Here is a 103,940-nt window from a genome sequence, read left to right as displayed (position 1 = left end):
TCAATAGATGGTTATGAGAGAGTGAGGCTACTTGGAATACTGTGGCTGAGCTCTGGTCGCCTCGTTAGAGGAGGCATGTGAAAGCTTCAGAGATGGTGCGGAGGATATTTGCCAGGACGCTGCCTGGAGAGCTTGAAACATGAGGATAGATTGAGTGAACTTGGGCCTCTCTCCTTGGAGGATGAGAGGTGACGACAGAAATGTACAGGATGATCTGAGACACAGATCGAGTGGACAGCCAGAGACTATTCTCAGGGCAGAAATGCTAATACAAGAGATTGGAGGAAAGTATAGGGGGGTGTCAGAGGTAGGTTTGTTACACGGAGAGTGGTGGTGTGTGAAACGTCCTGCCAGGGGTGGTGTAGAGACCAGATACATTAGGGACATTTAAGGTGATCAGGGGTAAGTGGTGGGTGTGTGGAACGTCCTGCCAGGGGTGGTGTAGAGACAGATACATTAGGGACATTTAAGGTGATCGGAGGTAAGTGGTGGGTGTGTGAAACGTCCTGCCAGGGGTGGTGTAGAGACAGATACATTAGGAACATTTAGGTGATCGGAGGTAAGTGGTGGGTGTGTGGAACGTCTGCCAGGGGTGGTGTAGAGACAGATACATTAGGAACATTTAGGTGATGGGAGGTAAGTGGTGGGTGTGGGAACGTCCTGCCAGGGGTGGTGTAGAGACAGATACATGAGGGACATTTAAGGTGATCGGGGGTAAGTGGTGGGTGTGTGGAACGTCCTGCCAGGGGTGGGGTAGAGACAGATACATTAGGAACATTTAAGGTGATGGGAGGTAAGTGGTGGGTGTGTGGAACGTCCTGCCAGGGGTGGTGTAGAGACAGATACATTAGGAACACTTAAGGTGATGGGAGGTAAGTGGTGGGTGTGTGGAACGTCCTGCCAGGGGTGGTGTAGAGACAGATACATTAGGGACATTTAAGGTGATGGGAGGTAAGTGGTGGGTGTGTGGAACGTCCTGCCAGGGTGGTGTAGAGACAGATACATTAGGAACATTTAAGGTGATCGGAGGTAAGTGGTGGGTGTGTAGAGACAGATACATTAGGAACATTTAAGGTGATCGGAGGTAAGTGGTGGGTGTGTAGAGACAGATACATTAGGGACATTTAAGGTGATCAGAGGTAAGTGGTGGGTGTGTGGAACGTCCTGCCAGGGGCGGTGTAGAGACAGATACATTAGGGACATTTAAGTGACTTTTAGATGGGTGCATGGGTCATAGAAAAATGGAGGGTTTGTGAGAGGGAAAGGTTAGATTGATTTTAGAGTAGTTTAAAAGGTCTACCCTACATTGTGGGCTGAAGGGCCTGTACTGTTCTGTGCCCTGTTACAGAGAAAATCATCACCATGCCATCCAGACAGATCAGTCCATACACAAGTACATTGAGGTAGAAAAAAGAAAAACCCAAATGCACAGTATATCCTCAGTGGCCACTGAATGTGTTCAGAGATGCTCTTCTGCACATCACTGTTGTAACCTGTGGTTATTTGAGTTACTGTCAGTTTGAGCCAGTCTGGCCATTCTCCTCTGACCTCTCTCATTAACAAGGTGTTTTCACCCACAGAACTGCCACTCACTGGATGTTTTTATTTTTCACACCATTCTCTGTAAACTCTAGAGAGTTCTCTGTAAACTCTAGTGTGTGAAGATCCCAGGAGATCAGCAGCTTCTGAGATACTCAAACCACCCCGTCTGGCACCAACGATCATTCTACTGTCAAAGTCACTTCGATCACATTTCTTCCCCATTCTGATGTTTGGTCTGAACAACAGCTGAATCTCTTGACCGTGTCAGCATGCTTTTATGCACTGAGTTGCTGCCACGTGATTGGCTGATTAGATATTTCCATCAACGAGCCGGTGTACAGTTGTACCTGATAAAGTGGTCACTTAGGCGGTTTTAGTCTTTCCACAGCCATGACAGTTCTTGGCATATTTTTCTATAGAATGATTGGTTTGCCATTGCCGCCTTCTGGGCAGTGTCTTTACAAGACGGGTGACCCCAGCCATTATCAATACTCTTTAGAGATTGTCTGCCTGGTGTCAGTGGTCACATAACCAGGACTTGTGATCTGTACCGGCTGCTCATACGACCATCCACCACCTGATCCCACGGCTTCACGGGACCCTGATCGGGGGGCTAAGCAGGTGCTACACATTGCCCAAGGGTGGCCTGCAGGCCAGCGGAGGGAAGGAGCACCTTACACCTCCTTTGGCAGAGACGTATCCCCACCCTGCACCCATTGGAGCATAGAACAGTAAAAGACAAGAACAGGCCCTTTGGCCCCGCAGTGTAGTGCTGAACCAACACAGAAGGTAATTAACTGGCCAACTGCATTGTAGACGCGTCATATTTTGCATGGAGGCCGGTGACCCGTGTGTGCCTCAGGGATCTGTTCTCTCCATGATTTTTATAAATGACCTAGATGAGGAAGTGGAGGGATGGGTTAGTAAATTTGCTGATGACACAAAGGTTGGGGGTGTTGTGGATAGTGTGGAGGGCTGTCAGGGATTACAACGGGACATCGATAGGATGCAAAACTGGGCTGAGAAGTGGCAGATGGAGTTCAACCTAGATAAGTGTGAGGTGGTTCATTTTGGAGGTCAAACATGATGCTGAATATAGTATTAATGGTAAGACTCTTGGCAGTGTGGAGGATCAGAGGGATCTTGGGGGTCTGAGTCCATAGAACAGTCAAAGCTGCTGCGCAGGTTGACTCTGTGGTTAAGAAGGCATACGGTGTATTGGCCTTCATCAATCGTGGATTGAGTTTAGGAGCCGAGAGGTAATGTTGTAGCTATATAGGACCCTGGTCAGACCCCACTTGGAGTACTGTGCTCAGTTCTCGTCGCCTCACTACAGGAAGGACGTGGAAACCATAGAAAGGATGTTGCCTGGATTGGGGAGCATGCTTTATGAGAATAGGTTGAGTGAACTCGGCCTTTTTTCCTTGGAGTGACGGAGGATGAGAGGTGACCTGATAGAGGTGTGTAAGATGCTGAGAGGCATTGATTGTGTGGATAGTCAGAGGCTTTTCCCCAGGGCTGAAATGGCTAACACGAGAGGGCATGGTTTTAAGGTGCTGGGGAGTAGGTACAGAGGAGATGTCAGGGGTAAGTTTTTTTTTTACGCAGAGAGTAGTGAGTGCATGGAATGGGCTGCCGGCGGCCGTGGTGGAGGCGGATACGATAGGGTCTTTTAAGAGATTCCTGGATGGTTACATGGAGCTTAGAAAAATAGAGGGCTGTGGGCAAGCCCAGGTAGTTCTAAGGTAAGGACATGTTTAGCACAGCTTTGTGGGCTGAAGGGCCTGTATTGTGCTGTAGGTTTTCTATGTTTCTAATTCCATCTTGCTAATGTCTAGGTACATAATGTCCATATCCATGTGTCTGTCTCAGAGCCCCTTTAATACCCCTATTGTATCTGCCTCCACTACCACCCCTGGTAACATGTTCAAGGCACCTACCACTTCCTGTAAAAAAGAACAAAGCAACTTGCTCCCTCTCACCTTAATTGTAGCCAGGGCATCAAAGGTTATGCTGAGAAGGCGGGGCAGTGGGACTAAATGGGATAAAATGGATCAGCTCATGATAAAATGGAGCAGACTCGATGGGCCGAATGGCCTACTTCTGCTCCTTTGTCTTATGGTCTTAATTGCACAGAGTCTGGGGATCAGACACAATCTGATGCGAAGAAGAGGAGGAATTCTATATTCAATGCAGTACTGTGCAAAATTCTGAGGCACATATATTTGCTGGGGCGACTAAGACTTTTGCAAAGTCCTGTGTTTGTCAACGTGGAGCGGAGAGCGAGTTTGTGAATCTGGCGGGAGCAAAGGATGTGGGGAATGGTGAGGGTGGAGGGCTGCGGGAGGGGTGAGGGGACAGGGGGCAGAGAGGAAGTGTCGGGACGCGGGTGGCACAAATGCAGACGCACCCAGCATCTTTCATGTTCCTGACCCCAGAAAGCCACGAGTGTCCTCGAGGCTGAGATGAGTGGGTTGCGGACGCTGGCGAGTTGTGGGGAATGGGAAGGCCACGATCTCAGTGAAGGGCAGGGCAGGCGCAAGGGGCCAGCGTGACTACAGTCACAAGTGGAGTCTGAAACGACAGGAGGTAACTAGGCCACTCTGCCCATCCGGACTGCTCCGCCATTCAGTCATGGCAGCGTACGAGGGGAGGGAAGGTGGGAGTGATGGTATTTTTGCACTGGGGATGGGTATTGGGCTGAAGGGCCTGTTGTTACAAGAGGCAAGTGTGACCTCTCATCTCCCCGAGCCTGCCTTTCTCAGTGTGACCCTCCGCGATGTCTGTAACAGTCACCTTTGTCCTCTCTGCAGCTCCCTTATCACCTGCGTGGAGTCGGGGCTTCTGAAAGTTTGGCAAGAAGGGTCGACCGATCATGTAAGGATGGTTTGGGGGTGGTATTGATAGCCTAAAGAAGGGACCCGTGAGAGAGGGAACGCTGCCTCACGTCACCAGGGACCGCTAGTTTCCATTCCAACTCTGGCACTGCCTGTGTGGAGTTTGCACGTTCCCCCAAAGGCCTCATGGTCTCCGCCGCCCCGGGGTATTCCGGGTTCATCCCATACTGCGGGGATCAGTGGGTTAATTGCCCTGAGTGCGTGACTGAGGGTAAAAATCTGGGAGGGATTGTGGGGACAGAGGATTACAGAGGCGATTGATGAGGGGGATAGGATAGAACTGCGACTTGATAGGACTGAATGGCCTTCCCTGTTGTAGGAATCCGGGAGCTGGGAGGGGGCCGCAGGGCAGGGGAGCAGGTGATTTTGGAGGGGTGGAGGTCTGTTGGTGTCCCGATGAGTGAGGTGTTGGAGAGGCTGTGTCTGGGATATTGGAGACAGTGGGGTCCAGAGGGGGTAATCGTCACCAAATCAGGTGGGCAGGAGGCAGGGTCAGTTGGGGGGGTGGGGGGATAGTGTTCAGGAATCTGGAGCAGATCAGTGGAGAGGTGTCCGCGAGCTGAGGACGATGAACTGGGTGGTGGAGTAATGTGTGAAGGGCTTGGTGTGTGCGCGGGGGAGCTCACGTGCATCGTTTTCACCCTGCAGACCGAGGTGCAGGTGGGTGCCAGAGTCTGCCGGATGCGGCAGAACCCGGAGAGGAGGGAGCACGTGGCCACCGGAGGCAAGGAGAACGAGCTGAGAGTCTGGGACCTGCAGAGGCCGCAAGAGACTGTGTTCACGGCGAAGATGTAAGCCCCTGGGGTCATCACACCCTGTCCCCACTTGCCCCGGTCCCCTCTCCTGTCTGCCCCCACCCCCCGTCCCCTCTCCTGTCTGCCCCCCCAGTCCCTCTCCTGTCTGCCCCCCACCCGCCCCCAGTCCCCTCTCCCGTCTGCCCCCCCCCATCCCTCGCCCATCTGCCCCCTCCGGTCCCCTCGCCCGTCTGCCCCCTCCGGTCCCCTCTCCCGTCTGCCCCCCCCAGTCCCTCTCCCGTCTGCCCCTCCGTCCCCTCTCCCGTCTGCCCACTTGTCCCCTCTCCCGTCTGCCCACCTGCCCCCCCCCCCCACCCAGTCCCCTCTCCCGTCTGCCCCCCCCCCGTCTCCTCTCTCATCTGCCCACCCCCACCCGGCCCCTATCCCTTTCATATATTTTCTATCTGCCACCCCTCTCCGATCCTTTCTTCCCCCTTCCCCCAGTCGGTCCGTTTGACGCTGTCTCCTGCTCTATTGAAGGTACGTAATGACTGGTTGGATCTCCGCGTTCCGGTTTGGGTGAGGGACGTACACTTCATCCCAGCTTCCGACAAACTTGTCACCTGTACAGGACACAGCCAGGTGAGTGCTGACTCGTTCTTGACCCTGAACTCTCACCAAACGGCCGCATGGTTCACCACAGAAACTCGTATCTGGATGACCAGACTGTGGAATCGTGCACATTGTGTGGGAACGGTGTTCCCTCTGGGAAGTGCTCAGCCCTGAACTTGGTGATTGATTGTTACACACCGTAGCCCGGTGTTACACAGTGACGGACCCGTCCCCACCGGTACCGTACCCCGGTGTCGCACAGTGACTGACCCGTCCCCACCGGTACCGTAGCCCGGTGTCGCACAGTGACGGACCCGTCCCCACCGGTACCGTACCCCGGTGTCACACAGTGACAGACCCGTCCCCACTGGCACCCCATCCTGTTTGAACAGAATATCTGTTCCGTCAGCAGTGACGTTTTGTGCCCACAGGTCCGTGTCTACGACCCCAGTGCTCAGCGCCGACCTGTTCTGGAGATGACGTATGGCGAGGTTCCATTAACCGCTCTCTCACTGACGCCTGATGCCAAGTGAGTCAATGTCGTGTTCTTTGCATCTCTCCTTCCTCTGGAAGGTTTGGTGAGATGATGTACAACGTTCAATCCAATTATGTGTGTATCGCACCCCCCCCCCCCCCATTTCTTTATCCCTCCCACACCCTCTATCGCTCTCTCTGCCTCACTGGGACGTCTGTGTCACTGACGCCATTGTGTTTCTTGCCCCTGCAGTTCGGTCATTGTGGGTAACACCCACGGGCATCTGGCTGTCCTGGACCTCCGGAAAGGTAGGTGCTGTCTTCTGCGTCCCAGGGGCCTGCCTGAATGACCCCCCTCCCCGACCCCTCTGCCGCGCCCCCCCCCGACCCCTCTGCCGCGCCCCCCCCGACCCCTCTGCCGCGCCCCCCCGACCCCTCTGCCGCGCCCCCCGACCCTCTGCCGACCCCTCGGCTGCCCCCCCCCCCCCGCCAACCTGGCGCAGACTCTTCGGCCTGCCGTGGTGATCAGAGCCTGACACTCCATCTCTCCCCTCCCGGATTCGGCTGTTCACTCTGGGCTGCCGGCGGGTCCGCGGTCGTCACAGGGAAGTGTTCAGGTTTCTTGCACCTGAACGACAAGCTCCCGTCGGTAGAAAGAGACCAGCCCGCCCGCTGGTGCCTGCCCCACACTTTCCCAGAACAGAAGTGTTCTCCCTGCAGGTCTCGAGCCGAGATGCCGACAATTCCTCCCCCTCACAGATGCTGCTCGACCCACCGAGTTCCAGCAGACTGCCCCTGCCCCTCATTCCAGTTCCTGCAGTCCTTTCTGTCTCGGGAAGTATATCACCTGCAGTTCAGTGACCTTCCATCCCGGGATTCCAGAGGGGCAGAGGTGAAGCCCTTCGGGAGGGCGTGGAGAGCGGCAGAACAGGGGGATCTGGGAATACAGGTCCAGAGTTCCTCGAAAATGGTGTCACACGTAGACAGGGTCAGAAGGAAAGCTTTTGGCACATTGGCCTTCATAAATCAAAGTATGGAGTACAGGAGATGGGATGTTAACTTGAAGTTGTATAAGATGTTAGTGAGGTCTGATTTGGAGTATTGTGTGCAGTTTTGGTCACCGACCCACAGGAAAGCTGTAAATAAGGTTGAAAGAGTACAGAGAAAGTTTACAAGGACGTTGCCTGGTCTGGATGACTTCGGTTGCAGGGAAATATTTAATAGCTTAGCATTTATTCTTGGATTGCAGAAGATTTGATAGAGATATACAAAATTCTGAGGGGTATAGACAGGGTAAATGCAAGCAGGCTTTTTCCACTGAGGTTGGGTGGGACTGCCACAAGAAGTCATGGGTTAAGGGGGAAAGGTGGAAAGTTTAAGGGAACTTGGGTGGGAACTATCTTCAATTTAAGGTTAGGTGAGGGTGTGGAAAGAGGTACCAGTGGAAGTAGAAGATGCAGGTTGGATTTCAATATCTAAGTGGAATTTGGACAGGTATATCCATGGCAGGGGTGTGGAGGGCTATGGTCCGGGTGAGGTCAGTGGGACTAAGCAGAGTTCAGCACGGAGAGATGGGCCAAAAGGCCTATTTCTGTACAGAAATGTTCCAGGCCTCCGTACCCCTGACACCGCGCCTTCCCAATATCCAGACTGTCCAACCCTGTCAGAAATGAAGAAGCTTCAGTCAGACCTGCTGTCACTCTCCAAAATGATCAAGGAAGCAGGCCTCCTCCATTCAGACCTCGTTCCACATCAAAACCACGTCCAGCCAATCTGATAGATCTTCTCAATGGCTGGCCTATCATTCATAGTCATACTTTACTGATCCCGGGGGAAACTGGTTTTCGTTACAGTTGCACCATAAATAATTAAATAGTAATAAAACATAAATAGTTAAATAGTAATAAAACCATAAATAATTAAATAGTAATATGTAAATTATGCCAGGAAATAAGTCCAGACCAGCCTATTGGTTCAGGGTGTCTGACCCTACAAGGGAGGAGTTGTAAAGTTTGATGGCCACAGGCAGGAATGACTTCCTATGACGCTCTGTGTTGCATCTCGGTGGAATGAGTCTCTGGCTGAATGTACTCCTGTGCCCACCCAGTACATTATGTAGTGGCTGGGAGACATTGTCCAAGATGGCATGCAACTTGGACAGCATCTTCTTTTCAGACACCACCGTCAGAGAGTCCAGTTCCATCCCCACAACATCACTGGCCTTACGAATGAGTTTGTTGATTCTGTTGGTGTCTGTTACCCCCAACCTGCTGCCCCAGCATATTCTTTAGGAAACTGTCGACAGTATCCCAGGTGTAGAGAGACCAGAACTGTCCACAGTATCCCAGGTGTAGAGAGACCAGAACTGTCCACATTATCCCAGGTGTAGAGAGACCAGAACTGTCCACAGTATCCCAGGTGTAGAGAGACCAGAACTGTCCACAATACCCCAGGTGTAGAGAGACCAGAACTGTCCACAGTATCCCGGGTATAGAGAGACCAGAACTGTCCACAGTATCCCAGGTGTAGAGAGACCAGAACTGTCCACCGTATCCCAGGTGTAGAGAGACCAGAACTGTCCACCGTATCCCAGGTGTAGAGAGACCAGAACTGTCCACAGTATCCCAGGTGTAGAGAGACCAGAACTTTCCACAATACCTCAGGTGTAGAAAGACCAGAACTGTGCACAACATCTCAGGTGTAGAGAGACCAGAACTGTCCACAATACCTCAGGTGCAGAGAGACAAGAACTGTACACAGTGTCCCAGAGGTAGAGAGACCAGAACTGTGCACAATATCCCAGGTGTAGAGAGACCAGAACTGTCCACTGTATCCCAGGTGTAGAGAGACCAGAACTTTCCACAATACCTCAGGTGTAGAGAGACCAGAACTGTCCACAGTATCCCAGGTGTAGAGAGACCAGAACTGTCCACAGTATCCCAGGTGTAGAGAGACCAGAACTGTCCACAGTATCCCAGGTGTTGAGTGATCCAAACTGTCCACAGTATCCCAGGTGTAGAGAGACCAGAACTGTCCACAGTATCCCAGGTGCAGAGAGACCAGAACTGTCCACAGTATCCCAGGTGTAGAGAGACCAGAACTGTCCACAGTATCCCAGGTGTAGAGAGACCAGAACTGTCCACAGTATCCCGGGTGTAGAGAGACCAGAACTGTCCACAGTATCCCAGGTGTAGAGAGACCAGAACTGTGCACAGTATCCCAGGTGTAGAGAGACCAGAACTGTGCACAGTATCCCAGGTGTAGAGAGACCAGAACTGTGCACAGTATCCCAGGTGTAGAGAGACCAGAACTGTCCACACTATCCCAGGTGTAGAGAGACCAGAGCTGTCCACAGTATCCCAGGTGTAGAGAGATTAGAACTGTCCACAATATCCCAGGTGTAGAGAGACCAGAGCTGTCCACAGTATCCCAGGTGTAGAGAGACCAGAACTGTCCACAGTATCCCATGTGTAGAGAGACCAGAGCTGTCCACAGTATCCCAGGTGCAGAGAGATCAGAACTGTCCACAGTATCCCAGGTGTAGAGAGACCGGAACTGTCCACTGTATCCCAGCTGCAGATAGACCAGAACTGTCCACTGTATCCCAGGTGTAGATAGACCAGAACTGTCCACAACATCCCAGGTGTAGAGAGACCAGAACTGTCCACAACATCCCAGGTGTAGAGAGACCAGAACTGTCCACAGTATCCCAGGTGTAGAGAGACCAGAACTGTCCACAGTATCCCAGGTGTAAAGAGACCAGAACTGTCCAGAGTATCCCAGGTGTAGAGAGACCAGAACTGTCCATAGTATCCCAGGTCTAGAGAGACCAGAGCTGTCCACAGTATCCCATGTGTAGAGAGACCAGAGCTGTCCACAGTATCCCAGGTGTAGAGAGACCAGAACTGTCCACAGTATCCCAGGTGTAGAGAGACCAGAACTGTCCACAGTATCCCAGGTGTAAAGAGACCAGAACTGTCCAGAGTATCCCAGGTGTAGAGAGACCAGAACTGTCCATAGTATCCCAGGTGTAGAGAGACCAGAACTGTCCATAGTATCCCAGGTCTAGAGAGACCAGAGCTGTCCACAGTATCCCATGTGTAGAGAGACCAGAGCTGTCCACAGTATCCCATGTGTAGAGAGACCAGAGCTGTCCACAGTATCCCAGGTGTAGAGAGACCAGAACTGTCCACAGTATCCCAGGTGTAGAGAGACCAGAACTGTCCACAGTATCCCAGGTGTAGAGAGACCAGAGCTGTCCACAGTATCCCAGGTGTAGAGAGACTAGAACTGTCCACAATATCCCAGGTGTAGAGAGACCAGAACTGTGCACAATATCTCAGGTGTAGAGAGACCAGAACTGTCCACAGTATCCCAGGTGTTGGGAGACCAGAACTGTGCACAATACCCCAGGTGTAGAGAGACCAGAACTGTCCACAGTGTCCCAGGTGTAGACAGACCAGCGCTGTCTGCAGTATCCCAGGTGTAGAGAGACTAGAACTGTCCACAATATTCCAGGTGTAGAGAGACCAGAGCTGTCCACAGTATCCCAGGTGTAGAGAGACCAGAACTGTCCACAGTGTCCCAGGTGTAGACAGACCAGCGCTGTCCACAGTATCCCAGGTGTAGAGAGACTAGAACTGTCCACAATATTCCAGGTGTAGAGAGACCAGAGCTGTCCACAGTATCCCAGGTGTAGAGAGACCAGAACTGTCCACAGTGTCCCAGGTGTAGACAGACCAGCGCTGTCCACAGTATCCCAGGTGTAGAGAGACTAGAACTGTCCACAATATTCCAGGTGTAGAGAGACCAGAGCTGTCCACAGTATCCCAGGTGTAGAGAGACCAGAACTGTCCACAGTATCCCAGGCGTAGAGAGACCAGAACTGTCCACAGTATCCCAGGTGTAGAGAGACCAGAACTGTCCACAATATCCCAGGTGTAGAGAGACCAGAACTGTCCACAATACCTCAGGTGTAGAGAGACCAGAACTGTCCACAATACCTGAGGTGTGGAGAGACCAGAACTTTCCACAATACCTGAGGTGTGGAGAGACCAGAACTGTCCACTGTATCCCAGGTGTAGAGAGACCAGAACTGTCCACAATATCCCAGGTGTAGAGAGACCAGAACTGTCCACAATACCTCAGGTGTAGAGAGACCAGAACTGTCCACAATACCTGAGGTGTAGAGAGACCAGAACTGTGCGCAATACCTCAGGTGTGGAGAGACCAGAACTGTCCACAATATCCCAGGTGTAGAGAGACCACAACTGTCCACAATACCTCAGGTGTAGAGAGACCAGAATAAGAGGTTCAGGAGGCTGGTTGAGATCCAGTGGGCTGTGCGTGAGCCTGCTCTTGTCGGTGAAGGTGTTGGCGAGTGTTGGTGCTGTGATCATCCTCTCTCTGTCTCTTCAGGGCAGCTGCTGCGGTGTTTGAAAGGGCAGGCGGGCAGCGTGCGCAGCGTCCAGTGTCACCCGTCCTTGCCTTTCGTGGCGTCCTGCGGGCTCGACCGCTTCTTGCGGGTGCACAATGTGGTCGACGGGAAGCTGGTGCACAAGGTGAGAAACCACACTCTTCCCCAGAGAGACCCAGCCCCATCAACACCATCAGAAGCATACACGGTCGGGATGGGTCTGATCAGAGACACTCCTCACCATCAGAAACGTACAGTGCAGGAGACCGGTCTGATCAGAGACCCTCACTGTCATAAACGTACACTGTGGGAGACCAGCCCCATTACTTAAGTATACGCTGCAGTAGTCTAACTCCATCGGAGAGCCCCCCAAAAACAGAAATACCTTGGCGGATTTGCTCCCATCAGAAACTCTTCCACACCCAACATCAGAGACCCCGGACTAGACCAACTGGAATCCCGTTTGCCGTGCTGTGGGATACCCTTTTCCAAGCCCTCCCGAACTCCTGACGCCCCCTTATCTGCCCCGCCCCGATAACTGTCACCACTCACTCCTTCTCTAATTCCATTTTCAGGTTTATTTGAAGTCTCGGCTCAATTGCCTTCTGTTCTCAAGTCGAGACAACTGGGAGGTGAGTGACTAGTCCGGGGTAACTGGGATTTAGTGTCCAGTCTGGGGCAACTGGGCTTTTGTGACCAGTCTGGGGCAACTGGGATTTAGCGACCAGTCCAGGATGACTGGGATTTGGCGACCAGTCCGGGGCAACTGGGATTTAGCGACCAGTCCGGTGCAACTGGGATTTAGTGACCGGTCTGTGGCAACTGGAATTTAGTGACCGGTCCGTGGCAATTGGGATTTAGTGACTGGTCCGGGGTAACTGTGATTTAGTGACCAGTCCGGGGTGACTGGGATTTAGTGACCAGTCCGGGGTAACTGCGATTTAGTGACCAGTCTGGGGTGACTGGGATTTAGTGACCAGTCCGTGGCAACTGGGATTTAGTGACCGGTCCGGAGTAACTGGGATTAGCTGACCTGTCCGGGATAACTGGGATTTAGCGACCAGTCCGGGGTAACTGGGATTAGCTGACCTGTCCAGGGTGTGTGGGAGATCTGTGTCCAAGCTGGTGGGGGGTGGGGTGTGGTGTAGGGCGGAGAGTTCGTGGGGATCCCCGGCTCCGTCAAGCATAGATTAACATAGAAACATAGAAAATAGGTGCAGGAGTAGGCCATTCGGCCCTTCGAGCCTGCACCGCCATTTATTATGATCATGGCTGATCATCCAACTCAGAACCCCGTCCCAGCCTTCCCTCCATACCCCCTGACCCCCGTAGCCACAAGGGCCATATCTAACTCCCTCTTAAATATAGCCAATGAACTGGCCTCAACTGTTTCCTGTGGCAGAGAATTCCACAGATTCACCACTCTCTGTGTGAAGAAGTTTTTCCTAATCTCGGTCCTAAAAGGCTTCCCCTCTATCCTCAAACTGTGGCCCCTCGTTCTGGACTTCCCCAACATCGGGAACAATCTTCCTGCATCTAGCCTGTCCAATCCCTTTAGGATTTTATACGTTTCAATCAGATCCCCCCTCAATCTTCTAAATTCCAACGAGTACAAGCCCAGTTCATCCAGTCTTTCTTCATATGAAAGTCCTGCCATCCCAGGAATCAATCTGGTGAACCTTCTTTGTACTCCTTCTATGGCAAGGATGTCTTTCCTCAGATTAGGGGACCAGAACTGCACACAATACTCCAGGTGTGGTCTCACCAAGGCCTTGTACAACTGCAATAGTACCTCTCCGCTCCTGTACTCGAATCCTCTCGCTATAAATGCCAGCATACCATTTGCCTTTTTCACCGCCTGCTGTACCTGCATGCCCACTTTCAATGACTGGTGTATAATGACACCCAGGTCTTGTTGCACCTCCCCTTTTCCTAATTGACCACCATTCAAATAATAATCTGTTTTCCTATTTTTGCCACCAAAGTGGATAACTTCACATTTATCCACATTAAATTGCATCTGCCATGAATTTGCCCACTCACCCAACCTATCCAAGTCACCCTGCATCCTCTTAGCATCCTCCTCACAGCTAACACTGCCACCCAGCTTCGTGTCATCCGCAAACTTGGAGATGCTGCATTTAATTCCCTCATCCAAGTCATTAATATATATTGTAAACAACTGGGGTCCCAGCACTAAGCCTTGCGGTACCCCACTAGTCACCGCCTGCCATTCTGAAAAGGTCCCGTTTATTCCCACTCTTTGCTTCCTGTCTGCTAACCAATTCTCCACCCACACCAATACCTTACCCCCAATACCGTGGGCTTTAAGTTTGCACACTAATCTCCTGTGTGGGACCTTGTCAAAAGCCTTTTGAAAATCCAAATATACCACATCCACTGGTTCTCCCCTATCCACTCTACTAGTTACATCCTCAAAAAATTCTATGAGATTCGTCAGACATGATTTTCCTTTCACAAATCCATGCTGACTTTGTCCGATGATTTCACCGCTTTCCAAATGTGCTGTTATCACATCCTTGATAACTGACTCCAGCAGTTTCCCCACCACCGACGTTAGGCTAACTGGTCTATAATTCCCCGGTTTCTCTCTCTCTCCTTTTTTAAAAAGTGGAGTTACATTAGCCACCCTCCAATCCTCAGGAACTAGTCCAGAATCTAACGAGTTTTGAAAAATTATCACTAATGCATCCACTATTTCTTGGGCTACTTCCTTAAGCACTCTAGGATGCAGACCATCTGGCCCTGGGGATTTATCTGCCTTCAATCCCTTCAATTTACCTAACACCACTTCCCTACTAACATGTATTTCGCTCAGTTCCTCCATCTCACTGGACCCTCTGTCCCCTACTATTTCTGGAAGATTATTTATGTCCTCCTTAGTGAAGACAGAACCAAAGTAATTATTCAATTGGTCTGCCATGTCCTTGCTCCCCATAATCAATTCACCTGTTTCTGTCTGCAGGGGACCTACATTTGTCTTTACCAGTCTCTTCCTTTTTACATATCTATAAAAGCTTTTACAGTCCGTTTTTATGTTCCCTGCCAGTTTTCTCTCATAATCTTTTTTCCCCTTCCTAATTAAGCCCTTTGTCCTCCTCTGCTGAACTCTGAATTTCTCCCGGTCCTCAGGTGAGCCACTTTCTCTGGCTAATTTGTATGTTGCTTCTTTGGAATTGATACTATCCCTAATTTCTCTTGTCAGCCACGGGTGCACTACCTTCCTTGATTTATTCTTTTGCCAAACTGGGATGAACAATTGTTGTCGTTCATCCATGCAACCTTTAAATGCTTGCCATTGCATATCCACCGTCAACCCTTTAAGTGTCATTTGCCAGTCTATCTTAGCTAATTCACGTCTCATACCTTCAAAGTTACCCCTCTTTAAGTTTCTTTTTACCTTTGTTTCTGAATTAACTATGTCACTCTCCATCTTAATGAAGAATTCCACCATATTATGGTCACTCTTCCCCAAGGGGCCTCTCACGACAAGATTGCTAATTAACCCTTCCTCATTGCTCAAAACCCAGTCCAGAATAGCCTGCTCTCTAGTTGGTTCCTCGACATGTTGTGACATTAAGTGAGCTGAGACAGCTTCCCGGTCTGTGCTCCCTCCCCACTGACCCTCCCTCAGTACCACCTCTGCCCGGGTGGCAGAACAGTCGGATGTGAGCCTTGCCCACGTCCCACCAGAGCCGCATGGAGGGGAAGCTTACCATCCCTCCTGCCAGGACTCCCAGAACGGCCGGAACAGTTCCCGGAACCGGCCGCCCTCCTGCAACCGGCTGTTGAAATGCCAGTCTGTGGACCCCACCCGTGTGGGCTGGGCATTCATCTCCAGCTGGCGGTCCGAGCACGCAACCGGCCACATCAATGCGGCCAAACCTGGGAGATGTGGACCCCGGAGATAGAGAGCTGGTCGATCCACGAGCCCCCATCCCTTCTGCGCCTCCGTGAGAAAGCTCAGCGATCAGGGTGAGGACGCCACCAGACATTGACCATGTCCGATGACACGACCAGGTCCCGATGCTCGGCTGCCCTGAGGGCCGGTGCGACCCCTCTCCTCGAGGGTGCAGTTGAAATAGCCGCCCATGGTACGCACTGGCTGCGACCTGTCGACTCCAGCACTGCGGACACCTCTCGGAAGAGGGCCGCCTGCTTCGGGCCAGTCTCAGGGGCGTACATGGAGCAGGAAGAGGAATAGGGCCGAGTCAGGGAGATGGGGTGGACGTGAGAGAAAATTCCCAACCGCACAGGGCCCAGCACCGGCTCCAGCTACATAAAAACCCTCCCCACCTTTATTCCCCGACTCAGGGCCAAAACCACACCCCTCGGTGACTTCAAATACAACAGCGTTTTCCTGTTCAGAGCCGCTACTGCAGCAATGCCCTCGCGGCCTCCGGCAGTCTCTCCCACGGCCTTTAGGGTGCCATTCCTAAAGACTGAAGAAGGCACGGTACACCGCACAGCGGTCTTTAATTTGAACGGGTGGTCCTGTGCGTCGGCTGCCGCTCCTGAGCCGGACTTGGACTGGGCCACCCAGCCATGGCGCAGTTCGAATTCAAAAAGTTCAAACAGTACCACTGGGGGTGAGCAGGGTGGGGACGGAGTCTACAGCCAGCAGAACACCAGCAAACAGTCAAAAAGACAGTTCAGAAACGAGACAGGACGGGAGGGGAGAAGTGGACGGGCAGCAAAGTCCGTTCGGTGTTCCTCAGCAGTCGCAAGGAGATGAAACTTTTCCCCAGCCGGTCCATTGCACCAAACTCCGATTCACCCAGATGCCCTGAGTTGGTGATCCAAACGGAAGATGTTTCGCATTGTTAGAAACTAAATAAATCCGGCCCCAATCCCAGCAGAGCCAGGCTCAAACCGTGGCAATCCACCGGCCGCACTCTCTGCTCAGCACCGAGAGACACAGACCCACAGTGAACCTCCCTCAGTACCACCCCTCCCACGGTCTGACCCTTCCTCGATACCACCCCACACAGTGTGACTCTCCCTCGGTACCACCCCTCCCACAGTGTGACCCTCCCTCGGTACCACCCCTCCCACGGTGTGACCCTCCCTCGGTACCACCCCTCCCACACTGTGACCCTCCCTCAGTACCACCCCACACAGTGTGACCCTCCCTCGGTACCACCCCTCCCTCGGTACCACCCCTACCACAGTGTGACCCTCCCTCAGTACCACCCCTCCCACACTGTGACCCTCCCTCAGTACCGCCCCACACAGTGTGACCCTCCCTCAGTACCTCCCCTCCCACAGTGTGACTCTCCCTCAGTACCACCCCCCCACAGTGTGACCCTCCCTCAGTACCCGCCCCACCCAGTGTGACTCTCCCTCAGTACCAACCCCCCACAGTGTGACCCTCTCTCAGTACCACCCCTCCCACAGTGTGACCCTCCCTCAGTACCTCCCCTCCCACAGTGTGACCCTCCCTCAGTACCACCCCTCCCACGGTGTGACCCTTCCTCGATACCACCCCACACAGTGTGACTCTCCCTCGGTACCACCCCACACAGTGTGACCCTCCCTCGGTACCACCCCTCCCACAGTGTGACCCTCCCTCGGTACCACCCCTCCCACAGTGTGACCCTCCCTCAGTACCACCCCACACAGTGTGACCCTCCCTCAGTACCTCCCCTCCCACAGTGTGACTCCCCTCAGTACCGCTCCACACAGTGTGACTCTCCCTCAGTACCACCCTCCCACAGTGTGACCCTCTCTCAGTACCACCCCTCCCACAGTGTGACTCTCCCTCAGTACCACCCCCCCACAGTGTGACCCTCCCTCAGTACCGCCCCACACAGTGTGACTCTCCCTCAGTACCACCCCCCCACAGTGTGACCCTCTCTCAGTACCACCCCTCCCACAGTGTGACCCTCTCTCAGTACCACCCCTCCCACAGTGTGACCCTCCCTCAGTACCACCCCTCCCAAACTGTGACCCTCCCTCAGTACCGCCCCACACAGTGTGACCCTCCCTCAGTACCTCCCCTCCCACAGTGTGACTCCCCTCAGTACCGCCCCACACAGTGTGACTCTCCCTCAGTACCACCCTCCCACAGTGTGACCCTCTCTCAGTACCACCCCTCCCACAGTGTGACTCTCCCTCAGTACCACCCCCCCACAGTGTGACCCTCCCTCAGTACCACCCCCCCACAGTGTGACCCTCCCTCAGTACCGCCCCACACAGTGTGACTCTCCCTCAGTACCACCCCCCCACGGTGTGACCCTCCCTCAGTACCTCCCCTCCCACAGTGTGACCCTCCCTCGGTACCACCCCCTCCCACAGTGTGACCCTCCCTCGGTACCACCCCCTCCCACAGTGTGACCCTCCCTCAGTACCACCCCCCCCACAGTGTGACCCACCCTCAGTACCACCCCTCCCACAGTGTGACTCTCCCTCGGTACCACCCTTCCCACAGTGTGACCCCCCCTCAGCACCACCCCTCCCACAGTGTGACCCTCCCTCAGCACCACCGCCCCACAGTGTGACCCTCCCTCAGTACCACCCCTCCCACAGTGTGACCCTCCCACAGTGTGACTCTCCCTCAGTACCACCCCCCACAGTGTGACCCTCCCTCAGTACCACCCCTCCCACAGTGTGACCCTCCCTCAGCACCACCCCTCCCACAGTGTGACCCCCCCCTCAGCACCACCCCCCACAGTGTGACCCTCCCTCAGTACCACCCCTCCCACAGTGTGACTCCCCCTCAGCACCACCCCTCCCACAGTGTGACCCTCCCTCAGTACCGCCCCACACAGTGTGACTTTCCTCAGTACCACCCCTCCCACAGTGTGGCCCTCCCTCGGTACCTCCCCTCCCACGGTGTGACTCCCCCTCAGTACCACCCCTCCCACAGTGTGACCCTCCCTCAGTACCACCCCTCCCACAGTGTGACCCTCCCTCAGTACCGCCCCACACAGTGTGACTTTCCTCAGTACCACCCCTCCCACAGTGTGACCCTCCCTCAGTACCACTTCCCCACAGTGTGACCCTCCCACAGTACCACCCCTCCCACAGTGTGACCCTCCCTCAGTACCACCACCCCCCCACAGTGTGGCCCTCCCTCAGGACCACCCCTCCCACAATGTGATCCTCCCTCAGGACCACCCCTCCCACAGTATGACCCTCCTTCAGTACCACCCTTCCACAGTGTGACCCCCCCTCAGTACCACCCCTCCCACAGTGTGACCCTCCCTCAGTACCACCCCTCCCACAGTGTGACTCTACCTCAGTACCACCCCTCCCACAGTGTGACCCTCCCTCAGCACCACCCCCCACAGTGTGACCCTCCCTCAGTACCACCCCTCCCACAGTGTGACTCCCCCTCAGCACCACCCCTCCCACAGTGTGACCCTCCCTCAGTACCGCCCCACACAGTGTGACTTTCCTCAGTACCACCCCTCCCACAGTGTGGCCCTCCCTCGGTACCTCCCCTCCCACGGTGTGACTCCCCCTCAGTACCACCCCTCCCACAGTGTGACCCTCCCTCAGTACCACCCCTCCCACAGTGTGACCCTCCCTCAGTACCGCCCCACACAGTGTGACTTTCCTCAGTACCACCCCTCCCACAGTGTGACCCTCCCTCAGTACCACTTCCCCACAGTGTGACCCTCCCACAGTACCACCCCTCCCACAGTGTGACCCTCCCTCAGTACCACCACCCCCCCACAGTGTGGCCCTCCCTCAGGACCACCCCTCCCACAATGTGATCCTCCCTCAGGACCACCCCTCCCACAGTATGACCCTCCTTCAGTACCACCCTTCCACAGTGTGACCCCCCCTCAGTACCACCCCTCCCACAGTGTGACCCTCCCTCAGTACCACCCCTCCCACAGTGTGACTCTCCCTCAGTACCACCCCTCCCACAGTGTGACCCTCCCTCAGTACCACCCCCCCAGTGTTACCCTCCCTCAGTACCACCCCTCCCAGTGTGACTCCCCTCAGTACCACCCCTCCCACAGTGTGACTCTCCCTCAGTACCACCCCTTCCAGTGTGACTCCCCTCAGTACCACCCCTCCCACAGTGTGACTCTCCCTCAGTACCACCCCTCCCACAGTGTGACCCTCCCTCAGTACCACCCCCCCACAGTATCACCCTCCCTCAATACCACCCCTCCCACAGTGTGACTCCCCTCAGTACCACCCCTCCCACAGTGTTACCTTCCCTCAGCACCACCCCTCCCAGTGTGACCCCCCCTCAGCACCACCCCTCCCACAGTGTGACCCCCCCCTCAGCACCACCCCTCTCACAGTGTGACCCCCCCCTCAGCACCACCCCTCCCACAGTGTGACTCTCCCTCAGTACCACTCCTCCCACAGTGTGACCCTCCCTCAGTACCACCCCTCCCACAGTGTGACTCCACTCAGTACCACCCCTCCCACAGTGTTACCCTCCCTCAGTACCACCCCTCCCACAGTGTGACCCCCCCCTCAGCACCACCCCTCCCACAGTGTGACCCCCCCCTCAGCACCACCCCTCCCACAGTGTGACCCTCCCTCAGTACCGCCCCACACAGTGTGACTTTCCTCAGTACCACCCCTCCCACAGTCTGACTCTCCCTCGGTACCACCCCACACAGTGTGACCCTCCCTCAGTACCACCTCCTCCCACAGTGTGACCCCCCCTCAGTACCACCCCTCCCGCAGTGTGACCCTCCCTCAGTACCACCCCTCCCACAGTGTGACCCTCCCTCAGTACCACCCTCCCCACAGTGTGGCCCTCCCTCAGGACCACCCCTCCCAAGGGCCAGGGTTCCCTCCACACCACACTGAGAGTTCTTTCCCAAGGTTTGCTGTCACTTCTCAGTGGTGAGGGGAAGCTGAACGCTTGCACACAGGAGGCAGATTCTGCTCTCATTGGGGTCGAATTGGGACAAGAGTCCGGTCTGCTTGCCAATCAGGTCTCAGGATGTTATTTTCTGTGAGGATGAGTGGAAGGGCTGTTGGAAAGATTTACAACCAAACCTTGTCACTGTAGTTCAGGGAACTGTTCAAGAGGAGTAAAAGAAGAGAAATTTCATTGTTGTTTGGTATTATATTGGCGGGGTGGAGATGCATCTCTGCCAAAGGAGGTGTGAGGTGCTCCTTCCCTCCGCTGGCCTGCAGGTCACCCTGGGGCAAGGTGTAGCACCTGCTTAGCCCCAGATCAGGGTCACATGAAGCCGTGGGATCAGGTGGTGGATGGTCGTATGAGCAGCCGGTGCAGATCACAAGTCCTGGTTATGAGACCACTGACGCCAGGCAGACAATCTCTGGAGAGTATTGATGATGGCTGGGGTTACGCATCTTGTAAGGACACTGCCCAGAAGATGACAATGGCAAACCACTCCTGTAGAAATATTTAACCAGCACAGTCATGGTCATGAGAGCAGGATCGCCCACATCATAACGATACAGCACTTAACGATGATGTCATACAACACGGCACATAACGAACGATAGTCTGGGGAATGGACATAATTATCTGTCGCAAAGATCGAGTGTCCCAAAGGCTGTGTTGTCTGCCTGGTACCTGGGTTTGGGTAATCTCACCTGACCTGCAGAGCACCTTACCATGGGAAGGGATTGATCCAGTTGTCTGAGCCATGTGGCTACCAACGATGTAGAAAGAGGGTCCAGTGGAGTATTTGTGTAGCTTGGGATTAAATTAAAACGCAGAACCAGGAAGATAGTTGTCAGTGGGTCTGCACACACACAAAATGCTGGAGGAACTCAGGTCAGGCAGCGACTGTGGAGGGGAATAAAGAGTTGATGGTTTGAACTGAGTTCCTTCATCAGAACTTCTGAAAGATGGTTGAGAGCCAGAGCGGTGGAGGACGCGTGGACACAGCAGCCAGAACGAACTCCTTTCTGCTTGGTGTGCGTGTTTGATTCAGCCCGAGGTGACATAGACAGTCCGCACTCCGCTGCGGAGAAGCACAGACTGTGCTGTGATGATGGACAAGCTCAGGGTGGGGGGAATCACTTTCCAGATGCCTCACCTCACCCCTCTGACGAGACCCGGATCTTCTGAGGCCCTGCACACGCAGCCTTGGCCATCGTAATGCTCACTGTGAAACTCTTCTTCCTCTTCACAGAGTCACAGAAAAGTACAGCGCAGAAACAGGCCCTTCGGCCCATCTAGTCTGTGCTGAAACATTTAACCTGCCAACTCCCGTCGACCTGCACCAGGACCATAGCCCTCCATAACCCTACCATCCATGTACCTATTCAAACTTCTCTTCAGCTTTGGAATAGATCTCGAGTGCACTTGTACTGGCAGCTGGTTCCACACTCTCACCACCCTCTGAAGAAGTTTCCCCTCATGTTCCCCTTAAACATTTCACCTTTCACCCCTGACCCATGACCTCAGTGGAAAAAAGCCTGCTTGAGTTTACCCGATCTATACCCCTCATAATTTTGTATACCTCTGTCAAATCTCCCCTCAATCTTCTCCGTTCCAAGGAATACAGTCCTACCCTATTCAATCTTTCCCTACAAACTCAGGTCTGCCAGTCCTTTTCTCTGTACTCCTTCAACCTTGTTTACATCTCGATCGTTTGCGTTTAGCAGGAGGACGTGGAGCCAGGGGTGGATGCAGACGTGAAGGAGGAGGAGGTTGACGAGATCTGGGACTCCATGGTAACCGTGGGCAGCCAGGCCCATCCGAAGCGGAAGGCGGAGCAGCCGCGGCAGGTGAAGCGGAAGAAGGCAGGCCGCGATTCCCAGGTGTAACCCGGAGGAGTGGGAACGCTGTATAAAATGGGTTCTTGTGTCGTATCTCAGTGCGTGTTCTTTCGTCTGTTGTCTTGCACTCCCCCCACCGCCGCAACACACCGTGCTGGGTTGGCATTGGCCTCCAACTGTCGGGGTGTGTGGGGGGCTGCATTCCTCCCCTCCCTCCCGCCCCAGCCCACATCCTCCGCTCTCTGTCAGAATGCTCGAGGGCTGCGGATCACTGCCAGGCACACTCACGTAATTCAGAGTGCACCCGGGAAGCCGCCTGCTCACACACGTGTAAATGTGCACGTGCACACACAAGCTACATTATGTACACATTCATAAGTGCACTACACATACTTAGCATGTAAATACACACGCCACATGTATGTGTGTACCCAGCATACTGGCATTCCTACACACAAGCTACATGTATGTACATTCCCACACAACATACACACGTGTACATGTTCGTATGTGCCCACACGGGCAGGAGCTTGGCTGTCCTGCAGCCAGTGACTTGACTTGACTCGCCTCGGGATGCTGAGATGCTCCCATGGGAGGGGCTGTTTGGCTGCTGCGTATGTAGCATGGACAGAGTGTGAAGGGGAAGACGCAGGGAGAATGAGAGACAGAGTGTGAAAGGGAAATGGAGAAATGCTCTCTGCTTGGCCCGTTATCTTGGAAAGCCTACTCTCAAGGACAAAGGGCCTCTCGGGCCGAAAAATTCTGGCCCACTGTTCCTCACACTGGGTCCATTAGTTTCACAAGCAATGTACATAAAATGCTGGAGGAGTTTGGCAGGAGAGGAATAAAGAGCCGATGTTTCAGGCCGAACCCCTTCATCAGGGGAGCTCTTTGTCTCTCTCCATAGGCGCTGTCTGACCCGCTGAGTTCCTCCAGCATTTTGTGTGTGTTACCTGCTTACGTTGACTCTCGCAGTACTTCCAGCTGGCTCGGGAAAGGGGACAACAAAATCGTGGTCCTTGGTCATTCTCTCTTCTCCCCACTCCTGTCGGAGAGAGGCTGACACACAGCAAATGCTGGAGGAACTCAGCAGGCCAGGCAGTGTCCATGAGGACTCGGCGTTTTGGGCCAAGACCCTTCATCAGCACTGGAAAGGCAGGAGGAAGAAATCAGAATTCAGCCGTGGAGAGGAGTGAACAGTCAGCCATTCACTCTGAGGCCTGTCTTCAGCACTGGAAAGGCAGGAGGGGAGAGGGGGTGGAGCACAGGCTCGTGGTTGATGAGTGAAGGGAGAGGAAGGTAGGAGGGTGGATGAATGATATGAGAGGCTGGAGGGAGAAGCAAAGAGCTGAAGATGATAGAATGTGGTCAGAGAGGAGGAGGGGGGACAACCAGAGGGTGGTAGGCAGTGTAAGAGGGGTAAGAGAAGGGTTAGGGGCCACGGGGATAAGGAAGAGTAAAAGTGGGGGAGAGGGGAGTGGGTGCCAGTGGCTGCTGCTCATGCCATCAGGTTGGAGGTGACCCACGTAGAATATGAGGTTTCTCTGTGCCTGGCCTCAATGTGGCAGCACGTGGGTAGATGTGTCAGTGTGACAATGGGAAGATGAATTCAGATATCTGCCTACCTGCAAATCTTGCCTGTTGCGGGCGGCAGAATGAAGGTGATTGACGAAGCAGCCCTCCAAACCCCGTCGGTCGGGTCTCTTCGCACTGGAGGTAATCGGTGACCCTGACTGGTAGAGAGTGAAAGGAGAGGGGAGGAAGTACCTGGTGGTGGGATCACGCTGGCGATGGTGAATGGTGCGAGGAATTTGTTGGATGTGGGAGTTTATGGGGTAGTGGGGAACCCTATCCTTGCCACACTGGGGTGAGTTACTGTGTGTTCAAAGTAAATTTATTATCAAAGTACTTTATGTCACCATATACCACCCTGAGATTCCTTTTCCCGTGGGCATACTTCGTAAATCCCTATCAGAATCACTGAAAGACCACACCAACTAGCTGTCTAACCAGCGTCAGCTTTAATATCACCAACATATGTCGTGAAATTTGTTCTTTTCTGGCAGCAGTACACTTCAATACACAAACTAAATTGCAGTAAATAAATATATATATATATATATATATATATAAATAAAATTAAATAAGTAATGCAATAAGAGAGAAAAAAGCAGTGAGGTAGTGTTCATGGGTTCAATGTCCATTCAGAAATCTGATGGCAGAGAGGAAGAAGCTGTTCCTGAATCGTTGAGTGTGTGTCTTCAGGCTCCTGTACCTCCTCCCTGATGGTAGCAATGAGAAGAGGGCCTGTCCTGGGTGATGTGAGTCCTTAATGATGGAGGCTGCCTTTTTGAGGCATCGCTCCTTGAAGATGTCCTGGATGCTGGGGAGGCTGGTGCCCATGATGGAGCTGACTGAGTTTACAACCAGAATGCAAAAGACAACAAACTGCAAATACAAAAAAAAAATGTAATAACTATTGAGATCATGAGATGAAAGGTCGATTGGTTGTGGGAACAGTTCAGAACTGGTGTTGCAGTTGCAGGGAAAGTGCAGTGCTGGGGTGACAGATAAGAACAGGGCCCACAGCACGCTAGTTTGAGAGACCCCTCAGCACGCAAAGATCTGTTCCAGAGTCCGATAACTGGGGAAGCAGCCACCCTTGAGCCTGGTGGCAATGTGCTCTCAGCCTTTTGCCCAACAAGTGGGGGCAGAAGAGAGAAGGAGAGGGGTGGGAGGGGGACCTTGATTATCTTGACGGATTTCCTGGGGCAGCGGTAAGTGTAGACAGAGTCCTCGGGGGAGGAGGCTGCTTTCCGTGATGGACTGGTATCCACCACCTTTTGTAGGGTTTTCCATTCAAGGGCATTGATGTTTCCAAACCAGGCTGACGCAGCCAGTCAATATACTCCCCACCACACACCTATGGTAGTTAGTCAAAGTTTTAGATATCACGACAAAATCTCCGCGACCTCCTAAGGAATTACAGGCACTGCCGTACTTCCTTTGCAATTGCAGTTACATCGTGGGCCCGGGTCAGGTCCTGCGGAACACCCAGGAATTCAAAGTCACTGACCCCCTCCACCTCTGATCCTCCAATGAGTACCGGCTCATGGACCTCTGGTTTCCCTCTCCTGAAGTCCACAATCGGCTCCTTGGTCTTGCTGACATTGAGTGAGAGGGTGTCTTGGCACCACTCAGGCAGATGTTCTATCTTCCCCTACACGCTGGTCCGTTTCCACCTTTGAAAGCAGTGAGAGGCACTGTGTCTGGTCTTTGCACTGCCTGGGATTAACCCAGATCACTTGATTGAGACACAAACTGCAGATGTTGGAATCTGGAGCAACACACGTTAGAACATTCTTCGGCCCACCATGTTGTGCCTATTTTAACCTACTCCAAGATCAACCTCGGAGTAAATTTAGTGTCAAAGCACATACACTGCCTTGAGATCCATCTTCTTGCGGGCATTCACAGAACAATAGAATCAATGAAGCACCTTACACAAACGCTGACAATTTTATTTATGGAACACTTTGATCTCGAGCAGGATTATAAAATGAAAACGATTCTGTGGTGCACTCTGGTTGCAGGGCTTGAAAGACAAGTAGGAGAACCTTAACATCAATTCTACAAGATACAGGAAGCCAACGCGGAGTATCTAGGACAGGACTGGTACGCTCCCTCACCCTGGTTTTAGTTAAAAGTCTAGTAGCGGTGTTCTGAATGAGTTGAAGTTTGTCAATAGCTTGCTTTGAGAGGCCAGTAAAAAGTGCACTGCAGTAATCTAGTCTTTGATGTAAAGGCGTGAATTCGTTTTCCAGCGTCATTATGTCACAGGTTCCCTAAGCCTGTTATCTTTCCCTTTAATTCTGACAGGAACACACAATCGCTGTACTCTCCAAATGTCACTTTTAAAGGTCTCCCACTTACCAAGTACACCTTTGCTAGAAAACACCATGCCCCAATCCACACTTGCCAGATCCTTTCTGATACCATTAAAATTGGCCTTTCTCCAATTTAGAATCTCAACCCAGGCCCATCTTTTTGCATATTTACTTAGAAGCTAATGGCATTGTGGTCACTGGATGCAAAAATGCTCCCCTATACAAACTTCCATCGCCTGTCCTGCCTCGTTCCCTAATAGCCAATGAAGTATTGCACTCTTTCTCTTGTTGAGACATCTTTGTACTGATTAATGAAACTTCTGAACACATTTGACAAATCTATCCCATCTAGTCCTTTTACAGTATGGGAGTCCCTGTCAATATATGGACGGTTAAGATTACCTTATGTTTCTTTCAACCATCGGCAATCTCTAGAAATTTAATTCCTCCGACTATTTGGTGATCTGTAAAATAGCCCAATTAACAAGGTCATATCTTTCTTATTCCTCAGTTCCACCCATAACAGCTCACTGACCTGTCCTGACTGAGCACTACCGTGACCTTGTCCCTGACAAGCAACTTCTTCAATCCCTCCCACTCTGTCGTGTCTGAAACAACAGAACCCCACAACACTGAGCGGCCAGTCCTGCCCCTCCTGCAGCCAAGCTCACTATTGGCTGCAGTATCATAATTCCATGCCCTGAGCTCCTTCGATACTTCTTGCATTGAAACATCTGCAGTTCTGGGTGATATGTCTCACCCCGCTGAACCTTTTGATTCCTGACTTTGAAAGTAGGCTTACCAACACCTGTCTCCACAACCTCTCCACTATCTGGTCTGGCACCCTGGTTCCTATCCTATGTGAACCGAATTTAATGCCACACCCCCGCCCATTCAGCATTAGCAAACCTTCCCGCTAGGATATTCGTCCCCCTCCAGTCCAAGTGCAAATCGTCCCTTCTCTACAGATGTGGGCACGTGGCCAAGTGGTTAAGGCGTTCGTCTAGTGATCTGAAGGTCGCTAGTTCGAGCCTCAGCTGTGGCAGCGTGTTTGTGTCCTTGAGCAAGGCACTTAACCATACATTGCTCTAGTGTCTGTGTGAGGAGTGGCGCCCCACACAAACTTCCAATCTGAGCCTTGTAACTGAAGCAGGCCTCTCATGGTCTGAGTCGACATTCCCCCCTCTATACAGATCCCACCTACTCTGGGAGAGAGCCCAATGATCCAAAAATCTTATATCCTCCCTCCTACACCAACTCCTTGGCCATGTGTTAAACAACAATCTTCCTAGTTCTGGCCTCACTAACACATGGCACGGTTAACAATCCTGAGATTACAGTCTTGGAGGTCCTGCCATTTAACTTAGTGCCTAACTCCCTGTGTCGAACCTCGTCACTCATCCTACCCACGTCATTGGTACCTTCGGGGACCATGACCTCTGGCTGCTCAACCTCCCACTTAAAAAAGCTGACGACTCGATCCGACTTGCCCCTGACCCTGGCACGCAGGAGGCAACATACCATCAGGGAATCTCGTTCTCACCCGCAGAGCCTCCTGTCCGTTCCCCGAACTAACGAATCCCCCGTCACCACAGCTCGCCTCTCCTCCCTTCCCTTCTGACCTGGACGCGGTCTGAAAGAAGCTGCAGCCTATGGTCTCCCTTCTCTCCTTCCAGTCTCCCCTCTCTCCCCACACCCTCACTCTTCCCTTCATCACATCTTGCCCTTCTCCCCTCCGCCTCCCTTCTCTCTCTCCCCCGCTCTCTTACCCTCTCATAGAACATAGAACAGTACAGCACAGTACAGGCCACAGGGTGCCGACCCTGAAACCCTGCCCCACCTTAAATTCCTCCATATACCTGTCTAGTAGTCTCTTAAACTTCACTAGTGTATCTGCCTCCACCTCTGACTCAGGCAGTGCATTCCACGCACCAACCACATCTCTCCCTCCCTCCTCTCTCTGCCCCCACCGCCGTTCCCTTGTTACGTCCCCCGCCCTTGCCCCGTCACAAGCGGCGACCAGGAGAGGGCGCTTTTTACGCGCAGCCTCCGCTGCGGGCCGGACCGGGAATGGGCTGCGGGGCGTCCAAGAAAAACTTGCCCGTCGAGGCTCCAGGTCAGTGCTCCCACGAACTGGTGCCGCTCCCTCCCTCCTCGCCGTGTCGCTGGGCCGTTTCCTCCCCGTCCCGTCCCGAAGCCGCTCCCGCCCCTCCCGGTCCGGGTGCCGTGACCCCGAAACCCCAGGGCAGAACGACCCCCAAACTGAGTGGTGACCCTCACCCTATGGTACCGGGACCCCGCCGGTAGCACACTCCCCAAACTGCAGTGACGACCCCGCACCCCTTCCTCCTGTGAACCCCGAGATCTCAGCTTCTCCCCAAACCACAGTGAACCCCAAACCTGAGCACTCATCATCCCTGTTCAGAGACGGGCTCCCACAAAGTGCCGTGAACCCCCAACACTACAGATCAAAGTCACCCCAGAAGCTGTCTACAACCAGTACCCTGAATCTGTGGAGTGAACCATTTAAATTCGTGTCTGGCCAGCAACCGCAAATCTGTAAAACAGCATCACTCTGAAATCCGAACCCCCAGATTGTGGTCCCCGTCTCACACTGAACCCCTAGACTCACTGTCCGGACTCTAAAGACTATCCCCTCCCCAGGGATAACGAGATTAGTGCCATTTGTCACTTGTCCATTGAAACTGAGAGCGAAATACATCATTTGTGTCAACGACCCTGAGTCTGTGCTGGGGGCAGCCCGCAAGCGTCTCCACACTTCCCAGCATGCCCACAACTCCCCAACCTTAACCGCAGGGCCTTGGAATGTGGGAGGAAACCGGAGCATCCGGAGGGAAACCACTCCTCATAGGCGGCAGAGAGATATAGTCCTGTGCAAAAGTCTCAGAGCGTATGTATAGTTCTGGTGTCCAAGACTTCCGCACAGGACTGTAGTAATTTTATGTATCACACTGTACTGCTGCCACAAAACAACTTTCATGATGTGTGTGAGAGATGATAAACCTGATTCTGATCTGGGTCTCTATTGTGGACTGAGAGTGGGAAGGAGGCAGGGAGAGGGGAATCATGGTTGGGAAAAGGGGAAGGGAGAGGGGAGGGAGCGGGAAGCACCAGAGAGACATTCTGTCATGATCAATAAACCAATTGTTTGGAATCAAATGACTTGCCTGGTGTCTCAGGGCTGGGTGTGTCTGTACCCACCCCGGACACTCCTTCTCTGCCACCTGTCCCACACCCCTCCCACGGTGCCCCACCCTCACTATCCCCAACATCCTTTGCTCCCGTCAGATTTACAAACTCCCTCTCCACTTCACGTTGACAAACACAGTACTGTGTGTAAATCGCAGCAATATATCTGTGCCTAAATCTTTTGCACTATCCGGTACAATATGTCCAGCACGGTATTACTGCCACAATAGAACATATTTCAGAGGTAATGACCCTAATCCCGAGTTTAATGAACGGAAACGGAAGAGCAAAAATATCATTCTCAGGAGGATAGGTATCGGGGAGAGTCTGGGGGAGGGGTCCCAGCTGAGGTCCAGCTGTTCCCTTTTAGATGGGAGGGAATCAAGTTTACTCTCTCCAAGTTTGCTGAGTGTTGGCCGTGAGGAGGATGGGGACAGGGGGTTACAAACGACAGGTGAACTGAACAGGTGAGGACGTGGCAGATGGCATTTAATATGAGGCCATCCACGTTAATAACCAGCTGGAGGCTGAATGGAGATAAGAGGAACAGCCCTCACGTTCTGCCGGGACAGTCCCCGACATAACGGCATCAGCGGTGAATTCTCAAACATCCAGTAACCTTTCCCTCTCCCTGTTACACCCCCCTCCCCCCGATCCACCTGGCCCCCAACACCCTATTTCACCACCCTCATACTCTCACCTCTGTCTCTCACCCACACCAGCCCTCCCCTCCCCTCCCCTACCCAGCCCCCTCCCTTTAATCCAAACTCCAACTCCGCCCCCCCAATCAGATTCCACTCTCTCAAAGGTTGGGCAAACTCTCTTTGCAGTGAGTTTGAAAAGAGAGGGAGGGGTGAGAGAGAGAGAGGAGGCAGGAATGATGAGAGGGAGGGGGAGTTGGGTGAAAAGGAGAGAGGGAAGGGAAAGAGAAAGGGAGGAAAATTTGTAGGGGGGCTTTCAGACAGGAGAGAGATGGGATCGAGAGAGGGGGATAATAATGAGAAGAGCTGAAAGAATTGGATGAGAGGTGACAATGGAGTTGTATAAGATTATGAGGCATAGACCCGTCACTATTCCCACTCTCCCCTCCTCCGTCTGTCCATCACTCCCCCTCACCTGATCCACCCGTCACCTCCCAGTCTCTGTCACTATTCCCACTCTCCCCTCCTCCGTCTGTCCGTCACTCCCCCTCACCTGATCCACCCGTCACCTCCCAGTCTCTGTCACTATTCCCACTCTCCCCTCCTCCGTCTGTCCATCACTCCCCTCACCTGATCCACCCGTCACCTCCCAGTCTCTGTCACTATTCCCACTCTCCCCTCCTCCGTCTGTCCATCACTCCCCCTCACCTGATCCACCCGTCACCTCACAGTCTCTGTCACTATTCCCACTCTCCCCTCCTCCGTCTGTCCGTCACTCCCCCTCACCTGGATCCACCCGTCACCTCCCAGTCTCTGTCACTATTCCCACTCTCCCCTCCTCCGTCTGTCCATCACTCCCCCTCACCTGATCCACCCGTCACCTCCCAGTCTCTGTCACGATTCCCACTCTCCTCTCCTCCGTCTGTCCGTCACTCCCCCTCACCTGGATCCACCCGTCACCTCCCAGTCTCTGTCACTATTCCCACTCTCCCCTCCTCCGTCTGTCCATCACTCCCCCTCACCTGATCCACCTGTCACCTCCCAGTCTCTGTCACTATTCCCACTCTCCTCTCCTCCGTCTGTCCGTCACTCCCCCTCACCTGGATCCACCCGTTACCTCCCAGTCTCTGTCACTATTCCCACTCTCCCCTCCTCCGTCTGTCCATCACTCCCCCTCACCTGATCCACCTGTCACCTCCCAGTCTCTGTCACTATTCCCACTCTCCTCTCCTCCGTCTGTCCGTCACTCCCCCTCACCTGGATCCACCCGTCACCTCCCAGTCTCTGTCACTATTCCCACTCTCCCCTCCTCCGTCTGTCAGTCACTGCCCTCATTCCTCCGCAGTTGCTGACTGACCTGTTGTGTGTTTCCAGCCTTATCAGTGTTTGCATCATGATCGAAGTGAGCGTGAAAATGGGGTTTTTTTGTCAGATGCACAAGTGCAACAAAAACTTTTGTAAACAACAAAAACATAAATTTTACATAAATTGTCTGCATTTTGTACAATCACACAATTTGAACACAAAGTCTGTTCTAGTGAAGGTGATCACAGGTCTATACTCAGGCCAGCGTTCCCTCTCAGTTGTGCAGGTTCACAGCCACACAGTAATTGAAATGCTCCCGCACACATCGCCTTTTTCACCACGCAGTTGGAATGGAGACAGAAGAGAAAACGTTTACGAAAAGTGGAACATTTGCTTTGTCGTTATGTACTTCATTACACCCTTCAATTCGTCAACAAAATCAAACATATGTGATTTTTCAATTTTCATTCTAAATATAATTAGCTTACATTTTATAATGAAAATAATATATAAAATGCCGCTCAGTTTCAAAAATTCCTGCTCAGGGTGATGTCTGGTCCTTGCAGCTGTGTAAAAAAAAAACACAGAGGGAGCATTGACTGAGGTGGTGATGACTGTGGAGATGTTTGATGGTGGGGATGTTTGACGGTGGAGATGTTTGATGGTAGGGATGTTTGATGGTGGAGATGTTTGATGGTAGGGATGTTTGATGGTGGAGATGTTTGATGGTGGAGATGTTTGACGGTAGGGATGTTTGACGGTGGAGATGTTTGATGGTAGGGATGTTTGATGGTGGAGATGTTTGATGGTGGGGAAGTTTGACGGTAGGGATGTTTGACGGTGGAGATGTTTGATGGTGGAGATGTTTGATGGTGGGGACGTTTGATGGTGGGGATGTTTGATGGTGGGGTTGTTTGATGGTGGGGTTGTTTGATGGTGGGGATGTTAGACGGTGGGGATGTTTGACGGTGGGGATGTTTGACGGTGGGGATGTTTGACGGTGGAGATGTTTGATGGGATGTTTGATGGTGGAGATGTTTGGTGGTGGGGATGTTTGACGGTGGGGATGTTTGATGGTGGAAATGTTTGATGGTGGGGATGTTTGACGGTGGGGATGTTTGACGGTGGAGATGTTTGATGGTAGGGATGTTTGATGGTGGAGATGTTTGATGGTGGGGAAGTTTGACGGTAGGGATGTTTGACGGTGGAGATGTTTGATGGTGGAGATGTTTGATGGTGGGGACGTTTGATGGTGGGGATGTTTGATGGTGGGGTTGTTTGATGGTGGGGTTGTTTGATGGTGGGGATGTTAGACGGTGGGGATGTTTGACGGTGGAAATGTTTGATGGTGGGGATGTTTGACGGTGGAGATGTTTGATGGGATGTTTGATGGTGGAGATGTTTGATGGTGGGGATGTTTGACGGTGGGGATGTTTGATGGTGGAAATGTTTGATGGTGGGGATGTTTGACGGTGGGGATGTTTGACGGTGGGGATGTTTGATGGGATGTTTGATGGGATGTTTGATGGGATGTTTGATGGTGGAGATGTTTGATGGTGGAGAAGTTTGACGGTGAGGATGTTTGACGGTGGGGATGTTTGACGGTGGGGATGTTTGACGGTGGGGATGTTTGACGGTGGGGATGTTTGACGGTGGAGATGTTTGATGGTGGAGAAGTTTGATGGTGGGGATGTTTGATGGTGGACGCTGCCCTCCTGAAACAGCCCCTCCTGTAGATACGACCGGTGGGGAGAGACGTGACCGTGATGTACCGGGCTGCAGCCTCTCGTGATCTTGTGCATTTGAATTGCCATTCCAGACCTTAATACAACCGGTCAGGATACAGTACTTTAATCTGCAGAAGTCAATAGCTATTTTGTTAATTTTTTTTCTTCTTCTTGACAGAGACTGCACCTGGCATCGTTGCGGCGGTACCGGACGGGAGGAGGATTAAAATGAAGCTACGGTCCGCCCCCGAGCGCACGGGCGAAGAGGAGGAGCCGCTGGAAGCGAAGGCCACGTCCAAGAAAGATCTTCCTGACGTCCTCCTGGATCCCACGGCGGGGACACCAGCACAGCACAGGGGGCTCCAGCGCCAAGACAAGGCGCTGGACTGGCTCCCTGATCTTCGTCCTCTGGAGATTTCACCTCAGGTCCTGTGCCTCGCTCCCGTGCAGCATCAAGCCTCGCCCGAGCGAGCCCGCAAGCACAAGCAAACCCCGAGAAAGACCAAAGACCCCGGCCGATTCCCCACGACCTCGGACCAGCAGGACAAGGACACGGGTTCCACCAGCAGCCAGCCGCAAGGCAAGACACTCCCAAAACACCCCGGCCGCTGGTCGGGGGAGCGTGAGCCCCCGGAAATGAGGCGGGCAGCGCAAGGTCCCAACGCCGCCGTTCCTGGGAGGGCAGCCGAAGCCCAGAAGCCGAACCCCAGAACCCCGTTTCCTGCGCCCGTCGCACCAGAGGCGGGGAGGGGTCCGGAGAACGCGCCGGTAAAACTCACCGCGCACCAAGCAGCTCGGTCCGCGCCTCCCAAGACTATCACTCAGAGAGCGATAGATTCCCTCAGACCCAAGGCCGATACCGCGGGCAGAGGGACAGGACCCCTGAAACCCAAAGCGGTCACTCCAGGAGCGGGAAACGATCCCCCCATACCCCAGACCGTCACTCCGGAGAGAGCTGCGCAGCCCCTCAGACACCTAACAGTCCCTCCAGATGTGGACACGGAATCCCTTGAATCCCAAATTGTCAGTCCGGAGACGGGAAGGCAACCCCCCGAACCCCAAACTGTCACTCCGGGAACTGGGGAGGGGTTGGAATCGCTGAAACCCGGAACTATCCCTCTGGCGACAGCGATGGGATCAGCATCCCCGAAATCCAAGATGGACACAGAATCCCTTAAAACCCAAGCTGTCACTCCAGAGGCGGGAGCGGAATTGGTAACCCTCGATCCCAAAACTGTCACACCACAGGGAGAGGCCAACTCCCTGAAAACCAAAAACGTCACTCCGGAGACTGGGAAGGGATCGGAACCCATCAAATCCAATCCTGATACTCCGGAGTCTGGAATGGGATTGGAATCCCTCAAATCCCAAACTGACATTCTGGACATTGGGATGCAAGTGCTGGAACCCAAAACTGTCACTCCAAAGTCTGGAATGGGATCGGAACCCCTCAAATCTAAACCTGTCTCTCCTGAGTCCGGAATGGAATCGGAACCCCTCAAATCCAAACCTGTCTCTCCTGAGTCTGGAATGGAATCGGAACCCCTCAAATCCAAACCTGTCACTCCGGAATCTGGAATGGGATCAGAAATCCTCACCTCCAAACCTGTCTATCCAGAGCCCGGAATGGGATCGGAACCCCTCAAATCCCAAACTGACATTCCAGACATTGGGATGCAAGTGCTGGAACCCAAACCTGTCACTCCAATGTTTGGAATGGGATCGGAACCCCTCAAATCCAAACCTGTCTCTCCTGAGTCCGGAATGGGATCGGAATCCCTCAAATCCAAACCTGCCTCTCCGGAGTCCGGAATGGGATCGGAACCCCTCAAATCCAAAACTGACGCTCCAGAGTCCGCAATGGGGTTGGAAACCCTCAAATCCAAACAACTCACTCCGGAGTCTGGAATGGGATCAGAATTCCTCAAATCCAATCCTGACACTCCGGAGACTGGAATGGGATCGGAACCAGTCAAATCCAAACCTGTCACTCCGGAGTCTGGAATGGGATTGGAATTCCCCAAATCCAAACCTGTCACTCCGGAGACTGGAATGGGATTGGAATCCCTCAAATCCAAACCTGTCACTCCGGAGACTGGAATGGGATCGGAATCACTCACATCCAAACCTGTCACTCCAGAGGCTGATTCAGACACTCAGAAACACACCACTGTCAGTCCGGAGGTTGAAACAGAATCTCTCACATCCAAACCTGTCTCTTCAAATTCTGGAATGGGATCGGAACCCTTCAAATCCAGACAACTCACTCCGGAGTCTGGAATGGGATCAGAATTCCTCAAATCCAATCCTGACACTCCGGAGACTGGAATAGGATCGGAATCTCTCAAATCCAAACCTGTCTCTCCAGAGTCCGGAATGGGATCAGAGCCCCTCAAATCCAAACCTGTCACTCCGGAATCTGGAATGGGATCGGAACCCCTCAAATCCCAAACTGACATTCCAGACATTGGGATGCAAGTGCTGGAACCCAAAACTGTCACTCCAATGTCTGGAATGGGATCGGAACCCCTCAAATCCAAACCTGTCTCTCCAGAGTCTGGAATGGGATCGGAACCCCTCAAATCCAAACCTGTCTCTCCAAATTCTGGAATGGGATCGGAACCCCTCAAATCCAAACAACTCACTCTGGAGTCTGGAATGGGATCAGAATTCCTCAAATCCAATCCTGACACTCCAGAGACTGGAATAGGATCGGAATCTCTCAAATCCAAACCTGTCTCTCCGGAGTCTGAAATGGAGTCGGTACCCCTCAAATCCAAACCTGTCACTCCGGGGTCTGGAATGGGATCAGAAATCCTCAGATCCAATCCTGACACTCCGGAGACTGGAATAGGATCAGAACCAGTCAAATCCAAACCTGACACTCCGGAATCTGGAATGGGATCAGAAATCCTCAAATCCAAACCAGTCTCTCCAGAGTCTGGAATGGAATTGGAACCCCTCAAATCCAAACCTGTCACTCCGGAATCTGGAATGGGATCAGAAATCCTCAGATCCAAGCCTGTCTCTCCAGAGTCCAGAATGGGATCAGAACCCCTCAAATCCAAACCAGTCACTACAGAGTCTGGAATGGGATCGGAACCCCTCAAATCCAGACAACTCACTCCGGAGTCTGGAATGGGATCAGAATTCCTCAAATCCAATCCTGACACTCCAGAGATTGGAATAGGATCGGAATCTCTCAAATCCAAACCTGTCTCTCCAGAGTCCGGAATGGGATCGGAGCCCCTCAAATCCAAACCTGTCACTCCGGAATCTGGAATGGGATCGGAAACCCTCAAATCCCAAACTGACATTCCAGACATTGGGATGCAAGTGCTGGAACCCAAAACTGTCACTCCAATGTCTGGAATGGGATCGGAACCCCTCAAATCCAAACCTGTCTCTCCTGAGTCCGGAATGGGATCAGAAATCCTCAAATCCAAACCTGTCACTCCGGATTCTGGAATGGGATCGGAACCCCTCAAATCCAAACCTGTCTCTCCTGAGTCCGGAATGGGATCAGAAATCCTCAAATCCAAACCTGTCACTCCGGATTCTGGAATGGGATCAGAACCCCTCAAATCCAAACCTGTCTCTCCAGAGTCTGGAATGGGATCAGAATCCCTCACATCCAAACCTGCCTCTCCGGAGTCCGGAATGGGATCGGAACCCCTCAAATCCAAAACTGACACTCCAGAGTCCGCAATGGGGTTGGAAACCCTCAAATCCAAACAACTCACTCTGGAGTCTGGAATGGGATCAGAATTCCTCAAATCCAATCCTGACACTCCGGAGACTGCAATGGGATCGGAACCAGTCAAATCCAAACCTGTCTCTCCGGAGTCTGGAATGGGATCGGAATCACTCGCATCCAAAACTGACACTCCGGAGTCCAGAATGGGGTTGGAAACCCTCAAATCCAAACAACTCACTCCGGAGTCTGGAATGGGATCAGAATTCCTCAAATCCAATCCTGACACTCCGGAGACTGGAGTGGGATTGGAACCAGTCAAATCCAAACCTGTCTCTCCAGAGTCCGGAATGGGATCGGAACCCCTCAAATCCAAACCTGTCACTCCGGAATCTGGAATGGGATCGGAACCCCTCAAATCCCAAACTGACATTCTAGACATTGGGATGCAAGTGCTGGAACCCAAAACTGTCACTCCAAAGTCTGGAATGGAATTGGAACCCCTCAAATCCAAACCTGTCACTCCAGAGACTGGAATGGGATCAGAAATCCTCAAATCCAAACCTGTCACTCCGGAATCTGGAATGGGATCAGAAATCCTCAAATCCAAACCAGTCACTCCGGAATCTGGAATGGGATCAGAAATCCTCAAATCCAAACCTGTCTATCCAGAGCCCGGAATGGGATCAGAACCCCTCAAATCCCAAACTGACATTCTGGACATTGGGATGCAAGTGCTGGAACCCAAAACTGTCACTCCAAAGTCTGGAATGGGATTGGAACCCCTCAAATCTAAACCTGTCTCTCCGGAGACTGGAATGGGATCGGAACCCCTCAAATCCCAAACTGACATTCTAGACATTGGGATGCAAGCGCTGGAACCCAAAACTGTCACTCCAAGGTCTGGAATGGAATTGGAATCCCTGAAATCCAAACCTGTCACTCCAGAGACTGGAATGGGATCAGAAATCCTCAAATCCAAACCAGTCTCTCCAGAGTCTGGAATGGAATTGGAACCCCTCAAACCCAAACCTGTCTATCCAGAGTCCAGAATGGGATCGGAACCCCTCAAATCCAAACAACTCACTCCAGAGTCTGGAATGGGATCAGAATTCCTCAAATCCAATCCTGACACTCCAGAGACTGGAATAGGATTGGAACCAGTCAAATCCAAACCTGACACTCTGGAGTCTGGAATGGGATCGGAATCCCTCACATCCAAACCTGTTTCTCCAGAGTCTGAAATGGGATCGGAATCCCTCAAATCCAAACCTGTCACTCCGCAGTCTGATTCGGAATCCCTAAAACCCACTGCTGTCAGTCCAGAGACTGGGATGGAACCTCTCAAACCCCAGACTGTTATTCCAGAGCCTGGAATGGGATCAGAATCGCTCAAACCCAAAACTGTCACTCCAGAGATGGGAATGGGATCAGAATGCCTCAAATCCAACGTTGCCTCTCCAGAACAGGGAATGGAATTCCCAAAAATCACAACTGTTACTCAGGAGTTGGGAACGGGATCCCTGAAACTCCAAACTGACATTCTGGATACTGAGACAGGATCATTGAAATCCAACAGTGTCACTCTCGAGATGGAAACGGAATCCCTTAAATCCAAAACTGACACTCTGGATATGAGAACAGAACCCCTCGAACCCCGGACTGACATCCCAGAGAGTGAGATGGTGTCCTTGAAACCCAAAACTGTTGCACTGAACACTGGGATGGGATTGGAATCTAACACTCCAGAGATGGAAACGGAATTCCTTAACAGCCAGACTGTCACCCCAGAGATGGGAACGGAAGTGGAATCTCATAAACGCAAAACTGCCACTGTGGGAATGGGAAAGGAATTCTCAAAATCCCAGACTGTCACTCCGGGAATGGGATCAGAGTTGCTCGGATCCAGAACTATCTCTCCAGAACTAAGAAAGGATTCCCCAAGACAGCAAGCTGTCACTCTGGACACTGGGACGGGATTCCGGAAACTCCATACTGACATTCCAGAGATTGGGTCTGAATCCCTGAAGCCCAGCACTGTCAGTCCAGGAATGGATTTGGAATCCATCAATCGAAAAGGTGCAGCGGAACCCCAGGAAGATGAACACCTCACACTGCAGAGGAAATCTCAATCCCACAGCTCGAAACCCCAAGAATTTGAATCCCAGAAATCAGGAACACAAGATGCAAACCATTTACCATCTGAGAGGTCTGCTGCTCCTCAGGAAACAGATCCTGAGAATTCTGATCTCACTGAAAGACTGACTGAATCCCAAAACTCAGAACCCCACTCTACAGAGACAGTGACTGAACCCCCAAACTCAAAACCCCTCTCTACAGAGACAGTGGCTGAACCCCAAAACTCAAAACCCCTCTCTGCAGAGACAGTGACTGAACCCCAAAACTCAAAACCCAATCCTACAGAGACAGTGAGTGAACCCCAAAACTCAGAACCGCACTCTACAGAGACAGTGAGTGAACCCCAAAACTCAAAACCCCACTCTACAGAGACAGTGACTGAACCCCAAAACTCGAAACTCCTCTCTACAGAGACAGTGACTGAACCCCAAAACTCAAAACCCCACTCTTCAGAGACATTGACTGAACCCCAAAACGCAAAACCCCTCTCTACAGAGACAGTGGCTGAACCCCAAAACTCAGAACCCCACTCTACAGAGACAGTGACTGAACCCCAAAACTCAAAACCCCTCTCTACAGAGACAGTGACTGAACCCCAAAACTCAAAACCCTTCTCTGCAGAGACAGTGACTGAACCCCAAAACTCAGAACTCCACTCTACAGAGACAGTGACTGAACCCCAAAACTCAAAACCCCTCTCTACAGAGACAGTGACTGAACCCCACTCTACAGAGGCAGTGCCTGAACCCCAAAACTCAGAACCCCACTCTACAGAGACAGTGACTGAACCCCACTCTACAGAGACTGTGACTGAACCCCAAAACTCAGAACCCCTTTCTACAGAGACAGTGACTGAACCCCAAAACTCAAAACCCCTCTCTGCAGAGACAGTGACTGAACCCCAAGACTCAAAACCAAAACCCAATCCTACAGAGACAGTGAGTGAACCCCAAAACCCAGAACCCCACTCTACAGAGACAGTGACTGAACCCCAAAACTCAAACCCCCACTCTACAGAGACAGTGACTGAACCCCAAAACTCAAAACCCCTCTCTACAGAGACAGTGACTGAACCCCAAAACTCAGAACCCCATTCTACAGAGACAGTGACTGAACCCCACTCTACAGAGACAGTGACTGAACCCCAAAACTCAGAACCCAATCCTACAGAGACAGTGACTAAACTCCAAAATGCATAACCCTCTCCACAGAGAGACTGAACCCCAAAACTCAAAACCCCTCTCTACAGAAACAGTGACTGAACCCCAAAACATAACCCTTCTCTACAGAGACAGTGACTGAACCCCATAACTCAGAACCACTCTCTACAGAAAGACACTGGACCCCAAAACTCAGAACCCCTCTCTAAGTGACAATGACTGAACCCCAAAACTCAGATTCCTCTCTACCTTGACAGTGACTGAATCCAAAGTCCTCGGAATACCAGCCAGCAGCTCCGGAGCCACTCCTGGTCCACATCGGAGATCTGAGCCCCCGGATGAAGGCAGCTGCCCAACACCGAAAATCACGCTGCTCTCCTGATCAGCGGGAGAGGAGGTAAACCTAATCACCAGGCACCCTCCCTCTCGCCCCACCGCGGCTCCGCAGTTCACCGCTCCAAGGGAATAGCCAACGCAAGGTCACTCCCATTCCTCAGAGACGCAAACGGAGCGGGGAATCTGAACGGAATGACGACAATTCCCACAGGGAAGAGTTGAGCCTGGTTGTGTTAGTGGCCCGGGGACTAGGAGAGCGAGAGAGCGAGGGGTGGCAGAGATAGGGCAAGGGAAGGAGGAAGGAGCAGGAGAGAGAGAAAGAAAGGAAGAGAGAGAGAGAGAGAGGAGTGCAAGAGGGAGAGACGGAAACAGGAGGAAAGAACTGAAGCCCACGGTGGATGTCCAGCCCAGTTCTCGCCACCGGTGCGGCGAGCTCCCAATGACAACATCAGGACAATTCCGGCCACTTGAGAAAGCCAGGGTGGCTTCGTTACCTCCCTCTCCCACCCCACCCTCCACTGCAGCGTGCTCCTTACCGTTATTCCCTCAGACAGCAACAGGTCTTGTGGCTTTGTGCAATAAAATCTCGTGTCCTGGCTGAAGTGAGGCCCATCAGTTCATCCATCGGACGGCTGACACCGACAGGCTGAGCAGCTGGCAGGGAGAGGGAGTACAGGAAATCCAGGGTGTGAGCGAAAAGCACGCCTTAACAGTGGCAAAGTTTGTCACAACTGGAGAATGCCGACTGCTGGGATTCTGACAGGATTTCCTCACGTCACCTGTGTCGCAGAGCAGGTTTTACCGAGATAGGTTGGGCAAGCTCTCTTCTCTTCGCAGTGAGATTGAGGAGAGATGGAGGGGTGAGCGAGAGAGGGAGGAATGAGAGAGAAAGAGAGAAGAGGCAGGGAGAAAAAGAAGAAATGGTGAGACAGAGGGGAGTTGGGTGAAAAGCAGAGCGGGAAAGAAAAGAGGGAAAGGGAGGAAAAATTGTAGGGGGGGCTGTCAGACAGGAGAGAGATGTAACAGAGAGAGGGGGATAATAGAGTCAGAGAGAGCTGAGAGAATTGGATGAGAGGTGACAATGGAGTTGTATAAGATTATGAGGCATAGACCCGTCCCTATTCCCACTCCCCCCTCCTCCATCTGTCCATCACTCCCCCTCACCTGATCCACCTGTCACCTCCCAGTCTCTGTCACTATTCCCACTCTCCCCTCCTCCATCTGTCCATCACTCCCCCTCACCTGATCCACCTGTCACCTCCCAGTCTCTGTCACTATTCCCACTCTCCCCTCCTCCGTCTGTCCATCACTCCCCCTCACCTGATCCACCCGTCACCTCCCAGTCTCTGTCACTATTCCCACTCTCCCCTCCTCCGTCTGTCCATCACTCCCCCTCACCTGATCCACCCGTCACCTCCCAGTCTCTGTCACTATTCCCACTCTCCCCTCCTCCGTCTGTCCATCACTCCCCCTCACCTGGATCCACCCGTCACCTCCCAGTCTCTGTCACTATTCCCACTCTCCCCTCCACCGTCTGTCCATCACTCCCCCTCACCTGATCCACCCATCACCTCCCAGTCTCTGTCACTATTCCCACTCTCCACCCCTCCGTCTGTCCATCACTCCCCCTCACCTGATCCACCCGTCACCTCCCAGTCTCTGTCACTATTCCCACTCTCCTCTCCTCCGTCCATCACTCCCCCCACCTGATCCACCCGTCACCTCCCAGTCTCTGTCACTATTCCCACTCTCCCCCCCTCCGTCTGTCCATCACTCCCCCTCACCTGATCCACCCGTCACCTCCCAGTCTCTGTCACTATTCCCACTCTCCCCTCCTCCGTCTGTCCGTCACTCCCCCTCACCTGATCCACCCGTCACCTCCCAGTCTCTGTCACTATTCCCACTCTCCCCTCCTCCGTCTGTCCATCACTCCCCCTCACCTGATCCACCCGTCACCTCCCAGTCTCTGTCACTATTCCCACTCTCCCCTCCTCTGTCCGTCCATCACTCCCCCTCACCTCATCCACCCGTCACCTCCCAGTCTCTGTCACTATTCCCACTCTCCCCTCCTCCATCTGTCCATCACTCCCCCTCACCTGATCCACCCGTCACCTCCCAGTCTCTGTCACTATTCCCACTCTCCACCCCTCCGTCTGTCCATCACTCCCCCTCACCTGATCCACCCGTCACCTCCCCGTCTCTGTCACTATTCCCACTCTCCCCTCCTCCGTCTGTCCATCACTCCCCCTCACCTGATCCACCCGTCACCTCCCAGTCTCTGTCACTATTCCCACTCTCCCCTCCTCCGTCTGTCCGTCACTCCCCCTCACCTGATCCACCCGTCACCTCCCAGTCTCTGTCACTATTCCCACTCTCCCCTCCTCTGTCCGTCCATCACTCCCCCTCACCTGATCCACCCGTCACCTCCCAGTCTCTGTCACTATTCCCACTCTCCCCTCCTCCGTCTGTCCATTACTCCCCCTCACCTGATCCACCCGTCACCTCCCAGTCTCTGTCACTATTCCCACTCTCCCCCCGTCCGTCTGTCCATCACTCCCCCTCACCTGATCCACCCATCATCTCCCAGTCTCTGTCACTATTCCCACTCTCCACTCCTCCGTCTGTCCATCACTCCCCTCACCTGGATCCACCCGTCACCTCCCAGTCTCTGTCACTATTCCCACTCTCCCCTCCTCCGTCTGTCCATCACTCCCCCTCACCTGATCCACCCGTCAACCTCCCAGTCTCTGTCACTATTCCCACTCTCCTCTCCTCCGTCTGTCCATCACTCCCCCTCACCTGATCCACCCATCATCTCCCAGTCTCTGTCACTATTCCCACTCTCCACTCCTCCGTCTGTCCATCACTCCCCTCACCTGGATCCACCCGTCACCTCCCAGTCTCTGTCACTATTCCCACTCTCCCCTCCTCCGTCTGTCCATCACTCCCCCTCACCTGATCCACCCATCATCTCCCAGTCTCTGTCACTATTCCCACTCTCCACTCCTCCGTCTGTCCATCACTCCCCTCACCTGGATCCACCCGTCACCTCCCAGTCTCTGTCACTATTCCCACTCTCCTCTCCTCCGTCTGTCCATCACTCCCCCTCACCTGATCCACCCGTCACCTCCCAGTCTCTATCACTATTCCCACTCTCCCCTCCTCCATCTGTCCATCACTCCCCCTCACCTGATCCACCCGTCACCTCCCAGTCTCTGTCACTATTCCCACTCTCCCCTCCTCCGTCTGTCCATCACTCCCCGTCACCTGATCCACCCGTCACCTCCCAGTCTCTGTCACTATTCCCACTCTCCCCTCCTCCGTCTGTCCATCACTCCCCCTCACCTGATCCACCCATCACCTCCCAGTCTCTGTCACTATTCCCGCTCTGCTCTCCTCCGTCTGTCCATCACTCCCCCTCACCTGATCCACCCATGACCTCCCAGTCTCTGTCACTATTCCCACTCTCCCCTCCTCCGTCTGTCCATTATTCTCCCTCACCTGATACACCCGTCACCTCCCAGTCTCTGTCACTATTCCCACTCTCCCCTCCTCCGTCCGTCCATCACTCCCCTCACCTGGATCCACCCATCACCTCCCAGTCTCTGTCACTATTCCCACTCTCCCCTCCTCCGTCTGTCCATCACTCCCCCTCACCTGATCCACCCATCACCTCCCAGTCTCTGTCACTATTCCCACTCTCCCCTCCTCCGTCTGTCCATCACTCCCCCTCACCTGTTCCACCCGTCACCTCCCAGTCTCTGTCACTATTCCCACTCTCCCCTTCTCCGTCTGTCCATCACTCCCCCTCACCTGATCCACCCGTCACCTCCCAGTCTCTGTCACTATTCCCACTCTCCCCTCCTCCGTCTGTCCATTACTCCCCCTCACCTGATCCACCCGTCACCTCCCAGTCTCTGTCACTATTCCCACTCTCCCCCCGTCCGTCTGTCCATCACTCCCCCTCACCTGATCCACCCATCATCTCCCAGTCTCTGTCACTATTCCCACTCTCCACTCCTCCGTCTGTCCATCACTCCCCTCACCTGGATCCACCCGTCACCTCCCAGTCTCTGTCACTATTCCCACTCTCCCCTCCTCCGTCTGTCCATCACTCCCCCTCACCTGATCCACCCGTCAACCTCCCAGTCTCTGTCACTATTCCCACTCTCCTCTCCTCCGTCTGTCCATCACTCCCCCTCACCTGATCCACCCGTCACCTCCCAGTCTCTATCACTATTCCCACTCTCCCCTCCTCCATCTGTCCATCACTCCCCCTCACCTGATCCACCCGTCACCTCCCAGTCTCTGTCACTATTCCCACTCTCCCCTCCTCCGTCTGTCCATCACTCCCCGTCACCTGATCCACCCGTCACCTCCCAGTCTTTGTCACTATTCCCACTCTCCCCTCCTCCGTCTGTCCATCCCTCCCCCTCACCTGATCCACCCGTCACCTCCCAGTCTCTGTCACTATTCCCACTCTCCCCTCCTCCGTCTGTCCATCACTCCCCCTCACCTGATCCACCCATCACCTGCCAGTCTCTGTCACTATTCCCGCTCTGCTCTCCTCCGTCTGTCCATCACTCCCCCTCACCTGATCCACCCATGACCTCCCAGTCTCTGTCACTATTCCCACTCTCCCCTCCTCCGTCTGTCCATCACTCCCCGTCACCTGATCCACCCATCATCTCCCAGTCTCTGTCACTATTCCCACTCTCCCCTCCTCCGTCTGTCCATCACTCCCCCTCACCTGATCCACCCATGACCTCCCAGTCTCTGTCACTATTCCCACTCTCCCCTCCTCCGTCTGTCCATCACTCCCCGTCACCTGATCCACCCATCATCTCCCAGTCTCTGTCACTATTCCCACTCTCCCCTCCTCCGTCTGTCCGTCACTCCCCCTCACCTGATCCACTCGTCACCTCCCTGCCCTCTCACCTCTTTTCACTGGCCATTTCCCCTCTATCTGTCAGTCGAATGTGTCGGGATAGACACAAGACCCCCTGCGTCTATCCCGATAGCCAGCACACATCGGCACAGACGCAGGGGGTCCTGCAGATGTTGGAAATGCAGAGCAACACACACAGAATGCTGGGGAGCTCAGCAGGTCGGGCAGTGTATGTGGGGTCAAAGCTCCGGGCCAGGAACGTGCCAGAAACGAAGGGGGAATGGGACAGAAGGGGGAATGGGGACGGAAGGGGGAATGGGGACGGAAGGAGGAATGGGGACGGAAGGAGGAATGGGGACAGAAGGGGGAATGGGGACAGAAGGGGGAATGGGACAGAAGGGGGAATGGGGACAGAAGGGGGAATGGGACAGAAGAGGGACGGGACAGAAGGGGGAATGGGACAGAAGGAGGGATGGGGACAGAAGGGGAAGGGACGGAAGGGGAAATGGGACGGAAGGGGGAAGGGACGGAAGGGGGAATGGGGATGGAAGGGGGAAGGGACGGAAGGCAGCCATGGAGAGGAATAAAGAGTTGTCGTTTCAGACCCAGACTCTTCACTGGGACTCAGAGTCCTGAAGTTTCTCTCTGTGGACGCTGCCCGACCTGCTGAGTCCCTGCAGCAGTTTGCGTGTGTCGCTGTGTTCACACTGAAGTGCGGGAATTGGTTTAAGGAAGGGAAGCGGACAGTGAGGGACGTTTTTGGGGTCGAGTTTACCAGCCACTTGGGCCTGTGGTTGAACACGGCTTTGCGCAGTCTGCCTCTGGTGCAATGTGTCACGCTGTGGTGAATGGCGGGAGTGGTTCCAGGCCCAGCTTCCGCTCGGCACTGCTGGTGACAAATCCGAGCCCCCAGGAGCAACGCTGACGCTGCTGAGATAAGAGCTCACGACAAGGCGGCTGCGAACTGCCTCAGCAGATGATCTGGGAATTGGGCTCTCAAAGCATGAGGCAGGAGCAGAATCAGGCCACTCAGCCCATCAAGTCTGCTCCATGGCTGATTTACTATCCCTCTCAACCCCATTCTCCCGCTTCTCCCCGTCAACATCCACTTTAAATATACCCACAGCCACCTGTGGCGATGAATTCCACAGCCCCACCAGCTAATTATAGTTTCAAATTAAAATACGATTATTACTGTCCATCAACCCCCCCCCCCCCCAGTGGGTCTTGAAGAGGATACTGGATTCTTCCTCATCTCTGTTTGAACGGGATGTCCTCGTCTTCTGAAGCTGTGCCCTCTGGTCCTGGACTCCGCCACAGTAGATTACTTCAAATCTAATCAATAAGCTTCAAGGACTTGGCCTCAGTACCTCCCTGGGGAATTGGATCCTCGATTTCCTGACTTGTCAGTTCCAATTGGCAATGACGTCTCCTCCACAGGCTCAGGGCTGTGTGCTCGGCCCCCTGCTGTCCTCTCTCTACACCCATGACTGTGAGGCCGAGCACAGCTCCTGAGCCATATTCAAGACGCTGATATATTATCCCTCTCAACCCCGTTCTCCTGCCTTCTCCCCGTGACATTCGACGCCCCGACTAATCAAGAACCCATCAGCATCCCCTTCAGATAGACAGCACTGTCATGGGCTGAATCAAAGGTGGTGATGAATCCGCCTGCAGGACCGAGACTGAAACTCTGAGTGGTGCCACAATAACAACCTGTCCGTCAATGTCGGCAGCACTAAGGAGCTGATTATCGACTGCAGGAGGAGGAAACCGGACGTCTGTGAGCCAGTCCTCATCGGGGGAATCAGAGGTGGAGAGGGTCAGCAACTTTAAATTCCCCAGTGTTATCATTTCAGAGTTGACCCATAAGAGCAATTACGAATAAAGCACAGCGGTGTCTCTACTTCCTGAGAGTTTGTGAGGATTCGGCGTGATATCTACAACTTAGACAGACTTCTGTAGATGTGTAGTGCAGAGTATATCGACTGGCTGCATCACGGCCTGGTGTGGAAACACCAATGTCCTCGAATGGAAAATCCTACAAAAGGTAGTGAATTTGGCCCTGTCCATCATGGGTAAAGCCCTCCCCACCATTGAGCACATCTACACGGTACACTGTCACAGGAAAGCAGCATCTATCATCAGGGACTCCACCACCCAGGCCAGGCTCCCTTCTCACTGCTGCCATCGGGAAGGAGGTACAGGAGCCTCAGGTCCCACACCACCAGGTTCAGGAACAGTTATTACCCCTCAACCATCAGGCTCCTGAACCAGAGGGGATAACCTCAACTCTGAACTGATTCCATCAGGAAGGAGGTACAGGAGCCTCAGGTCCCACACCACCAGGTTCAGGAACAGTTATTACCCCTCAACCATCAGCTCCCGAACCAGAGGGATAATTTCATTCAACCTCACTTGCCCCATCACTGAACTGTTCCCAGAACCTACGGACTCACTTTCAAGGTCTCTTAGAAACATAGAAAGCCTACAGCATAATACAGGTCCTTTGGCCCACAAAGTTGTGCCGAACATGTCCCTACCTTAGAAATCACTAGGCTTACCTATAGCCCTCTATTTTTCTAAGCTGCATGTACCTATGCAAGAGTCTCTTAAAAGACCCTATCGTATCGGCCTCCACCACTGTTGCCAGCAGCCCATTCCACGCACTCACCACTCTCTGAGTAAAAAACTTATCCCTGACATCTCCTCTGTACCTACTTCCAAGCACCTTAAAACTGTGCCCTCTCATGTCAGCAATTTCGGCCCTGAAAAAAGCCTCTGACTATCCACACAATCTATACCTCTCATCATCTTATACACCTCTATCAGGTCACCTCTCATCCTCCGTCGCTCCAAGGAGAAAAGGTCAAGTTCACTCAACCTATTCTCATAAGGCATGCTCCCCAATCCAGGCAACATCCTTGTAAATCTCCTCTGCATCCTTTCTATGTCTTCCACATCCTTCCTGTAGTGAGGCGACCAGAACTGAGCACAGTACTCCAAGTGGGGTCTGACCAGGGTCCTATATAGCTGCAACATTACCTCTTGGCTCTTAAACTTAATCCCACGGTTGATGAAGGCCAATGCATCGTATGCCTTCTTAACCACAGAGTCAATCTGTGTAGCAGCTTTGAGTGTCCTATGGACTCGGACCCCAATCCCTCTGATCCTCCACGCTGCCAGCAGTCTTATCATTAATACTATATTCTGCCATCATATTTGACCTACCAAAATGAACCATTTCACACTTATCTGGGTTGAATTCCATCTGCCACTTCTCAGCCCAGTTTTGCATCCTATCAATGTCCTGCTGTAATCTCCACACTATCCACAACACCTCCAACCTTTGTGTCATCAGCAAATTTACTAACCCATCCCTCCACTTCCTCATCCAGGTCATTTATAAAAATCACAAAGAGTAAGGGCCCCAGAACAGATCCCTGAGGCACACCACTGGTCACCGACCTCCATGCAGAATATGACCCGTCTACAACCACTCTTTGCCTTCTGTGGGCAAGTCAATTCTGGATCCAGAAAGCAATGTCCCCTTGGATCCCATGCCTCCTTACTTTCTCAATAAGCCTTGCATGGGGTACCTTATCAGATGCCTTGCTGAAATCCATATACACTACATCTACTGCTCTTCCTTCATCAATGTGTTTAGTCTCATCCTCAAAAATTCAATCAGGCTCATAAGGCACGACCTGCCCTTGACAAAGCCATGCTGACTATTCCTAATCATATTATACCTCTCCAAATGTTCATAAATCCTACCTCTCAGGATCTTCTCCATCAAATTACCAACCACTAAAGTAAGACTCACTGGTGTATAATTTCCTGGGTTACTCCCTTTCTTGAATAAAGGAACAACATCCGCAACCCTCCAATCCTCTGGAACCTCTCCCATCCCCATTGACGATGCAAAGATCATCGCCAGAGGCTCAGCAATCTCCTCCCCCGACTCCCACAGTAGCCTGGGGTGCATCCCGTCTGGTCCCAGTGACTTATCCAACTTGATGCTTTCCAAAAGCTCCAGCACATCCTCTTTCTTAATATCTAAATGCTCAAGTTTTTCAGTCCGCTGCAAGTCATCACTACAATCACCAATATCCTTTCCCTAGTGAATACTGAAGTAAAGTATTCATTAAGTACCTCTGCCATTTCCTCCAGTTCCATACACACTTTCCCACTGTCACACTTGATAGGTCCTATTCTTTCACGTCTTATCCTCTTGCTCTTCACATACTTGTAGAATGCCTTGGGGTTTTCCTTAATCCTGCCTGCCAATGCCTCCTCATGGCCCCTTCTGTCTCTCCTAATTTCCTTCTTAAGCTCCTTCCTATTAGCCTTATAATCTTCTAGCTCTCTGACATTACCTAGCTCTCTGAACCTTTTGTAGGCTTTTCTTCTTGACTAGATTTATTACAGCTTTTGTACACCATGGTTCCTGTACCCTACCATAACTTTCCCTATCTCATTGGAATGCACCTATGCAGAACTCCACACAAGTATCCCCTGAACATTTGCCACATTTCTTCCGTACTTCTCCCTGAGAACATCTGTTTCCAATTTAAGCTTCCAATTTCCTGCCTGATAGCCTCATAATTCCCCTTACTCCAATTAAACCCTTTTCTAACTTGTCTATCTCCAATGCTATTGTAAAGGAGATAGAATAATGATCACTATCTCCAAAATGCTCTACCACTTAGATCTGACACCTGACCAGGTTCATTTCCCAATACCAAATCAAGTTCAGTCTCTCCTCTTGTAGGCTTATCTACATATTGTGCCAAGAAACCTTCCTGAACACACCTAGCAAACTCCAGCCCATCTAAACCCCTCGCTCTAGGGAGACTCTTCATCTCAGGTTCTCCGTATTTATTGCTTATTTACCTATTATTATTTCCTTCGTTTTGTGTTTGCGCAGTTTTTGTCGTTTGTTGCAAACTGGTTCAGCGCCCAAGTTGGCGTGGTCTGTCATTAAACCTGTTATGAATATTATTCTAATATGGATTAATTGAGTATTCTCGCAAGAAAATGAATATCAGGGATGTATATAAATAGAGTTGTATATATAATCATGCACTTTGATATTAAATATAATTTGAACTTTGATATTAAACCAGCTTCTAAGGACAGGATCCCTTTAAATCGTGGCCCCGCCTTTCTCACGACAGGGGGCGGGCGGGCGCTGCGGGGGTTCAGCGGGAGACGCGCATGCGTCGGGCGACGTGGCAGTCACGTGGGTCGGGCTGACGGCAGCAGCTCTCCGCTCGAGCGCGGGGGGAGGGGGATCGGGAAGACGTGTCCGGTGCCGCCATCGTCGCTGAGAGAGACCGGAGGCTGGCGAACCTTCCGTTCAGTCGCCAACGAAGCGACGCCGTCGAGCTGGTGGGGGCGGCCGGTCAGCCATCGGAAAGACTCCGAGCCCGGGGTGGTGAGTCTTCCCCGTCCCGACGTTAAACCGGAGGGCCGTTAAAGGGAGGTGGGAGGGACGGAGGGAGCGGGGCAGGTGATGGACGCTCGGCTGGTCCAATAGCTGTGCGGTCGTGCTCTGAAGCGTCCAATCAAAGGGCGAGAAGGCTGGTGAGGTGGCCGTCACTCGACAGCCCCGACGCTGCGAGTCAAAGCCTGTGAGTCAGTTTTAATGTATGTAGTCTCTTTGCCTTTCCTTTCCTCCTCTCCTCTCCGCGCCGCTGGCGGCGATCTGCTCCGTGTCCGCCGGCGCTCAGTTACCCTGCCTCTTTTTTCCGCTGTCAGGCTGCGGTTGTGTCATCTGCAGCCGCTGGCTTTGGGCTGAGGCTTGACGTGGAACGGGCTGGACAAAATCTGCGGTTGCTGGAAATCCAAGCAACACAGTCTCTTTGACCCAGCATGATTCCAGAATCCGCAGATAGAGTGGATGTGGAGAGGATGTCTCCTGTCGTGGGGGAGTCTAGGACCAGAGGACACAGATAGAGTGGATCTGGAGGGGATGTTTCCTATAGTGGGGGAGTCTAGGACCAGAGGACACAGATAGATTGGACATGGAGGGGATGTTTCCTATAGTGGGGGAGTCTAGGACCAGAGGACACAGATAGAGTGGATGTAGAGAGGATGTTTCCTATAGTGGGGGAGTCTAGGACTTGAGGCCAGAGATAGAGTGGACGTGGAGGGGATGTTTCCTATAGTGGGGGAGTCTAGGACAGAGGACACAGATAGAGTGGATGTAGAGAGGATGTTTCCTATAGTCGGGGAGTCTAGGACCAGAGGACACAGATAGAGTGGATGTGGAGGGGATGTTTCCTATAGTGGGGAGTCTGGGACCAGAGGACACAGATAGAGAGGATGTGGAGGGGATGTTTCCGATAGTGGGGGAGTCTAGGACCTGAGGACACAGATAGAGTGGATGTGGAGAGGATGTTTCCTACAGTGGGGGAGTCTAGGACCAGAGGACACAGATAGAGTGGATGTGGAGGGGATGTTTCCTATAGTGGGGGAGTCTAGGACCAGAGGGTACAGATAGAGTGGATGTGGAGAGGATGTTTCCTATAGTGGGGGAGTCTAGGACCAGAGGCCACAGATAGGGTGGATGTGGAGGGGATGTGTCCTATAGTGGGGGAGTCTGGGACCAGAGGACGCAGATAGAGTGGATGTGGAGAGGATGTTTCCTACAGTGGGGGAGTCTAGGACCAGAGGACACAGATAGAGTGGATGTAGGGAGGATGTCTCCTATGGTGGGGGAGTCTAGGACCAGAGGCCACAGATAGAGTGGATGTGGAGAGGATGTTTCCTATCGTGGGGGAGTCTGGGACCAGAGGACACAGATAGAGTGGATGTGGAGGGGATGTTTCCTATAGTGGGGGAGTCTAGGACCAGAGGGTACAGATAGAGTGGATGTGGAGAGGATGTTTCCTATAGTGGGGGAGTCTAGGACCAGAGGCCACAGATAGGGTGGATGTGGAGGGGATGTGTCCTATAGTGGGGGAGTCTGGGACCAGAGGACGCAGATAGAGTGGATGTGGAGAGGATGATTCCTATAGTGGGGGAGTCTAGGACCAGAGGACACAGATAGAGTGGATGTGGAGGGGATGTTTCCTATAGTGGGGAGTCTGGGACCAGAGGACACAGATAGAGTGGATGTGGAGAGGATGTTTCCTACAGTGGGGGAATCTAGGACCAGAGGACACAGATAGAGTGGATGTGGAGAGGATGTTTCCTATAGTGGGGGAGTCTAGGACCAGAGGACACAGATAGAGTGGATGTGGAGAGGATGTTTCCTATAGTGGGGGAGTCTAGGACCAGAGGACACAACCTCAGAATAGAGGGACGTCCAATTAGAAGAGAGATGAGGAGGAATTTCTTTAGCCAGAGGGTGATGAATCTGTGGAATTTATTGCCACAAACAGCTGGTGTATTTTAAGTGGAGGCTGATTGGTTTTTGATTCGTCAGGGCTTCAAAGGTTATGGAGAGAAGACAGGAGAATGGGGTTAAGATCGAATGGTGAAGTAGACTCGATGGGCTGAATTGCTTATACCCAGCAACTTACTATGAAGTAATTGCTCATTGCAGTTTGCCAGCCATCCCATGCACAGCGATATTACATGGATGATCTGTTTTTAATGATGGTGCTTGAGTCAGGACAAAGGGGGGAGGGAAGAGCTTCCTTTCCTTTCCCCCCTTCCATGCCCTCTGGAGGTACATTGGTCGCTGCGTTCAGGGCAAGAGCACACGTACAGCATTGTGCTCCTGTCGTATGGTGCTGGATGAGATCCGAAACCAGGGTTTAATGGGCCAAATGGTTTAATTCTGCCCCCATCTTGTGCTTGTGCCTCCATCTGTTGCCTTCACTGATGACTACAAAGGGCACTGAGGTTGGAAAGCAGCAACGAACATCAGGGACCCCCACCACCCAGGCCATGCTCTCTTCTCGCCGCTGCCATCAGGAAGGAGGTACAGGAGCCTCAGGTCCCACACCACCAGGTTCAGGAACAGTTATTACCCCTCAACCATCAGGCTCCTCAACCAGAGGGGTAACTTCACTTGCCCCATCACTGAAATGCTCCCACAACCTATGGACTCCTCTTCATCTCATGTTCTCAATATTTATTGCTTATTTATTTATTTTTATTACTTAGTTTTTTTTCTTTTGTATTTGCACAGTTGGTTGTCTTTTGCGCACTGGTTGTCTGTCCTGTTGGGTGCAAGCTTTTGTTGATTCTATTATGGTTATAGGATTTACTGAGTATGCCTGCAAGAGAATGAATCTCTAGGTTGATAAATATGGTGATTTATACTTTTCCTATAAATGCTGCCTGGCCTGCTGCGTTTCACCAGCATTTTGTGTGTGTTGCCTGTACTTTTACCTTTGACAATTGTAAAAGGTTCTGTAGAATTAGGGGATAAAATGCAAGGGAGTTTTCCATAACTCGAGCAGAAATTATTTATCATCAGCACATCTGGTTGTGGGAACTTGAAATGGGTCTGCATTTCCCTGTTAGCATGCTGTACAGTATAATTAGCTGGTTACAAAGTTAATGGGGAGGGACTTCAAGCTGTAGAAATTGTCTATTTAAATATTACTGTTTCTTCACAGTTATTAATAGACAGACTCATTGCATGGTATCACCTGCTAATCTTCAAGCTCGAGTGAACCTTGCACTGGATATTTCCATGAATTTGCGTCATGCTTGGTTTAAAAGTACTGGGTGTTTTCTTCAAGGCAGCACTTCAATGTCAGCTTGATGTTATTGTTGCTAAATGTGTGGTACAGCTCCCTTGCCTTTCAGCCAGGGAGCTGAAAGTTTGAGAATCTACGTGGGGGTTGAGTGTCTACAGTCATTAGGTGCACCTGCTTGTTAATGCAGATATCTAATCGGCATGCAGACGTGGTCAAGAGGTTCAGTGGTTGTTCAAACCGAACACCAGAATGGGGAAGAAATGTGATCTAACTGACTTTGATCATGGTGCCAGATGGGGTGGTTTGAGTATCTCAGAAACTGCTGATCTCCTGGGATCTTCACACACACACACACACACACACACTAGTCTCTAGAGTTTACAGAGAATGGTGTGAAAAACAGAAAACATTCAGTGAGTGGCAGTTCTGTGGGTGAAAAAGCCTCGTTAATGAGAGAGGTCAGAGGAGAATGGCCAGACTGGCTCAAGCTGACAGAATCGCGCAAACGGCCAAAAACACCGAATAGAAAACATCACAGTACCATTGAAACAGTTGTTGTTCAGAGCAAACATCAGAATCGGGAAGAAATGTGACGAAAGTGACTCTGACCCCAGAATGATTGGTGGGGCCATGTTTGAGTATCTCAGAAACTGCTGATCTCCTGGAATTGTCATGCAGAGTTTACAGAGAATGGTGTGAAAAACAAAATAAAACATCCAGTGAGCGGCAGTTCTGTAGGTGAAAATGCCTTGTTAATGAGAGAGGTCAGAGGAGAATGGCCAGACCGGTTCAAGCTGACAGTAACTCAAATAGCCACACATTACAACAGTGATGTGCAGAAGAACGTCTCTGAGCACACAACACGTTGAACCCTGAAGTGGACGGGCTACAGCAGCAGAAGGCCATGAACATACACTCGGTGGCCATTTTGTTAGGTACAGGAGGACGCTGATAAAGTGGCCACTGAGCAATCTAGTCTGATAACCCGATGGAAGTTAGAGATTTTAACTCTCATCTGCACATTCGGTAGAATGTAAGAGGAAAAGTGTTTTCTCTTCCTTCTGAAACACAGCCACAGCAGTTTGTACAGTAAGACTGTGCGCAGTTTGGCTGCATTCAAAGTATTCCTTATGTAGTGAAGTGGTTGGGGATGTGAATAGAGTCATTTTTGCAGGTTTGCTCTTCTTTCAGCGTTTGGTGGGACTTTTAGGCAAATGGGTACTGCTTTATCAGACTGGGTATGCTGAACTGGTTTTCTGCCTAATTATTTGGTACGGATGGAGGCAGATTTGACCACACTGGCCTTTTCACTTTGGGATTTACATATGGGATCTGTGCTTTGAACAGTTGGGAACAGACATAGCTGTGTAACTGTGTGGAGTTGCAGAGTCTTATTGGCAACTCAGGCAGACAGACTGTTCCCTGGATGGAGCATTTAACCCACAGTAAAAACTCCCAGGTATGTTTGAGAGTGAGGACCATAAACGCTGGAGCAGAATTAGGCCATTCTGCCCATCAAGCCTACCCCACCATTCAATCATGGCTGATTTGGAGCAACGAATGCCACAGATTCACCACCCTCTGGCAAAAGAAATGCTCCTGTTCTCTGTTCCAAAGAAACGTCCTATTATGTTTCCTATGCCTTCTGGTCCAAGACTCTCCCAGCCCTTCCAGTCTGTGCCAAACTGTTATTCTGGCTCATCCCATCCGGACCATAGCCCTCCATACCCCTTCCATCCAAATTTCTTCAGTCATCCACTACTTCCAGCGGAAATACTCGAACCATGCTCTTGAGGGAAGTATAATTAACCTTTCACACTTAACCTATGACCTCTAGTTGTGGTCTTAATGGGAAAAGCCTGCTTGCATTTACCCTCTCAATACCCCTCATTATTTTATATACCTCTATGAAATCTTTCCTCATTCTACGAGGGGAACCGTTGAGAGCCGTGTCCAGGATGGACTTGCGTGGCCTTTTAGTGTCCAGTGTTACAGGCTGCGAAAAGGGGAAGTGCTGTGTGCTGTTGGTGTTCTGCTTCGGCAGGCAATCTCCGGTGCACCGGACTGTGCAGGCACTTTGTGGCTGTGACAGCTGCTGTGCTTGGGGTGTGAGGCTTTCATTCATCCCAGGGTCAAAGGGAAGGGAAGTGATACAAACTGTTTGTCACGCCAACATATTGGGCAACGGAAACAGGCCATTGCTGAGTGCTCGTTTCCCAGTTAAACATACGGATATTCCAGCATAGCAGTTGTTGAGTGGCTCGCCGAGCCGGCTTGTTAGCTTGCAGATGTTTCGTTACCCAGCAGCAACATCATCAGTGCATTTATTAATTGAAGGACGTCGTGGAATTCAAGCTGCCCCCCCCCCCCCCTCCCGGCCGGCAATCCCCTGAGTTAACCCCAGCCTAATCACAGGTGAATTTGCAACCTACCAACCGGTACATCTTTAGACTGTCGGGGGAAACCCACATGGTCAAGGGGGAGACGTGTAATCCCTTACAGGCAGGGGTGGGAATTGAACCTGGGTCGTCTGCACTGTAAATTGCAGTGCTAACCACTACACACCATGTCACCCCAGCACAGTTACTAAACGAACCACACTATGCCCAGAGTCATCTGCAATTCTGAGTCTTTCAGAACCAGTGAGTATAGGTCGTTGAAATCATCACATAGACGAAGTGACAGAGAATCTGTGAGTACAGGGTGCAGTTTTCTGGTGAATTAGCTTAGAGATTTGAAAGTGAAAGTGTCATTAACTCGTCTGAATTGTCGTCATCTGGTACGCTAGGGATAATCTAGTCAGAGTTAACTCCGTAGACGATTGATTTAGTCTCTTGTGCACACCTTCTAAAGAATGAGGGTGTGTACTGGTTGTGAGTAAATCAGCTCTGAACTGGGAGGACAAAACTGCCGTTTATATCACACACCACATCAAGTTCCTTTCACACCTCATCCCAAGCTGACAGAGCTACGTTGGCTTCCCATCAGGGAAATGTAGTTTAAAATGTAAACGCCCCCCCCCCCCCGCCCCAATGACTTTTCCTGCCTCTTAGCAACCAGTCTTGCAATTATTAGGAAGAAGGGTCTTCGCCCGAAATGTCTTTCCCATCGTTGCTGTTTGGTCTGCTGAGTTCCTCCAGCATTTTTGTGTCTGTTTTGGATCTCCAGGATCAGCAGGATTTCTCATGTTTGCAATTATTACTGTTGTGTTATTATTATCAAATATACTGAGGTACGGTGAAAAACTTGGTTTTGCATTCCAACTATCAAGGTCATCTCTTTACACCAGTACTTCAAGGTAGTGCAAGGGAGAAGCAATAACTGAATGCAGAATAGACTGTTACAGTTACACAGAAGGTGCAACGCATGCAGATTACCGGGTGCAAGGGCCATAATAAGGTAGATTGTGAGGTCAAGAATCAATCTTAATGAATCTAGGGACAGGAGTGACCCCAGCCATTATCAATACTCGTCAGAGATTGTCTGCCTGGTGTCAGTGGTCACATAACCAGGACTTGTGATCTGCACCGGCTGCTCATACGATCATCCACCACCTGCTCCCATGGCTTCATGTGACCCTGATCGGGTGGGGAGGCTTAGCTAAGATTTAGATTTGTAGATTATAAGGACACAGTTCTCTTTTATTGTCATTTAGTAATGCATGCATTAAGAAATGGTACAATGTTCCTCCAGAATGATATCACAGAAACACAAGACAAACCAAGACTAAAAAAACTGACAAAAACCACATAATTATAATGTATAGTTACAACTGTGCAAAGCAATACTGTAATTAGATAAAGAACAGGCCCTGGGCACGGTAAAAATAACTCTCAAAGTCTTTCGAAAGTAGGTTCTACTCCTTGCCCAAGGGTGACCTCTGGGCTAGCAGTAGGAAGGAGCACCTTACACCTCCTTTGATAGAGATGTATCTCCACCCTGCCACCAATACTCTGATAATAAACTTCAGTTTGACCTTGTATAGTGGGGGCTGAGGGTGCATCTATTGAGAATTCTCAGTAAGGATTTTCAGGTCTGCCTGGTTTCCCTTGTCCTGTGATAATCAGCTTCCTCGACCCTATGGGAAGAGAGTCTGCACAGATGTAGTGTAGTTCATAATCTCGGGACCCTGACGCACTCTGCAGTGCTGAAGTAACAGTCAACGGCCGATATGCGGACTGGCCGTGATTATCAGATTATGCTGAAGAAACCGTCACAGTGAACAGCGGCCGGTATGCGGACTGGCTGAGATTATCAGTTTACGCTGATACTGATGGATAGTGATGAAGAAATCAGGGAATCTCACTGATGTGCACGTTTTAAGGGATATTGCAACCAGGAACTCACCTTCAAAGTTACTTTACGAATTTGCTCTCTCGGTGCACATCACCAAAGATCTGATTTCCGCTGTTCTCGCCCTGCCAGCACCGTCTTTCTGCTGTTGTGCTCTGTGACTCTATACTAGGCAAAATAATCCAGAATAAATTATGCCTCAGAATACAGATTAGGTTATTGCTGTTTTGGAATTCTGCTCTGCATGTTTTGGGAGCTGCGTTTGCCATTTGGCTATGAGAGCTAAGAGTGCTCCCTAATATTGAATTGTTGTGATACAGATCAATGATGTGGTTAAGGTTGAGGCAGTTCCCATCCTGACCTATGCTGAGGTGTTGGGAGTTTGGCGATGAACTGTGGAGGGGGAAACTTCTCCTGCCGATGCGTGGGAAAAGTCTAATTCACTTTGTTGACTCAGCCAGCTCCATCACAGCCACGTTCCTCCCCACCATCAAGAATTCTTCAAGAGGCAGTGTCTCAGTACAAACCCTCTCCTGGTCTCCAACCGGAACACGCTGCTTCTTATGGGTATCGTTGGGGTGGAAATCAGGAGCCTGAAGGCCCACACTGAATGATTTTGGAAATCTGTTGGGAGTGGTGAGCGTGGAGAGCCGCGCGCGAGGGGGGGATGGGTGGGTGGTGAGGGTGTGGGACAGGAGGCAGAGAAGGAGTGATGGGTGGGGGGTGGTGTGAGTGCAGACACACCCAGCCCTGAGACACCAGGCAAGGTCATTTGATTCCAAACAATTGGTTTATTGATCATTACAGAATGTCTCTCTGGTGCTTCCTGCTCCCTCCCCTCTCCCTTCCCCTTTTCCCCAACATGATTAGGTACATTTAAGAGATTCTGAGATAGGCACATGAATAATGGAAAAATGGAGGGTTATGTGGGTGGGAAGGGTTAGATTGCTCTTGAGCACGTTAAAATGTCAGGGCAAAGGGTCTCGGCCCGAAACGTCGACTGTGCTTCTTCCAATGGATGCCATCTGGCTTGCTGCGTTCCACCAGCATTTTGGGTGTGTTGCTTGAATTTCCAGCACCTGCAGATTTCCTCGTGTTTTGCACAGTACTGTAGTAATTTTATGTATTGCACTGTACTGCTGTCACAAAAAAAACAAATTTCATGACGTGTGAGTGATGATAAACCTGATTCTGATCTGGGTCTCTATTGTGGACTGAGAGTGGGAAGGGGGCAGGGAGAGGGGAATCATGGTTGGGAAAAGGGGAAGGAGAGGGGAGGGAGCGGGAAGCACCAGAGAGACATTCTGTAATGATCAATAAACCAATTGTTTGGAATCAAATGACCTTGCCTGGTGTCTCAGGGCTGGGTGTGTCTGTACCCACCCCTGACACTCCTTCTCTGCCCCCTGCCCCCCCTCCTCGCAGCAATCCACCCTCACCATTCCCAACATCATTTGTTCCCACCAGATTTACAAACTGGCTCTCCGCTCCACGTTGACAAATACAGGACTGTGTAAAAGGCTCAGGCACCCTAGCGATATATATTTGTGCCTAAGTCCTTTGCACAGAACTGTAGAAAGCGTTTTTTTAAAAAATTGCGCTGGTAAGAATTTGTTGTATTGCTGACCTCAATGTCCCAAAAGGCCACTGGAGTACTTTAAATAGTTATTTCTGTACTTTGCTAACAGCAAACTTCTACCTGCCACATTTAAATAAATATGAATATATTTTCTGGATCTGCCTGAAGGAGGAAATGAGTGACGTAATTTTCTCGATAAAATGGTGTTGTGACCATTCGCATGGTGAATAGAGGGGATCAGTTTTGAAGGACTCATTACAACTCAGATGAACGACAGATGGAAAACCGTGATCACTCACATCATACAACACGGCACATGACGATGATGATCGGTCTGGAACAGTAACCGTGATCGCTCACATCGTACAACACGGCACATGACGATGATGATCGGTCTGGAACAGTAACCGTGATCGCTCACATCGTACAACACGGCACATGACGATGATGATCGGTCTGGAACAGTAACCGTGATCGCTCACATCGTACAACACGGCACATGACGATGATGATCGGTCTGGAACAGTAACCGTGATCGCTCACATCATACAACACGGTACATGACGATGATGATCGGTCTGGAACAGTAACCGTGATCGCTCACATCATACAACACGGCACATGACGATGATGATCGGTCTGGAACAGTAACTGTGATCGCTCACATCGTACAACACGGCACATGATGATGATCAGTCTGGAACAGTAACCGTGATCGCTCACATCATACAACACGGCACATGACGATGATGATCGGTCTGGAACAGTAACCGTGATCGCTCACATCATACAACACGGCACATGACGATGATGATCGGTCTGGAACAGTAACTGTGATCGCTCACATCGTACAACACGGCACATGATGATGATCGGTCTGGAACAGTAACCGTGATCGCTCACATCATACAACACGGCACATGACGATGATGATCGGTCTGGAACAGTAACCGTGATCGCTCACATCGTACAACACGGCACATGACGATGATGATGATCGGTCTGGAACAGTAACCGTGATCACTCACATCATACAACACGGCACATGACGATGATGATGATCGGTCTGGAACAGTAACCGTGATCGCTCACATCGTACAACACGGCACATGACGATGATGATGATCGGTCTGGAACAGTAACCGTGATCACTCACATTGTACAACATGGCACATGACGACGATGATCGGTCTGGAACAGTAACTGTGATCGCTCACATCATACAACACGGCACATGACGATGATGATCGGTCTGGAACAGTAACCGTGATCACTCACGTCATACAACACGGCACATGACGATGATGATCGGTCTGGAACAGTAACCGTGATCGCTCACGTCATACAACACGGCACATGACGATGATGATCGGTCTGGAACAGTAACCGTGATCGCTCACATCGTACAACACGGCACATGACGATGATGATGATCGGTCTGGAACAGTAACTGTGATCGCTCACATCGTACAACACGGCACATGACGATGATGATCGGTCTGGAACAGTAACCGTGATCGCTCACGTCATACAACACGGCACATGACGATGATGATGATCGGTCTGGAACACTGAAGATTCACTCTCCACAGCTGCTGACTGAACTGCTGAGTATTTGCAGCACATCTCATCTTAGTTCAGAGTTTCAACCACCTTCTCTCTGTTGCTTCTCAAGCCATGCGACAAATAGCCCGATAATTTGTTTCCAGTGATTGCCCAGAAAACTAGTAAGGGACAATTATCCGTCCCCCGCTGTGTGGTGGAGTTACACTCAGTACAGGAATGGAACTGACTTTTAAGATTCATCCATGTGGAAACTGTGTGTGTTCACCCTGAGGGGTGCTCAAGGACACGGTAGTGTAGTGGTTAACACAACGTTTTACATTACCAGCGACCCGGGTTCGATTCCCATCGCACGGTAGTGTAGTGGTTAACACAACGTTTTACAGTACCAGTGACCCGGGTTCGATTCCCATCGCAACGTTCTCCTTGTGACTGTGTGAGTTTCCTCCGGGTGCTTCGGTTTCCTTCCACAGTCTGAAGATGTACTGGCTGGTAGGTTAACTGGTCATTGTAAATTGTCCAGTGATTATGCTGACGTTAAATCGGGGGTTGCTGGGAGGTGCGGTTCATAGGGCCTGTCTGCACTGTATCCCAATAAATTAAAGATTGAAGATTAGCTTTATTTGTCACAAGTACATCGAAACATACAGTGGAATACATCATTTGTGTTAAATCAAATCAGTGAGCATAGCCCAGAAGTGTGGCTGTGCTTGCAGTGCCAACGTAGCAGTCCAGTTCATAGAGAGCTAAACGAGGTACAAAAGACAGCACGTATAGTCACACACAATGCAGACAGTTACACTCACAAATTACATTAACACAGGACCCTGAGTGACACGGCCTGAAGGTTGACAGGTGCTAGCTGCCTGTCTCAGTAAGACAGTGCAATGTTACTGACACTATCGTAATAAAAGAAGCAGTGGTATAACTCTGTGAAACAGCAGCAATGAAGGTGACCAGCGCAGGATGATGCCCACAGCTCGCTAACCCTAACGGTACATCTTCAGACTGTGGGAGGATACCTACATGGTCACGGGGAGAACGTGCAAGCACCTCACAGACAGCAGCGGGAATTGAAAGCCAAACGGGATCGCTGACCCTGCCACCCTGGCTATTCAGCTTTTCTTGTCGTGCAGTCAGATTTTAAAAAAACAATTAGTGTTACTGATGTGGCCCATTTACGATCACAGTCAACAGAGCGAGTGGATGTATGCCAAGGAGGAAATGGGTGCAGATAAAAGGGTGCTGTACAGGTGAATTGCGACCGTTCACGTCATTACCTGCGTGATTGCTGAGCAGCTGTGCGGGCGAGGCAGAGTAATCTCCGAGATCAGATAACAATGTGTTCCAGCGTCTTTGAGGAAATTGCAGGAACTTTGCAAATCACTGAAAACTGGAGGGAGTCCTCTGTTGTTTGGGGCCGACCGTGGACATTCCATTCTAGCTGTTTACGTGATACGCAAGTCAGGGCAATACGATGTAGAGAGCAAGCTGCTGCCCGTATAGCAGACTCCCCCTCTCCACGCAGCTGATCGGCAAAGACCAACACAGTTTGGTACCAGCAGTGTTGCAGGAGTTGCCAGTCAGCACTGAACTCCAGTTTGGACTGCCTTAGGGACTCCAGCTCTGGATTTTTCCTTGGGGTTTACTCCCGAAGCCTCCCCCATGAGGGGGTCTAGCCGCAAGGCAGCGGGAGGTCTGAGATCAGTTTTCCTTCCAGATGAACTGCCAACCGTGGCTAACGAGCCCCATATGCCTAAAGCAACTGGTTTTAAGATGACAGTAACCCACCTTTGCTCCTTCTATCGGTAGAAACTGTTCCACCAGTCTTAGTAGCTAAGCTACATGTGAAGGCGAGAAGCTGGATTTGATTGTCAGAGGCTATTTGAGACGCATGCCATTGGGAGCATTTAATAGGTAGTGGGAGCTTATCTCCACTAACACTCCCACCACCCCTGACTATGACAACCCTAAGGAACCCAGAACTTAAGAGAATATTGTTGTCCACCTCGGCTTCTTTTGTGGAAACCATAGTCGTGGGCCTACTATGTAATGAGAATCAGATTTATTATGGGAAGATGTGCCTGGGGGCTGTGGAAGTGAGCGAGGTCCTCAATGAATTCTTCTCTTTGGTATTCACCAATGAGAGAGAACTTGATGATGGTGAGGACAATATGAGTGAGGTTGATGTTCTGGAGCATGTAGATATTAAGGGAGAGGAGGTGTTGGAGTTGTTAAAATACATTAGGACGGATAAGTCCCCAGGGCCTGATGGAATATTCCCCAGGCTGCTCCACGAGGTGAGGGAAGAGATTGCTGAGCCTCTGGGCCTCTGGCTAGGATCCTTATGTCCTCGTTGTCCACGGGAATGGTACCAGAGGATTGGAGGGAGGCGATTGTTGTCCCCTTGTTCAAAAAAGGTAGTAGGGATAGTCCGGGTAATTATAGACCAGTGAGCCGTACGTCTGTGGTGGGAAAGCTGTTGGAAAAGATTCTTAGAGATGGTATCTATGGGCATTTAGAGAATCATGGTCTGATCAGGGACTGTCAGCATGGCTTTGTGAAGCGCAGATCATGTCTAACAAGCCTGATAGAGTTCTTTGAGGAGGTGACCAGGCATATAGATGAGGGTAGTGCAGTGGATGTGACCTACATGGATTTTAGTAAGGCGTTTGACAAGGTTCCACACGGTAGGCTTATTCAGAAAGTTAGAAGGCATGGGATCCAGGGAAGTTTGGCCAGGTGGATTCAGAATTGGCTTGCCTGCAGAAGGCAGAGGGTGGTGGTGGAGGGAGTACATTCAGATTGGAGGATTGTGACTAGTGGTGTCCCACAAGGATCTGTTCTGGGACCTCTACTTATTGTGATTTTTTTTTTTTTATTAACGACCTGGATGTTGGAGTAGAAGGGTGGGTTGGCAAGTTTGCAGACGACACAAAGGTTGGTGGTGTTGTAGATAGTGTAGAGGATTGTCGAAGATTGCAGAGAGATATTGATAGGATGCAGAAGTGGGCTGAGAAGTGGCAAACAACAGGAATTCTGCAGATGCTGGAAATTCAAGCAACACACATCAAAGTTGCTGGTGAACGCAGCAGGCCAGGCAGCATCTGTAGGAAGAGGTGCAGTCGACGTTTCAAGCCGAGACCCTTCGTCAGGACCAACTGAAGGAAGAGTGAGTAAGGGATTTGAAAGTTGGAGGGGCAGGGGGAGATCCAAAATGATAGGAGAAGACAGGAGGGGGAGGGATGGAGCCAAGAGCTGGACAGGTGATTGGCAAAAGGGATACGAGAGGATCATGGGACAGGAGGTCCGGGAAGAAAGACAAGGAGGGGGGGTGGGACCCAAAGGATGGGCAAGGGGTATATTCAGAGGGACAGAGGGAGAAAAAGGAGAGTGAGAGAAAGAATGTGTGCATAAAAAAAATAACAGATGGGGTACGAGGGGGAGGTGGGGCCTTAGCGGAAGTTAGAGAAGTCGATGTTCATGCCATCAGGTTGGAGGCTACCCAGACGGAATATAAGGTGTTGTTCCTCCAACCTGAGTGTGGCTTCATCTTTACAGTAGAGGAGGCCGTGGATAGACATGTCAGAATGGGAATGGGATGTGGAATTAAAATGTGTGGCCACTGGGAGATCCTGCTTTCTCTGGCGGACAGAGCGTAGATGTTCAGCAAAGCGGTCTCCCAGTCTGCGTCAGATCTTGCCAATATATAAAAGGCCACATCGGGAGCACCGGACACAGTACATCACCCCAGCTGACTCACAGGTGAAGTGTTGCCTCACCTGGAAGGACTGTTTGGGGCCCTGAATGGTGGTAAGGAAGGAAATGTAAGGGCATGTGTAGCACTTGTGCCAGGATAAGTGCCAGGAGGGAGATCAGTGGGGAGGGATGGGGGGGACGAATGGACAAGGGCCTGAATGGTGGTAAGGGAGGAAGTGTAAGGGCATGTGTAGCACTTGTTCCGCTTACACCTGAATGAGAAGTGGCTGATGGAGTTCAACCTGGAGAAGTGTGAGGTGGAACACTTTGGAAGGACAAACTCCAAGGCAGAGTACAAAGTAATTGGCAGGGTACTTGGTAGTGTGGAGGAGCAGAGGGATTTGGGGGTTCATGTCCACAGATCCCTGAAAGTTGCCTCACAGGTAGATAGAGTAGTTAAGAAAGCTTATGGGGTGTTAGCTTTCATTAGTCGAGGGATAGAGTTTAAGAGTCGCAAGGTAATGATGCAGCTCTATAAAACTCTGGTTAGGCCACACTTGGAGTACTGTGTCCAGTTCTGGTCACCTCACTATAGGAAGGATGTGGAAGCATTGGAAAGGGTACAGAGGAGATTTTACCAGGATGCTGCCTGGTTTAAAGAGTATGCATTATGATCAGAGATTAAGGGAGCTAGGGCTTTACTCTTTGGAGAGAAGGAGGATGAGAGGAGACATGATAGAGGTGTACAAGATAATAAGAGGAATAGATAGAGTGGATAGCCAGCGCCTCTTCCCCAGGGCACCACTGCTCAATACAAGAGGACATGGCTTTAAGATAAGGGGTGGGAAGTTCAAGAAGGATATTAGAGGAAGGTTTTTTACTCAGAGAGTGGCTGGTGCATGGAATGCACTGCCTGAGTCAGTGGTGGAGGCAGATACACTAGGGAAGTTTAAGAGACTATTAGACAGGTATATGGAGGAATTTAAGGTAGGGGCTTATATGGGAGGCAGGGTTTGAGGGTCAGCACAACATTGTGAGCCGAAGGGCCTGTAATGTGCTGTACTATTCTATGTTCTATCACTGGCATATGATGCGAAATTTGTTAACTTAGCAGCAGCAGTTCAATGCAATACATAATCTAGCAGAGAGAGAAAAAAATAAATAAAATAAAACAATAATAAACAAGGAAATCAATATTGAATAGATTTTAAAAATGTGCACAAACAGAAATACTGTATATTAAAAAAAGTGAGGTAGTGTCCAAAGCTTCAATGTCCATTTTGGAATCAGATGGCAGAGGGGAAGAAGCTGTTCCTGAATCACTGAGTGTGTTCCTTCAGGCATCTGTACCTTCTACCTGATGGGAACAGTGAGAAAAGGGCATGTCCTGGGTGCTGGAGGTCTTTAATAATGGACGCTGCCTTTCTGAGACACTGATCCCTGCAGATGTCCTGGTGTCCTGACGAAGGGTTCCGGCTTGAAACGTCTGTTCTTTTCCATGGATGCTGCCTGACCTGCTGAGTTCCTCTAGCGTGTTGTGAGTGTTACTTTGTTGGTTAGTGCCCAAGATGGAGCTGACTAGATTTACAACCTTCTGTAGCTTCCTCCGGTCCTGTGCAGTAGCCCCTCCATACCAGACAGTGATGCAGCCTGTCAGAATGCTCTCCACGGTACAACTATAGAAGTTTTGAGTGTATTTGCTGACGTGCCAAATCTCTTCAAACTCCTAATAAAGTATAGCCGCTGTCTTGCCTTCTTTATAACTACATTGATAAGTTGGGACCAGGTTAGATCCTCAGAGCTCTTGACACCGATGAACATGAATCTGCTCACTCTCTCCACTTCTGATCCCTCTATGAGGATTGGTATGTGTTCCTTTGTCTTACCTTTCCTGAAGTCCACAATCAGCTCTTTTGTCTTACTGACGTTGAGTGCCAGGTTGTTGCTGCGGCACCACTCCACCAGTTGGCATATCTCACTCCTGTACGCCCTCTCGTCACCACCTGAGATTCTACCAACAACGGTTGTATCGTCTCTCTCCACTCCACAATTAGCTCTTTTGTCTTACTGACGTTGAGTGCCAGGTTGTTGCTGCGGCACCACTCCACCAGTTGGCATATCTCACTCCTGTACGCCCTCTCGTCACCACCTGAGATTCTACCAACAACGGTTGTATCGTCTCTCTCCACTCCACAATTAGCTCTTTTGTCTTACTGACGTTGAGTGCCAGGTTGTTGCTGCGGCACCACTCCACCAGTTGGCATATCTCACTCCTATACACCCTCTCGTCACCACCTGAGATTCTACCAACAATGTGACACACCAGAATGTGTGACAACACTTGTAGGCTGCCCCCCTTCCCCCGGGCATGTTAGTTACTAACGCAAACTGCATATTTCACTGTATGTTTTGACGTACACATGATAAATAATTCTGAATCTGAGGGTTTGGATTGAAACAAAATCAAAACATAACCAAAGTTGTCATGTCGGGGAGGCCCACTTTAACTTGGGGGCTGACAAAGGAACTTGCCAGCAACTTGGTGGTGGATTTCAGTAACAAATGTGGTGTAGTTCCTCTGAACAGTTTGACAATGAACTTGATGACTAAGGATTATCACCAGAGCTGAATAATGTGATCACACGACACACTTCTGTGAATAGTGATGGAAGTCTGTGCGGGGCCTGGTTTATTTAGTGTGTACATATAAATGATCTGTAACTCTGGAGCATGAGTGCAGTGACTACGACTACAAATGATACAAAGGTTTTTATTTGAGTTACCTTGTATGATAAAATAAAATGTACCTCAGGACCCAGACCACCGGGTTCAGGAACAGTTATTACCCCTCAACCATCAGGCTCCTGAACCAGTGAGGATAACCTCAACTCTGAACTGATTCCATCGGGAAGGAGGTACAGGAGCCTCAGGTCCCACACCACCAGGTTCAGGAACAGTTATTACCCCTCAACCATCAGGCTCCTGAACCAGTGAGGATAATCTCAACTCAACTTCACTTGCCCCATCATTGAAACGATCCCACAACCAATGGACTCACTTTCAAGGACTCTTCACCTCATGTTCTCAATTTTATTTATTTATTATTTTTTTTCCCCCTTTATATCTGTTGTCTTTTGAACGTTGATTGTTTATCCTTCCTGTTGAGTGTGGTCTGTCATTGATTCTTGGATTTATTGAGTATGCCTGCAGGAAAATGAATCTCCGCACTGTATATGATGACATGTATCTATTTTGATAATAAATTTACTCTTAAAATGCAACAAGGAACAGGCCCTTCTGGGCCAACGAGCTGCACAGCCCAGCAACCTGCCTATTTAACCCTAGTCTAATCGCAGGACAATTTACTATGAGCGGTTAGCCTACTAAACAAATGTCTTTCGATTGTGGGAGGAGACCTCTATGTTCATGGGAAAGATGACCAAACTCCTTGCAGACAGCGTTGGAATCGAACTCTGAATTCCAACTGCAATACCTCCGAGCTAACGGCTGTGTTTCCGTATGGAATCGAACTGTGAATTCCAGCTGTAACACTGCCACACTAATGGCTGTGTTTCCGTATGGAATCGAGCTCTGAATTCCAGCTGTAACACTGCCACACTACCGGCTGTGTTTCCGTATGGAATCGAGCTCTGAATTCCAGCTGTAACACTGCCACACTACCGGCTGTGTTTCTGTATGGAATCGAGCTCTGAATTCCAGCTGTAACCCTGCCACGTTAACGGCTGTGTTTCCGTATGGAATCGAGCTCTGAATTCCAGCTGTAACACTGCCACGTTAACGGCTGTGTTTCCGTATGGAATCGAGCTCTGAATTCCAGCTGTAACACTGCCACATTAACGGCTGTGTTTCCATATGGAATCGAGCTCTGAATTCCAGCTGTAACACTGCCACGTTAACGGCTGTGTTTCCGTATGGACTCTTGCAGATCACACAAACACAGAGCTGGAGCTTTGAAAGAAATGTCCAGTTAGTCCCAATTTTTGTCCTTGTAATTTTACATTTGGGTTCTTATCTGATTCTGTGAATATGCTGGCACATCCCTTTTTGATTGGTATCCTCCGGAATTTGTCTTGGGAAGAGATTCTCAGTTTGCTTTTCTCTATTGTGTGCAAAGCGAGAATGACAATGGAGTATTAGGCTTAAATATTTATACTGAGCCCTGTTAGCCACGGTACATACGGGCAACTTAAAGTGCTAGAGCAACAAAGCAGGCCCACCAGGGCAAAAACCATGCACACTCGAAAAGTGAGGGGCCCCACAGAGGCCTAATTGATCTGATATGGTACTTCTATAATATTAAATGCTTCTATCAACTCTTTCGCCTTTCCCTCCTCAAAGAAGGATGCTGACCTCCTTTGTCCCTCGACATTCTCAGACTTTATAAACCTGAATCCCCTGACTAAGCTGCAGTATTTCACCTTAATAATCAGTCAAGGTTTACGGAAGCTTTTGTGTTCTGTGGCTCTCCTGTTTGCTGTTATAATACTTGTTCTGACTGAGGTTTATATACGTCTGTCTGGTTTGCACCCTTTGTAAAACTTTCTCATCTTGGCCTTATCTCCTTTACAAGACTCTTAGCCCGAACTGTTGACGGTTTGCTCTCCTGCCTGACTTCCTGAGTTCCTTCAGCGTTTTGTGTGTGCCTTTATTTTCTCGTTCTTCCTTTTGTTAAATCGTACTGAGGACCACAGTTCACTGCCCTCATGTGCATTGCCTCGATTTCCTGGACATCAGTGCTCACCCCCCTTGTCCTTACCTACCACCCATGAGCCTCCGCATCTAGCACACCATCCTCCGCAGCTACCGCCATCTCCAAAGGGATCCTACAACTAAACATACCTTTACCTTCTCCCCCCCCCCCGCTTTCCGCAGGAATCACTACTCTGTGATTCCCTTGTCCACTTGTCCCTACCCGCTAATCTCCCTCCCAGCACTTACCCCTGCACCTGCCCATTCACCTCCATTCTGGGCCCCCAACAGTCCTTCCAGATGAGGTAGCAGTTCGTCTGCAAATCTGATAGGGTCATCGATTGTGTCTGGTGCTTCTTGGGGACTGCTTTGTTGAGCATCTCCACTCCATATCCCAAAAGCCGGAAATTCACCTGTGGCCAAACAATTTATTTCTGATTCCCGTTCCAAGAAGACTTAAGTGTTCTGAGGGTGGTGTCATTGTTCTTGAGCTAAGAGAAGGCCACCCTCAGGGTGGAGGAGCAACACCTTGTATTCCACCTGAGTACTCTGAGTACGCCTTGTACTCCAACCTGATGGCATGAATATCGATTTCTCTTTCTGGTTTAAAAAAAGTCCCCATCCCCTTCCTTCTTCTATTTGCCACTCTGGGTCTTACGTCTTCTCACCTGGCTATCAGCTCCCCCTGGGCCCCCTCCTCCTCCTTTATCTTCCCCCCCACCTGACACGTTCGCCTTCTATCCTTCTCCTCCTCCCCACACCTTTTTTGTTCTGGCACACACAAAGCAGCACACAGAAAATGCTGGAGAAACGCGGCAGGTCAGGCAGCATCCATGGAGGGGAATAAACAGTTGATGTTTTACGCCGAGACCCCTCATCAGGACTCACTGTGCTTGATTCCAGCAAATTTAGTATGGTCCTAAAACCTTCCTGTATGGTTCTTGGAGGTTTATTGATGCCCTGATTAATCAACAACCTAAGTTTATCGGGAGAAGGCAGAAGAATGGGGTTGAGAGGGTTAATAAATCAGCCTCAATGGAATGGTGGAACAGGGTCGATGGGCTGAATTGCCCATTTCTGTTTCTATGTCTTGTGGTATTTTCTCAACAAATAGCTTTGCTGCATTTGGCCCTATTTATCTTATCAAACTACTGTATCTGTCATCAACCTTCTGTATACTTAGTTTTTGTATTTAAAATTGGTTGTAACTCTGCTTGGGCATCAGACACACTTTTACTTTACACTTAATTTGTGTGTGAGAATGCAACATTCTGTATGTGGTGAGCCAGCTGGATGAGTGGACATGCTGATAATTTTGTTTTCATCGCTACAATTTGAAACATAGAAAACCTACAGCACAATACAGGCCCTTCGGCCCACAATGCTGTGCCGAACATGTACTTTAGAAATTACCTAGGGTTACCCATAGCCCTCTATTTTTCTAAGCTTCACATACCTATCCAGGAGACTCTTAAAAGACCCTATCGTATCCGCCTCCACCACCATCGCCGGCAGCCCATTCCACACACTCACCACTCTCTGCATAAAAAACATACCCCTGACATCTCCTCTGTACCTATTTCCAAGCACCTTAAAACTGTGCCCTTCCGTGTTAGCCATTTCAGACCTGAGGAAAAGCCCTGGGACTATCCACACGATCAATGCCTCTCATCATCTTAAACACCTTGGCTCTTTGTCCAATCTATTGTTGAAAATGCCTTCAAGTTTAATGTTTTCTGACTGGTCATATATACAACCAAATGAAACCATGGTAGCACCCACACAACATGTGTCACACACAGCACCTAAACAAAATATTACACCTTAATTAGGTTAATGTAATTCAAAATGCATGTGGTAAAGAGTTATTCTGTCCAGTTCTGTTGACCTGTACCTAGACCATAGCCCATCATACCCCTCCCATCCATGTACCTGTCCAAACTTGGGTTGGGATGCATCCCAAAGTCTGACTATCTTGGTCATTCTGCTTGTGTGACTTGAGGTAGCGAGTAATGTTAGTTCATTACTTGCATTTGAGGGTACCTCTGAAATGATCAGGCCCAGCCAGGACTTAGGGCACGGAGCACTCCTCTACCTTAAACACGAGAACTTCTGCAGGTACTGGAAATGCAAAACAACACACAGAAAATGCTGGAGGAACCCAGCCGGTCAGGCAGCATTGATGGAAATGAGTAAACAGAACTGGAGAGGAAGGGGGAAGGCGTCAGAATAAAATGTAGGGGGTGGGGAAGGAAGATAGCTGGAAGGTGAAGCCAGGTGGGTGGGAAAGGTCAAGGGCTAGAGAGGAAGGAATCTGATAGGTGAGTGGAGAAAGGGAAGGAGGAGGGGAGACAGGGGAGGTGAGAAGAGGTCAGAGTGGGGAATAACAGAAGAGGGGAGGGGAGGGAGGAGAAATCAATACTCATGTCATCAAGTTGGAGGCCACTTAGATGGACTACAAGGTGTTGCTTCTCCAACCTGAGGTACAAGAGGAGGCTGTGGACTGACATATGGGAATGGGAATTAAAACGTTTGGCCGGTGTAATGCAAATTTTGTCTCTTGTAAGATCCCATTTGTAACCGCTACACCTTGGGCATCTGGACCCTAAGCTTTGTAATTCTCTGCACAGTACACCAATCCTCCCTCCTGCAATGGTCACCAGCCTTGCGCCCCCTTCCAGCAGCGAGCACATGTACCAGAAGTGCAGTCTCAAAAAATCAGCCTCACATGATTCAGTCATGCTCTCCTCTCACTGTTCCCATCGGGAAGGAGGTACAGGAGCCTCGGGTCCCACACCACCAGGTTCAGGAACAGTTACTACCCTCAACCATCAGGCTCCTGAACCAGTGAGGATAACCTCAACTCTGAGCTGATTGCACAGCCTACAGATTTACTGCTATGGACTCTACAACTCAGTATTGGGTAGAATCTTCTTCACTCAGAGGGTGGTGAGAGTGTGCAAGTGATGGATGCAAGCTCGATTCAATATTTAGCAGATGTTCAGATAGGTACATGGATGGGAGGGGTGTGGAGGGCTATGGTCCCAGTGCAGGTCGATAGGAGTGGGCAATTTAAATGGTTTGGTGTGGATTAGATGGGCTGAAGGGCCTGTTTCTGCGCTGTACTTTTCTATGACTTATTTATTTTTTATTCTTTGTATGATGACTTGCTGTTTTTTAGTCAGTCTTTTTATTTATAGTTTTTCATACATTCTATTGTATTTGTTTACTTGTAATTACCTCCAAGAAAATGAATCTCTGGTGGTAAATTTACTTTGAGCCAGTTTCAACATCCCATTGTTTGATCGCCCCTTTATTGGTAAATGTGTGGGGTGCTCAGTGTATGCAAGTACAAGTACGTTTTCTCACAAGATGCATTCTCAACCCCAGGCAGAGGTTATGAGCCTCGATGAATACGCGAAGACGTCACGGTCCCTCCAGTACTGATCAGGGAGTGTACCTCGGGCCGGCGCAGACACAAGTACTCCCCTCCAACTCCTCCTCGTCAGCCCCCGTCTCCTCCATTCTCGAGGACAACATGTCGTGTCGTGATCGCACGCAGGAGTTCTTCGCTGCCTGCAAGTCGATGCAAAGCAGACAGGTGAGTGCTCAGCAACTTCCAGTTACGAGCACAGAGTGGCTGGGAAGTGGTGGTGGGACAGATCTGGTGTGAGGGTAAATGGTGGGGCTGTGGAGGATGGGCTTGTAAGAATGTTTGAATAAAATTAATGTACACAGAGCGTTACATGAACGACCCGGTGAACAAGATGTCAGATGATGCCATTTCCCTAGTGTGCCCCTTGCCCACACACCAACCCAGACAAAGAACATATCATGGGCTTCATTGCCGAGAATTATGTCAAATTTACAACAGAACACATTGGCCCAAAAGCTGTCCGCGGGTGTGACTGTTTTACACTCAGACTCACTCTATTAGGTACAGGAGCGGAACCCGGTGTGGTCTGCTGTAGCTCATCCACTTCAAGGTTCAACGTGTGGTGTGTTCAGAGATGCTCTTCTGCCCACCCCTGTTGTAGCTCATCGTTATTTGAGTTATTGTTGCCTTCCTGTTAGCTTGTACCAGTCTGGCCATTCTCCTTGTAATGACCACTTCAGCCATTTTCTTTCAAGCAATCTCCACCCCCAACACCCACTTCTTCTAAGTTCCAGCGAGTACCGGCCCAGAGCCATCAAATAGTCCTCATACATTAGCCATTTCATTCTTCTGACCAAATTTCTCCTAAATAATCTTATAAAGTCCAGAGAACACGGCTCCCTTTTGTATGAGCCCCCCTTCCCCCAACTCACCTGGTCCTTTTCCGGTGCCAGCACATTCCTCCTTAGAGGAGTAGCTCAAACTGCTCGCAATACTGCAAGTGCTGAGGATAGTCTTTCAGCTCATTCCTCTGTACTCAGGATGGGTTACACAGTATATTTATTAACCAGGTACATGTACTATGTACAACATTGAGATTTGTCTCCTTACAGGCAGCCGTGAAACAAAGAAACACAATAGACCAATAGACCCCATTTTAACAAAAGAGAAGGCTGCCAAGCTTCCAATGTGCAAACTAATAAGACTAAGCAACTGACATTCAGAACTGTGAGCCCACCGCCACAAAGCCAGTTCATCGCTGCAGCTGATCTGCTTTATTGAGAAAGTGTGATAGGTAAAGTAGGCAGTAGTTTACTCTGTTTTGGCTGTGCTTTGGAGTTCACAGAAGGTGAGCACATTGACTACTTGTCGGTATCACACAAAACCAAACAACTGACTGTCAATCCTACTTTTTCTGGTCAACGATCACTGCCTGTAACCTCCCTTTCGGAGCTGTGTTTTTGGACCTGGCATTTTTGCGGTGTGAGCTGAGGACATGAAGATGCAGGATGGGGGTGGCACCCGGAACAACCGGAGTTTTGGACGATTGATTTAAGCACCGGGCCAACTTGAAAAGGTCATGGTGTCGGGGCTGGAGGTGAGGGATGGGCCAGTATTCGGCTTGCTGCTGTGTGAGTTTACTCAAGTCTGTGCTGAACTGGCAATGTAGCCTGCAACTAAAGGGCTCCCGGATCGGCTGTACTGATGAACTGGCTTGGTGGCCATGGGCTCACTTTTGTGAACTTCAGTTCTGAGTGCTAGTTGCTTACTTTTATTGTTTGCACTTTGAGAGTTTGGCAGTCGTCTTCTTTTAAAATGGGTTGAGTAAACTAGGGGTCTCCCTCATCTTAAACTGGGGGTTTTACGTTCTGAACCATGAGAAGCTGGAAGTAGGGAAGGTCAAAAGAAACTCAGGATGGTGTGTCTGTAAAAAAAAAAAGTCATGGTCAGTTAGGGAAAGAAGTTTAAAAATCTTAAGGTCTAAGTGGAATTCAAAGGAAAAGAAATTCTGCATAATCTTTGAGAGCAGGAAGAAAATGCTTGGGGAGAAGCATCCTGGATTTACTAGTGACGTGTGGGTTGGACGGTGGGTGGGGGTGTACAAAATGGAGCTCTGTTCTCTGGAATTTATAAGATTATTGTAGGGGGTGGTTAATTTGATGAGGGTGAATTGGAGAAGGGAGAGAGGCTGTTGTCTTTTGTTATAAAGTTCCGGTGTTTCTTTCTCAGAATGGATTACAGGTTAACAAACCTCACCTGAATGCAGTCCGTCAGCGGAGTGAATTCACAGTCATGGCCAAGTGAGTGTGATTACCAACACATTGTGTTTGGGAGTGGGCGCGGGACAGACCATCCGACAGGCATAATGACTTGGCCATAGTGTCCTGAGTAGCAAGCCATCTGCTGGAGGAGCTTGGCAGGTCACCTGGCATCCCTGGAGCAGGTGGGAGGGGGAATTGTCAATGCCTTGGGTCTGAATCTTGACTTCATCATCTGCAGTCTCTCGGGTCTCTTCGACCATTAGGCTGCAGGGGTGGGATTAGGCCATTCGGCCTATGAGGTCTGTTCTGCCCTTCCATCTTGGCTGGCTCCCCACGATAGGAAACATTCTCTCCACACCCACTCTATTGAGGTTTTCAATATTCGATAGGTGTCAATGAGACCCCCCTCCCCCCATTCTTCTAAACTCCAGCGAGTACAGGCCCAAAGCCATCAGACGCTTCCCAGCTGTTAACCCTTTCGTTCCTGGGATCATTCCCATGAACCCTCCCCTGGACCCTCGACAAAGCCAGCACAGCGCATCCTTTCTTAGATAAGGGGCCCAAAACTGCTCACTATACTCCAAGTGTGGTCGGAACAACGCCTTAAAAAGCCTCAGAATTACATCCTTGCTCTTGTATTCTCTGCCTCTCGAAATTTGCCTTCCTTATCAGCAACACAACCTGCAAGTTAACCTTCATGGAATCTGCACTCAGACTCCAAAGTCCCTCTGCGCCACTGATTTCTGAATTCGTTCCCTGTTTAGAAAATAGTCTACACCTTTATTCCTTCTAGCAAAGTGCATGACCATACACTCCCCTATGCTGTGTTCCTTTGGACTTGCTCCACTGTTCAGTAAGACTGGGGCTGATCTGAGCTTCTGCCTCAGATCTACTTTCCTGCCCAGTCCTGAAACCTTGGTCATGCTGAAATCTTTATTCAGCTTTGAAAATACTTCATCGGTCAGTCACAGAAATCCAAATGTTCACAGCTCAGACCAAAATTAATCCTTGTGCCGGTCTCAAGTGGTGAGCAGCTGGGCCCTAATTCAAGACTTTGTTTGGGGAGATCTTCTTCACATCTTCCCCAATTTGGGGCCCCCCTTCCTTTTGTCCCTTCCATGTTTGTTCAGTACTGCCATGAAGGTACCCCTGCTGGCTGTTGCCCAACTATTTGAGTGAACAGTACTGCACAAAAACCTTAGGCACATATATTGTATATCTCTGGGGTGCCTAAGACTCTTACATGTACTGTATTTGTCAACGTGAAGCGGACAGTGAGTTTGTAAATCTGACGGGAGCAAAGGATGTTGAGAATGAGGGCGGAGGGGTGTGGGACAGGTGGCAGAGACCAGGGTGGGGTGACATGGGTGCAGATAATTTGATTCCAAACAATTGGTATATTGATCATTACAGAATGTCCCTCTGGTGCTTCCTGCTCCCTCCTCTCTCCCTTCCCCTTTTTCCCATCCATGATTGGGTACACGTAAGAGATTCTGAGATGGGTACATTGATGATAGAAAAATGGAGGATTGGGGAAGGGAGAGGGGGGAGTGATAATCAAATTACTTTACCTGGTAGCTCAGGGCTGGGTGTGTCTGCACCCACACCTACTCCTCCTCTGCCACCTGTCCCACTTACCTCCACCGTCACCATTTCCAACATCCTTTGCTCCCGCCAGATTTACAACCTGGCTCATCACTCTACGTTGACAAATATAGTACTGTGTAACCGTCTTAGGCACCCTAGCTCACCCTTATGTCCTCAGATTCTTGCAGAGTACTGTAGATGTTGCCTGAGCTGCTGAGTTCCTCCAGCATTTTGTGTGTGTTGCTCTGGGTTTCCAGCATCTGCAGAATCTCTTGCGTTTATGAACAATAATTAAAAGGCTTCTGTAAATGTCACTTTGTTTTTCGTTGCAGACGAATTGGCAAAGATTTGAGTAACACATTCTCCAAACTGGAAAAGCTCACTATACGTAAGTAATACCGCCAAGCGGAATAACGGGTTAACCCGTCACAGTAGATATTGTGGCTGAGTCAGACTGAAGGAACACTCCCACGTTCTGATCAGCCACCATTGGATGAAGTGTTTAAAAATATACAAGGCTAAATAAGGGTGAGATTTCAAGTCCACGTCCAGAATGCAATGCTAAATTGAACTTTACAACTCTGGTGCAAAGCTTAGCAGGTCAAGCAGCTTCTGTAACGGCAAAGGGATGCCCTGTATTCCTGTGGAGTGTCAGTATCGGGCAGGGTCTCGACCCATCCCATTGCCTCTGTGAATGCCATCTGTGAGTGTCGATATTCCTGTGGAGTGTCAGGGTCTTGGCCCAACCCATCCCATCTGAGTTCCTCCAGCAGTTTGTCCGCTGTTTAAGATTCAGCCATTGTGCTTCAGTAATCTTGCTGACTTGCAGGCTGGAATGCCTTTCGTGGAAGAAAGCATGCTGACTGGTGTTTGGGGAAGAAATTCTTCCTCTAATCACTACATGAGATTTAGTCAGCGTGACTTGGCGTGGGGGAAATCCCATCACACTGATCTGACGTTCCCACCTGCATGTCACTTGGAGTATTGTCAACAGTTTTGGGCTCCATATCTCATAAAGGATGTTGCCATTGGAGAGACACCAGAGGAGGTTCATGAGGATGATTGTGGGATGCATGGGTACTCACTGGAATTTAGAAGAATATGTGTGGATCTCATTGAGACCTAACGAATATTGAAAGGACTAGATAGGGTGGATGTGGAGAGGATGTTTCTTCTGGTGCGGGTATCCAGAACTAGAGGGCACTGCCTCAAAATTGAGGGGCAACCTTTTAGAACAGAAGTAAGGAGGTTTTATTTTAGCCAAAGAGTGATGAAATGCTCTGCCACAGACTGTGGTGGAGGCCAAGTCCGTGGGTATATCTAAAGCGGAAGTTGATAGATTCCTGATTGGTCGGGCATCAGGTGATATGGTGAGAGGGCAGGTGTAAGGGATCGAATGATGGAATGGCAGAGCAGACTTGATGGGCTGAAAGGCCTAATTATGCTCCTATGTCTTGTGGTCTTGTGACTCTGGGTCACTGTTGAAGAGTTTGAAGAGGAAGAAATTCCTCCACTGAGCAGCAGATGGTGCCAGTGTTGTGAGCAATGATCTATGGGCTGTTTGCAGGGACAGACGTCAGCTGCTGCTGACAGATCATCAACTCCCTTCGGTCTGCCTTTCATATCGAACCTTATCAGACCTTCCTTCCACCGTCTCTTTGCTAGACTGAAGATCTAAAGCCGGTTCAGTCACAGCAACATTAACACAACGTGTCTGTAGAGGAATACCGCCAGAGCATGTGCTCAGTGCAGCCATCGCAAGGGTTCCTCAGCTACTGGAGAGGGAGGAAGCCCCTCAGTTATTGTAGGAGTCCCAGCAGTCCTATTGGTTTTAAGGAATGTAATAGAACACTACTGAAAGAATCACGGTAGTGTAGTGGTTAGCAGGGCACTTCTGCAGCTCAGGAATTTTAGATTATTAATTAACTAAATGCATGGTTACACTCCTGGTTTTTAGGTCAGCAGTGAAGGTCCTCCATCTCTGTCTGTCCTTGGCCACACAGAAAGGATCCTTATTGCTGTTCCCGTAACGGTTTTGTCTGACATCAGAATTGTTTGCCCTGAGCTAAGCACTCCCCGAACCTGGGGGACCGGGGGACCGCTCTTAATCTGGCTGACCTTATCAAGAGCCAAAGCTTTAAAACGCAGTCTCCAGACAGCATAGCTGTCTGGGGCGTTGAGGCACGCAAGCCTCCAAACCCAATAACAAGGTCGTGGTCCTCTTGGAGATCTAGATGTCTACCTCTGTGTTTTTAAACAAAACTTGCCTCATAAATCTCCTTTGTACTTTTCCCCCCATCACCTAGAGCTATGCCCTATTCTATTTCAAAGTTCAAAGTAAATTTATTATGGAAGTTATTTTCAGAGCACGGAACAGGTCCCTCGGCCCCTCAGTGGACAACCCTTCAGGAGAACATGATACTCGATGCGAGGACCCACCTCAGGATCTACCAGTAGACAACCCTTCAGGAGAACGTGATACTCGACTCGAGGTCCTACCTGGGGATCTACCAGTAGACAACCCTTCAGGAGAACATCACACTCTGCTCAAGTGGTCACGAGAAGGGGAGAGAAATCCTATCTGCCAACATGTGGTCCATCTATCTCCATCCGCTGCTTGTTCATATACTTGCCCAAAAGCCTGCAAAATGTCAATAATTGTAAAGGAAGGGTGCTCCAGGTGTCTTGCTGGCTGTGGTGAAGGTCCTCGGTCTCTAGTGGTGTTCATCGTGTCCATAGCCGCCTCTCGGTTTTCACTACTGTCAGCCATGCAAATCCTGGGTGGAGACTCAGGAATACCGTCGCACTCAGATGTAGGAGGATTCTTCACTGTTGTTTTTACAATGGCTAATTGGTCATTGTAAAGGTTAATCAGGGTTGTGGGGTTGGTGCATCTTGAAAGGAAGGAACGGCCAGCTCCTGACTGTGTCAGTAAATGAAATAAGGTTGAGAGGTGTTGCGCAGTTTATTGTTGTAGATCGTTTGTTATTATGGATTAAATTTATTTTGGTAAAAAATCCTCATAATCCTGTACAAAACAGTAAATTCAGAGAAAATTTTCCTTTGGTTTCCTGTGACATTTGGAATCTGATTTGCATACAGTTCCTTTGCATATTATAGTGTTTGTATAAAAATTGCTGTGATTGAACTGGTTTTAGATTTTCAGTATCACAGAGACGGTTGAAGGATGATCTGAAAAGGTCTTTGAAAGATTGGATAGGAAGGGCGACTGTCATATGCACACAGGAGAGACTGGAAATCCAGAGCAATACCCACGGACTGCTGGTGGAACTCAGCAAGTCGGGCAGCATCAATGGAGAGGAATAAACAGGCTACGAATGCAAGCCTGAAAAGGCAGTGCACGGTTTATTTTTGTGAATACTTTTTATCATGAATGAAGTTTATACTTTGGCTTCTTCCCCCTTCGTTTAGAGTCGATTGAAAAGTACAGCATAGAAACAGGCCATTTGGCACATCTAGTCCATGCTGAAACTATTTAAAATTACCTATCAACCTGCACCCGGACCGTAGTCCTCCACATCCCTACTAAACGTGTACCTAAACAAGTTTCTCTTAAACGTTGAAATTGAGCTCGCATGCACCACTTACTCTGGCAACTCGTTCCACACTCTCACCACCCACTGAGTGAAGAAGTTGCCTCTCTTGTTCCCCTTAAATCTTTCACCCTTAACCCATGACCTCTGGTTGTAGTCCCACCCAATCTCAGTGGGGAAAAAAACTTGTTCGCATTTCCCCTGTCAGTTTCTCTAACAGGACTGCTTTCTCTCGGCGAAGACAAGAATCGGAATTTGTTGTTTTGAGGCAGCAGTACAGTACAATACACAAGATGCACTATAAATTATAATAAGAAATAAGTAAGTAGTGCGAAGAGAGAGCACAAAACGTGAGATAGTGCCCATGGGTTTGCTGTCTGTTCAGAAATCTGATAGCTAACGTTGAGTGTGTGTCTTCAGGCTCCTGTACCTCCTCTCTGATGGTAGCCATGCGAAGAGGGCATGTCCTGGGTGGTGGGGGTCCTTAATGATGGATACCGCCTTTTTGAGTCTTTAGGAGTAGCAAGGTTCAAGATGGTTTTGTTATTCTTCAGCACATGAGTGTAAAGGAGAATGAAACAATTGTGAGGCCAAATATGACCTATTGTTCGACAGAAGAAGTACAAGTATGAAAGCAGTCCTGTAGATCACAATGTACAAATCTCTCTCTCACACACACACACACATTGTATGTACATTAAGTGACATTAGGTGATGTGTATGTAAGGGTGGGTTCATGGGTGTCTTCCAGTCCAGTGGACGTTACGTCCCCTCCTCCCTGAGGGCAGCAGAGTGAGTGGGGTCGGTCACCATCTACTGGTGTCTGCAGCACATTTCCCTGCTGGCAGATGGGCTGCTGCAGTTTTAACTACCGGTTGCTGTCTGTGTCACACTGTGATGCACTGAGGCTCTGACCTTTCTCTGTGGAACTGAAACTCGCTCTGTGATATCTATTGTAGAATATGAACCCCAGCCTGTGGTGAGGCTGTTGTAGGGACTCTTGTTTTCCATTAGTTCCAACTCATACTGACAGTCTCTTCTGCTTTCGTTGCAGTTGCAAAGCGGAAATCACTCTTTGATGACAAAGCAGTTGAAATTGAAGAGCTGACGTACATCATCAAACAGGTTTGAGGAGTTAAAATACCTTGCGGCATATTTCATTAAACCGTGCTGGCCCAATCCCTTTTCACCGTGTCAGGAAACATTGACACAACATGCTCTGCGCCTTCTCTCTCTCTCTCTCTCTCTCTCTCTCTCTCTCTCTCTCTCTCTCTCTCTCTCTCTCTCTCTCTCTCTCTCTCAAACCATTCCCAAAGGGCAGGAATGACTTGCAAAGATTCATGAGAAGTGTGATTGAAACACAAGGCTTTTTTTTCTCCCTTTGTGGGTGAGAATGATCCTAGGAATGAAAGGGTTAACATATCAGGAGTGAGTTGATGGCTCTGGGCCTGTTCTTGCTGACCTGTAGAAAAATGGGGGTAGGGGAGGGGTCCTTATTGAAACCTATCGCATATTGAATGGCACTAGATAGGGTGGATGTGGAGAGGATGTTTCCTATAGTGGGGGAGTCTGGGACCAGAGGACACAGATAGAGTGGATGTGGAGAGGATGTTTCCTATAGTGGGGGAGTCTAGGACCAGAGGACACAGATAGAGTGGATGTGGAGGGGATGTTTCCTATAGTGGGGGAGTCTAGGACCAGAGGACACAGATAGAGTGGATGTGGAGGGGATGTTTCCTATAGTGGGGGAGTCTAGGACCAGAGGACACAGATAGAGTGGATGTGGAGGGGATGTTTCCTATAGTGGGGGAGTCTAGGACCAGAGGACACAGATAGAGTGGATGTGGAGAGGATGTTTCCTATAGTGGGGGAGTCTAGGACCAGAGGACACAGATAGAGTGGATGTGGAGGGGATGTTTTCGAAAGTGGAGGAGTCTAGGATCAGAGGACACAGGTAGAGAAGGTGTGGAGAGGATGTTTCCTATCGTGGGGGAGTCTAGGATCAGAGGACACAGATAGAGTGGATGTGGAGAGCAACACACATCAAAGTTGCTGGTGAACGCAGCAGGCCAGGCAGCATCTGTAGGAAGAGGTGCAGTCGACGTTTCAGGCCGAGACCCTTCATCAGGACTAACTGAAGGAAGAGTGAGTAAGGGATTTGAAAGTTGGATGAGGAGTGGGAGATCCAAAATGATAGGAGAAGACAGGAGGGGGAGGGATGGAGCCAAGAGCTGGACAGGTGATTGGCAAAAGGGATACGAGAGGATCATGGGACAGGAGGTCCGGGAAGAAAGACGGTGGGGGGGGGAGAACCCAGAGGATGGGCAAGGGGTATATTCAGAGGGACAGAGGGAGTAAAAGGAGAGTGAGAGAAAGAATGTGTGTATAAAAATAAGTAACAGATGGGGTACGAGGGGGAGGTGGGGCATTAGCGGAAGTTAGAGAAATCGATGTTCATGCCATCAGGTTGGAGGCTACCCAGACGGAATATAAGGTGTTGTTCCTCCAACCTGAGTGTGGCTTCATCTTGACAGTAGACGAGGCCTTGGATAGACATGTCAGAATGGGAATGGGACGTGGAATTAAAATGTGTGGCCACTGGGAGATCCTGCTTTCTCTGGCGGACAGAGTCGGCTGGGGTGCTATACAGTGTCCGGTGCTCCCGATGTGGCCTTTTATATATTGGCGAGACCCGACGCAGACTGGGAGACCGCTTTGCTGAAACTATAAACTAAAGGCGTAGCTATGGGCACCCATATGGTTCCTAGCTATGCCTGCCTTTTTGTTGGCTTTGTGGAACAATCTATGTTCCGTGCCTATTCTGGTATCTGTCCCCCACTTCTCCTTCGCTACATCGACGACTGCATTGGCGCTGCTTCCCGCACGCATGCAGAGCTCATTGACTTTATTAACTTTGCCTCCAACTTTCACCCTGCTCTGAAGTTTACCTGGTCCATTTCCGACACCTCCCTCCCCTTTCTAGATCTTTCTGTCTCTGTCTCTGGAGACAGCTTATCCACTGATGTCTACTATAAGCCTACTGACTCTCACAGCTATCTGGACTATTCCTCTTCTCACCCTGTCTCTTACAAAAACGCCATCCCCTTCTCGCAATTCCTCCGTCTCCGCCGCATCTGCTCTCAGGATGAGGCTTTTCATTCCAGAACGAAGGAGATGTCCTCCTTTTTTAAAGAAAGGGGCTTCCCTTCCTCCACTATCAACTCTGCTCTTAAACGCATCTCCCCCATTTCACGTACATCTGCTGTCACTCCATCCTCCTGCCACCCCACTAGGAATAGGGTTCCCCTGGTCCTCACCTACCACCCCACCAGCCTCCGGGTCCAACATATTATTCTCCGTAACTTCCGCCACCTCCAACGGGATCCCACCACTAAGCACATCTTTCCCTCCCCCCCCTCTCTGCTTTCTGCAGGGATCGCTCCCTACGCGACTCCCTTGTCCATTCGTCCCCCCCATCCGTCCCCACTGATCTCCCTCCTGGCACTTATCCGTGTAAGTGGAACAAGTGCTACACATGTCCTTACACTTCCTCCCTTACCACCATTCAGGGCCCCAAACAGTCCTTCCAGGTGAGGCGACACTTGACCTGTGAGTCGGCTGGGGTGATATACTGCGTCCAGTGCTCCTGATGTGGCCTTTTATATATTGGCGAGACACGACGCAGACTGGGAGACCGCTTTGCTGAACACCTATGCTCTGTCCGCCTGAGAAAGCAGGAACCCCCAGTGGCCACACGTTTTAATTCCACATCCCATTCCCATTCTGACATGTCTATCCACGGCCTCCTCTACTGTAAAGATGAAGCCACACTCAGGTTGGAGGAACAACACCTTATATTCCGTCTGGGTAGCCTCCAACCTGATGGCATGAACATAGACTTCTCTAACTTCCGCTAATGCCCCACCTCCCTCTCGTACCCCATCTGTTACTTATTTTTATACACACATTCTTTTCTCACTCTCCTTTTTCTCCCTCTGTCCCTCTGAATATACCCCTTACCCATCCTCTGGGTCCCCCCCCCCCCGGTCTTTCTTCCCGGACCTCCTGTCCCATGACCCTCTCGTATCCCTTTTGCCAATCACCTGTCCAGCTCTTGGCTCCATCTCTCCCCCTCCTGCCTTCTCCTATCATTTTGGATCTCCCCCTCCTCATCCAACTTTCAAATCTCTAACTCACTCATCCTTCAGTTAGTCCTGCCAAAGGGTCTCGGCCTGAAACATCGACTGTACCTCTTCCTAGAGATGCTGCCTGGCCTGCTGCGTTCACCAGCAACTTTGATGTGTGTTGCTTGAATTTCCAGCATCTGCAGAATTCCTGTTGGATGTAGAGAGGATGTTTCCTATAGTGGGTGAGTCTAGGACCAGAGGACACAGATAGAGTGGATGTGGAGAGGATGTTTCCTATAGTGGGTGAGTCTAGGACCAGAGGACACAGATAGAGTGGATGTGGAGAGGATGTTTCCTGTAGTGGGTGAGTCTAGGACCAGAGGACACAGATAGAGTGGATGTGGAGGGGATGTTTCCTATAGTGGGTGAGTCTAGGACCAGAGGACACAAATAGAGTGGATGTGGAGAGGATGTTTCCTATAGTGGGGGAGTCTAGGACCAGAGGACACAAATAGAGTGGATGTGGAGAGGATGTTTCCTATAGTGGGGAGTCTAGGACCAGAGGACACAAATAGAGTGGATGTGGAGAGGATGTTTCCTATAGTGGGGGAGTCTAGGACCAGAGGACACAGATAGAGTGGATGTGGAGAGGATGTTTCCTATAGTGGGGGAGTCTAGGACCAGAGGATACAGATAGAGTGGATGTGGAGGGGATGTTTCCTATAGTGGGGGAGTCTAGGACCAGAGGACACAGATAGAGTGGATGTGGAGAGGATGTTTCCTATAGTGGGGGAGTCTAGGATCAGAGGACACAGATAGAGTGGATGTGGAGAGGATGTTTCCTATAGTGGGGAGTCTAGGACCAGAGGACACAAATAGAGTGGATGTGGGGAGGATGTTTCCTATAGTGGGGGAGTCTGGGACCAGAGGACACAGACAGAGTGGATGTGGAGAGGATGTTTCCTATAGTGGGGGGAGTCTAGGACCAGAGGCCAAAGATAGAGTGGATGTGGAGAGGATGTTTCCTATATTGGGGGAGTCTAGGACCAGAGGACACAAATAGAGTGGATGTGGAGAGGATGTTTCCTATCGTGGGGGAGTCTGGGACCATAGAGGCAAGGCTGAACAAAGATGAAGAGGAATTTCTTTAGTCAGAGGGTGGCGAATCTGTGGAAATTATTGCTACAGACAGCTGTGGAGGCCAAGTCACTGGCTGTATTTAAAGTGGATGTTGATAGGTTTTTGATTAGTCAGGGCATGATTACGGGGAGACAGGAGAATGGGGTTGAGAGGGTTAATAAATAATCCGTGATGGCAATGTGGAACAGAATTGATGGGCCAAGTGGCCTAATTTATTATCCCTCTCAAACCCATTCTCCAGCCTTCTCTCTCAGCCTTTAACAACCCAGCTAATGAAAAAACGAGCAACTTCCACTTTAAGTATACCCAGTGACTTGGCCTCCACAGCTGAATTCCACAGATCCACCACACTAAAGAAATTCCTCCTCATCTCTGTTAAAAAGTAGGGGGACGTCCCTTCCTGAGGATGTGTCCTCTGGTCCTAGACTGGCCCACTACAGGAAATCTCCTCTCCACACCCACTCTATCTGTGTCCTCTGGTCCGAGACTCCCCACTATAGGACACATCCTCTCCACATCCACTCTATCTGTGTCCTCTGGTCCTAGACTCCCCCACTATAGGAAACATCCTCTCCACATCCACTCTATCTGTGTCCTCTGGTCCTAGACTGGCCCACTACAGGAAATCTCCTCTCCACATCCACTCTATCTGTGTCCTCTGGTCCTAGACTCCCCCACTATAGGAAACATCCTCCCCACATCCACTCTATCTGTGTCCTCTGGTCCGAGACTCCCCACTATAGGACACATCCTCTCCACACCCACTCTATCTGTGTCCTCTGGTCCTAGACTCCCCCACTATAGGAAACATCCTCTCCACATCCACTCTATCTCTGTCCTCTGGTCCTAGACTGGCCCACTACAGGAAATCTCCTCTCCACACCCACTCTTAGTGTGTCCTCTGGTCCTAGACTCCCCCATTACGGGAAACATCCTCTCCACATCCACTCTATCTGTGTCCTCTGGTCCTAGACTCCCCCACTACAGGAAACGTCCTCTCCACATCCACTCTATCTGTGTCCTCTGGTCCCAGACTCCTCCACTCTAGGAAGGATCACATCCACTCTGTCTGTGCCCTCTGGTCCTCGACTCCCCCACTACGGGAAACATCCTCTCCATGTCCCACTCTTATCTGTGCCCTCTGGTCCTCGACTCCCCCACTATAGGAAACAACCTCTCCACATCCACTCTATCTGTGTCCTCTGGTCCTAGACTCCCCCACTATAGGAAACATCCTCTCCACATCCACTCTATCTAGGCCTTTCAGTATTTGATAGGATTCAATGAGATCATTTCCCCCCATCCCCTGCCCTCATTCTTCTAAACTCCAGTGAGTACTGGTCCAGTCCAGAGCCATCAAAATCTCCTCATATGTTAACCCTTTCATTCCTGGGATCATTCTCATGAGCTTCTTCTGGGTCCTCTCATGGCAGCACATCCTTTCTCAGAAAAGGGCCCAAAATTGCTCACAATACTCCAAATGTATTCTGACCAATGCCTTATAAAGCCTCAGCATTACATTTTTGCTTTATATGCTAGTTCTCTGGAACGGCTTGCCTTCCTCACCGCTGACTCAATTCGCTGTCCATTTGGAAAATAGTCTGTGCCTTTATTCCTTGTACTAAAGCGCATGGCCATATACTTCCCATCACTTTGCCCACTTTCCTAATCTGTCTAAGTCCTTTTGTGCACACTGTGCTTCCTCAACACTACCTGCCCCTCTATCTACCTTTGTATCATCCTCAAAGCCATTAATCCTGTCAATCAATCAGCGACGAGTAACATGACAGGAAGCCAATCCAGTCCGACAATCTCGTACGTGGTACCTCAGGTTCAAACAGAAGGGAAAACGGTGTGCAGCTCAGGGATCCTGGGCTTGTGTGAGTCCCCAAAGGGCCAAACGGCAGGATCCAGGGGGGTTTGTATGGGTTTCCAATGTTCACCACGTCATTCGCTCCTGTCTCCTCCAGGATATCAACAGCCTGAACAAGCAGATCGCACAACTGCAAGACTTTGTCAGAGCCAAGGGGAGCCAGAATGGGCGGCATTTACAGACGCATTCCAACACCATCGTGGTCTCGCTGCAGGTAAACCCACCTACGTCCCTGAACCCACGAGGAACGCAAGCGTCCTGTCCAGACTGAGCCCAGCGGTGCTTGTGCTGAAATATGTTTAACTTGTTCTTTCCTTCCCTCTCGCAGTCCAGGCTGGCCTCCATGTCAAACGACTTCAAATCGGTCCTTGAAGTGAGGACAGAGGTAATGGACATTGCTTTTCCTGTAGCGTGTTTAGTGTGCCGTGACCAGGAATGGCGGGGTCTTTGAGACACAAGGAGGGTACTGGCAGAGAAAGCAATAGTGTTAGGTACAGGAATCTCAGGTCCCACACCGCCAGGTTCAGGAACAGTTATTACCCCTCAACCATCAGGATCCTGAACCAGTGAGGATAACCTCAACTCTGAACTGATTCCATTGGGAAGGAGGTACAGGAGCCTCAGGTCCCACACCACCAGGTTCAGGAACAGTTATTACCCTCAACCATCAGGATCCTGAACCAGTGAGGATAACCTCAACTCTGAACTGATTCCATTGGGAAGGAGATACAGGAATCTCAGTACTCACACCACCAGGTTCAGGAACAGATATTACCCCTCAACCATCAGGCTCCTGAACCAGTGAGGATAACCTCAACTCTGAACTGATTCCATTGGGAAGGAGATACAGGAATCTCAGTACTCACACCACCAGGCTCAGGAACAGTTATTACCCCTCAGCCATCAGGATCCTGAACCAGTGAGGATAACCTCAACTCTGAACTGATTCCATCAGGAAGGAGGTACAGGAATCTCAGGTCCCACACCGCCAGGTTCAGGAACAGTTATTACCCCTCAACCATCAGGATCCTGAACCAGTGTGGATAACCTCAAGTCTGAACTGATTCCATTGGGAAGGAGGTACAGGAATCTCAGTACTCACACCACCAGGTTCAGGAACAGATATTACCCCTCAACCATCAGGCTCCTGAACCAGTGTGGATAACTTCATTCACCTCAGCTCTGAACTGATTCCACACCCTACAGACTTGCTTTCAAGGACTCTAGAAATATTTACTATTTTATTCATTATTTGGACAGTTTATCATCTTTTGCACATTGGGACACAGGTCACTGCTTAGGCTGCTGTCTGTGGGACGTGGGTCACACGGCACTGTATGGGGTGGTATGGACAAGGAGAACAGGACCAACATGATTCAGTGTGTAAGGAGTGGGAATGTGGAGTAAACACTGGGGTCATTTTATCTTTTAAAGTTAATTGTTCTCTCCCCGACCAACAGAACCTCAAAATGCAACGGAACAGGAGAGAACAGTTCTCACTAGCCACGGTATCCAGTCTCCCTCCTTCAGCTGCTAATGGTTATGGTAAGCACCTTGCATTCTCGATTGTCGCACGTCAGGGAGCGATGAACCTTGGTCATTGTTCCTCTCAGGGCAGATTTCTGGCCGTTGTGGATAAGGGGAGCCAGGAGCAGCGCTGAGGGATTTTCAGGGTTGCCTGGTGTATCTGGTGTGACCTTCTCCACCATCTACAATGGGACTGTACCTAGGGATCGCGCTCTCCATGAGTCCCGTGTCCACTTATTCCTTTCCTTTGATATCTATCCTGGCACTTAAACCTGCAAGTGGGACAAGTGCTACACCTCGCCCTCACCGTCATTCAGGGCCTCAAACTCTCCTTCCAGGTGAGGCGACAATTTGCCTGCCGGATTTTTGGGGTTGTCTCCTGTATCTGGTGTGACCTGTCCTACAACAGTGAGACCTGCCGTAAATTGGTGGCCTGCCTCATCCGCCATAAAAGGTGGGATTTCCTGGAGACCACCCCTTTCAATTCTGCTTCAGATTCCAATTCTGACATGGTGAGGCAACATTCAGGTTGGCAGAGCAACGCCTCTTATTCTGTCTGAGTGGCCTCCAAACTGATGGCATGAACAGTCAATTTTACAGCTTCTGATAATATCTTCCCCCTTCCTCTTCTCTTCTCACCTGCCCGACACCACCCTCTGGAGCACCCCCCCCCCCCTTTCCTTTCATGGTCCACTCTCAGCTTGTCAGATTCCTCCTTCAGTGCTTTACCTTTTCCACTATCACCTGCCAGCTTCTACTCCTTCCCTCGCACCCCCCCGCCACCTTATTCTGGCCTCTGCCCCATCCTGATGAAGGGTCTCAACCTGAAACGTCAACGTTCATTCCCCTCCGTAGATGCTTCCTGACCTGCTGAGTTCCTCCAGCATCTGTAGGATCTCTTGTGGTTCGAATGAGGCTCAGCGGCCTTTATACCAGTGTCCAGATGCTGGCGAGCGAAGTGAAGGAGTGATTGTTTCAGGGAATTGGGCTAGAAAAGATCAGGAGTGAAAGCAGCATTTTGTCATTGTACATGTGTGGAATAACGTTGTGCTGGCATGCAGGACCAGTTCAGCTAACTCCCTCCCCTGAAAGCAGCGTTTTGTCATTGTACATGTGTGGAATAACATTGTGCTGGCATGCAGGACCAGTTCAGCTAACTGCCTCCCCTGAAAGCAGCGTTTTGTCATTGTACATGTGTGGAATAACGTTGTGCTGGCATGCTGCTCCCAAACTGTCAGTTCATGTCTACATCGCAAGAACAAACCCTCCCACCCATGTTGTGTTCTGTTGGCGTGCTGTGTTGGCACAGGACTGGGCGGTGACTCTCACAGGCTGCCCCCAGCGGTGTTGGTGAACACAAACTATGCATTTCACTGTATGTTTCCACCTACATCTGAGTCAATGCCTGCACATTCCTGTCAACTGCACCCTAAACCCCCTCCCCAGAGGGCTCCACACTGGGGTCAATGAGCCTCCTGACACGGACGCCCTGGGGATGTGGGAGCAAACCGGTGAGGTGACAGAGGTCGCCATAGGGCAGCAGCTCTGCTGATTTGGTCTGAGTCTTGCCCCCATCGCCCTGAAAACTCCCGTCACACCAAAGTCCATCCATCTTGATTCCAAGCCATTAATTGATCTTCAGCCACAACAGGTTGGGGCTGACGGGAGCAAGGAGTTCCAGGTCTGCCACCACTCTTTGGGGAAGAAGTCACTTCTTCATATGGGGCTCTCGACCAGGAGGGTGGATGGAGGTGCTGTGGCGCTGGTGAAAGTGTCCAGTAGTCGGGATCTACTGTTGTCAAATCTCTGAACTGTTTTCACAACCTCTTACCTCTACCTCTGTCGGCCACGTTATGTCACCTGAGACTTTCACACAGTACTGTGTTTGTCAATGTGGAGCGGAGAGCGAGTTTGTAAATCTGGCGGGAGCAAAGTATGTTGGGGATGGTGAGGGTGGAGCACTGTGGGAGGGGTGAGGGACAGGAGGCAGAGAAGGAGTGTCAGGGGTGGGTACAGACACACCCAGCCCTGAGACACCAGGCAAGGTCATTTGATTCCAAACAATTGGTTTATTGATCATTACAGAATGTCTCTCTGGTGCTTCCTGCTCCCTCCCCTCTCCCTTCCCCTTTTCCCAATCATGATTCCCCTCTCCCTGCCCCCTTCCCACTCTCAGTCCACAATAGAGACCCAGATCAGAATCAGGTTTATCTTCACTCACATGTCATGAAATGTTTTTTTTTGTGACAGCAGTACAGTGCAATAATAAAATTACTACAGTACTGTGCAAACATCTTAGGCACCTGAGCTGTATATATGTGTGCCTGAGAGTTTTGCTCAGTTCTGTATTACTACCATGTACACTGTTAACTCTGAGCTTTATGTCAACAAGGAACTTTACTGCACACATTTAAATCTATCTCCTCTCATCCTTAACCAGTGCCATCCAGTTTTAGACACCCCTGCACTGGAGAGAAAGACTGACATTATCCACATCCCTCATGGTTTGATAAGCCTCCGAAGGGTCACGCCCTCATGCTCCCAATGTTTTCAATAAAGTCACCGCAGTACTGTGTTGCTGCGGCTGGATGCTATCCTCTGGATCGCCAGTGGACCCCGCTCCCCTCGGTCCAATGTCACACTGTGATCTTTGGGCCAAGCTTGGCACAAAGCCGAGGAGTCATTTTTATCGTCAATGGCGGCAAGATGCCTGGCGATAGCTGACTGCTGGCATCTCGCTCTTGCCGTCCGCAGGTGGGTCGGTGCTGCTGAAGGATGACGCACGCAGCTCGGGGGATGTCGCCATCGACATGGACGCCAGGTCCAGCCAGCAGCTGCAGCTCGTCGACGAGCAGGTAAGGAGGTTCGTGCCTGGCCTGTGAGACTGCACCTATCCCACACCCAGATGGACTTCGGTGTTTAAACCTAAGGTTCTTTTGGAAGTCAGGAACGAGGCACAAAACATGTTGCTTCATGATAGAACTGGGAAAGAGGAGCAGAAGCTATTAGCCAAAGGCTTAAAGACAAGTCTGCTTTGTACTTATCTCACAACGTCCTTTATAGCTGCCTCATTTGTTATGTGCCATGTCGTATGACGTGGACCATCATAATTGTTCTGGCAAATTTTTCTGCAGAAGTGGCTTGCCATTGCTGCCTTCTGGGCAGTGTCTGGTGTCAGTGGTTGCAGAACCAGGACTTGTGATCTGCACCGGTTGCTCATACGACTGTCCACCACCTGATCCCACAGCTTCACATGACTCTGATGGGGGGCTAATCAGGTGCTACACCTTGTCCAAGGGTGAGCTGCAGGCCGGTGGAGGGAAGGAGCACCTCACGCCTCCTTTGGTAGAGATGTACCTCCACCCTGCCACCCAGGTGAGGGGTACGGAGAGACCTTTGCCACTGAGACTATAACCAGAGGTCATGGGTTAAGGTTGAAAGGTGAAATGTTTAAGGGGAACATGAGAGGTGATACTTCGCTCAGAGGATGGTGAGAATGTGGAACGAGTTGCCAGTGGAAGTGGACGTGTTTTTTATTTCAACGTTTAAGAAGTTTGGATAGGAACATGGATAGGAAGGGTGTGGAAGTTTGGACAGGTATGTGGCTGGGAGGGTGTGGAAGTTTGGACAGGTACATGGATGGGAGGGTGTGGAATTTTGGACAGGTACGTGGATGGGAGGGTGTGGAAATTTGGACGGGTACGTGGATGGAAGGGTGTGGAAGTTTGGACGGGTACGTGGATGGAAGGGTGTGGAAGTTTGGACAGGTACATGGATGGGAGGGTGTGGAAGTTTGGACAGGTACGTGGATGGGAGGGTCTGGAAGTTTGGACAGGTACGTGGATGGGAGGGTGTGGAAGTTTGGACAGGTACGTGGATGGGAGGGTCTGGAAGTTTGGACAGGTACGTGGATGGGAGGGTGTGGAAGTTTGGACAGGTACGTGGATGGGAGGGTCTGGAAGTTTGGACAGGTACGTGGATGGGAGGGTGTGGAAGCTGGTCAGTGGGAGTAGGCAGTTTGAATGATTCAGCGCAGAGGAGATGGACTGAAGGCCCTGTTTCTGTGCTCCAGCTTTCTTTAACTCTAGTAGCAGATGGCTTACATACAAGACACTAAAGATGTTTAAAGTGACGCTACTTTGTGTTGAGCAGAGATGAGAAAAACTCCATTCAAAATTATATTGATAAAATTACTCAGTTAGTCAATACTGCAGTAAAAATGAACCAATGGGGAAAACACTTATTCACTAAATGCAGAACATATAGGCTCCCAGAATTATACCCTTCATAACCAGGAGAGGCATATTAAACTGTTATGCCTAAAATACAAGAGGATAATTAATTGTTAATCTGCAAAGAAAATAACAATTAAACAGTCTAAACTGAAAATTAAACAGTCTGATCCAACCCCACACCCCATCTGTCCACTGGAGGTCACTGCCTTCTGTTGGGATGGATGGAAAGTTGAGGCTTTCTTTATAAAGCGCTGGTGAGTATTGTGCAAACACGAGGAATTCTGCAGATGCTGGAAATTCAAGCAACACACATAAAAGTTGCTGGTGAACGCAGCAGGCCAGGCAGCATCTCCAGGAAGAGGTACAGTCGACGTTTCGGGCTGAGACTCTTGCAGGTTTGGGCCCCTTTTCTAAGAAGGGATGTGCTGGCATTGCACAGGGTTCAAAGCAGAGTGGTCCCAGCAATGAAAAGGTTACCGTATGAGGAGCGATTGAAGCCTCTGGGTTTGTACTCACTAGAATTCGAAAGAATGAAGGAGAGGATCTCATTGAAACCTCTCAAAATGTTGAAAGGTCTCTAAAGAGTGGATGTGAAGAGGATGTTTCCTATACTGGGGGAGTCTAGGACCAGAGGGCACAGATAGAGTGGATGTGGAGAGGATGTTTCCTATAGTGGGGGAGTCTAGGACCAGAGGACACAGATAGGGTGGATGTGGAGAGGATGTTTCCTACAGTGGGGAGTCTTGGACCAGAGGACACAGATAGAGTGGCTGTGGAGAGGATGTTTCCTATAGTGGGGAGTCTCGGACCAGAGGACACAGATAGAGTGGATGTGGAGAGGATGTTTCCTATAGTGGGGGAGTCTAGGACCAGAGGACACAGATAGAGTGGATGTGGAGAGGATGTTTCCTACAGTGGGGAGTCTAGGACCAGAGGACACAGCCTCAGAAAAGGGAGATGTCCATTTAGAATTGAGATGAGGAAGAATTTCTTTAACCAGAGAATCATGGATCTGTGGAATTCGTTGCCACAGGTGGCTGTGGAGGCCAGTTATCTGGTATATTTGAAGTGGAGGTGGATAGGTACCTGATTAGTCAGGGTATGAAGGGTTATGAGGAGAAAGCAAGAGAGTATGGTTGTCAGGTAAATGGATCAGTAATGATGAAATGGTGGGGTAGACTCAGTGGCCTAACTCTGCTCCCATTTCTTATGTTCTTACACCAGGCAGATTTACAACATTCACAGAATGATGGCCAGCCACCTGGTAACAGTGGTGGGACACCACAAACCACTCTGATGTGCAGCATGCTTCGTATGAAAGCACAAAGTTCATTCCTCTCATTTCGACTCCCACTGGAGTTTCTCCTCTCTCTGTCTCCAAGGGACACACAATGGCCCTTGTTAGTCTTTTCCCACAGAAGTCTGTTTTATGTTACGTGCCAGTCGACTTCCATGTTCCATCCTGTGTTTCCGATCTGATTCACATTTAATAATCACATGTACATCGGAAAAAGTGCAGTTTGCATTCGCAACTTCACCGTGGTAGCGTCGCGGCTAGTGCAACGTTATTACAGCTGGGGGCGTTGGAGCTAGGAGATCAGTTCCAGCGTCCTCTGTAAGGAGTTTTTATGTTCTCCCCGTGGAATGTATGGGTTTCCTACCGGTTAGGAGGTTAATTGAGCATTGTAAATTGTCCTGTGATTAGACTAGGGTTAACTCGGGGATTGCTGTGGGCAAGAAGGGCCTGTCCATTCTCTGTCTGTACATCAGTAAATCCTAGATTCATCCGCTCACCTACAGGTACACGCCTGGGGAACCCAGACCATGCTGCCCACTCGTGGAGCCTCGGCAGGGACTAGTCCGTGTAACTGCTGTTGTTTCCCCGCAGGATTCCTACATCCAGAGCAGAGCAGATACCATGCAGAACATTGAAGCCACGATCGTTGAGCTGGGCTCCATATTCCAGCAGCTGGCCCACATGGTTAAGGAACAGGAGGAGACCATACAGAGGTAGGCGTCAACTGTTCTGTGTGTCCTGTACTGTCCATACTGCACCAACCGCTGCCACTGGGCTATAGACGTGCAGGAGCAATGTGTAGTTAAGTGCCTTGCTCAAGGACAGAACACGCTGCCTCAGCTGAGGCTCGAACTCGCAACCTTTACATCACTAGTCCAACGCCTTAACCACTTGGCCACGTGCCAACTGGGTGTTGACAAGACTGCTAGTGTATCCGCTACTGTGACTGTCTCTGCTCTCCTTTTGGGGGAGGGAACATTGTGGCCAAATTTGCTCTTGGCTCCTCCTGCTTCTATCCTGCTGGCACTGGGGGTGCAGTGGTCTGGGGTATAATCTCGGTTCACGGCAGGCTTGGATCATTCCACCTACCATAGAGTGAGTGTGTGTGTGGGGTCAGGGGATTAAACGTGTTGCCACTGGAAGGGATTAACAGGCACGTGAGAAAGTAGGTTTAAGACACAAAAGGTTCTGCAGATGTTAGAAATTTCGAGCAATGCATAAAATGCTGGATGAACTCAGCAGGTCAGCAAGGAGTTGAAGGCTGTTGGCCTGAGACGTCTGCTGTTTATTCCCCTCTATGGGTGCTGCCCAATCTGAGTTCCTCCGGAATTTTGTGTGTGTTGAGAGATAGTTTACTGAGAGCCAACGTAGACTCTCTATGTTGCAAGGAAGAATGAGGTGCGATAGGTTGAGCGTAGGGAGGATTGGATGACAGCTCTGGTGCACGACTGCGCTTGCTGACCTGTGCTCTATCTACAGGATCGACGCCAACATCGAGGACACCCAGCTGAACGTGGAGGCGGCTCACTCAGAGATCCTGAAGTACTTCCAGTCCGTCACCTCCAACCGCTGGCTCATGATCAAGATCTTCCTCATCCTCGCCGTCTTCTTCGTTGTGTTCGTGGTGTTCCTGGCCTAGAACCAGCTCCTGGACCCCCCCACCTGCGTGCTCTCCTCCGCAGATGGTGCTGAAGGACATGGAAGGGCGCGCAGCGGGATTGACCTTGGAATCCAACTGCGCTGCTGTCTTTGGGGTGTTACTGGTCTCGGCCAGCCACCCCCTTTACCCATTCTCACCCCACCGGTGCCAGCTGTGGCCCGCGATGAGCCAAGAATTCAGGGAGTGTGCAGCAAGCCCACGGACATCAGTTACTGTGACTCCTTCCCTCCCTGGAACTTCAATCTGTCCCTCTCCCCGGCTCTGTTCATAGCATCTTCTTCTCTATAGACCACTGAGCCTTCTGACAGCTGGACCATTTGTTGCTGTTGGAAGTCACCGAGGAGGTGGACTTCCCCAGAGCCGATGGCCATTGGAAGTCACTGTTGGAGGTTAACTTTTCCCCAGCACGGACAGCTGTTCATTCAGACTTCTGGAATTTGCCGACAACCCCTCTTCCAATCTTGACCATCCGTCAACGGCAACTGTATTCCTTATTAAGTCCCAAGGATTGGCACTGAAGGGGCACCTTGAAGTTTGGAGGTTACCAGCAGCTCAAGATGACTAGGGACTGCTGATCTGATGGATTTGAGACTTTGAGCTATACATTCGAGGTCTAATTTAAACTTCATCTTCTCCTCCCTCTAAAATCAAGTTGACTTGTTCTTCACACTTTGATTTTGTAACAGGGACTGGGACAAGACCAGAGACTTTGAGTGGAACCTACCTGGGTCCTCCATCTTTCCCTGAAAAAGAACCCCCCCCCCCCCACAACTGCCACCACCATGTCCCTTGCATTTTATTTTCTATCCTTCACTCTGTGTCAGTAGGCGTCAAAGCTGCTAACTGGTTCTCAAGGTGCCCTGAATTGGAGCCCAGTTAGTAAAAACTGGGTCATTCCATCATGAACAGTGTTTCTGTATTAATGACCTCTCTCTACTGCTCTCTCAGATCCACCCGGTTAGGAAAGTGTGATGGTTACTCGATAGCCAAGGAGATGCCAAGAAAATGAGTCCTGACTCTGTTCCGGATGATTCTGTAAATTGTCTACCTTCAACAAATAAATGTAAGTTAATCTGTTGAGGATTAGCTAACCACGGTCAGTAACAATTTTGTTATTTCTGCAGGGAGCGAGCACTTTCACTTGGAAGCAGTTTAAAAAACCAAAATGTCTGGTTGTCTTGCAGGATCTGGTGGGAGACCCTCTCGCCATCGGTTCCAGAGTAGGGTATCAACAAGGGGCTTGCTTCCCGCCCCATTTCAAGGGAAGATGCAAAATTGGCCCTTCAACCCTCCTGATTGTCGAGCACCCATTCTCAGAGTAGTCCTACTGTAGCCCTTTTTCATTCTCCCCACATTCCCACCAAATTGCGCGCGCACACACAGACACAGACACACAGACACAGACACACACACACACACACACACACACACACACACACACGGCAGGGAGGGGTGGCAGTGGGGGCATCCCACAGTGAATGATTAACCTGCGAGTTTTTTGTGGGGTACGCTAGAAGGCTGACGGGGGCAGAGTGTGCAAAGTCCAGGCGGGTAGCATGAGTTCGGGGTTGGGGGGGGTGGTCACTACTTTTCTGCAGCACAGTTAGAGTGGCCGCCTTCCCCCTCGCTGGGGTGCTTCCTGATTGATGTGCCCAGCACATTCTGTATGGATCAGCCCCTGAATGTGAAGCTGTCTCCCCAAGCCCCCCACCCTCTGTGCCAGCAGAGCACGGTCTGTAATCCCAACGATCGATCTCGCCCGCTCCATCTGCTCCAATCTCTCCGAGTGCTGCCCTGGCATCACCGTCCTTCTCTGCCAGGCTGTGACTGGCACTGTAGGGGAAACCACAGCCCTCCCCCTCAGCAGGCAGGGTGGCAAGGTGAGGTAGGACTCCAGCGAACACACTCCGGCAATGACGGAAACAGGTCCCTCCAATCCATTAAGCTGAGCTTGCATAAAGTATGCATCTCGGGGGTGGGGGGGGTCAGAGCTGAGTTAGCCTCTGCTCTAAGAATTTTTAATATTTTGAAGGAGATTTTTTTTCTTTGTTTTAATTGATAGATTTTTAAAATGTATTTATTTAAAATTAACTAATTCCAATAAGACCATAAGAGGTAGGAGCAGAATCTGGTCACTCCATCATTACAGATCCACTTCCCCCTCAGCCCCAACCTCCTGCTTTCTCCCCGTGACCCTTCATGCCCTGACCACTCAATGACTCGACCTCCACAGCCGCCTCTGGCAATGAATTCCACAGATTCGCCACCCTCTGGCTGAAGAAATTCCTCCTCATCTCCGTTCTAAATGGACATCCCTTTATTGAGGTTGTGCCCTCTGGTCCTAAACTCTCCCACGATAGGAAACATCCTCTCCACATCCACTCTATCTGTGTCCTCTGGTCCTAGACTCCCCCACTATAGGAAACATCCTCTCCACATCCACTCTATCTGTGTCCTCTGGTCCTAGACTCCCCCACTATAGGAAACTTCCTCTCCATGTCCAATCTATCTGTGTCCTCTGGTCCTAGACTCCCCCACTATAGGAAACATCCTCTCCACATCCACTCTATCTGGGGCCTCTGGTCCTAGACTCTCCCACTATAGGAAACATCCTCTCCACATCCACTCTATCTGTGTCCTCTGGTCCTAAACTCTCCCACTACAGGAAACATCCTCTCCACATCCACTCTATCTGTGTCCTCTGGTCCTAGACTCTCCCACTATAGGAAACATCCTCTCCACGTTCACTCTATCTAGAGATTTCAGCACTTGATAGGTTTCAATTAGACACCAGATTGCAGAGCCTATATAGTTCTCCCTTGTTCCATAGTTGAAGGAGCAAACCAGGGTCCTCGCACGATAAGCACCACACGGGATGTGCAGAACACTTCCTGGCTACTGGCTGTGGATCCTACTGTCACAGAAGAAGGACGTTCTGCCAGCCTGGCCTGCAGCTTCCTACCTCTCTGGCTTCTGCCCCACCTCCGCATTGCTGACTCTGCTGCTAACGTTCAGTTGCAGTGTCAGAGGAGGGGAGGATTGGAACGCAGAGCCGGGAGTGCTCGAGGTGAGGGGAGACAGCACGGTCTGCGAGTTGGGGAAAGCTTGGGCATGATACACTGTGACCTCACTGTATGTGGGGTTGGTGGGATCCAGGATCAGCCATGATGGAATGGCAGTGCAGACTTGATGGGCTGAATGGCCTAATTCTGCTCCTATGTCTTGTGGTCTTACAGACCAGTGTTGATCTGCAGCTGGGCTTGGTGGCAAGCTCTGGTTTGCTGCACCAGGCCTCTCCCCAGCTCTGCTTTTCTTCCCCAGAAACGAGCCGGCACTCTGTCAAAGTGTACACACGGTAGCCTGTCCCACTGTTTCTGTGGAGAAATGTGTTCAGTTTGTATCTGCCAGTTCTCAAAGCTCTGCTGCAGTGTATATACAAAACCCAACCCCACCTATCTCCCTTCCACTGTGTTAAACTCTCAATGTTTCCCTTCAGTACCTGATTATCACCACACTCCCACCACCACCATTCACTCACTCACTCTCTCGTCCTCTCCCCACACCCTCCCAGCTACAACTGCAGAGCCAGGGGTGGCCATGAGTGACCAAGCATAGGCAGAGCCAGAGGGACGGGTGGTTGGGAGAGACCCAAACCTCCCTCCTTTGCCTGCGGGACCCCTCCCCTGCATGTCCTCCAATGCAGGCAAGGCTTGTGTGTCAATGGCAGGCGGCAGATATGAGGGAGGTAGTGGGAGGAGGTTCTGACTGAATCAGCATGGAAAGTGTCCTGACTTTTCTCTCTGCTCTGAAGTCCGTATCTGTGTTCGAAGCACCTTTGTACTTTATATAGACCAAATTTATAAAAGCTATTGTATAATATGTACTAACTTTACCTCTGAGTTCAGCTCCCCTTCCCCAATAAAGCATGTACTGTGCATACATCTGTCATTCAGACATGGAGTTTTGCGAGTCCTTTCTCATAAAGGTGGAGGTTGGTGTAATTTCTTGATTCACCATCACGCACTCTCGGTCAGGGACAGCACGGCTTAGACGCAGGATGAAGTCCCCTCTGAACTCCTGGGTGGGAGGCAGCACTGGTTCGATAGGATTGAAGCTTGGTCTACAATATTTAAGAGTTGCGTCTGCTCCGACCTCTCCACACTGGCATGGGATGGGTTAGCATCCCTATCTACAATGTGGCGGCATGGTGCCTCCCAGATCCCGAGATCCACGTTTGAATGATGTACTTTGTTAATGCGTATTTTTATGCTACAGTGGATCTGACCATAAGACACAGGAACAGAGTTAGGCTATTCAGCCGATCGAGTCTACTCTGCCATTTGATCATGGCTAATGCATATTGCCCTCAACCCCATTCACTTACCTTCTAACTTTGACGAATCAAGAATGTATCAACCACCACCTTAAATTTACCCAATTACTTGGCCTCCACAGCAGTGAATTCCACAGATTCTCTGGGGTTTCCGGACCCCTTGCTTCATGGTATTGGCCCATGGCATTAAAAGTGTTGGGAACCTCTGCTTTAAACCGTGGACTGCACCTCAAACCAGCAGTACCTCGACACATCCTCACTGCTGGCGTTGAAGGCTTCTGCAGTGCCTGGCGAGGCAAAGAAGTGATGGAGATCGAGAGGCACATATGTAATGGAGATGATGAGCGTAGTGGAGCTGTGGAGTTCACCACAGATGGCTGCAGAGGACAAATCAATGGGTATAATTAAACTGGAGGTTGATAGGTCTTAGATTAGTCAAGATTATGGGGAGAAGGCAGGAGAATGGGGTTGAGAGGGATAATAAATCGGCCATGATGGAAAGGTGGAGCAGACTCAAAGGGCCGAATGGCTTAATTCTGCTTCTGTGTCCTCTGGTCTTATGAACCAGGTGGAAGGGGAGGAGTTAAATGATCATTTTTGGTGCTTCAGGAGACCATGGACAAGGGTCCGGACTCTCTCAAACCCAAAGTGAACTAACATGGAGACACGGCCTTCCCATCTGCTTTACAGTCAGAGGGTACAGGGGCAAGCTGGCACACAAAAGAATTGAGACCAGCATAAATCAGCCACGACCATTATGCCATATCAGAGCGACTGCAGGCTTTGATTGCGCAGTGACTCGATTGTTGAGGCTGCAGAGCATTTGGACAGATGAGGAGGGGCAAAGAGGTGGCAGATGGAATACAGTGTCGGGAAGTGTATGGGCATGCATTTTGGTAGAAGGAATAAAACCATAGACTATTTTCTAAACGGGGAGAAAATTCAAAAATTTCAGGTGAAGTGGTTGCAGGATTCCCTAAAAAGGTTAATTTGCATGTTGAATCAGTGTTGAGGAAGGCAAATGCGATGTTCCCCATTCATTTCAAGAGGTCAAGAATGGAAAAGCAAGGATGTAATGCTGAGGCTTTATGAGGCACTAGTGACGCCTCACTCGGGAGTATTGTGAAACCCTCATTTAAGAAAGGACTTGCTGATATTTGAGAGGATCCAGAGGAGGTTCACAAGAATCATTCCAGTGCTTCAAGGCTCTGGGTCTGTACTCGCTGGAATTTAAAAGAATGGGGAGAGATAGGGAGATCTCATTGAAGTGCATCAAATGTTGTAGGCCTGGATAGACTCGAGAGGAGAGGACGTGGAGAGGATTTTTCCTATAGTGGGGGAGTCTAGGACCAGAGGGCACAGATAGAGTGGATGTGGAGAGGCTGTTTCCTGCATTGGGGGAGTCTAGGACCAGAGGACACAGATAGAGTGGATGTGGAGAGGATGTTTCCTATAGTGGGGGAGTCCAGGACCAGAGGACACAGATAGAGTGGATGTGGAGAGGATGTTTCCTGCAGTGGGGGAGTCTAGGACCAGAGGGCACAATCTCAGAATAGAGGGACATCCATATAGAATGGAGATTAGGAGGAATTTCTTTAGCCAGAGTGGTGAATCTGTGGAATTCATTACTACAGATGGCTGTGGAGGCCAAGTCATTGGGTATATTTAAGGCAGAGGTAGATAGGTTCTTGACTAGCAGAGGTGTGAAGGGTTATGAGTGCAGGTAGGAGAATGGGGTTGAGAGGGGAATGGTTGGAAATTACAGAGCAGACTTGATGGGCTAACTGGCCTAATTCTGCTCCCAAGTCTTCAGATCTTATGATTGGGCCTCCTGAGTGAACGGCCACAATGTTAGTTACCAGCATGTACCATTGCTAACATTACTGAGTTTTAAAAAAACGTTTAATCATACTTCTCCATTATGGTTCTTGCTCCATGAGACGGTAACAGACATATGAAAGATGGTGAGGGATGAGTATCGTGCCTTTGTAACTGATGTTGCATCTGGAGTTGCTGACAACTGGAGAAGCGGAGATGTTTAAAAATGAATCTGTTCACAGAGTGGGAGGTACGCCTCAGAATCTCAGGCCTGTCATCCTTCAGCGGAGTTTCTAGTCATTTCAGTCTCTTCTGAACCAAGCCGGCTGCTGGCTGTCCCCTCCTTGTTCTGCACGCTCCTTCCTCTACAGGATGCACATAATAAATTCACCCATATACAGAACGTTGCTATTGTGGTCACAGGAAGCCTCGATGGTACCACACAAGTGTACGGTTTTGAACCCTGCCTGTTCTGCAGAGACAGTGCAGCAAAGCTCCACCAGCGTGGTTCCTGGGATGGCCGACTGCCATACAAAGAGAGAGTGGGGATTTATCAGAACGTGATTTCCCTGGAGAGGAGGGGGCTGAAGGGTGGCCTTGTGGAGGCTTTTAAAACCACCAGGGCCACAGATAGTGTCGTTGTACTATCGAAGGGGCACTAAGCTGCACATCCACACAGTAACGGAAATGCTCCCCCCCCCCCCCGCACATAGCCCGCGTAGCCGTGTGAAATAATTAGAGGGAACATTGGGAAGGGAAGTCAAAAACCGGAGGGCACAGTTTTAAACTCTGGAGAGCTGAGCTGAGGGAGGAGATCAGTTCTGATCATGGGAATGGGGCAGACTTGAGGGGCCAGATGCCCATCAGCTGCTCTTAGAACATTACAGCACAGTATCTATAGCTATCCTCAAAAGGCAGTAGCACCCTGGTGAATATCCTCTGCACCCTCTCTAAACCTTCCACATCCTTCTTGTAAAGAGGTGACTAGAACGGAACACAATACTCCAAGGGTGGTCTGACCAGGGTTTTAAAGAGCTGCAACATTACTTCAAGGCTCTTGAACTCAACCCACCCTGTCAACTGGTGCAGCAACTTTGAGGGATCTGTGGACATGTGATCCCTCTGTTCCTCCTCTCTGCTCAGAATCCTGTCTTCAATTCTGCCTTTAAATTTCACTTTCCCTCTGTGCATTCTTGTGAATGAAAGGACTTGCCAAAGAACAGGCAGTTCAGCGCCTCGTGTTTCACAGTGAAATGTCCCTGGAAATTCTCCCTGACCACCCTAT

At 50.5% G+C, this 103,940-nt stretch overlaps 1 protein-coding gene and 1 pseudogene across 2 annotated transcripts; both read left to right on the top strand.

Annotated features, from left to right (window-relative positions):
• The first annotated feature begins 4,215 nt into the window (after positions 1-4,215).
• LOC140193631 (WD repeat-containing protein 74-like) lies at positions 4,216-22,466 on the top strand (annotated as a pseudogene).
• A 28,133-nt stretch (positions 22,467-50,599) lies between these two features.
• LOC140193633 (syntaxin-5-like) lies at positions 50,600-100,456 on the top strand. 2 transcript variants are annotated; one of them, XM_072250792.1, is made up of 11 exons: positions 50,600-50,800; positions 73,258-73,468; positions 75,473-75,543; positions 77,424-77,479; positions 81,700-81,770; positions 87,883-87,999; positions 88,114-88,170; positions 89,246-89,330; positions 92,067-92,167; positions 95,436-95,557; positions 96,324-100,456. In XM_072250792.1, the coding sequence occupies exons 2-11, from the start codon at positions 73,277-73,279 to the stop codon at positions 96,481-96,483; spliced, it is 1,032 nt and encodes a 343-aa protein (XP_072106893.1). In that variant the 5' UTR covers positions 50,600-50,800; positions 73,258-73,276; the 3' UTR covers positions 96,484-100,456. The 2 variants fall into 2 exon arrangements, with proteins under 2 accessions (XP_072106893.1, XP_072106894.1); XM_072250793.1 differs by lacking the exon at positions 50,600-50,800 and adding an exon at positions 50,926-50,996.
• The last annotated feature ends 3,484 nt before the right edge of the window (positions 100,457-103,940 follow it).

The sequence above is a fragment of the Mobula birostris genome, unplaced genomic scaffold (assembly GCF_030028105.1).
Source record: "Mobula birostris isolate sMobBir1 unplaced genomic scaffold, sMobBir1.hap1 scaffold_644, whole genome shotgun sequence".
NCBI lineage: Eukaryota > Metazoa > Chordata > Chondrichthyes > Myliobatiformes > Myliobatidae > Mobula > Mobula birostris.
The sequence above is the reverse complement of the archived record's forward strand: the minus strand, read 5'-3'. Positions and strand labels throughout refer to the sequence as shown.

Bases quoted from the DNA above. Each gene is read 5' to 3' on its own strand.
- LOC140193633 (XM_072250792.1), top strand. From the start codon at position 73,277: ATGAATACGCGAAGACGTCACGGTCCCTCCAGTACTGATCAGGGAGTG. The intron at 77,480-81,699 runs GTAAGTAATACC...CTTTCGTTGCAG, and splicing joins ACTGGAAAAGCTCACTATAC to TTGCAAAGCGGAAATCACTC. The intron at 88,000-88,113 runs GTAAACCCACCT...TCCCTCTCGCAG, and splicing joins CCATCGTGGTCTCGCTGCAG to TCCAGGCTGGCCTCCATGTC.